The 144,179-nt window shown below is 36.8% G+C and overlaps 1 protein-coding gene and 2 pseudogenes across 1 annotated transcript; 1 reads left to right on the forward strand and 2 right to left on the reverse strand.

The window, feature by feature from the left end:
* Positions 1-25,009: 25,009 nt before the first annotated feature.
* On the reverse strand, positions 25,010-88,015 carry CHIC1 (cysteine rich hydrophobic domain 1). The gene is made up of 6 exons (XM_028101481.2): positions 87,677-88,015; positions 69,533-69,587; positions 58,519-58,674; positions 28,054-28,110; positions 27,738-27,797; positions 25,010-26,404 (listed from the first exon to the last, which is right to left on the reverse strand). The coding sequence occupies exons 1-6, from the start codon at positions 87,958-87,960 to the stop codon at positions 26,354-26,356; spliced, it is 663 nt and encodes a 220-aa protein (XP_027957282.1). The 5' UTR covers positions 87,961-88,015; the 3' UTR covers positions 25,010-26,353.
* Positions 56,730-56,954, forward strand: LOC114207507 (anaphase-promoting complex subunit 13 pseudogene; annotated as a pseudogene).
* A 19,781-nt stretch (positions 88,016-107,796) lies between the features above and the next one.
* Positions 107,797-109,012, reverse strand: LOC114207551 (glyceraldehyde-3-phosphate dehydrogenase pseudogene; annotated as a pseudogene).
* Positions 109,013-144,179: the final 35,167 nt, after the last annotated feature.

The raw sequence follows: 144,179 nt of genomic DNA on the forward strand, positions 1-144,179 counted from the left end.
TAGTTGGTGAATTCAGGATTTTTCTATTTTTTTTTTTTTTTTTTTTTGAGTGAGGCTTGGATGGCTATGTATTTCCCCCTTAGGACCGCTTTTGCAATATCCCATAGATTTTGGACTGATGTGTTTTCATTCTCATTGATTTCCATGAATTGTTTAAGTTCTTCTTTGATTTCCTGGTTGACCCAAACATTCTTGAGCAGAGTGGTCTTTAGCTTCCAAGTGTTTGAATTTCTGCCAAATTTTTTCTTGTGATTGAGTTCCTGTTTTAAAGCACTGTGGTCTGAGAATATGTAGGGAATAATCTTAATATTTTGGTGTCGGTTGAGACCCGATTTGTGACCCAGTATGTGGTCTATTCTGGAGAAAGTTCCATGTGCACTCGAGAAGAATGAGTATCCTGTTGTTTTAGGGTGGAATGTTCTGTAAATATCTATGAGGTCCATCAGGTCCAGTGTATCATTCAAAGCTCTTGTTTCCTTGTTGATTTTCTGCTTAGATGATCTGTCCATTGCTAAGAGTGGAGTATTGAGGTCTCCTACAATTAACGTATTGTTTTCAATATGACTTTATTTTGGTTAACAGTTGGCTTATGTAGATGGCTGCTCCCATGTTGGGAGCATAGATATTTACAATTGTTAGATCTTCTTGTTGGATAGACCCTTTAAGAATGATATAGTGTCCTTCTGTGTCTCTAATTACAGACTTTAGTTTATAATCTAATTTGTCTGATATAAGAATTGCCACCCCAGCTTTCTTTTGAGGTCCGCTGGCATGGAAGATGGATCTCCATCCCTTTACTTTCAGTCTGGATGTATCTTTAGGTTCAAAATGAGTCTTTTGTAGTCAGCATATGGATGGGTCCTGTCTTTTTATCCAATCTGTAACCCTGTGCCATTTTATGGGAGCATTTAGGCCATTCACGTTGAGATTGATTATTGAAAGATATGAATTAATTGTCATCATGTTGCCTGTGAAGACGTTGTTTTAATAGATTGTCCCTCTAAATTTCTGTTGTATATGACTCTTGGGGTCTTTCTCCTTTTATAGAACCCCCTTAATATTTCTTGCAGGGCCCGCTTAGTGGTCACATATTCTTTCAGTTTCTGCTGGTCATGGAAGCTCTGCCTCTCTCCATCCATTCTAAACGACAGCCTTGCCAGATAAAGTATTCTTGGCTGCATGTTCTTCTTATTTAGTACCCTGAATATGTCTTGCCAGGCCTTTCTGGCTTGCCAGGTCTCTGTGGATAGGTCTGACGTTATTCTGATGTTCCTCCCTCTGTATGTAAGGAATCTCTTCCCCCTAACTGCCCTTAAGATGGTTTCCTTGGTTCTAAGATTTGCAAATTTTACTATTACATGCTAGGGTGTTGGCCTGTTTTCCTTGATCTTGGGAGGAGTCCTCTCTGCCTCTAGGACACGAATGTTTGTTTCATTCCCCAGATTAGGGAAGTTCTCAGCTACGATTTGCTCAAATACATCTTCTAGTCCTCTCTCTCTCTCCACTTCCTCCGGGATTCCAATTATTCTGACACTGGAACACTTCATGGTGTCACTTATTTCTCTGATTCTATTTTCATGGATTCTGACTTGTTTTTCCCTGGCTTCCTCTTTTCCCTTTTTATCTATTATATGTCTTCCAGGTCGCTTATCCGTTCTTCTGCCTCACTTACCCTAGCTGTTAGATTATCTAGATTGGACTGGATCTCATTGATAGCATTTTTAAGTTCTGCCAATTCAGCTTTCATTTCTGCCCTTAGAGACTCTATGTTGCCATTAATTGATTTCTCCATTCTAGCCATTGTCTTCACAATTGCTAGCCTGAATTCCATCTCCGACATCTTGGTTATATCTGCATCCATTTGTAAATCTGCAGCATAAGTCATGATCTCTGAGTCTTTTCTATTTGGGGTCTCCTCCTCCTAGTCATTCTGTTGAGGGGTGTTTGAGGGAATGTATAGAGTCCAAATTATTGACCAGAACCCAAGCAAGATGCACCTGTTTTCTTGGGACCTTAGGGTTGCTGGCCTCTTTTTTCCCAGCCTGTCTTCTGGGGGAGGGGCCTGCTGCACTGTTACTCAGGCAACCCTGTTTGGGCGGAGTTGCCCTGCTCCCCTGTGGCGGGGGATGGGCTCAGCGGGAATCAGTTTTTGGGGCTTTTGTTCTCTGGTGGCTTTCCCTGGCAGCTTTCTGCGTCTCTTCCATGAGTCAGAGCAGAAGAGACCGTTTCCAACCCTCTGCCTCAGAGCAGAGAGACCGCAGTCTGTTCTTCAGCGCACTCTCCAGGCCACACTGTCTCCGTTTCTGTCTGTGCTGCTATAAACTGCAGAGGCCTGGGTTGTGCACCCCTCCGCAGCGCCCCCAGTTCTGCCTCCATGTGGGGGCACGTCTCTGCCCTTTGTGCTTCTAAAACCCCCAGCTGTTCCCAGTTCGCATGCGTGACCCCCCCGTTCTGGGTTTCCGCCCCGGGGGCTGCCCTAAAATCCTATCCCCGCCACTACCGGTCTGCGAGTCTGTTTCCCGTCCCCAGCGAGCGAGGCTGTTGCTCAATGGCGGTGTAGGATCCCCACGGCCAGGCACCCTCCTACTGCCGTTTATCCTCCAATATCTGCCTGCGGAATCAGGGCTCCCCACTTCGCACCTGGAAACCAAGTGCCTGCGATATTCTGTTTGTAGAGATCCAGATCTTCTTACATCTCAGGCGGGTTTCGTGGGTGCTCAGAGTGGTCTGGTGAGATATCCAGCTCAATTCCGGGGACCAGTTGAAATAGGGTCCCCTATGCCTCCACCATCTTTCCTTCGGAATCCGACCATATAGTTGTTTTGTTTTCTTTTTTTGAGAGGGAGAGAGAGTCGAGAGAGGGGGAGGAAATGTGAGAGGGAGAGGGAGAGAGAGGGATTCTCAAGCAGTCTCCACAACCAGCATTGAGCTTGATGTGAGGCTCATCCCACAACCTTAGATCACAAGAATCGGCCGCTCAAATGAATGAGTCACCCAGGCGCCCCTAGTTGTGGATTTATTTTTTCATTTTCTATTCTGTTCTCTTGACCTATGTTTCTATTTTTGTGCCAGTACCATACAGCTTTCTAATATAACTTGACGTCCAGAATTGTGATGCTTCCAGCTTTTCTTATTTTCCCAAGGTTGCTTGGCTATTCAGGGTCTTGTTAGGATTGTTTGTTCTAGCTCCGTGAAAAATGCTGCTGGTGTTTTGATAAGGAATGCATTAAATATGTACATTGCTTTGGGTAGTATAGACATTTTAACAATATTTGTTCTTCCAATCCATGAGTATGGATTGTCTTTCCATTTCTTTGTATCATCTTCAATTTCTTTCATCAGTGTTTTATGGTTTTCAGAGTACAGTTGTTTCACCTCTTTGGTTAGGTTTACTCCTAGGTATATTATTGTTTTTGCTGCAATTGTAAATGGGATTTATTCCTTAATTTCTCTTTCTATTACTTCATTATTGGTGTATAGAAATGAAACAGATTTCTGTATGTTGACTATATATTCTATGACTTTCCTGAATTCGTTTATCAGTTCTAGCATTTTTAATTACTTTTTTTATTGTTATGTTAATCACCATACATTACATCATTAGTTTTTGACGTAGTGTTCCTCGGGTTTTTTATATAGAGGGTTGTATCCTCTGCAAATAGTGAAAATTTGACTTCTTCCTTGCCTATTTGGATGTCTTTTATTTCTTTTTGTTGTCTAATTGCTGTGGCTAGGACTTCCAATACTATGTTAAATAACAGTGGTGAGTGTGGACATCCTTGTCTTGTTCTTGACCATAGAGGATATGAGCTGTGGGTTTTCCCATATATGGCCTTTATTATGTTGAGGTATGTTCCCTGTAAACCTATTTTGTTGAGGATTTTTCATCCAGAATGGGGCGCCTGAGTGGCTTGGTCGGTTGGGTGGCTGCCTTTGGCTTGGGTCGTGTGGTCCTGGGGTTCTGGGATCAAGCCCCGTGTTGGGCTCCATGCTCAGTGAGGTGTCTGCTTTTCCCTCTGCCTCTGCCGCTCCCACTTGTGCTCTCTCTCTAATAAATGAATGGAATCTTTTTTTTTAAAGGATGTTGTAATTTGGCAAACCCTTTTTCTTTTTTTTAAATTTCCTCCATAAGAGTATTTTTTAATATTTCAAGTTTTTACTTAAATTCTAGTTAGTTAACATATAGTGTAATGGTAGATTCGAGAGTAGAATTTAGTGATTCATCACTTACATATAACACCCAGTGCTCATCACACGTCCCCTCCTTAATATGCATCACTCATTTAGCTCAGTCCTGCCCACCTCCCCTCCAGCAATCCTCAGTTTTTTCTCTATAGTTAAGAGTCTCTTTTATGGTTTGCCTCCCTCTCTTTTTTTCCCATTCTTTCCCCTATGTTCATCTATTTTTTGTTTCTTAGATTGCACATATGAGTGAAATCATATGGTATTTGTCTTTCTCTGACTGACTTAACTTTGCTTAGCATAATACACTCTAGCTCCATCCATGTCATTGTAAATGGCAAGATTTCATTCTTTTTGGTGGCTAAGTAATATTCCTTTGCATATATATATATATATATATATATATATATATATATATATATATACCACATCTTCTTTATCCATTCATCAGTTGATGGATGTTTGGGCCCTTCCCATAATTTGGCTATTGTTAATAATGCTGCAGTAAACACTGGGGTACATGTGCCCCTTTGAATCAGTATTTTTTTTTATCCTTAGTGTAAATACCTAGTAGTGCAACTGCTGGGTCATAGGGTAGCTCTATTTTTACTTTTTGAGGCACCTCCATGCATATCCCAGAGAAGCTGGACCAGTTTGCATTCTCACCAACAGTGTAAGAGGGTCCCCCTTTCTCTGCATCCTTGCCAACACCTATTGATTCCTGTGTTGTTAATTTTAGCCATTCTGACAGGTGTGAAGTGGTATGTCATCGTGGTTTTGATTTGCATTTCCCTAATGATAGTGATGTTGAGCATCTTTCATGTGTCTGTTGTCCATCTGGATGTCTTCTTTGGAGAAATATCTACTCATGTCTTCCTTCGATTTCTTAACTGGATTATTTGTTTTTGGGGTGTTGAGTTTAATGAGTTCTTTATAGATTTTGGATGCTAACCCTTTATTAGATTTTTCATTTGCAAATATCTTCTCCCTTTCTGTAGGATGTTTTGTTGACTGTTTTCTTTGCTGGGCAGAAGGTTTTATCTTGATGAAGTCCCAATAGTTTATTTTTGCTTTTGTTTCCCTTTCCTCAGGAGACGTGTTGCTGAAGTTACTACAGCCCATGTCAAAGAGGTTGCTACCTGCATTCTCCTCTAGAACTTTGATGGTTTCCTGTCTCACATTTAGGTCTTTCATCCATTTTGAATTTATTTTTGTGTCTGATGTAAGAAAGTGGTCCAGTTTCATTCTTCTGCATATTGTTGTCCAGTTTTCCCAGCAGCATTTGTTGAAGAGACTGTTGAAGAGAGAATTGGATATTCTCTCTGCTTTGTCAAAGATTAGGTGACCATATAGTTGTGGGTCCATTTCTGGGTTTTTCATTCTGTTCATTAGTCTATGTGTCTGTTTTTGTGCCAATACCATACTGTCTTGATGATCACAGCTTTGTAATATAGCTTCAAGTCCAGAATTGTGATGCTCCCAGCTTTCCTTTTCTTCTTCAAGATTGTTTTGGCTATTTGGGTTCCTTTGTCATTCCATACAAATTTTAGGATTGTTTATTCTAGCTCTGTGAGAAATGCTGGTGGTATTTTGATAGGGATTGTATTAAATATGTAGATTGCTTTAGGTATTATAGACATTTTTACAACATTTATTCTGCCAATCCATGAGCATGGAATGTTTTTCCACTACTTTGTGTGATCTTCAATTTCTTTCACAAGTATTCTATAATTTTCAGAGTACAAATCTTTTACCTCCTTGGCTAGGTTTATTCCTACGTACCTAATGGTTTTTGGTGCAATTGTTAATGGGGTTGATTCTTTTACTTCTCTTCCTGCTGCTTCATTATTTCCTTGTAGAAATGCCACAGATTTCTGCCCATTAGTTTTGTATCATGTAAATTCACTGAATTTGTGTGCTAGTTCTAACAATTTTTTGGTGGAGTCTTTTGGGTTTTCTACATAGAGTATTATGTCATGTGCGAATAGTAAAAGTTTGACTTCTTCCTTGCCGATTTGGAAACATTTTCTTTCTTTTTGTTGTCTGATTGCTGAGGGTAGGACTTCCAGTAGCATGTTAAATAATAATGGTGAGAATAGACATCCTTACCTTGTTCCTGATCATAGAGGAAAAGCTCTCAGGCTTTCCCCATTGAGGATGATATTAGTTGTGGGTCTTTCTATATGGCCTTTATGATGTTGAGGTATATTCCCTCTATTCCTACTTTGTTGAGGGTCTTTCATCAATAATGGATGGTGTACTTTGTTAATGATTTTTCTGCATCTATTGAGAGAATCAGTATTTGTTCTTCCAATCCATGAGTATGAAACATTTTTTTTTTCCATTTCTTTGTGTGTTCCTCAATTTCTTTCATAAGTGTTCTATAGTTTTCTGAGTACAGATCTTTTGCCTCTTTGGTTAGGTTTATTCCTAGGTATCTTATGGTTTTTGGTGCAATTGTAAATGGGATCGATTCCTTAATTTTTCTTGCTTTGGCCACATTGTTAGTGTATAGAAATGCAACTGATTTCTGTGCATTGTTTTTATGTGCCAAGTTGCTGAATTCTCATATGAATTCTAGCAATTTTGGGGTGGAGTCTTTTGGGTTTTCCATATAGAGTATCATGTCATCTGTGAAGAGTGAGAGTTTGACTTCTTTGCCCACTCAGAAGATTTTATTTCTTTTTGTTGTCTGATTGCTGAGACTAGGACTTCTAGTACTATGTTGAACAACAGTGGTGAGAGAGGATATCCCTGCCATGTTCCTAACCTTAGGGGAAAGCTCGCAGTTTTTCCCCATTGGGAATTAATTTGCTGTGGGCTTTTCATAAATGGCTTTTATGATATTAAGTTATATTCCCTCTGTCCCTACAATGTGAAGAGTTTTAATCAAGAAAGGATGTTGTACTTTGTCAAATGCTTTTTCTGCATCAATTGAGAGGATCATATGGTTCTTGTCTCTTCTTTTATTAATGTGATCTATCATGTTGATTGATTTGCGATTGTTGAACCACCCTTGCAGCCCAGGAATAAATCCCACCTGGTCGTAGTGAATAATCTTTTAATGTACTGTTGGATTCTATTGGCTAGTAGCTTGGTGAGTATTTCGGCATCCATGTTCATCAGGGATATTGGTCTGTAATTCTACTTTTTGATGGGGTCTTTGGTTTTGGGATCAAGGTAATGTTGGCCTCATAGAATGAGTTTGGAAGTTTTTCTTCCATTTCTATTTTTTGAAAAAGCTTCAAAAGAATAGGTATTCTTTCTTCTTTAAATGTTTGGTAGAATTCCCCTGGGAAGCCATTTAGCCCTGGACTCTTGTTTTTTGGACGATTTTTGATTACTGCTTCAATTTCCTTGCCGGTTATTGGTCTGTTCAGATTTTCTATCTCTTCCTGTTTCAGTCTGGGTGGTTTATAAATTTCCAAGAATGCATCCATTTCTTCCAGATTTGCCTAATTGTTGGCGTATAGTTGCTCAGAGTATGTTCTTAAAATTATCTGTATTTCCTGGGTGTTGATCATGATCTCTCCCCTCTCATTCATGATTTTATTAATTTATGTCCTTTCTCTTTTCTTTTGGATAAGTCTGGCCAGAAGTTTATCGATCTTATTAATTCTTTCAAAGAACCAGCTTCTAGTTTCGTTTATCTGTTCTGTTCTGGTTTCTATTTCATTGATTTCTGCTCTAATCTTTATTCTTTCTCTTATGCTTGGTTTAGGCTTTATTTGCTGTTGTTTTTCCAGGCGTAAGGTTAGTTTGTGTATTTGGGATTTTTCTAATTTTTCGAGAGAGGCTTGTATTGCTGTGTACTTCCCTACTAGGACCACTTTTGCTATATCCCAGAGGTTTTGAACAGAAATGAAAACAAGTTTTTTCATTCTCATTAGTTTCCATGAATTTTTAAAAAGATTTTATTTATTTATTTGTCAGAAAAAGAGAGAGAGAGAAAGAGAGGGGGAGAGAGAGATTGGCTGAGCCCAAGCAGGGGGTGGGGAGCAGCAGGCAGAGGGAGAAGCAGGCTCCCTTCTGAGCAAGGAGCTTGATTCTGGACTCAATTCCAGGACCCTGGGATCATGACCTGAGCTGAGAGCAGATGTTTAATCTACTGAGCCACCCAGGTGTCACGGTTTCCATGAATTTTTTTTTCTTCTTTAATTTCCTGGCTGACCATTCATTCTTTAGCAGGATACTTTTTAACCTCTAAGTGTTTGAGTTCCTTCTGAATTTCCTATAGTGATTGAGTTCCAGTTTCAAAGAATTGTGGTCTGAAAATATGCAGGGAATAATCTCAATATCTTGGTATCAGTTGAGACCTGGTTTGTGACCCAGTAGGTGGTCTATTCTGGAGAAAGTTCCGTGTGAACTCAAGAAGAATGAGTATTCTGTTGTTTTAGAATGGAATGGTCTGTATATATCTGTTAAGTCCATCTGGTCCAGTGTGTCATTCAAAGCTCTTGTTTCTTTGTTGATCTTCTGCTTAGATGATCTGTCCATTGCTGTGAGTGGGGTGTTGGAGTCCCCTACTATTAATGTATTTTTATCAATATGTTTCTTTACTTTGGTTATTAATTTGTTTTTATAATTGGCTGCTCCCATGCTGGGGGCATAAGTATTTACAATTGTTAGATCTTCCTGTTGGATAGACCCTTTAAGTATGATATGGTGTCCCTCTCCATCTCTTACTACAGTGTTTGGTTTAAAATCTAATTCGTCTGGTGTGAGGATTGCTATGCCAGCTTTCTTTTGAGGTCCGTTAACATGGTAAGTTGTTCTCCACCCCCTCACTTTCAGTCTGGAGGTGTCTTTAGGTTTAAAATGAGTCTCTTGTAGACAGCATATGGATGGTTCTTGCTTTTTTTTTTTTTTATCCAAACTGATACCCTGTGTCTTTTGGTTGGAGCATTTAGCTCATTTACATTCAGAGTAACTATTGAAAGATATGAATTTAGTGCCATTGTATTGCTCATAAAGTCCCTGTTTTTGTAGATTGACTTTATTACTTTTGGTCTATGTTACTCTTGGGGTCTCTCTTCACTTATAGTATCCCCCTTAATTTTTCTTGCAGGGCTGGCTTGGTGGTCACATATTCTTTCAGTTTCTTTCTGTCCTGGAAACTATTTATCTCTACTTCCATTCTGAATGACAGCCTTGCTGGATAAAGTATTCTTGGCAGCAGGTTCTTCTCATTTAGTAACTTCAATATATCTTGCCACGCCTTTCTGGCCTGCAAGGTTTCTGTGGATAGGTCTCATGTTATTCTTTTTTTTTTTTAATTTTTTTATTGTTATGTTAATCACCATATATTACATCATTAGTTTTTGGTGCAGTGTTCCATGATTCATTGTTTGTTCATAACACCCAGTGCTCCATGCAGAACGTGCCCTCCTCAATACCCATCACCAGGCTAACCCATCCCCCTACCCCCCTCCCCTCTAGAACCCTCAGTTTGTTTTTCAGAGTCCATCATCTCTCATGGTTCGTCTCCCCCTCTGACATACTCCCCTTTTCTTCCTCTCCTGTTATCTTCTTCTTTTTCTTTTTTCTTAAAATATGTTGCGTTATTTGTTTCAGAAGTACAGAACTGTGATTCAACAGTCTTGCACAATTCACAGCGCTCACCATAGCACATACCCTCCCCAATGTCTATCACCCCAGCCACCCCATCCCTCCCACCCCCAACCACTCCAGTAACACTCAGTTTCTTTCCTGAGATTAAGAATTCCTCATATCAGGTCTCATGTTATTCTGATGTTACTTCCTCTGTACATAAGGAAACTCCTCTCCCTAGATGTTCTCAGGCTAGCTTCTTTTTCTCTAAGATTTGCAAGCTTCACTATTATAAGTTGGGGTGTTGATCTATTTTTATTGATTTTGGGAGGGGTCCTCTCTGCCTCTTGGACATGAATGCTTATTTCCTTCACCAGATTAGGGAAGTTCTTAGCTATGGTTTGCTCAAATATACCTTCTAGCCCTCTCTCTCTCTCTCCACTCCCTCAGGGATCCCAATAATTCTGACATTGGTTCGCTTGAAGGCATTATTAAATTCTCGAAACCTCTCTTCTTGGGCTATTGGTTGTCTTTCTCTCTTTTCCTCTACTTCCTTTCCATCAGCCTGTACTCTCCTCTAGATCACTTATTCTCTCTTCTGCCTCATTGACCCTAGCTGTTAGAGCATCCAATTTAGACTGCATCTCATTCATAGCATTTTTAAGTTTGGCCTGGTTAGATTTCATTTCTGCCCTTAGAGATTTTGTACTGTCACTTTTGCTTTTTTCCAGCCTAGCTATTAACTTTGTGATTGCTATCCTAAATTCCATCTCTGACATCTTACTTATATCCATATTGATTAGCTCTGTGGCAGAGAACATTGCCTCTGGTTCTTTCTTTTGTTGTGACTTCCTCTTTCTACTTATTTTGCCCAGAGAAGGATTGGTGAGTGAATGAGCAGAGTCCAAAATATCAACCACGACCGAAACAAAATACACCCTAGAAAAATCTGAAGTGGTCAGAAGACCCAACAGAAAAGCAAAGAAAACCAAAATGAAACAAGACAATAAAAAAAGGTAGGGGAGAGAGACTATAATCTCACAGGGTGGACAAAACAGGATGATCCACTTGTTCCTGATTGAATTTTGGTCTGTGTGTTAGAAGACACTACATCCCAAAATTGCAAAGAAAGCAAAATTTACATAGTTTATATAAGGGATATATATATACACACACACACATATATATATAAAATATGTAATATATTTATATATAATTTATATAATATATAAAAATATATAATATATAAAAATAAAATGTATATAAAATATATATATAAAATTGAATAGAGTGAAAAAAGGACTAAAATGAAGCCTATATCTATAAAATGTAGATGTAAAAAATAAGTTAAAAAGCATCTTAGAAACATAATTTGGTAAAATAAGAATCTAGTTGAAATGGGAAAAAGGTAAAGAAAAAAAGAAATGGAATATTTTAGCCTGAAAGATAAACGAGTTGTGAGAAAACATCTGTAGCTCAACATCCTATTTTCCCCTGGCACTGGAGTTTTACAGTCTTGTGGAGTCCATAAAGTTGTAATCCACCTGTTCTTCCAGTCTGTCTTCTGGGGGAGGGGCCCGCTGTGCTCCTTCTCAGGTGTCTTTGCCTAGGTGGATTTGCCCCAACCCTTTTAGGAAAATAGGCTCAGTGGAAGCTGGACCTCTGTGTGGCTTTTGTTCCCTGGAGGCTTTCTGCACCTCCTCAGAGGATCAGAGCAAAAATGACTGAGCCCAGATCTCTAGCCCAGAGCTGAGAGATCATGGACCCCCTCTTCAATAAACCCTCTGGGACAAACAGTTTTCACTTTTGTGTGTGCCAAATTCTGCAATCCTTCCGTGGGGAGTCCCAGGGACCCGCCAGCGTCACTGCCTTGGTGTGCCCTGGGACCATGAGTGGTTGCAGGCTCCTGCACGCACCCTGCTCCACTGCTCCCGGGCCATGGCAGGGTGCCCCCATACTGTCCTTTCTGGGGCTGCTGCCACCCTGAGAGCTGTTGTCTTGTCACGGCACAGCCATTTCACCTCTCCCAGGAAATGGTAAATAGCCTGTGCTTTCCAGTCCTTTTCAGGGTGCTCAGGCAAAGAGCAGACACTCGACTGGCCTGGCAGCCCAAGCTGAGTGTCCCTCCTGGGCTCGCTGACCATACCAGTTTTGTCGCCCCACTGCTTGGGTATTCTATCGGTTCAGGCACCCCCATTCTTTCTGTGTCTCCTGGGATCCTGAGACCACAATGACTCACTTAGAATTCCTCCCTTTTCATCTCCAGATGTCTCTCGCTGGAGCAGTTTTCTAAGGGTTCCAATTTTATGCTCTGGTGTTATATTACTTTCCAGTGGCCAGCTTGTGGAGGCTTCCTCCCCCCTCCTTTCATCTTCCAATATCTCCCTGAAAATTCATAACTCTGCACCTCCCACCTTGCAAAGAGCAATCACTTTTCTACTTGCAGAGTTCCAGATGTATTTTCTTAGATCTCAGGCTGAATTCATGGGTGTTCAGAATGGTTTGCTAGATATCCATCTAAATTCAAGGGACCAAATGAAATGAGGTCCCCTACTCTTCTGCCATCTTGCTGCACCTCTTGGGTCTGTTCAGGTTTTATATTTCTTCCTGTTTCAGTTTTGGTAGTTTATACATCCCTAGGAATGCATCACTTTCTTCCAGATTGCCTAATTTGTTGGCCTTTGGTTGCTCATAACGTGTTCTTATAATTGTTTGTATTTCTTTAGTGTTGGCTATGATCTCTCCTCTTTCATTCATTATTCTATTTATTTGGGTCCTTTCTCTTTTCTTTTTGAGAGGATCACATGGTTCTTATCTTTTCTTTTATTAATGTGATGTGTCACATTGATCTGTGAATACTGAACTACCCTTGCAGCCCAGGAATAAATCCCACTTCATCGTGGTGAATGATTTTTTTAATGTATGTTGGATTCAAATTGCTAGTATTTTGTTGAGATTTTTTGCATCTATATTCATCAGGGATATTTGCAATTCTCCTTTTTAATGGGGTCTTTGTCTGGTTTTGGAATCAAGGTAATGCTAGCCTCATAGAATGAGTTTGGAAGTTTTTTCCTTCTATTTCTGTTGTTTGGAATAGTTTGAGAAGAATAGGTATTAACTCTTCATTATTTTTATTTTTTAAAGTTTTCTTTTTTAAATTCTAGTTACTTAACATGTAGTGCAATATTGGTTTAAGGAGTAGAATTTAGTGATTTATTACTTACATATAACACCCAGTGCTCATTACAAGTGCCCTCCTTAATATCCATCACCCATTTAGCTCATCCCCCAAACACCTCCCTTCTAGGAACCCTCAGTTTGATCTCTACAGTTGAGACTCTTAGGTTTTGCATCCCTCTCTTTTTTCTCCTTTCCCCTATGTTCATCTGTTTTGTTTCTTAAGTTCCACATATAAGTGCAATCATATGGTATTACTCAGCAGAAAGAGAAATCAAAGAATCAATCCCATTATGCTTAGCATAATACACTCTAGCTCCATTCACGTCATTGCAAAAGGCAAGATTTCATTCTTTTTGATGGCTGAGTAATATTCCATTGTAAATATATACCACATTTTCTCTATCCATTCATCAGTTGATGGATGTTTGGGCTCTTCCCATAATTTGGCTATTGTTGATAATGCTGCTGTAAACATCAAGGTGCATGTGCCCCTTGGAATCAGTATTTTTTGTATCCTTATTATAAATACCTAGTAGTGCAATTGCTGGGTCATAGGGTAGTTCTATTTTTACCTTTTGAGGAACCTCCATAGTGTTTTCCAGAGTGGTTGCACCAGTTTGCATTCCCACCAACAGTGTAAGAGGGTTCCCCTTTCTCTGCATCCTTGCCAACACTTGTTTCCTGTGTTGTTAATTTTAGCCATACTGACAGGTGTGAGGTGGTATGTCATCATGGTTTTGATTTGCATTTCCTGATGATGAGTGATATTGAGTATCTTTTCATGTGTCTGGTATTAACTCTTTAAATGTTTGATATAATTCTGGGTAGCCATCTGGCCCTGTACTTTCATTTGTTGAGATATTTTTGATTGCTGATTAAATTTCTTTGCTGGTTATCGGTCTGTTCAAATTTTTCTATTTCTTCCTGTTTCAGTTTTAGTAGTTTATATGTTTCTAGTAATTTCCCCATTTCTTCCACATTGCCCAGTTGGTTGGCATATAACTTTCCATAATAGTCTCTTATAATGTTTTGCCTTTCTGTGGTGTTGGTTGTGATCTCTCCTCTCTCATTCATGATTTTATTTATTTGGGTCCTTTCTCTTTTCTTTTTGATAATTGTGGCTAGGGGTTTATCAGTTTTATTAATTTCTTCAAAGAACCAGCTCTTAGTTTCGCTGATCTGTTCTACTGTTTTTGTTGTTGTTGTTGTTTGTTTCTATATCGTTTATTTCTGCTCTAATCTTTATTAATTCCCTGGCTGGCTTTAGGCTTCATTTGATGGTCCTTTTCTATCTCCTTTGGGGGTAATGTTATGGTGTGTATTTGAGACTTTTCTTGCTTCTTGAGGTAAGCCTGGATTGCAATATACTTCCCTCTCAGGATCATCTTTGTTGCATCCCAAAGGTTTTGGACTGTCATGTTTTCATTTTCATTTGCTTCCATGTATTTTTTTTATTTCTTCTTATTTCTTCTTTGATTTCCTGGTTAACCCATTCATTCTTTAATAGGTTGTTCTTTAACCTTCATGTATTTGTCATCTTTCCAAAATTTTTCTTAATAACATATCATAATTAGATATATGATCTATATAATAATAATCAATAATTGATTAGATATATAATCTATATAATAATAATCAATAATCAGTAATCAATAATCATTGATGTCTGTTAATAGATTGTTAATCCATTGATGGGGTGTTAAAGGCCCCTCCTATTATTGGACTGTTATCAATTAGTTCCTTTATGTTTGTTATTGTTTTATATATTTGTATGTTCCCATGTTTGGTACATACATATTTACAATTGTTATATCTTCTTGTTGGAGTGTCTCCTTTATGGTCATATAGTGCCTTTTTTTGTCTCTTTTTAGTCTTTGTTTTAAAGTCTAGTTTGTCCGATATAAGTATTCATACTCTTTCTTTTGACATCCATTTGTATAAGAAATATCCATCCCCTCACTTTAAATCTATGTCTTTAGGTTTAATATAAGTCTCTTGTAGTCAGCATACAGATGGGTCTTGATTTTTATCCATTCTGATACCTTATGTCTTTTGACTGGAGCATTTAGTCCGTTTACATTTATGTAGTTTACATAAATGTACATTTATGTACATTTTACATTACATTTACATTATCCATGACAATTATTGTCATGTATATAGTGCCATTTTGTTACTTGGGTTTTTTGTTGTTGTTGTTGTTGTTGTTGTTTCTGGAGATTTTTACTCTTTTTTTCTTGTCTTTGTCACTTTTGGCCTCTCCTTTGCACTCAGAGTCCCCTTTAGCATTTCTTGCAAGATTGTTTTAGTGGTCATGAGCTCCTTTAGTTTTTATTTGCCTGGGAAACTCTTTTATCTCCCCTTCTATTCTGTATGATATCTTGTTGGAGAAAGTATTCTTCGCTGTAGATTTTTCCCATTTAGCATGTTGAATATACCATGCAATATATATATTGCAATATACTTCTGGCTTGCCAAATTTTTGTTGAGATGGGTCTTAAGGATTTCTTTGGTCTTGCTGACTTTAATATTTTTTTCTTATCACTACATTTTGCAAATTTAATTATAATGTGTATTTGTGTTGGCCTGATTTTGTTGATTTTTGATATTACTATTATTTTAAAAGAGAGAGAAGCAGAGAGAATCCCAAGCAGGCCCCATACCTAGTGCGTGAGCCTGATGTGGGACTCGATCTCACAATCCTGAGATCATGACCTGAGTCAAAATCAAGAGGCAGATGCTTAACTAACAGAGACAGCACCTCCCACTCCCGGTTTTGTTGATTTTTGATCAGTATCTCCTGGATCTGGATGTCTGTTTCCTTCCCCAGATTAGGGAAATTTTCAGCTATGATTTCCTTAAATAAATTCTCTGCCCCCTTTTGTCTCTTCTTCTTCTTCTGGGACTCCTATGATAAGAATGTTATTACATTTGATGGAGTCACTGAGTTCCCTAAGTCTGTTCTTGTGTTGTGTAATTCTTCTTTCTTTCGTTTAGCTTCATTTTTTCCCATTATTTTGTCTTCTATGTAATAAATTCATTCTTCTGCTTTTTCCAGTCTACTGTTCATTGCTTCAAGCTTGTTTCCCATCTTGTTTATTGCATTCTTCATCTCTGATTCATTCTTTTTTAGCTCTTTTATCTGTGTAGTAAGCATCTCACTGATGTCTTCCATGATTTTCTCAAGCCCAGTGAGTATCCTTATGATTGTTGCTTTAAGTACTCCATTAAGCATTTTAGTTATATTTTTTCCCCTTAGATCTCTGGCTGTGGCCTTATCTTGTTCTTTAAATTGGGATAAATCCCTCCATCTTGGCATTTTGTTCAAGTCTCTGCTTTTTTCTGGGTGTCAGAAAAGCCAGTTACGTCTCCTACTCTTGATAGGAAAGAAGAGGTCATGTCATGCTCAAGGCCTGGCACTTCAGGGAGTGTCTCCATTGGGTGCTGCATGCCCTCTGGTGTTGTGTTTTGGCTGCCCTATCCTTCACGCCAGTTTTCTGTAGAGCCTCTCCTTGTCTGCAGTGGGCAGTGTTTGGTCCCTGGCCTGAGTATGGCAAGTTTTAACTGGGTATGCTCTGGTCTGCTTGTGAATTGAGACCTGACACTACTTCCCTGCAGAACTCTCTGGCTGGAAGACACTGTGTGCAGGGGTTTGTGTTGGTCTTTTGAGTGAGAGGCCTGACATGCTGGGACAGAGTAACCCGAGAAGGGCTGTCCTGCCAGAGGGTGGGGGGGGTTGAGGAGGTGGGGGTGTGTATGGGGGGGTGGGGCATGGTGTAAGCAAGGTAGACAGCCAGGGTTAGCAATCTCCTGCTTCCTGCAGGTTCCTCTGTGCTTATATTGAGGGGCAGGGGAGGAAAATGGCACAACCAGCTCCTTTGTTCCCTGAGAAGTGTCTCCATGAATTATGCCTGTCAGGGTGTGCTCTGAGAAGAGCAAATAATCTCTCTGCTGTGTGTTCCAGGCATTTTTCAGATGGCTGTGTCCATGTTGTCTGCCCCTGGGTTGTTTGCTTGCCTTCTCTCCAGGAGCAGGGCAGTGTCCTTCAGGCTCTATCCCAGTCAAGCCTGCTGACCTTTAAAACTCCAGGCTTTAAGTCCTGTTGGTTGCAAGAACTCACGAAATTCAACCCCTCTCACTTTCCAAGCCATTGGCTTTGGGGAAACCTCCTTGTGCATTTCCCTGTGTGTTCCTCTCTCTTTCACCCTTCCCTGCAACCAGAGCTTCCCCTCCACAGCACCTGTGATCTGTTTCTTCCTATACCACATATTGACCCTTCCTACCTTCTTAGATGTTGCCTCTTCTTTCCTGTACTTGTGGAATTTGTTCTGTCAGTCTTCAGGTAAATTTCTGTGTTATTTAGGATGATTTGATAGTTACCTAGTTGTGTTTGTGGTATGAGATGAGTCCAGGGTCCTCCTACTCAGCTGCCATCTTCCCTCTCCTGAGTTCCTTATCTTTAAGGTGGAGATAATAATGTCTGATTTACTTATCTAGAGATCATTTTGTGAGAATTGAGAGAAATTAGTAAAGAGAACTAATTTGAGAGAAGAGAAAAATCTGTAAAAGTGTTAAAAGTCCTTTAGATATGAAAGTGGTGGTTAGATATATAAAGTCCTGGTTAGATCACTTTAGTAAAGGGAAAGGCGTGAAAGCAAATGGGATTACAGAGCATTTTTGCTGTGTATTATGTATCCACTGTTTACAACCTATATAGAAGTTATCTGTAGAGTAGCATTCTTAGATTCAAGGACATTTAGCATATCCCACATCTGGGAATCTGCTTATTTCCAGGAAATGTGTACATTTGATTGGCCCATACTGACCCAACTATTGATCAATCTGCCTTATCTAATGCCTACTCTGTTCCCAATTCTATACTAGGGACCAGGGTAGAGGCTTAACTGACTGAGCCACCCAGGCATCCCCTAAATTTTCTTTTTGATCAATATCATCTTGGTTCAATATATTGTGAAAAAAGAGAAACAATTAGTAGTCCTATGTAAATAATAAAATGTAGGATAGGTTTTACATATTCCTACCTAGAATTCTTATCATGGTAGTGTCACCTTGGGCAGTATTACCCTTGGGGGATAACAAGGTAGGTGCTGCTTTGGATGTCTGACCAAACCTTTGTTGAAAAGCCATAAAGCAAAGATTAGTTGTGAGGTAATATTTGTCCTCCCTGCTTATGGCTTGTTTCACTAGGTGGTCTTTGATGCCACTATTTTATTTGGAAGCCTGACCAGTTTCATAAACGCTATCCATTTATCATACACAGACCTTCAAAGGCATAACAATTTGAAATACAATGTTATAGAATCATCTCATGGAAATTTAAAATGTCAGAATTAAATGAGGCTTTAGAGATCATCTAGCTCAGGAATTATGGAATCAGTGAGTCATTTGTTAAGAAAACAGTTCCCCTCCACCAAAGAAACCAACACCACCAAAAGCCCAAAAAACTCTCCCCACCCCCCCACAACAATTTTTTAAAAAGAGTGTATGTAGCTATCATGGTTAGTATTTTTTTCTCAATTTTGAAAGAGGCATGGATTCAAGAAATATTTTGCTTTCTTTTTATCTGTATCATAACAAAATAACCTGAGTTTTAGGGAGACAAGAGAAAATAGTAATGGCCATGGCAAAACAAAGAGTAAATGCTCCCTCCAAAAGGGGCTGGCAGCTACTCAGCTCTAGATAATTGTTCACATATGAAATTTATACGCAAACAATGAATCATGGAACACTACATCAAAAACCAATGATGTAATGTATGGTGTTTAACATAATAAAAAAAAACAAAAAAACAAGAAATTCCTCAAAAGAAGCCAGAAATCTGGATTTCTATGTGAAGTCTCTTAATTTTAAGTGCTGGCAACTAATTCAAAATGTGTGCAAAAAAATTCTGCAAGTCAAAAAGACATGTCTGTTGGAGGAGTGGCTATACCTTATTTTGCAACCTTGATCTAACTCAACCTCCTACCTGGGGATGATGTATAAAATCAAGCTGAGTGTCCTGATTTTTGCTAGAAGTCACTCAGGCAACAGAACAGGGATCACAATTCAGATTTATGGTAATTACAACTGGAGAATTCTAGTATTCCCCAGAGAATTTCCTACATTTAGGTAGGTAAATATCCTATACTGTGTTAAATATTATTTAATGACAGATATAAAGGCATGTGGCTTCAGCCCTCAATATTAGAAAATGTAATGTAAAAGTATTTTCCACATAGCATATCCTACTCCACACCTAATTATCAATAAAAAGTATTGATTTTTGCTCATCCATATTGTAGTTTCAAAAAATAATTTTAAAACAAAACATGAAGCTTTCCCGTAGGTTTAAGTCTGTCATCTCTACTTTAACAGTTCAAAATTTAAAGTGTTTAAGAAATAGTATAATTATCAAAGAAGATGGGAAACATTGTTTTTCTTGTTATGTTACATTTTCCTGCTCTGCTGAATTTGTAAAAGTTTGGCATAATTTTATTTTTTTAAAAGATTTTTATTTTTTAACAGAGAGAGAGAGACAGTGAGAGAGGGAACACAAGCAGGGAGAGTGGAAGAGGGAGAAGCAGGCTTCCCGCCGAGCAGGGAGCCCAATGTGGGACTTGATCCCAGGACTCTGGGATCATGACCTGAGCCAAAGGCAGACGCTTAACGACTGAGCCACCCAGGCGCCCAAGTTTGGCATAATTTTAAAAAATCTAATATTGCATGCTAATCAGCTTGAGTAGTAAATCAAGTAGAAGATATTAACACTTGAATTTTTCAAATAACAAACTGTTGACAAGAGAGTCAAAACTTTTGCCAAGTAGCTTCACATTTCAACATTTCTTTCACTAAAAAACTATGCTTATTATAAGGTGGAATGACACTTGACTTTACTTGTAATTTTATAGTTCACAGGTAGGCATACAAAGTAGTTTAGAAACAAAGTCCTACTTAGGCAAATACCAAACAATGGGCACCACAAAGGCCCCCAAAGCTAATGCATAGCATGAATTATAGGATCAGATATAATACTAGCAAATGCACGAAGAGGCAATATGCAAAATACTATTTTTTAAAGGAAGCCTTAAGTAACTACCTTAGAATGATGAGAAGAGAAGGAAGAAAGGAAGATGCACCAAAGAACACACAATTCATTAACATAGATTTGCACTTTATTGTAATTTTGCATCCTGAGATAATAAAATTTTATATCTGACAAGTGAACAACAGAAGCAGCAGTGAAAGTTTCAGAGAGGCAGGTGTCCTTCATTTTGGCACAGCTGTATATAGGTTGAGTTCTTTTAGGGGAGTCACTCTCAAACTTGGGAGAAAGTAAATTCATTCCACAGGCTATGTAACAATACAAGATGCACGAATGTTCTTGGTTTGAATGGACATATCCACTTTTATTCTTTTCTGGTAAAGCTGTCCCAATAGGAATCCTCTGCCAAAAAGTAGAAATCCTAGGCTTTTCAAACAGATGTTTTGATCAATGCCCATTTTCCAGCTACAAGCATTTCCTGTTTCTGCAGCTGAGATTCATATTTGTATGTGGTTAGTCATGGAGGGCAAACTAGCTTGTAGATTATGTAATTTCAAACATTTGTAATTTGTTCAAAGTTCAGGCATTAAAATAATTTTACACTATCTGCTTACTAGAAAAATGGAAAATTAAGAAAATTAAGCCAAGATAAAAGCAACAAAATAAGCAGGAATAAAAGGGACATTTGAGAAATTATTGCCTAGACTCATAATGAGTTTATACACAGAACTACTTTGAGACTCAGAAGTTGATATTTACTCCAATGCTAGAACATATAACACTTTCCACATTTGCAATCCTATGTGTGTATATGTAATTTACAAATACACACTCGAATAAATTAACTCAGTTATCCCGAAACAGAAGAGAACAGAAGGCAAATTCTAACCTGAAGTTATATAGCCCAATCTAGCCACAACACAGACACACAGACACAGACACACAGACACAGACACAGACACAGACACACACACACACACACACACACACACAATCTGGCATTTCATTATATAGGGACTGGGTAAGTAACTTGTGGAGAAGGTCAAATAATCTTAGTTCCTTTATAAGAGTGGCTTCCAACATTTTCACCATAAGGATTCCTTTATTATTCCATGTTTTGAAGAATTTTATTTACTAAACTGCATGTGATAATAGGCTTTTTCATTCTTTTATTAATCAAAAGCAGAACTGTCATTCACAACTTCTGATCAGTGTGTGATAACCAGTGTTATGTTAGGCAGGATTGAAAAAATATCAACAAAATTCATGGAAGTTCAATGTCTTAGTTGGTTTATGTGGCAGGAATGTGGGTAAATGTATGATTTCTAGAATATGTTTTGAAATATTAAAAACAGGTTCAAGGATGCCCCCACTGCTATCTCTATCTGTCCCAAGTTGGGAACCACTGGTTTACATCCACCTGCTTTTCCTCCCTAAGTCAAGTATTAACATAACACAATTACTCATGTTAACATATAGGGCATTAATAACAAAATTTACTACTGATAAAATAGATTAAATGCAACACTCATTCTGTAGGGTTTGAGAAAGAAAACATAACAACATAGACTTAAAGGAATCTATTTAGAAATTACAAAATTATGATATCCAGTATATCTTTCAGTCAACTTCAAAAGCACATTAATATATGAAAAAAATCCTCAATTCCCCTGTGAGGTAGGTCCAGATTATTGTCCCCACTTCCACAATGAGGACAAGAGGTACAGAGGAATTAAGCAGCAGAGCTAAGAATTAAACCAGAAGTGATTTGGGTTTGAATTCCATACCACTTTTCTTTCCATCTAATATCAATTTTTTCCAACAGATCTTTTTGAGGATATGGAACCTAGTAAGACACTGAAGCAGATATTGGATAGGATATGAAAACTTTTCACATCAATGTCAAAGTGGGTCCTCCCATATCTCCATTGTTGTCACAGTTATAATTCTTGCCTCGATACCAAATCCATAGTCAGATTTCACATATGCAAAGCCCACAGATCTTAGCCTTTAGTTCCTAGGGAAACTAAATTTATTTTTATTACCATAGAGGGGCTGAGGTCTAGCAGGTATCAGGTTCTTTGAGTCTGTGTGACATGAACACACATCAGCTAGGAGCCAGTTGGCAAATCAAACATTTACTGTGTGCAAGGCACTGTGAGAATTTCCACCAAGGGTAGTAGATCTGAGAAAAATCATTCTGGGATTCTGTAGAGTAAAAATTTCCTAAGGATTCCTAGAATCACAGAATGTTAGTTTATCTCTAATTTTCTGTCCAGCCCTAGGTTCAACCCCATGATTTTACAGATGAAGAGACTGACATGTAATTTAAGTGACTTGCCCAAAACCCATAATATTAGATCATTTCCTCATATAGTAAGAATCTGACAAAGTCCACAGAAAATGGAATATATTCTCAGGTTGCCATCATCAAAATGAAAAGCTGGCTCAGAATCAAAAAAGAGAAATTTGGAGCAAGATAAGGATATACAAATTCTTTCTCTTTTTAGTCTCCATGTTACATGAACAACTATTATTAATAAAATCTATTCCTTTTCTATGGAAAATTTCCTAATAGTTCACCATTTAAAGGAACCCAAACAATTGGACAATTGTTGCAAAATGAATATTTTAAAGCAGAATTTTATAGGCATAAAGAGGACTTAACTTCATTAAATTTAGGCATGTTATAATCAAATTAGCAAAATACATTTCCATATGTGAAACTGCTCCAATTAAACGAGTGTATATAATTTCTATATCCTCCGGAAACAAGTGTATATAATTTCTATATCCTCCAGGGTCAACATAGTTAATTCTGATGAAATGTTGTTTGGGGCTTTATGTTCAAGTAGTGAGGTTTGATTTTAAGTGGTGGTTTATTTGTGAACAAAATTAAAATGCTAATAATTTTTGAAAGCTCTAATACATTTGGAAAAACCCTATTTGTTCTAAGCCTTAAAAATGTTATGAACACGGAATTTCATTCAAATTATAAAAAAATAAGAATAAATTTCATTAAAAATGGTAGAGTGCTAAATGTTAACACAGATTAATTGATCACATATTAGTGTTTAAAGATCATAATAATATAAATAGTATGTAATTAAATACTTAAGTGGTTTTGGTAGGGCTTCAATCAAAGACCATTGTTCTTCCAGAACCATGTTAAATTACATATTCACTAGCATTAGAATTATACCAGCTTTGTAAGTGATTGATAGTCCTGTTCTGTAATATTTTTTCACTAACATATATGATTGGGGGAAAACAAGGAAACAGGCTTTAAATAATAAACAGAAGAAATATAATATGCTAATGAAATAAATGAAATATTCTTATACTTGAAAAGGATAGTTTTAAGTCTAATGATCTGTCAGTTCATCCATTCTGTTTCCTTCAACATAAAATGTTATCTTTGTTCAAAAAAGACAAGGCACTTCTCTATCTACTTCTAATGTTTGACTACAATGATCTCTTTCTTAAATTAATATCATGGGTAGGAGGGAACAAAAAGTAGTCGAAAAAGGTTAGGCCTTAATTTCATTTTATACATAATTTAGGTGTTTAAAGGGGCACTGGGGATGGACATGTGTAACGGAAAGTTAGAGAAGGAACAGTTTTAACTTGTAACTTCAAAGCTTTGTGAGATGTATACACTTTGGCAAATACATGTTATTTTCTCTGGAACCTACCACAGCAGGTTTCATAAAAGAATATCATGTAAAAAAGAAATTCACAATTACTTTCTTCAACCTAAAAACAGCTTTCATAAAAATATTCTACTAACTTGATAGAAATATCCAAGTATGTTCTATCCTAAGGATAAAAGAAAAAAAGGTCAATGGGGGAGGAATTAATGACCACACAGTGTGCTTTGTCATTTCATTATTCATTGCTGCCAATTTCACTGAAAACACCCTCTCCAAAGCACTCCAGAATACCCAACTGCTAAATAGCCCCTTACATAGGAAAATAGTTTGAAAAACCAGTCATATAAGAAAGAAAAAAGAAAATTGGGTATTATCTGAGTAGTTCAAGAAAATAAGATGAGTCAACCAGCATAATGAACAATAAAATAATAAATTTAAAAGCAATTAGAGTAGGCTTTTAAATTAAGTTTATAAATGCTGGCAAATGATTTTTATGACAAATACTACTGTAACTTAAGTTATATTCTGTCACCTTCAGATACACACTATTTTTGTCTCAATATTTGTTTCATGGAAACAATTCACCACTTCTTGCCGTTCTTTGAGCAAAACCAACTGTGATTTATACATGGCAGAAAAAGTTACGATGACCAAATTCTAAATACACATGGCCAAATTCTAAATATACAGAAAAAGATGAGATTTTAAGGATTGACACTTAAAATTATTCTATCACTGCTAATTAGAAATTTTGTATTATTCCGGAAATCAATTTTGGTATTAAACAGTCACAGTTTGAAGCATAAACCTGATGATATTAGCTGGAGCATAAACCACAGATACAATTTTTCCCTGACCTTAGCTATAAAACAAGACATTTGGTATGCATTTTCAGAGGTTTCCACCTTGTCTATAAAAATACATATTTAATTTTGCAGCAGACAGACAAATGGTATTTGCAGGCACACATATTAAAAGTTAGAGATTCTGGGTGGCTTGGTGGCATGGGGGTAATGGGACTCTACAGAGGGAGGTGGAAAAGTGTGCAAACAATTATAGTCATATATCACATAGTGTCTCTTTTCCCCCTCTTCTTTTACTTGTCCAGGACTATGGATTTCAAATTTGGCATAAATTTTAAAAGTGACTTTTAAAATACTTGACTTTGTATGAAGAAATGACTATTCTCTTCACTGGGATAAATGTTTATCTAAAAAATTTTTACTAAAAGTAGTAAGAGTAAGATGACAAATAGGATATTATTGAGTCTCAGATTCTTTTAATTTATTTTTAGCAATAGGAATTACAAATAATGCCTATATACAGGCATACATTTGCAGTTGAATTAACACAACATAAAGCTTTATAATTATGTTAAAAATTCAAACTAAGTGTGGTATTCTCACTCATCTTGTGAAGAGAAAAAGAAAAAATAGGTACATATAAATGAAAAAGCTACATGTGTGGGGAATTTATAAACTAAAATACTTTAGTCTAAGTACTTGTCTTTCTTCATTAATAATATCCAAATATTTAAAAAAGATTCTCAAAAAATAAAGAATATTTTTATCAATTATGAACTAGCCACTATATATTCTTTAGGTACAATTTCTCAATTAGCTCTCTCTCTTTCCCAGAGCAGAATATCAGAATTCCAAAAAGGGATTAGCAGTGGCTTTCATGAGGATCTAGACACCTCCCAAGACATGTGAAATCTTCAAACACTCCTTAAAGATCATAACTGTGTGTATTTTCAAATGAGGGAAAGGATACATTAAGGGAAATAAATAAGGACAGTGAAGCTGTGAAATGTGTCGGATGTCAAATGAATTTTTTGGAGGGTGGGAGTGGAGGACAACATGGGAATTACTGAATTAAATGGAAAAACTAAGGTTCTTGGTTTCAGGTGCAATGCAGAATATCTCAGACAATGATTTCAATTTTAATCCACTCATTACAAAGGGCAATCCTGCCCTCCACCTGAAATTTTTAACAAACTCATTATGGCTCTGCCATAAAATAGCATGTTAACAGTCTATACATTCAAAAGGATGCTTGCAAACTTCATTCATATTAAAATCTATGCAGATTTGTTGGCAATACAGTAAGTAATATTACATTCTGTAAACCATGGCATATCACATTTTATGTTATGCAAAGAGACAATATTTACAAGTCTTTTAAGAGTTTAAATATTTTATCCACTAACGTAAGTGATAATTTAGCAAAGTGCAGGACAAAACCAGTGCTATTAATTGCATGTCTTTTAAAAGCAAGTAAGAGTAAAACCATTTCTAAAAGCTACCAAAAGCTTATTTACTTATATCCAGTAAGGGATTACAGAGCATTAAGTAGCCTAGAAAAATGATGCATATTTAGAAACAGTGAGTATGAAAATAATAAGGCAGCATGCTCAGAACAAATTTTCGTTTTTGTTTTTTAAACACCGGCACTGATGTTTTATCTTTAGTGGCAACTATATATATACATATACGTCTCTGTGTGTGTATTTATTTAAAAATTGAGAGTGCAAAACACAAGCCTCATTTAACAAAAAAAAAGATGTGCAAATTTTCTTCTTAAACCAACACAAATAAAAGAGTAAGGAGAATATTCTAAAGAATAATAATAAGAAATAAAGAATAAGTTGAACACAGCAAAGGAGACCATCTTCATTCCAAAATCATCTACAAGGCACTAAGGGTAGGAAATGACAAGTAACACAGAAGTGACTGAATAAAATTCCTCAGTCAGGTCGGAATATGGGATATTTTGGTAAGAATTCTATTAGTATTACCTGTAAAATAAAAACAAACAAGAATATATTGACAAAATAATTTTCATTTACTAGAACATATATAACCCAGAAAGTCTATGATCATTTTTCACAGGACTCTACTTTGGTCCTCTAGTATAAAGTAAGTGAAATATATAAAACAGTTATAAAGAGAATTTACTACAAGTTATCATTAGATTGGCAATTAAATCAAATTGGCAAACATAACTACTTATTGTAGCTAACAGTTTCTATGACCTAATTTATAATAATTATTTGTTTAGGTGAAGAAAAGCAAACCCTCTTACATTATTATCTCCCTCTACACCCCTTCTCCCCTGCCCTTTTTTTTTTTTGACAAAGAAGAAGGGATTAAAACTGTGTTATACAGATTAGGAAAAAATACCTTTATCTATAATTTTTCAGTTAAAGCAGCTGATATTGGTTATTACTATCTTTTACAAGTTGTTTGTAAAAAATAATGAAACATCCAAATGGATTGATTAAAACATTTTAATTAAAGACTGGAAATATAATAATAAAAACCTAAGATATTTATAAACTTACACAAATTTATATACTAAATTTATATTTAATATTTTATTTATAAATTTAATGTGTAAATTTATAATAAATTTATAATACTTTATATAAGGTTTTATCTATAGTGGATATTAGATTTGTGGTCATTTGCACATTCTTTCCCCTAGCTATTCAAAGTGGGGAAAAATAACATAATAATCCTTATTTATGATATGGAAATGGAATGTTTATATAGTAAATATATGTCAACAATTTCAAGCTTAAATTTCATATTCTTTTGAATGTTTATGATACTGAAGTTATCACATTAGTTATATGTAAATTTGTGTTTTGTGATTAAGACTGCATAGCTTTCAGTAAAAATAAAAAATAGAGCCTATCATTTATTTATTGAAAATTAAGTGTTAGCTAAGACAAAAAGCCAGGAACATGAATTCAGAATTCAATTCCTATTTTATGCAAGTTTTGTCAAGATCACATTTAGAGATATTTTGTTCAACAGCAGCTGTGTTTATTACCATATGTGATGGTCTGCACCTATGTGAAAAGAAGATTAAGGTTGTGCAATGTTTTCATTACAGCATACTAGCTGAGATTTTTCTCAGATCTAAGTAATTACTAGCTTTCAAGATATTTTTATGTTGGCTACAAATCTAAGGAAGATGGAAGGAAACCTCTATGTTCCAAAACTGACAGAAGTTTAGGCTGAGGAGAAAAAAAAAGTAGAAAGAACTGACAAATGATAAGCATAGTAAAATGTAACATTTAGAATGGAATCCAAAAAAAGTAACTAAAAACAACGCATACTTACATACTCCATCATATTGCTAGTTTCGCATTTCCTTTTAGTCAACTTCCAGTGCAAAGCAAGCTAAGAAAGTACAGTTAGGAATTTCGATATCAATTTATATTAATTATTACCTCTAACATTTGAATAAATGACCGAGAACCATCCAGGAATAAGCATAAGACACATAAAATAGCATTTAAAAGTAACTTGTAAAGAATATACATTAAAATTGAATATTAATTCTCTAATCCATTCTTTTGTGGCCTGAAAAATTCCCATTTTTTCAATTTAATAATGCAAATATATGTGGGGCACTTATTTGCTTAAACTTTCTTACCTTGTGATATAATCTGTTATTTTCCCATTCTAATAACTTCTGAATTGATCTTCTGGTCTAAGAGGAAGAATCAAGACTTTGTTACAAGATGAACTGAAGAACTTTGTAAACTATATGTATATTTTCCTGCTTGTTTGTAAAATCCAATTATTTTCTCTTCTTGTTTTTCCATTACAAATCACATAAAAAGCAATGTAACTGACAGAAACTGCCAAAAGAAGAGTAATATTTTGAGCAGTTATTATAGTTATTATAAGATTTCTCTTTCTCCCTCTTCACACGCCTGCATCCATGTACATGGGATTTTAATATATGCTTTTCAAAATGAAATATATACAAATTGTCCTGTGTTGGTATTGTGAGTCCGTGCACCAGACTACTGTGAAATCATTACTGATACAGCTAGTAGGCCACTTAGGGACCTAATCTTGACTTTCACATATCTTTTCATAGGGTTACTTTTTCAATATACATGTGGTACGCCAAGTTAATCTGAGTCCTCACAGAAAGTCTTCCTATAAGAGCTCCTGGCACAAATGCCTGGCATATAGTACTCAAGGTCTACAAATTGAATAAAGCAAGCCAACATATATCAGAATTTCCACTGAGAAGAACATGTTAAAAACAGCTAATCAGAAAACTTTATTTAGAGGAAAAAAATATAAATGAGAAGCAGCACTGTCCTAAACAAGGGGACAGAGACTGAATTTCTCTATTGGAGTGCACATATTTTGTAGGGAGGAAGAAGGGATTGCAAAACCTTCCAAAAATTAAAATAAAAGATTACTATGCATTTTCAACTCTTATTTGGAAGAGTTTTATTAGGCTTCTGATAAAGAAGGCATTGTTAAATTTTAAAATTACTCCTCAAAATTGAATGATTTACAAACCCGTATCTGAAATGATTTCCAAAGCACCAACATAAGAACCTATTCTATTTGTTTAACTATGTTAGTTAACAATCAATGGCAACTGTATTCAGTTCATTCACAGTGGGCCAGAAAACAGCAACAATGCCAGCTAGAGTATCCTGTGGGGTTACTGCATTTGATAGAATCTCTAAACAAAATCACATGGGTAACAAAGAGACTGAATTAGTAATTATAAATCTTTTCCCAAAGAAAAACTCAGGCCCAGGTGGTTTCAATGATGAGATCTACCGAACAGTTAAAGAATAATACCATTAATATAAACACAAACTCAACAAAATACTAGCAAACTGAATCTAACAACAAATGAGAAAGATTATACATCATGACCAAGTGGAATTTATCTGAGGAACACAAAAATAAATTGCTGCAATACATCATATTAATAGAATAAAGGACAAAAATGATGTGATCATCTTAATAGATTTGGAAAAAAGCCTTGGACAAAACCCAATATCCATTCATGATAAAAATCCTTAAAAAACTAGAAATATATGTGAACTTCCTCAACCTGATAAAGGGCATCTATGAAAAAACTACAGCTAATATGCTTAATGAAGAAAGACTGTTGTCCTCTTAAGATCAGGAAAAAGACAAGAATGTCTCCTTCCACTACTTTTATTCAACATTGTACTAGAAAGAATAGTGTGGGCAATTAGACAAAAATAAGAACTAAAAGGCATTCAGATTGGAAATGAAAAAGTGAAACTGTCTTCATTTGCAGACATGATCTTGCATAGAGAAAACCCTAAGGAACCTGAAACCATGCTCCATAGGGTTAATGAAGTTAAAACTGTCACCAGCAAGACCCTCACTGACTATCCCTTCTTCACAAGAATGTTAGCCTTATCTTTTAGAGGCAAACAACAGGAAGAGCTCAGGTAGGCTTAGACTAGTTTGAGCTTGACTACGGACTCACACCTGTGCAGATGGACCATGGAGTGTCTGACAGTAACTTCTACCTCATTATAATATCTGCCCAAGGAGGAATACAAACCTCATTAGCATAACATACAATGCATGTACAGGCATATTTCCTAAATATGTGTATATGACCTTATACCTCTACATGTAATGACAAATCCCTCCCCCCTTTTCCAAATATTCATCCTATTCCTAAATAAAAGAAATCTATTTACCCCCACTCAGGTGTCATGGCTTTGGAAGTTATTCCCCATGATTTCCTTATTTGTTGAAGTAAAGTTTTGTGTGACAACTCCACCTGATGTAGTCTCTATCTGTAATTTACCAAGGAGTGAACTCACTTTAGTTATTAGGTTACAAATCCACTAAAACATTACTAGAATAAGTTCAGCAAGTTTGCAGGAAACAAGATTTTGATAGGTAGAATTCTGGCTCCCATGATCTTTATCTCCTGGAGTTACACCTATGAATATGTTACATTATGTTGCAAAAGGGATGTTGCAGATGTAATTAAAGTTACTAATTTTTGGCTTTAAAATAGGGGGAGATTATCCTGGATTGTTTTGGTGGACCCATTGTAATCTCAAGGGCCCTTAAAAGTAGAGAACTTTTTCTGGCAGATGGAAGGACAATCAGAGGGATCTGAAGCAAAAGAAGAACTCAAACCACTATTGCTAGCTTTAAGACAGAAAGGGCCACATAGAAAGTATAAGAAAGAAATGATTTCTGCAAAAATCTGAGGGAGTTTGGAAGCAAATTTTCCCAGAATCTCTAGAAAGGAATACAGAGAGCCTTGCCAGCACCTTGATTTTGGCCTTGTGAGATCCTAATATGAGAACCCAATTGAGCCATGCCCAGACTTCTGACTGTGAAATAATAAAAGTTATTGTTTTAAACCATTAAGTTTGTTACACTAGATAGAAAAATAATATGAGGCTCAACCCATAAAAAATCAATTGTATTTGTATACCCTAGTAATGAACAATCTGAAAATGAGAGTAACAGACCATTTACAATAGAATTAATATATTTAGAAATAAATTTAACAAAAGAAGTATAGACTTGTAAATTGAAAACTAAAAAAAAAACCTCACTGCTAAAATACATTAAAGAAAAGGTAAATAAATGGAGAGATATCCTATGTTCATTAATCAGAAGACTCATGAAAAGCATTCACAACAATGGTGCTAGGACAATTGGATATCCAAAAGAAAAATTATGAACTCAAACATCTATCTCACACCATGCACAAAAATTGACTCAAAATGGATCAAAGACCTAATCATAAGAGGTGAAATTTTAAAACAATTGTAAGAAAACATAGGAGTAAATCTTTGTGATCTTGAGTTAGGCAAAGCCCTCTTAGATATGATGCAAAAAGTACAAGCAAGAAAAACTTAAAAGTAATAAATACGACCTAATCAAAATTAAAAATTTTTGTGTGTCAAAGATACCATCAAGAAAGTGAGAGCCCTTCCAGAATGGTCATGTGAGGACCTTAGGGAAATCTCTTCCTTGTAGAAACAACTATTAAATTGATCAAGTATTAGCAAAGGATACTGAATCAAATGTTCCAGAGATTGATCAAAAGGATTATAACAGATTGAGAAGTATTTATTCAACAAAGTTATGGACAATAGCTAAGAACATTAGGAGGCCTTGGTAATGAAGCTAGGTAATACTCCCACATCTCCATTGCTCTGCCTCACGGAAGAACTATTTTAACAAGCTTGGGAGCTGTGTCGCAGGTGGTTCCCGATAGCTCCCAGCTCCCTCGAGTGAAACTGCTTTCCTGGGTGAGGGCAGCATCCACTTCCCTACTGCCAACTTCTGCAAAATAGGCAAAACAGTTGGTAAAGAGTGCAGACCTCCTTTCTGGCACATATATGTATTGTGGGAAAGCTGATATACTTGGCTTGACAACTGAGTGGCAGTTCCCATCTTCTCAGCTTCCTAGGGCAGACATATTCTGGATAGATTTGACAGATGGTGAATATTAGCAGATCCTACCCTCCATGGCTCTGGGCTAAAAAAAAATCCACAGCTAATATCATACTAAATAAGAAAAAAATCATAAATCATAAAATTATACCAAAAACTGAAAGCTTTTCCTCTAAGACAGAAAAAGATGATGCCCACATTTGCCACTTCTGTTCAACACACTACTGGAAATTCTAGACAGGTCAGTTAGGCAAGAAAAGCAATAAAAGGTATCTAAATTAAAAAGGAAGAAGTAAAATTATCTCTGTTTGCAGGTGATATTATCTCATGTGTAGAAAACCCAAAAGAATGTACAAAAAAATCTGTTAGAGTTAAACAAATTCAGCAGTGTTTCAGGATACAAAATCAACATTCAAAATTCAGGTGCATTTCTACTTTTTTAAAGATTTTATTTATTTATTTGAGAGAGAGAGAGAGAGAGAATGAGCCAGGGGGAAAGGTAGAGGGAGAGGGAGAACCAGACTCCTCGCTGAGCAGGGAGCCTAATATGGGGCTTGATCCAGGAACCCTGTGATCATGACCCGAGCTGAAGACAGATGTTTAACTGACTGAGTCACCCAGTTGCCCCCCAAATTCAGTTGCATTCCTATATGATAATGGTAAACAATTCAAAAAAGAAATTAAGAAAATAATTACATTTACAGTAGAACCAAAAAGAATAAAATACTTAATAATAAACTTAAGCAAAGAGGTGAAAGACGTGTATACAGAAAACTACAAAGCATTGCTAAAAGAATTTAAAAACCTAGGGGCGCCTGGGTGGGCGCCTGCCTTCGGCTCAGGTCATGATCCCAGGGTCCTGGGATCAAGCTCCACATCGGGCTCCCAGCTCCTGGGGAAGCCTGCTTCTCCCTCTCCCACCGTCCCCCCTTGTGTTCCCTCTCTTGCTGTGTCTCTCTCTGTCAAATAAATAAATAAAATCTTAAAAAAAAGAATTTAAAAATGTAAATAAATGTAAAGACATCCCACATTCATGGATTAGAAGACTTAATATTGCTAAGATGACATTATCCAAAATGATTTATAGATTCAATGCAATCCTTATCAGAATCCCAGTGACTTTTTTGTAGAAATAGAAAAACATCCTAAAATTCATATGGAATCAAGAGACCACTATTTAGGCAGCAATCTTGAAAATGAAGAATATGAAGGACTCTCATCTCCTGATTTTATAACTTAATACAAAGCAATGGTAACAAAAAAATGGTACTGGAATAAAGACAGATATATAGACCAAAGGAATAGAACAGAGCCCAGAAATAAACCTCTGAATGTATATGGTCAACTGTTTTTCAACAGGAGTGCCAACCATTCAATGGGGAAAAGGAACAGTCTTCAATAAATGCTGCAAGAAAAATTGGATATCCACATGCAAAAGTATTAAGTTGGACCCTAAACCTACACCATATACAAAAATTAACTCAAAATGGATCAAAGAACCAAACAGAAGAGTGAAAACTGTAAAAGTTTGTGAAGAAAACATCGGAGACAATCTTCATGACATTGGATTTTGCAATAATTTCTTGGCTCTTGACACTGAAAACAGAGGCAAAAAAGGGGAAAATAGTTTAATTGGACTTCATAAAAATTAACATCTTTTATGCATCAAATGACACTATCAAGAGAGTGAAAAGATTATCTACAGAATGGAAGAAAATATTTGCAAATAATCAGAATATATAAAAATTCCCCCAACTCAGCAACAAATAAACAACTCAGTTGCAAAATGCACAAAGTACCTAATACTAGAAATGGCCAACAGTACATGTAAAAATGCTTAACACAAGTCATTAGAGAAATGCAAAGCAAAATCACACATACTACTTCACATCTACTAGAATGGCTATTATCAATAAGATGGAAAATAGCTAATGTTGGTGAGGATCTGCAGCAATTGGAATCTTTATGCATTAAAGATGGGAATGTAAAATGGTGCAGCTCCAGTGGAAAAGTTTGGCAGTTTTTCAAAAAACTAAACAATTACCATATGTTTATATATTCTATTCCTAGGTATACTTCCCAAAAGAACTGAAAGTTTGGACTTGAAAAGATATTTATATGACAATGTTAAATGCAGTATTATTCACAAGAGACAAAAGGTGGAAAGAATTCAGGTGTCCATCAACTGATGAGTGAATAAACAATGTGGACTATACATAGAATGGACTGTTATTCAGCCATATAAAGGAATGAAGTTCTAAAACATGCTATGACATGGATGAACCTTGAAGACATTAAGTTAAGAGAAATAGTACCAGGACAAATATGGAATTACCCTATTTATATGAGATACCCTGGGACAGGCAAATTTGTAGACACAGAAAGTAGATTAGAGGTTACCAGGGTCTGAGGGGAAGGGGAATGGGGAGTTATTATTTAATGGCTACAGAGTTTCTGTTAAGGTAATGAAAGATTTGGAAATAGGTAATGGTAACGGTTATACAACATTGTGAATGTAGTTAATGCCACTGAATGCTTAAAATGGTAAACTTTATGTTATGTATATTTTACCACTGTAACACATTTTCAGAAAAATCCAGTAAACACAGTAGAGACCAAGAAAGGATATCATTAGCTGACCAAAATACAAGGAATTTCTGTATGATATAGATGACCCCACCCTCAAAAAGAAAAACTGAACTTTAAAAAATTATCGCCTGACTGCAGACAGCTTGGTATGAAAGTATAGAAGCCTGAAAAAGAGGCAAAGATGAATTTGAAGTAACTTTAAATATGCACAGCAAGGAGGACATATGCACCAAAAAAGGAATTAAGATTCTTACAGTAAAGGAATATAATATGCCATGCTATGACCAGAAATAAAAAAATGAAATTACGATGACAATGGCTCATTAAATAGAAAATATCTACAAGGAGACAGAAATTATTAAGAAGAACCAAATGGAATTCTGGAGTTGAGGAATACAAAACTGAAATAAAAGGACACAAAGTAGATTTGAACTAGAAGAATGATCAGTGAACTTGAAGATAGATCAAAAGATAATATGTAATCTCAGGGCACCTGGGTGGCTCAGTCATTACGCGTCTGCCTTCGGCTCAGGTCATGATCCCAGGGTCCTGGGATGGAGCCCCGCATCAGGCTGCCTGCTCAGCAGGAAGCTTGCTTTTCCCTCTCCCACTCTCCCTGCTTTTCCCTCTCTCGCCGTCTGTCAAATAAATAAATAAAATCTTAAAAAAAAGATAATATGTAATCTCAAAGCACAGGAAAAGAGAATGAGAGAAAATGAATACAGCCTCAGAGAAATGTTATACATCATTAAGGGCACCAATATACATATACTGGGAGTACCATAAAAAGACAAGAGCAAAACAAAAAAAATATTTAATGCAATAATGGTGAAAACTTCTAAATTTAATGAAAAATATTTATCTACACATCTAGGAAGCTCAAGAGCTCCATGTAGGAATAAACCACAAGGAGATTCATAGCAGATATATAATAGTATAATGCTGAAAAACAGAAAAATTGAAAATCATGAAAGCAGCAAGATGAAATGACTCATTACTTACAAGGAAACTAATAGATAAACAGCTGACTTCTGATTTGAAACAATGTAGGGCAGAAGGCAGTTGGATAAAAGACAAAATGATGAAAGAAAAAAAGACTGTCAACCAAGAATCCCATATGCATCAAAATTAACTTTAGAAAATCAAGGTAATCCATTTAGGCATGTAAAGGCTTGGAAGTTAACTCTCCTGCCCACATATCAAGAAGAAAAAAAAAAACCCAGAACAACCTGAAAACCAACTCCTCTTAGATTCATCAGAGAAGAGCCGGTCATAAGACTGGAGAGATACACAGATGGATACAAATAAGCACAATTTACCAGGGTAGAAACACAGGAGAGGAAAACTCTGTGGGAACCAGGACTAGGGTAGCAGGATCTGAACTTGATGAATTGCTGGAAGCTCAGTGGGGACAAGTTTGAGAGTTAAAAATTCCAAAAAGGCCCAGTCTTGGGGAAGACCCCCACACTTTGAGTTTTATTACCAGGAGCCTGATCAGGTTCTCACAGTGATTGGAGAAAAATCTCTTCAGCCTTTCAGTAGGGAAAGGGCAAGAACAGCCACTTTTAAATATACGCAATAGGTACGCTGGGTGGCTCAGTGAGTTAAGCATCTGCCTTCAGCTCAGGTCATGATCCCAGGGTCCTGGGATCAAGTCCCGCACCAGGCCCTTTGCTCAGTGGGGGACCTGCTTCTTCCTCTGCCTGCTGCTCCCCCTGCTTGTGCTCTCTCACTCTCTCTCTCTGACAAATAAATAAATCTTTAAAAAATACGCCCAGAACATTCTGTTCTTAAAGACTGCTCTTAAGAGAAGCTATTGTACCAGAGCCTGACCAATCTTGGGGAAGGGGAAGACCCAACTCCAGCACCCTCTAGCCTTCCTGTCTCACCTAAAGGGGAAAACAAAACAAAACTAAAACTGGGAAGCCATTATGAAGGGCACAGCTCAGGGGCACAGGGTCACTAAAAAACTTAGGCCAAATCATAGTACCACAGAATAATTCCAAGTCTTCCAACACCTTACCACTATATCAATAAGTTTTCTTATAATATGGGAATACAACTGAAAGAACTGTGCATCTCAGACAATATCCAAAATAAATAAGTCCTATTGGATGAAAAGTATAGCATAAGAAATATAGTCAATAATATTGTAATAACTTTGTATGATGACAGATGGTAAATATACGTATTGTGGTAATGAGCACTGTGCAACGTAGAGAATTGTTGAATCACTATGTTGTACACTTGAAACTAATATAACATTGTATGCCAACTATACTTCAAAAAACAAAAAATAAAAACAGGCAGAAAGTGAAGATAATTTACTTACAGTCCCCTACACTAGGGAATTTGTTAAATAAATTATGTTAGATTAAAAAACAAAAAAAGAAATCTCTAGGGAAATCTAAGGAAAAGAGGCCAGTCAAAAACAAGGACAGTGGGGAAAGTTTAGCTTCCAACACTGACAACTACAGCAAATAGTAAATATAGCCAAATGCCTAGTCTGATAACATAAAATCTTATTTAGAGGCCTATTTACCTCAGTTTCTTTTACTTAGGACATATGTGTGGCTTTCAAAGAAAAAGTAGAAGTCATACTAAAAGATACCACAAGCATCAGAACCAGACATAGAAGTGGCAGAAATGTTGAAATTATCACACTGGGAATATCAATCAACCAAGACTAATATGCCACATGTAATGCAAAAAGTGGACAACATGAAAGAACAGATATGGATAATGTTAACAGAGAAATGGACAGATATAATGTTAGTAGAGAAATGGCAACTGTAAGAAAAATTCAGAAGGAAATGGTAGGAAACCAAAGTACCATAACAGAAATAAAGAATGCCTTTGATGGGCTCATCAATAGACTGGACATGCTTGAGGTATCAGTAAAGATTGAAGATATACCAACAGAAACTTTCAAAATTAAAATCAAAGGAAAAAAAAAGAGAAAAATAAATAGAATATCCCAGAGCTAGGAGCCAATTATAAAAGGAGCAATAGATGTATAATAGAAATACCAGAAGGTAAAGAGGGAAAGGAACAGAGGAAGTATTTAAAGTAATAGTGACAAGATAATTTTCCAAAATTAATGAAAGGTGTCAAACCATAGGTTGAGGAAGCTCAGAGAGTACAAAGCTAGAAACTCAAAAATCTATACCTAGTAATCTCATATTTAAACTGCAGAAAATCAAGGAAAAGTCTTGAACAAAAGCTGGAGGGAAAAATGCCTTACATATAAAGGAGCAAAATAAGAGTTATACAGACATCTCTTTAGAAATCATGGGAAATAAGAAGAGAGTTGAATGAAATAAAGTGTTAAAAGTATACCCAACCCGGATTTCCAAACCCAGCAAAGAAATACAGACTTTTTCAGACAAAAATTTGAGGGAACTTGTCACCAATAGAACTGTCTTGCAAGAAATGTTAAAAGTTCTTCAGAGAGAAGGAAAATGCTATATTTAAGACACTTAGATCTTCAAGAAGGGTTAGAGAAGGAAAAAAATGAAGGTAAAATAAAATAGTTTATTTCTTTTACTCTTGTTTTTTTAGGAAAAGTTTTTATGCTTCCCAATTTAAGGGTTAAATTGGGGTATTTCTCTTATTCTTAACTGATCTAGCAGGTAATAATTCATTCAATAATAACAATGTATTTAATGATTATAGCTTATGGATAAGTAAAACAAATGTAAGCAATGTTATAAGGGATGGGAAGGAGGAATTGGAAATACTCTGTAAATAAGGTACTTCCACTACCTGGGAAATGGTATGGTGTTATTTGAAAGTGGTCTTGAATATATATATATACTCACTTTAGTTGGCAACCCCCCCAAAAAAGATTAAAAAGTAGGATTATTGATATTCTAAAAAAATGGTATCATACAAAATACTCACTTAAAACCAGACAAGACAGAAAAAGACTAGGAGACAAAAACAAAAACAGGAACAAAGAACAAGAGCAATGAATAGAAAACATTAATGAACATGGTAAATATTAATCCAACTATATCAATAATCAATTTAAACATCAATGGTCTAAATACATTAATTAAAGATTGTTAGTGGATCAAAAAAAAAGATTCAACTATGTATTGTCTACGAGAAACCCACTTTAAATTTAAGTGTAAAGTCATATAGAAACTAAAAGTGAAGGGATGGAGAAAGATATACCACAATAACATTAATCAAAGGAAAGCTGGAGGTACTTTAGTAATTTCAGACAAAGCAGACTTAAGAGTGGGGAAAATTATCAAATACAATGATAAAAAGATCAATTCCTAATATGTTATGGGCATATCAAAAGAGCATCAAACTATGTGAGGCAAAAACTGATGGAACTGCAAGGAGAAAGAGAGGAATCCACTCATTTTATTTTTAAGATTTTATTTATTTGAGCGAGAGAGACAGCGAGAGAGTGAACACAAGCAGGGGGAGTGGGAGAGGGAGAAGCAGGCTTCCCGCGGAGCAGGGAGCCCGACTCAGGGCTCGATTCCAGGATCCTGGGATCATGACCCGAGCCGAAGGCAGACACTTAACGACTGAGCCACCCAGGCGCCCCGAGGAATCCACCCTTGTAGTTGGAGACTACAACAGCCCTTTATCAGTAATGAATAGATCAAGCAATCAGAAAGTCAGTAAAGATATAACTAAACTCAATAGCACCATTGATGAGCTGGATATAATTGACATCTACAGATTACTTTATCAAACAATTGCAAACTACATATTATTCTCGGGCTCACATGGAATGTTCACCAAGATAGACCACATTCTGGGTCCTAAAACACAACTTAACATATTTCAAAAAACAGAAATCATACAATGCATACTTTCAGATAGTGGAATTAAACTAGAAATCAACAACAGAAAGGTAGCTGGAAAATTCCCAAACACTTAAGAGATTAAATGGCACATTTTTCGGGGGGGAAGGGGCAAAGGGGGAGAGAGAATCCCACCCAGGCTCCATACCCAAGCACGGAGCCCGATGCAGGGCTTGATCTCACAACCCCAAGATCATGACCTGAGCTGAAATCAAGAGTCAGATGCTTAACTGACTGAGCCACCCAGGTGTCCCTAAAAAGCACACTTCCTTTTTTTTTTAAATTTAAATTCAATTAGCCAACATCATTAGTTTCCAATACAGAGTTCAGTAATACATCAGTTGCATGTAACACCCAGTGCTTATCACATCACATGCCATCCTTAATGCCCATCACCCAGTTACCCCATCCTCCCACCCACCTCCCCTCCAGCAACCCTCAGTTTGTTTCCTATAGTTAAGAATCTCTCATGGTTTGTCTTCCTCTCTGATTACTTCCCAGTTTTCCCTCCCTTCCCCTATGATCCTGTGTGCTATTTCTTATATTCCACATATGAGTGAAACCATATGATAATTGTTTTTCTCTGATTGACTTATTTCGCTCAGCATAATACCCTCCAGTTCTATCCACACAGATGTAAATGGTAAGATTGCAACCTTTTTGATGGCTGAGTAATATTCCATTGTGTGTGTGTGTGTGTGTGTGTGTGTGTGTGTGTGTGTGTGTGTGTGTGTGTGTATATATATCTCACATCTTCTTTACCCATCTGTCGATGGACATCTGGGTTCCCTCCACAGTTCGGCTATTGTGGACATTGCTGTTATAATAAATATTGGGGTGCATGTGCCCCTTTGGATCATTACATTTGTATCTTTGGGGTAAATACCTAGTAGTGCAATTGCTGGGTTGTAGGGTAGTTCTATTTTTAACTTCTTGAGGAACCTCCATACTGTTTTCCAGAGTGGCTAAACAGCACATTTATAAATAATACATAGGTCAAGAAGGAATCTCAGGAGAAACTTAAAAATATTTAAAACTAAATACAAATGAAAACACAACTAATCAAAATTTGTGGGATGCAGTGAAAGCAGTGCTTAGAGGGAAATTCGCAGCATTGAATGCATGCAGTAAAAAAGGAGACCTAAAATCAATCATATAAGCTTGCACTTTGGAAAAAGAACAAGTTAAATCCAAAGTAAAAAGAAAGAGGTAATACAAATTAGAGCAGAAATCAGTGAAATTGATAATAGGACTTCAAAAGGGAAAATCAACAAAATTAAAAACTGGTTCTTTGAAAGATCAATAAAAATAGTAAATTTCTAGCCAGGTTAACTAAGAAAAAAAAGACAAAAGTTACTAATATCAGAAATGAAATGCGTTATCATTAATGATGCCATGAATATTAAAAGGCTAATAAAGGAATATTATTAACAACTCCATGCCCATGAATTTGATAAGCAAGATGAAATGGACCAATTACTTGAAAGATACAATCTACTAAAACTCACACAAGGAGAAATAGACAATTTGAATAGGCCTGTATTTATTAAAGAAACTGAATCAATAATTAATAACCTTTCCAAATAGAAACTCCCATGGCCAGATGGGTTCATGGGTGAATTCTACCAAACATTTAAAGAAGAAATTATACCAATTCTTTATAATCTCTTCCATGAAACAGAAGCAGAGGGAATACTTCTTAACTCATTTTATAAGGCCAATACTACCCTAGTGCCAAAACTAGACAAAGATATTATATGAAAGGAAAACTGCAGATCAATATTTCTCATGAACATTGATGCAAAAATCCTGAAATAAGACATTAGCAAACAAATATAACAATGTATATACCACAATAAGTGACCTTCGGTTTGGCAGTGAATTCTTAGCTACAACCCAAAGCACAAGGAATAAAAGAAAAAACTGATTAAGCAGGACTTCATCAAAATTAAAAACATCTACTCTGCAAAAGATGTTGTTAAGAGAATGAAAAGACAGGACACCGACTGGAAGAAAATATTTTGAAAACAAATACCTGATAAAGAACTGGTATCCAAAATATATAAATAGTGTTTAAAACTTCACAATAATGAAACAGAATCCCAATTAAGATATGGGCATATGTCTGAACAGAAAAATCTCAAAGAAGATATATAGATGACAAATCAGTACACAGAAAGATGCTCAATATCATATAACTTCAGGGAATTGCAAATTAAAAATAAAAAAGTGAGATACCACTACACACTTTTTAGAATGGTCAAAATCCAAAATACTGTTAACACCAAACGTTGACAAGGACAAGGAGCAACAGAAAGTCTTTTTTTTTTAAAGGTTTTATTTATTTATTTGACAGAGAGAAACACAGCTAGAGAGGGAACACAAGCAGGGGGAGCGGGAGAGGGAGAAGCAGGCTTCCCGCAGAGCAGAGAGCCTGATGCGGGGCTCGATCCCAGGACCCCGGGATCATGACCCGAGCCAAAGGCAGACACCCAACGACTGAGCCACCCAGGTGCCCCCCCCCTTTTTTTAAGATTTTATTTATTTATTTGTGAGACAGAGAGCAAGAGTGAGAGAGAGAGAGAGTGCACAAACAGGGTGAAGGGCAGAGGGAGAATCAGACTCCCTGCTGAGCCCAATGTGGGGCTCCATCTGGAGATTCCAGGATCATGACCTGAGCCAAAGGCAGACGCTTAACTGACTGAGCCACCCAGGTGCCCTGCTACAGAAAATCTTATGCATTGCTAGTGGGAATGTAAAATAGTATAGACACTTTGGAAGAGGACTTGGCAGTTTCTTACAAAACTAAGCATAATCTTACCATATGATCCAGAAATTACACTCCTTGTTTTTTTACCCAAATTACTTGAAGTTTGCTGACAAAAAACCTGTACATAGAATGTTTGTAGCAGCCTAATTTATAATTGCCAAACCTTGAATGCAATGAAGACATCCTTCACTAGGTGGATGGGTAAACAAACTGTAGTACATCCAAACAACAGAGTATTACTCAGTAGGGGCACCTGGGTGGCTCAGTTGGTTAAGTGGCCAACTCTTGATTTTGGCTCAGGTCATGATCTCAGGGTCCTGGGATTGAGCCCTGTGTTGGGCCCCACGCTCAGTGGGGAGTCTGCTTGAGGATTCTCTCTCCCCCTCTGCTCCTCCCCCCACTCGTGTCTTCTTCTGTCTCTCAAACAAATAAGTCTTTAAAAAAGAATATTATTCAGCAAAAAAAGGACCTATCAAGCCACAAAAAGACATGGAGAAACTTTAAATGCATACGGCAAGTGAAAGAAGCCAATCTGAAAAGACTACATCTTATATGATTTTAAACTATATGACATTCTGGAAAAGGCAAAACTATGGAGACAGTTAAAAGTTCAGTGATTCTCAAAAAACAAATAATCAAGTCAAAAAATGGGCAGAAGTTGACCATAGAGTTGAGGGTCCATTTCTGGGCTCTCGATTCTGTTCCATTGATCTATGTGTCTGTTTTTGTGCCAGTACCATACTGTCTTGATGATGACAGCTTTGTAATAGAGCTGGAAGTCCGGAATTGTGATGCCGCCAGCTTTGCTTTTCTTTTTCAATATTCCTCTGGCTATTCGGGGTCTCTTCTGGTTCCATACAAAGTTTAGGATTATTTGTTCCATTTCTTTGAAAAAAGTGGATGGTATTTTGATGGGGATTGCATTGAATGTGTAGATTGCTCTAGGTAGCATTGACATCTTCACAATGTTGGTTCTCCCAATCCATGAGCATGGAACGTTTTTCCATTTCTTTGTGTCTTCTTCAATTTCTTTCCTGAGTATTTTATAGTTTTCTGAGTACAGATCCTTTGCCTCTTTGGTTAAATTTATTCCTAGGTATCTTATGGTTTTGGGTGCAATTGTGAATGGGATCGACTCCTTGATTTGTCTCTCTTCTGCCTTGTTGTTGGTGTATAGGAATGCCACTGATTTCTGTGCATTGATTTTATAGCCTGCTACTTGACTGAATTCCTGTATGAGTTCTAGCAGTTTTGGGGTGGAGTCTTTTGGGTTTTCCACATAAAGTATCATATCATCTGCAAAGAGTCAACTTATCTTTGACAAAGCAGGAAAGAATGTCCAATGGAAAAAAGACAGTCTCTTCCACAAATGGTGTTGGGAAAATTGGACAGCCACATGCAGAAGAATGAAACTGGACCATTTCCTTACACCACACACAAAAATAGACTCCAAATGGTTGAAAGACCTAAACGTGAGACAGGAGTCCATCAAAATCCTAAAGGAGAACACAGGTAGCAACCTCTTCGACCTCAGCCGCAGCAACTTCTTCCTAGAAACATCACCAAAGGCACGGGAAGCCAGGGCAAAAATGAACTATTGGGATTTCATCAAGATAAAAAGCTTTTGCACAGCAAAAGAAACAGTCCACAAAACCAAAAGACAACCGACAGAATGGGAGAAAATATTTGCAAATGACATATCAGATAAAGGGCTAGTATCCAAAATCTATAAAGAACTTATCAAACTCAACACCCAAAGAACAAATAATCCAATCAAGAAATGGGCAGAAGACATGAACAGACATTTCTCCAAAGAAGACATCCAAATGGCCAACAGGCACATGAAAAAGTGCTCAACATCGCTCGGCATCAGGGAAATCCAAATCAAAACCTCAATGAGATACCACCTCACACCCGTCAGAATGGCTAAAATTAACAAGTCAGAGAACGACAGATGTTGACGGGGATGTGGAGAAAGGGGAACCCTCCTACACTGTTGGTGGGAATGCAAGCTGGTGCAACCCCTCTGGAAAACAGTATGGAGGTTCCTCAAACAGTTGAAATTAGAGCTACCATTCGATCCAGCAATTGCACTACTGGGTATTTACCCCGAAGATACAAATGTAGGGACCCGAAGGGGTAAATGCACCCCAATGTTTATAGCAGCAATGTCCACAATAGCCAAACTGTGGAAAGAGCCAAGATGTCCATCGACAGATGAATGGATAAAGAAGATGTGGTATATATACACAATGGAATATTATGCATCCATCAAAAGGAATGAGATCTTGCCATTTGCAACGACGTGGATGGAACTGGAGGGTGTTATGCTTAGTGAAATAAGTCAATCAGAGAAAGACATGTATCATATGACCTCACTGATATGAGGAATTCTTAATCTCAGGAACAAACTGAGGGTTGCTGGAGTGGTCGGGGGTGGGAGGGATGGGGTGGCTGGGTGATAGACATTGGGTAGGGTATGTGCTATGGTGAGCGCTGTGAATTGTGCAAGACTGTTGAATCACAGATCTGTACTTCTGAAACAAATAACGCAACATATTTTAAGAAAAAAGAAAAAGAAGAAGATAGCAGGAGAGGAAGAATGAAGGGGAGTAAGTCAGAGGGGGAGACGAACCAGGAGAGATGATGGACTCTGAAAAACAAACTGAGGTTTCTAGAGGGGAGGAGGGTTGGGGAATGGGTTAGCCTGGTGATGGGTATTGGGGAGGGCACATTCTGCATGGAGCACTGGGTGTTATGAACAAACAATGAATCATGGAACACTACACCAAAACAAATGATGTAATATATGGTGATTAACATAACAATAAAATATTTAAAAAAATGGGCAGAAGACATGAATAGACACTTCTCCAAAGAAGACATACAAATGGCTAACAGACACATGAAAAAAGGTTGATCATCATTAGCCATCAGGGAAATTCAAATCAAAACCTCACTGAGATACCACCTTACAACAGTTAGAATGGCAAAAATTGACAAGGCAAGAAACAACAAATGTTGGAGAGGTTGTGGAGAAAGGGGAACCCTCTTACACTGTTGGTGGGAATGCAAGTTGGTACAGCCACTTTGGAAAACAGTGTGGAGGTGCCTCAAAAAATTAAAAATAGAGCTACCCTATGACCCAGCAATTGCACTACTAGGTATTTACCCTAAAGACACAGATATAGTGAAAAGAAGGGCCATATGCACCCCAATGTTCATAGCAGCAATGTCCGCAATAGCCAAACTCTGGAAAGAGCTGAGATGCCCTTCAACAGATGAATGGATAAAGAAGATGTGGTCCATATATACAATGGAATATGACTCAGCCATCAGAAGGGATGAACACCCAAGTTTTACATCAACATGGATGGGACGGGATTATGCTAAGGGAAATAAGTCAAGCAGAGAACGTCAATTATCATATGGTTTCACTTATTTGTGGAACATAAGGAATAGCATTGAGGACATTAGGAGAAGGAAGGGAACAATGAAGGGGGGGAATCGGAGGGAGAGATGAACCATGAGAGACTATGGACTCTGAGAAACAAACTGAGGGTTCTAGAGGGGAGGGGGTGGGGAGATGGGTTAGCCTGGTGATGGGTATTAAGGAGGGCTCATATTGCATGGAGCACTGGGTGCTATATGCAAACAATGAATCATGGAACTCTACACCAAAAACTAATGATGTATTGTATGGTGACTAATACAACATAATAAAATAAAATTAAAAAAAAAGTTCAGCGATTGCTTGGGATTTTGGGGTGGGAGGGAGGATGAATAGGTGTAGCATGGTGGATTTTTCAAGCAGTGAAATTATTATTCCATGATACTGTAATGATGGATACATGTCATTATACATTTGTCAAAATCCATAGAATGTACAACACAGAGTGAACTCTAATGTAAATCAAGGACTTTAGTTAATAATAATGTGTCAGTATTGGTCTCAATAGTTTTAACACCTGTACTTCAATAGTATAAGATGTTAATAATAGGGGAATTTGGGAGTTGGGTGAGGAGGGTATACGGGAACTCTGGACCTTTTTCTCATTTTTTCCCCATAAACCTAAAATTGCTCAAAAATAGTATGTTAATTAATTTTATACATTAAAAAGTAGAGATGAAATGAGGACATTCATAGATAAAAACTGACAGCATCTGTTGCCTGCAGACCTACTGTACAAGAAATACTATGGGAAATTCTTCAGGCTGAAATCAAGGGACACCAGATATTAATGAGTCCACATACAGAAAAAGGAAAATTCTGGGGCACCTGGGTGGTTCAGTAGGTTAAGCATCTGACTTCTGGCTCAGGTCATGATCTCAGGGTCCTGGGATTGAGCCCCGTGTTGGGCTCTGGGCTCAGCTCAGAGTCTGCTTCTCCCTCTTCCTCTGCCCCTCCTCCTGCTCATGCTCTCTCTGCCTCTCTCTCAAATAAATAAATAAATAAATAAATATCTTTTTAAAAGAAAGAAAAAGTAAAATTCTAAGAAGCTCAAAGAATTCCGACTAGGATAAACTCAAAGAGATACATTCTGAGAGAAACTATAATCAAACCTGAAAGCCAAAAACAAGGAGAGAAATATTGAAAGCAGCAAAAGAGGAGTGACTTGTTATATTCAAGGGATCCTCACTAAGATTAACCGTTGTTTTCACATCAGAAACCATGAGGTTCAGAAGCAGTGGAATGGCGTATTTCAAGTGCTAAAAGAAAAACTGTCATCCAAGAATTCTAGGTTTCACAAAACTATCCTTCAAAAAAAAAAAAAAGGGAGGGGTGCCTGGGTGGCTCAGTCGTTAAGCTAAGCATCTGCCTTCGGCTCAGGTCATGATCCCAGGGTCCTGGGATTGAGCCCCACATTGGTATCCCTGCTCTGTCGGAAGCCTGCTTCTCCCTCCCCCACTCCCCCTGCTTGTGTTCCCTCTCTCACTGTCTCTCTCTCTCTGTCAAATAAATAAAATCTTCAAAAAAAAGGAGAAATTAAGACATTCTCAGATAAATAAGCACTGAGGGAGTTCATTCCTATGAGAATTATCTGTAAGAAATGTTAAAGAGAGTCCTTCAGGCTGAAATAAAAGAACATTAGACAATAACTCAAGCCATATGAAGACATAATGCCAGTAAAAGTAACTCAATAAATAAATGTAAAAGACAATATTGTTCTGTTTTTGTTTTGGAACTCCTCTTTTCTTCCTATGTGATTTTAAAAAATGCATAAAATAATAATTATAAATCTATGCTAATGACATAAGTATATAAGATATAATTTGTGATAACGTATAAGGGGAAGTATGGATATGTACAGTAGAGTTTGTGTATTATCAATGCTAAGGTGATATTAATTCAAACTAGTGTTATAAGTTTAAGATGTTAATTACAATCCCCAAGAAACAACTAAGAAAATAACTAAGAAATATACTCAAAAAAAGGACATGAGAAGGTACATGGTACATTACAAAAATCAGTTAAATGTAAAATAAGGAAGCAATGGAGTAACTGAGTTAAAAAATATATGACATATGGAAAACAAATAGCAAAATGGCAGAAGTCCTTCCTTACCTGTCACAGACTGAATTACTTTCCCCCAATTCATTATATTGAAGTCACAACTGCCAGTACCTCAGAATGTGACCATATTTGGATATCGGGTTTTTTAAGAGGTAATTAAGTTAAAATGAGATAATTAGGGTGAGCTGTAATCCAATATGACTGATCACTTCTGATAAGGATACAGACATGTTTAGAGGGAAGACCAGGTAAAGACTCAGAGAGAAAATGGCCATCTACAAGTAAAGGAGAGAAACTTCAGAGAAAAAAAATGAACTCTCCCAACACCCTGATCTCAGACTTATAGTCTCCAGAAGTGTGAGAAAATAAATTCGTTGTCTAAACCACCTAGTCTGGGGTACTTTATTAAGGTAGTGCTAGCAAACTAATATGTTACCATTAATTACTTTAAACGTAAGTAGACTGAACTCTCAATTCAAAGGCAGAGATTTGCAGAATTAATTTAAAAACATAATCCGTCTGGGGCGCCTGGGTGGCTCAGTTGGTTAAGTGTCCAACTCTTGATTTTAGCTCAGGTCTTGGTCTCAGGGTCATGAGTTCAAGCCCTGCCTTGGGCTCCATGCTAGGCATGGAGCCTACTTAAAAAACAACAAAACATAATCCGTCTACATCCTGTCTACATAAGAATCCATTCAGATTCAAAGACAGAAATAGTTTGAAAGTGAGAGGATGGAAAAATCTACTCCATGTAAATAGTAACAACAACAACAACAAAAAGAGCTGAGGTGGCTATAATAATATAAGACAAATAGATTTTAAGTAAAAAAAAATGTTACAAGAGAAAGAGATGGACAGCGTATATCTTAATATGCTCAAGATGCTACAACAAAATACAACAGACTCAGTTGCTTAAATAGCAGAAATCTATTTCTCACAGTTCTAACAGATGGGAAGTCTTAGATGAGATGGTTTGTGGAGTTCAGGTGAGAGCCCTCTTCCTTGGCTTCCTTGGTCCCTGGCTTGCAGATAGCTGCCTTACTGCTGTGACCTCACATGGTAGAGAAAGAGCAAGCTCTGGTCTTTTCTTATAAAGGCACTAATTCCACCATGAGGACCCCACCCTCATGACTCATCTACACCTAATTACCTTTTCAAAGATCAAAATAGCACCCACCTCCAAATATCATTCAATTAGTGGGGAGAGTTTCAACATATAAATTTTTGGGGGAAACAAACATTAATTCCATACCAGCATATTTGATAAAAACATAAACCAATCAAAAAGAAATTATAATTATAAACACAATCATAACTAAACACACACCTACAAAATGTGTGAAGCAAAATGGACCAAACTGAAGAGAGAAATAGATAGTTCGACAGTAATAGAGACTTCAATACCCCACTTTCAATAATGAGTAGAACAACTATAAAGATGATCAGTAAAGAAATATAGGGCTTGGTCAACACTGTCAACCAACTATACCTAACATATATATGGAACACTCTGTCCCACAACAATATAATACAAATTCTCCTGAAGTGTACAGGATAGGTCACACGTTATGCCACTAACCAAGTCTCAATTTAAAAAGAGTTAAGTCCTACAAAGTATGAAACTAGAAATCATTAAGAGAAGGAAAACAACATCATATTCATGTTGCAAGACAGAGAACAGCCCCTCTCCTCTGAACATCTCTCTCAATTTAGCAAATATTAGAGCAAAAAAGGGTAAAACTTATTTAAAAACGGTGGCATGAATAGGCCTGAAGATTGACTTATAATATCACAGTTGTTTCAGTGGTAAATGTAAGAATGGGTAAATGAAAACCTTCATTTCATATATCATGTAGCCATAGAATCCTATTAGAGCCGAGAGTGACTAGGAGGAGCTCAGGGCACCCTAATTTGCATTTCTTTTTTTTTTTTTTTACCTAATTTGCTATAAAATATATTCATGAAGTATAACTGGCTAAAAAATGTTCATAAGGCGGGCGCCTGGGTGGCTCAGTTGGTTAAGCGACTGCCTTCGGCTCGGGTCATGATCCTGGAGTCCCGGGATCGAGTCCCACATCGGGCTTCCTGCTCAGCAGGGAGTCTGCTTCTCCCTCTGACCCTCTTCCCTCTCGTGCTTTCTATCTCTCGTTCTCTCTCTCTCTCAAATAAATAAATAAAATCTTTAAAAAAAAATGTTCATAAGGCAGACAGTTTACAAAGAAGTTCTTTTCTTGGAAACATTTTACAATCAGTTTACATAGCAACCTTGTAACATAGGGCAGTATAACCACATTATTTCCATTTTATTTTGTGGATAACACAAATATGACTTTCATAAAGCTAGATACCCCATTAGAGTTGGCTAGAGCAGGATGGCAAACAATAGCTCACAGGCAAAATCTGGCCTGCTGCCTGTTTTTGTAAATAAAGTTTTACTGGAACACAGCAATGCTCACTCGTTTGCATATTGCGTGTGGCTCCTTTCATACTAAAACCGGAGAGCTGGGTAGTTGCAACAGAGACTTCTGGCCCACAAAGCCTGAAGTATTTACTACTTCATCCTTTAAGAGATATTTGTCTGCTAGAGAATTAAAACTCATTGGACTGTTTATCATACCACTTATCCTAATGTTTCTTGTCCCAGCAATAGGAAATACAACCTAGGAAACATGATATAGTCAAGAGAATTTGTTACAAGAGAGAGAAACCAAACAAAACAGAAAAAAATATTTTTCTGGATGTGTCATTTACTATGTGACACTGGGAAACTCACTTTATCTCTCTGGATCTGTTTCCACACCTGTAAAATAAGGGATTTGGGCTACATGAATGCTGATCATCTTTCCAATTAAACTATTAGAATTTATACAACTTAAGTTTACAGATTAGAAAGCAGTAGTGAAGGCATAAAAGTTCTTAAATTATTGTATTTTATTTTTAAAAATTTCTCCATGTGGACAAAAAAGCAGTGAGGCACCTTAAATTTCCTTATCATCACACCACCTTAAAAGTAAGTAGTACTGGGGCACCTGGGTGGCTCAGTTGGTTAAGTGCCATGATCCCAGGGGCCTGGGATCGAGCCCCTCATGGGGCTCCCTGCTCAGCTGGGAGCCTGCCTCTCCCTCTCCCTCTGCCATTCCCCCTACTTGTGCTCTCTGGCTTTCTCTCTCTGTCAAATAAATAAATAAAATCTTAAAAAAAGTAAGTAGTATTATCCCGATTCTATCAGTGAGGAAAACTAAAGCTCCAGAAAGGGCAGTATCTTACACAAAGTTACCAACATGTGCTTAGTGTTTTGTCTAGTGTGTTAATAGCATAGCATGTACAAAATCAAGGGCCATAAAAAGTGTACAGAGCAAGGCAGATAATGTAAATGCTGGGTGGTTCTGGGGTGAACCAGAGACCTCACGTCCTATTTAAAGGCAGAAGCCACCACTCAGCTAGGGCCAATTGCTGAAATATAGGCATGTGGGTCCAATATTGCCAGGTGTTTAGATTTTTTTTTTGATTTTTTTTTAAATTTTTTTATTGTTATGTTAATCACCATATATTACATCATTAGTTTTTGGTGCAGTGTTCCATGATTCATTGTTTGTTCATAACACCCAGTGCTCCATGCAGAACGTGCCCTCCTCAATACCCATCACCAGGCTAACCCATCCCCCTACCCCCCTCCCCTCTAGAACCCTCAGCCTGTTATTCAGAGTCCATCATCTCTCATGGTTCGTCTCCCCCTCTGACATACTCCCCTTTTCTTCCTCTCCTGTTATCTTCTTCTTTTTCTTTTTTCTTAAAATATGTTGCGTTATTTGTTTCAGAAATACAGAACTGTGATTCAACAGTCTTGCACAATTCACAGCGCTCACCATAGCACATACCCTCCCCAATGTCTATCACCCAGCCACCCCATCCCTCCCACCCCCAACCACTCCAGTAACACTCAGTTTCTTTCCTGAGATTAAGAATTCCTCATATCAGTGAGGTCATATGATACATGTCTTTCTCTGATTGACTTATTTCACTCAGCATAACACCCTCCAGTTCCATCCACGTCGTTGCAAATGGCAAGATCTCATTCCTTTTGATGGCTGCATAATATTCCATTGTGTATATATACCACATCTTCTTTATCCATTCATCTGTCGATGGGCATCTTGGCTCTTTCCACAGTTTGGCTATGGTGGACATTGCTGCTATAAACATTGGGGTACACGTACCCCTTCGGGTCCCTACATTTGTATCTTTGTGGTAAATACCCAGTAGTGCAATTGCTGGATCGAACGGTAGCTCTAATTTCAACTGTTTGAGGAACCTCCATACTGTTTTCCAGAGGGGTTGCACTAGCTTGCATTCCCACCAACAGTGTAGGAAGGTTCCCCTTTCTCCACATCCCCGCCAACATCTGTTGTTCCCTGACTTGTTAATTTTAGACATTCTGACGGGTGTGAGGTGGTATCTCATTGAGGTTTTGATTTGGATTTCCCTGATGCCGAGCGATGTGGAGCACTTTTTCATGTGCCTGTTGGCCATTTGGATGTCTTCTTTGGAGAAATGTCTGTTCATGTCTTCTGCCCATTTCTTGATTGGATTATTTGTTCTTTGGGTGTTGAGTTTGATAAGTTCTTTATAGATTTTGGATACTAGCCCTTTATCTGATATGTCATTTGCAAATATTTTCTCCCATTCTGTCAGTTGTCTTTTGGTTTTGTGGACTGTTTCTTTTGCTGTGCAAAAGCTTTTTATCTTGATGAAATCCCAATAGTTCATTTTTGCCCTGGCTTCCCGTGCCTTTGGCGATGTTTCTAGGAAGAAGTTGCTGCGGCTAAGGTCGAAAAGGTTGCTACCTGTGTTCTCCTTTAGGATTTTGATGGACTCCTGTCTCACGTTTAGGTCTTTCAACCATTTGGAGTCTATTTTTGTGTGTGGTGTTTTAAGAGAGGCTGGCTATCTCAAATTTTATTTTAAATATTCCAATTTTTAAATGTTGGTAATTCATTCAAATGTTTAAAAAACAGAATGGTCTAGATTTGGCCCAGAGGATGACAATTTGAAAATTTGTATTAAAAAAACCTTTTTATTTTATTATTTTTTTAAAGATTTTATTTATTTATTTGACAAAGACAACGAGAGCACAAGCAGGGGGAGTGGCAGGCAGAGGGAGAGGGAGAAGCAGGCTCCCCATTGAGCAGGGAGCCCAATGTGGGGCTCGAACCCAGGACCCTGAGATCACGACCCAAGCCAAAGACAGACGCCTAACTGACTGAGCCCCCAAGGCGCCCCTAAATAAACATTTTTAATTTGAGAGATTAGTGATCTAAGACTATTTTATTAATGGTCCCTGACCATTAATGGTTCTACTTAAAATTTTTTCAACTTCTTGAAGGTATGAAAGCTATATGCATTCAGTAGAAACTGTACTTCCAATTTTGGATTATGATCTTTTCCTGGGCTAGTAATACGCTGTATAACACTCTCTTGTGATGCTGGACAGTGGCAACAAACCACAGCTCCCAGTCATCTATGACATCATGAGGGTAAACAACTGATACACTTACAACAATTCTGTACCCATGCAACCATTCTGTTTTTCACTTTCAGTATAGTATCCAATAAATTACATGAGCTATTCAACCTTTATTACAAAATATGCTTTGTGTTAGATGATTTTGTCCAACTATAGGCTAATGTAAGTGCTGTGAACACATTTAAGGTAGTCTAGGTTAATCTATCATGTTTGGTAGGTTACATGTATTAAATGCATTTTCAATTTGTGCTATTTCTTTTTATTTTCTTTTAGTTTTTAAAGATTTTATTTGAGAGAGAGAGTGCACACATGCGTGCATGCATGAGAGGGACAGAGAAAGGGGGAGAAGCAGACTCCCTGCTGAGCAGAGAGCCCCACGTAGGGCTTGATCCCAGGGTCCTGGGATCATCACCTGAGCCAAAGGCAGATGCTTAACTGACTGAGCCACCCAGGCGCCCCCCAACTCATGATATTTTCAATTTACAATGGATTTATCTGGATGTAATCCCATCATAAGTCCAGGAAGATCTGTATACTGACTGATACCTCAACTTCATTTTTTAAAAAAAATTATTTATTTAAAGATTTTATTCATTTATTTGAGACAGAGCGAAAGCAAGAGAGATCGCAGAGGGAGAGGGAGAAGCAGACTCGCTGCTGAGCTGAGAGCCCGATGTGGGGCTTAATCCCAGGACCCTGAGATCATGACCTGAGCCAAAGGCAGACACTTCACTGACTGAGCCACCCAGGTGCCCTGATACCTCAACTTCAATGTGAAAAATTAATTAACCAAAGTAATGGGGGCGAGGGTGAAATCACAGCATCAGTATTAATATCATATTCTATTAGAAGTTTGCATAGTAAAGTCACATGATTGAAAAAAACTGCTTCTATTTCAGGCCATGTGGTGAAAGTATCGACAAATAGACAAAGAGTAAACAGGTCATCAGTAAAAATGATAGATCCCAGATAATATTAAAACCTAAAATTCTGTTAAGTAATTAAAATTGGCTGTATTTGTGTGATTGAAAATCTGAATCATAATTAATTCACACTGAGGCTTTAAAAACAATGGGAATGGATAGGAGTTACTGATTTGTAATTGTTAAAAGATATGACAACTAGAGAAAGAAATTTATGCTGTCAATTTTTTTCTTATAGAAAACCATCTGAAAATATTGTACATGCTTTGATAAATAATAAACTAAGCTTTACTTAAAATCAAGCTTTGACCTACTGGTAGTTACCAAGGGAATCAAAAAAATGTTTAACTTTTTCATTCAAAAAGTCATACAGATGGCAGTGTTTCATTATTTTCCTTTTGAAGTACACATTAAGAAAGGCAGGAGAAAGATGCAGACGGAAAATGAATGACTATTTCTTGGGAATATTTTTGGTTTTTATCAAACAACTATACCATTTATTATAGCTGCACAAGGTGATATGATTCTGAAGACAGTTTAGTAGGCTAATTATTTGTTTTTTAAAAGTTTAAATGAAACCATCAGTGCAGTACAGGGTGGCTTCAATCTTTCCACTGGGAAATAAAAACATTCCAAAGACTAAAAGTTTTAAAGATGAGATTAGATAGTAGTCTTAAATCCATGATGTAACTAGTAATGTCTTGTTATGATAACGTTATTTCAACATGTTCAAAACTAAGGATTTCCTCCCAGCTATGTAGGTTACTCTCACTTTTGCTTTTCTCCAGAGCAGAAGAAACTCCCATATAGTTGTAGCTTAGAAATACTTTATTTTTTTAAAGATTCTATTCATTTATTTGAGATAGAGAGCCAGAGAGAGGGCATGAGCAGAAGGGGGGGGCAGAGGCAAAAGCAGACTCCCCAATAAGCAGGGAGCCCAACATGGGGCTCAATCCCAGGACCCTGAGACCATCACCTGAGCCGAAGGCATATGCCTAACTAACTGAACCATCCAGGCGCCCTGCTTAGAAATACTTTAAATCACAGGTTTGGGTTTTGAGAAAAGAATTAAGTAGCCTAGTTACATTTATATTTACTCCAGTACTCCATTTATATTTCACTTATTTAAAATGATGGAAACTCAAAACCAGGCAAAGACCCCACCTAAAAGGAGAATTACAGACCAATATCCCTGATGAACATGGATGCAAAAATTCTCACCAAGATACTAGCTAATAGGATCCAATAGTACATTAAAAGGATTATTCACTACGACTAAGTGGGATTTATTCCTGGGCTGCCAGGGTGGTTCAACATCCGCAAATCAATCAATGTGATACACCACATTAATAAAAGAAAGGACAAGAACCATATGATCCTCTCAACAGATGCAGAAAAAGCATTTGACAAAATACTCATCCTTTCTTGATAAAAACTCTTAGCAGTGCAGGAGTAGAAGGAACATACCTCAAGATCATCAAAGCTATATAGAAGGACCCACAGCTAATATCCTCAATGGGGAAAAACTGAGAGCTTTTCCCCTAAGGCCAGGAACATGACAGGGATGTCCACTCTCACCACTGTTATTCAACATAGTACTAGAAGTCCTAGCCTCAGCAATCAGACAACAACAACAAAAAAATAAAAGAATAAAAGTTATCCAATTCGGCAAAGAAGTCAAAATCTCACTCTTAGCAGACAACATGATCCTCTATGTAGAAAACCCAAAGACTCCACTCAAAAATTGCTAGAACTCATACAGGAATTCAGCAAAGTCGCAGAATATAAAATCAATGCACAGAAGTCAATTGCATTTCTATATACTAACAATGAGGTAGAAGAAAGAGAAATCAAGGAATTGATCCCATTTACAATTGCACCAAAAACCATAAGATACCTAGGAATAGGTATTCCTAACCAAAGAGGTAAAGGATCTGTACTCTGAAAATTATAGAACACTTATGAAAGAAACTGAGGGAGACACAAGAAATGGAAAAACTTTCCATGCTCATGGATTGGAAGAACAAATATTGTTAAAATGTCTATGCTAACCAGAGCAATCTGCACATTCAAAGCAACCCCCATCAAAACAGAAATGGACCCTCAACCCCATGGTCAACTAATCTTTGACAAAACAATGAGGCAGAAGAAAGAGAAATCAAGGAATTGATCCCATTTACAATTGCACCAAAAACCATAAGACACCTAGGAATAGGTATTCCTAACCAAAGAAGTAGAGGATCTGTACTCTGAAAATTATAGAACACTTATGAAAGAAATTGAGGGAGACACAAGAAATGGAAAAACTTTCCATGCTCATGGATTGGAAGAACAAATATTGTTAAAATGTCTATGTTAACCAGAGCAATCTGCACATTCAAAGCAAGCCCTAACAAAACACCATCAGCTTTTTTCATGGAGCTGGAATCCTAAACTTTGTATGGAACCAGAGAAGACCACGAATAGCCAAAGGAATGTTGAAAAAGAAAACCAAAGATGGAGGTATCACAATTCCGGACCTCAAGCTGTATTACAAAGTGGTAATCATCAAGACAGTATGGTACTGGCACAAAAACAGACACATAGATCAATGGAACAGGATAGAGAACCCAGAAATGGACCCTCAACCCCATGGTCAACTAATCTTTGACAAAGCAAGAAAGAATATCCAATGGAGGGAAGTAGATGGAGCGCTGGGTCCGGCACGGGTCTGACAAGATTAAAGCTGCAGGAGAATGGGCAGTGAGGTACAGAGAGATGGAAGGACCTTGGACTTGACTGACGATGCTTGGCAAGAAGACAAGCTGCCGTATGAGGATGTTGCAATACCACTGAATGAGCTTCCTGAACCTGAACAGGGCAACGGTGGCACCACAGAATCTGTTAAAGAACAATAAATGAAGTGGACCAACTTGGCCTTACAGTATGTCCGTGAGAATATCCCCCCTATAGAAAACTAACACCCAGCTCCTTCTTCATGGACAGATTTTTGAAAAATATATAGATACAAAATGTTAAAAAAAAAAAGAATATCCAATGGAAAAAAGACAGTCTCTTCAACAAATGGTGTTGGGAAAAATTGGACAGCCACATGTAGAAGAATGAAACTAGACCACTTTCTTACACCTTACATAAAAATAAACTCAAAATGGATGTAAGACCTAAATGTGAGAATGGAATCCATCAAAATCCTAGAGAAGAACACAGGCAGAAATCTCTTTGACCTTGGCCACAGCAACTTCTTGCTAGACATGCCTCCAAAGGAAGGGAAACAAAAGCAAAAATGAACTTTTAGGACCTCATCAAAATAAAAAGCTTTGCACAGCAAAGGAAACAGTCAACAAAACTAAAAGACAACCTACAGAATGGGAGAAGATATTTGCAAATGTCTTATCAGATAAAGGGCTAGTATCCAAAATCTATAAAGAACTTATCAAACTCAACCATCAAAAACCAAATAATCCAGTCAAGAAATGGGCAGAAGACATGAACATACAAATGGCCAACAGGCACATGAAAAGATGTTCAACATCACTCAGTAACAGGGCAATACAAATCAAAACGACAATGAGATACCACCTCACACTGGTCAGAATGGCTAAAATTAACAACTCAGGAAACAACAGATGTTGACAAGGATATGGAGAAAGGGGAACCCTCTTATGCTGTTAGTGGGAATGCAAGCTGGTACAGCCACTATGGAAAACAGTATGGAGGTTCCTCAAGAAATTAAAAATAGAGCTACCCTATAACCCAGCATGTGCACTACTAGATATCTTTCCAAAGGACACAAACAGCGATTCGAAGGGGCACCTGCACCCGATGTTTATAGCAGCAATGTCCACAACAGCCAAAATATGGAAAGATCTCAGATGTCTATCAACAGATGAGTGGATAAAGATGTTGTATATATATACAATGGAATATTAGTCATCAAAAAGAATGAAATCTTGCCATTTGCAATGATGTGGATGGAACTAGAGGATATCATGCTAAGCGAAATAAGTCAGTCACAGAAAGACAAATACCGTATGATTTCACTCATATGTAGAACTTAAGAACCAAAACAAATGAACATAGATGAAAAGAAGGAAAAATTAAATAAGATGAAAATTGAGAGGGAGGCAAACCATAAGAGATGCTGAACTCTAGGAAACAAACTGAGGGTTGCTGGAGGGAGGTGGGTGGGGGGAAGGGATGACTGGGTGATGGGCATGAAGGAGGGCACTTGATGAAATGAACACTGGGTGTTATATGCAACTGATGGATCACTAAATTCTACCCCTGAAACTAATAAAAAAATAAGAGTAAAAAAATAAAATAAAATTATGGGAACTCATATTAAGTGACAAAGTATTAAAAAAGGCTGGACAAATCACTTTATCTCTCTGTCCCCAAGCTTGTCTCCAGAATGAGCCTAACACTGAAGAGAATTTTTAAAAAATCATGTAACATACTTGGTACATATAAGTATTCAATAAATGTTAATTAGCTCTATGGTTATACAATAAAATGGTTACTCACTCTTTTGTTGAGACAAATAACAGGCCACAGGCTGCAACCCAGGGTGCAACAGCAGCAGAGACAACCACATAGCAGCCATTTCACATTGACTGGGAGAGCCTTTTTCAAACATGCATTCACACGGCCAATGCTGGTCTTAAATTCTTCTGGGGCCACCTATAACAAGGGCGCAATCTTTATTTAACAGTTTGTGGGCAGCTTTCCACTATTTATCTCTAAATTTAAAGAAAATGTTTGTCTTTTACAAATACTTTAAGGAATTACACGTCTAAATAGATATCCTCCTTTTATGTATTACATACTCTTGGATGACATTAGAAAGTAAAACAATATAATTTTATGTTTACAGAACTTATTCTGATGTTCAAAAATAATCTTCTGAAATTACCAGCATTAAAAGGACAACAAAATTGGTGGTAAAGAATACCCGTCAAGCAGTTTTTCTACCAAATATTCTCATTATTCAGGCAATATTATAGTCTCCAATCATTCTGACTAGTAAGACTAGAAGCATAATATAACAATAAAAACCTAAATACTATCAGAGGAAATGGAATTAAAATTAGACTTTGGCAATATTCCTTGATTACTTTTAAATAGGCAACTCTTGACACTTTTCTCCCTGGCAAGTTTGCGGTGTAACAATTTTAACACTTGCCATTGTTTGTAGGGAAAAGCTACACTAATAAGACAATGAGGAGTAATTACATTTTTAAAAAAGGGTCTTAATATTCAGCATAAAATGGACTCAAAAACTGCTGTAAATTTTGAAATTTGAAAGGTCCTTAAATATACAAATTTAATATTTTAATTACTACTTCCATTCCTGGAAGTGGCTGCTTGTGCCTCTCTGTAAACAACAACAAAGTCAGTTCAAAGGCAAGAGCATGACAGGCATAATTAGATTTATACCGAAAATTCCGCTTGAAGGTTATACAATTCAAAGGCATACTAAAAATCGTTTGCTTTCGGTGAAATCACATTTCTGGATCACTAAAATTATTCCTTTTCATTTAGAAAGCTGTCAGACTGCAAAATCTATGGGAAAAAAATCCAGCATCTGGCTGTGAAAACAAAAATTATGAAAATATTAGAAAAAATAAGCTGCTATAAAATAAAAACCCCATTAACATGTCTGGTATATAAAACATGGAGCTTTACAACTCTTCCATTAATATGTCTGGCATATAAAATATGGAGCTTTACAACTCTTCCAAGTAAAAATTGTACTAGAGTTTTTCAATTTATTACATATCTTAGAATCAACACTACAAAACATATACCTATTAGCAGATGTTATAAAGATACATGGCCAAAGAATTCAGCCCCATCATGAATAAAACATTACTTATACTAGCTTTATTAGAATTGTTCATGCCACCCAATAAAGTTAATTGCTTAACCCATAAATTTGATTTTCCTCCCAATATGTTAACCAACAAATAGTAGTTGTAAAATTGCAAGCTCAAAACTGTTTTTACATGGGTATGTAAACTAATCTATTCTCCAACTAAATTGTTGGCAATATGACCTAAAGACAATTACTGAGTAAAAAGAATTCCAATTAAATGACTAACTTCTGGGGTAAATATGAAAATAATTTCAGAGAACCATGCCTTACAACTGAAAAACAGAAAATGCTAACAGGCTAAGGATATTACACAATAAATGAAGATTTTGATTCTAGTTACTTATTAGCTACAAAAAATCATAGGCAAATTCATTTAATTTTTCTGAGTTTGTTTCCCATGTATAAAATGAGAATAATAATCTTTGCCTTATATACTCACAGGAAATGGAAATCATATCTTAAAAAGAATCTCATTAATAACCAGAATGCTTTGAAAAAGAAAGCCAATGAATCCTATCTCTTGATGAGATTTGGAGAACGAAAAGCAAAGCTCTCTTTTGCCTGGTCTCACCTGAAGGCAAGGCATTTGATCAGGTAACCATTAATAATCCATGGCCTTCCTACACATTCTATTATAAACAAAAGGATAATTAGCTACATTTTGTTTTTTAATTTTTCATTTTAATTCCACTATGTTAACATACAGTGATATATTAGTTTCAGGTGTACAATAGAGTATTTCAACAGTTCCATACTTCACCCTGTGCTCATAGAGACAAGTGTACTCCTTAATTCCCATCACTATTTCACCCATCCTCCCCTTAACCATCAGATTGTTCTCTAGAGTTAACAGTCTGTTTCTTGCTTTGTCTTATTTTTTTCCCTTTGCTTGTTTTGTATCTAAAATTCCACATACGAGTGAAATCATGTGGTGTCTTTCTCTGACCAACTTATTTCACTTAGCAATATATATACTCTCTGGCTCCATCCATGTTGTTGCAAATGGCAGTATTCCATACTTTTTATGGCTGAATAATATTCCATTGTGTGGATATACCTATATCTGTATCTATAACTACATATCACATCTTTATCCGTTCATCAATCCATGGACACTTACACTGCTTTCATACCTTGGCTATTGTAAATAATGCTGCTATAAACATCGAGGGGCATAAATCCCTTTGAAATAGTGTTTTTGTATTCTTTGGTAAATACCCAGCAGTGCAATTGCTGGATGATAAAGCAGTTCTATTTTTAACTTTTTTGAGGAACTGCCATACTGTTTTCCATAGTGGCTGAACCAGTTTGCATTCCCCACAGTGTTCTTTTGTCTCCACATCGTTTTTATGCTAGTACCATACTGTTTTGGTAACTATGGCTTTGAAATATAACTTGAAGTCTGGAATTGTGATGCCTTCAGCTCTGCTTTTGTTTTTTTCAAGATTGCTTTGGTTATTTGCGGTCTTTTGTGGTTCCAGACAAATTTTAGGATTGTTGGTTCTAGTTATGTGAAAAATGCCTCTGTAGATTGCAACAAATCTGTAGACTGCTTTGGGTAATATAGACATTTTAACAATATTTGTTTTTCCAATCTGTGAGCATGGAATGTCTTTCCATTTCTTTGTGTTGTCTTGAATTTCTTTCATCAGTGATTTATAGTTTTCAGAGTACAGGTCTTTCACCTCTTTGGTTAGGTTTATTCTTAGGTGTCTTATTTTGGATGTAATTGTAAATAGGATTGTTTTCTTAATTTCTTGTCACTTCATCAGTGTACAGAAATGCAGAAGATTTCTGTACATTGATTTTGTATCCTGTGACTTTACTAGATTTATCAGTTCTAGCAATTTTTTGGTGGAGCCTTCAGGGTTTTCTATATATAGTATCATGTCATCTGCAAATAGTGAAACCTTGACTTCTTCCTTGCTGATTTGGATGCCTTTTATTTCTTTTTGTTGTCTGATTGCTGTGGCTAGGACTTACAGTACTATGTTGAATACAAGTGGTGAGAGGAGACATCCTTGTCTTGTTCTCAGTTTTTCCCCATTAAGGATGATGGTAGCTGTGGGTTTTTCACAGGTGGCCTTTATTATGTTGAGGTATGTTCCCTCTAAACTTATTTTGTTAAGGATTTTTAATCATGAATGTGCATTTGAAAAGAATGTGTATTCTGCTGTTCTAGAAGCTAATGTTCTGAATATATCTGTGAAATCCTTCTGTTCCAGTGTGTCATTCAAAGCCATTGTTTCCTTGTTGATGGTCTGTTTAGATGATCTGTCCACTTGATGTAAGTGTGGTGTTAAAGTTCCTTACTATTATTATATTATTATGGAGTAGTTCCTTTATGTTTGTTATTAACTGGTTTATGTATTTGGGTGCTCCTATGTTGGGTGCATACATATTTACAATTGTTATATCTTCATGTCGGATTATCCCCTTTACTATTATATATTGTCCTCCTTTGCTTCTTGTTACAGTCTTTGTTTTAAAGTCTATTTTGTCTGATATAAATGTTGCTATTCTGGCTTTCTTTTGACATCCATTTGCATGTTAAATGTTTCTTAATCCTCTCACTTTCAATCTGTAGGTGTCCTTAGGTCTAAAATGGGCCTCTTGCAGGCAGCAAATAGATGGCTCTTTTTTTTTTATCCATTCTGTCACCCTCCGTCTTTTGATTGCAGCATTTAGCCCATTTACATTCAAAGTAATTACTGATAGATACATATTTATTGCCATTTTATTACTTGTTTTGTGGTCGTTTCTGAAGCTCTTCTCTGATCCTTTCTTGACTTTTTTCATGTTTTGCTTATTTTCTTTAATGATATATTTGGATATCTATTGCATATCTATTAGTGGCTTTTGATATGTGGTTACCATTAGGTTTGCATATAACCTCTTCTGCATATAGCAGTCTATATTTTTTATGGTCATTTAAGTTTGAACACATTCTTTTCTCCTGTCCCCCACACCTTTTAGATATACGTTATTGTATTTTATATCTTTTTGTGAGTTCCTTGACTTTTTTGCAGAAAAATTCATTTTTACTGCTTTTGTGTTTCCTACCTCTATACTGTCACTTTGAGTTTCTCTACTCAAAGAGTCCCTTTTAGTATTTCTTGCAGAGCTGGTTTAATGGTCATGAACTCCTTTAGTTTTTGCTTGTCTGGAAAACTCTCTCTCTCCTTGTATTCTGAATGATAGCCTAGCTGGGTAGAGTATTCTCTGCAGATTCTTCCCATTCAGCACTTTGAATATATCATGCTACTCCTTTCTGGCTTGCAAAGTTTCTGTTGAAAAATCTCCTGCTAGCCTTATGGGTTTTCCCTTGTAATTTAATGACTTCTTTTGTCTTGCTGCTTTTAAAATTTTTTATCACTATATTTTGCAAATTTAATTACAATATGTCTGTGTGTTGGTCTGCTTTTGTTGATTCTGTTGGGGGTTCTCTGTGCCTCCTGGATCTAGATATCTTTTTCTTTCCCAAGACTGGGGGAATTTTCAGCTCTTATTTCTTCAAATAAATTTTCTGCCCCCCCTTCTCTCTCTTTTTTCTGGGATTCCTATAATATGAACGCTATTACATTTGATGGAGTCACTGAGATCCCTCAGTTTATTCTCATTTTGCATAATTCTTTTCTCCCCCTTGTTCAGCTTGATTACTTTCCATTACTTTGTCTTCTAGCTCACTAATTCATTTCTCTGCTTCTTCCAACCTCTGTTCATTCCATCAAGCATGTTTCTCATTTCTTTATTATTATTATTATTTAAAGATTTTATTTGTTTGACAGACACACAGAGAGAGAGAGATCACAAGTAGGCATAGCGACAGGCAGAGGGAGAGGGAGTAGGCTCCCTGCTGAGCAGAGAACCCGATGTGGGGCTCGATCCCAGGACCCTGAGATCATGACCTGAGCCAAAGGCAGATGCTTAACCAACTGAGCTACCCAGGAACCCTGCATGTTTCTCATTTCACTTATATTGTGCCCTGTGCCCTTTATCTCTGCTATGTTATTCCTTTCTCTGTGTTAAGGGTCTCACTCATGTCTTCCACTTTTTTCTTAAGTCCAGTGAGTATTCTTATGACCACTGCTTATATTCTCTATCAGGCATGTTACTTACATCTGTTTGACTTAGGTCTCTGGTTATGGCCTTGTCCTTTTCTTTCATTTGGGATAAATTTCTCTGTCTCCTCATTTTGTCTGCCTCTCTGTGTCTCTTTCTGTATGTAAAGAAAGTCAGTTGTTTCTTCTGTTCTTGAAAATAATGATTTTTATGAAGAGGTCCTGGAGAGCCCTGGAGTGCAGTGTCCCCTGTTCACCAGAACCTGGCCCTTCAGTAGAGTATCCTATGTGTATTTTTATGCCCTGCTATTTCACCTGATTTAATTTTCCTTTTAGTGCAGTCATCTGCACTGACTCTCTGCCTGTTGTGACCATGCCTGCTCTCTGTGGGACCCAGCAGGCAAACTCTGGGGGGGAGGGTTCCCCACTGGGGGACTTGGGAGCAGAGGGGTAGTGTTAGCAAAATTTGTGCTGGGTCAGTAGTCCTATGCTGGATCCCCCGAAGCACTATGGCAACTGGGGGCTTCAGGATGGGTTGACCAAGGGCACAAGGCTGGGCATGGTGTGTGATGGTGGCTGAGGGTGTGTGGTTGGGCATGGCCCATGAGGGCTGCTAGGGGTGTGCAATTGAGTGCAGTGTGCAAAGGCACCTGTGGGCATCTGGCTGGGCAGGTGCGTGATGGCACCTGGGGACAGTGGAAGGTGTCCAGAAAGGTGCACAGGTGGGCGTGGCCTGTGATGGTCAATCAGCTACATTTTTAATGCAAATTCAATGCTCTTCAGTTCTTCAGTTCTTTAGAGGAAAAAAAGAGATGTCCTTTTAAAAAACCAGATGCCAGGGGCGCCTGAGTGGCTCAGTCATTAAGCGTCTGCCTTCGGCTCAGGTCACGATCCCAGGGTCCTGGGATCGAGGCCTGCATTGTACTCCCTGCTCCGTGGGAAGCCTGCTTCTCCCTCTCCCACTCTCTCTGCTTGTGTTCCCTCTTTTGCTGTGTCTCTCTCTGTCACATAAATAAATAAAATCTTTTCTTTTATCAAAAGATTCATATGCCAAGTTGCTATCTTCAGATTTACCTCTCAGACAGTGATACTCAACTTCTTTTCCCTAGTCAATCACTGAGCAATGAAACAGAAATTAAAATAAGGAAAATATATTTAGCTCTAATTTGTAATATAACATTACTACCAATTCTCTTTGAATTGTGTATCTAGAAACACTAACACATTTTTAAAAATCTGGTAAATGTAAATCATAAAATTATTAAATCTGTGCACTTACAAATTTAAGTGCTTATAATTAGAATTTAAATTTTTATTTAAAAAGTAAAATTTTTACTTAGAATATTTATTTGGAAGCCAGAAACTAATCAGTCCAAAATGTAAAACTTGCTTTTTGTTCAAAATATTGTGAATAAAATATATGCCAAGATACATAAAATTTGTTATAAATTTTTTCTTTTATTACATCCTTCTGGAAATAAATTAACCAAAACTTTAAAAAAAAATGTAACAATTTTCCTTCTTTCCTGCCAATACTTTCCACCTTTAACACATAATCCTGTCCATTAGTACTCTGTTACCATGGGCAAACTAAGAACTACAATACTGGTGTTACTAAAAATGAGAATTCAAATTTTTTGAAGTCATAAGATAAATATATTGAAAGGAAAACTACTAGAATTTCAAACAATAAAATAAAATCTGTGTTTTGCCTTTAAAAGGGATCCAGGATTGTCTTTGGAAAAAAAATCTGTATTTGAATGACAGTAAAAGTCATAAAACAGATGATAAAGACATAGGAAATGAGAATTGGTTAACTCCCGATTTAAACATTGTGAAAAAATGTTTAGTTAACTGTGTGGAGTCAGAGTTTTACTCATTTACTTCCATATAACTGAGTATCTTTAATAATGAAAGTTAGATGGAAGCCTTTTACTTTCTAGCTGAAGGGCAGGTTGTAAAGAAAGTTTAATTCCTTTTGACTTTCTTGTAAAGAAAAAAGAAAGCCACATCATAAAGGTGGGGAAAGGTTCATAATATTTTATAACAGGATGCAAGAGACTCTGCAAACAGAAGAAAATATAAGCAAAATCCAGCAAGACTGTTTTTCCTCCTTCAATCATGGGGAACACAACCCTATCAATCACTTGTCATATTGGATCACAATAGTAATGGTCGATTTTATGGCTTAGGCTTCCCCCAACACTGCACATTGATCTCATAAACACCATTTAATTGTTTCAAGCTGAGGGCCAGAAGCTTTCATTTCTTTTCTAAAGTTCAGTGGTTCTTTCATTTTCTGGTCACCAGAATCTGTGTGTATGCACCTGTTTGATATATCCTATCATGAGAAGAAGACTTATCTTTAGTGAAATGGGGGAAACAATCTTTTCTGCACTTAATATAAAAGGTTAACTTTTTATTTGTATAAGAAGTATTAACACATAGGCACAAAATTAGTACTGAACCACGAAGCTTGTCAAAATGGCTTTTTATGTCTTCAGAATTAACTCCGTGTAATTTTGCTTAGTTTAGGCATAAAAGCTATTTAGAATCCCATTCATGCCAGAAGACTGATTTTGTAAAAGGAATATTTTTCTATTTTAGAGACTGCATTTATTCATTTTAAAATATTTTACACAAAGGCTGCTAAGTTTGGAATTCAGACCTTCCTTTTGGTTTTTTTTCTTCCCGGCTAATGTAATTCTTCTTGCCTATTCCCCCAGGTATCAGAGAAGCATTTTGATAATTCATAATAACCTATACAAATACAACAGTGCCCACTGGACAAAAATTGTCTCATTGAAGAGAAAAATGAGTAAAGCTCATGTTATCACCATGTGACTTTTAAAAATCAGACTTTCAGAATTCTTGTTAGTGTTGTTTTCATCACTAAAAACTAAACTAAGAAAAAAAATCACAGTATCATTTATGCCTCATTTCTTTAAATAATGCACACTAGAATAAATACCCAATCATTAATATGTGCTATAGAAATGGTCACCTAAAAAAAAGGATATCTTTAAGAACAGCTCATATTCAGATCATATGTTTTGTAAATGCATACCAAAAGCAGCTTAACATTCTTACTCTAGTTTAAAAGAAAAACTGTACTATCTTTTTCAATGGTGAAGTTTTTAGTTTTAGAAGGCTTGGAAAGAAATGAAGAAGTATGAAGAAATATTCTAAATATTCCTTGAGCATATAAAACTGGCCAATTTCAAAGACGGATACATTTGTGCCTGGAAACTGTTCTCTGACATTTTTTTTTGATTATTAATTTTCTAGAATTCCTTGGACTTGTAATTCAAACTTTTAAAAAACAAACCAGTAAGAAAACTGAATATAAGTGCCCAGACAACACATGCAGCAGCACCAGGGAAACACAAAGAACAAGTTTTCCATTGGAGATGTTTTAATTCACATTCTCTTTAATTTAATATTGAATTTGTCATCTTTCCACAAACACGTTATTCAAGGGATTTTTCCACAGCTATTTTTTTTCTTTTGGAGAAAATATTTATGGTTAATTCATATAAAACAAATCTAAGTTTGAACTGCTGCTTCAATTGGCAAATTATTCTAAATGATCAGGATAGGAAGGTAGAACATTCTAGAGAGTGAGGCCAAAACATCAAACCAAAGGGCTCTTTGTATCCTAAAAAGGTAAATGGACACATATTTTCTGTTAACTTAGCCAGGGACTATTTCCACTTGCTTATTATATGGAATGATTTGACATTATACATCAGGAGAGGCAGAAAAGGTCAACAGTTAAAAGGACAGATTATTGATGGGACCAGTGAATAAACTGTTTCTCAGTAAAGAATGTAAAAGTAGCAAAAGCAGTTAAAAATTGAAAGCTAGTCAGAAAAAAACTGGAGAAATAAACAATCAGGATGAAACTAGGATACACTGGTGGGAAAAAAAAAAAAAAAACTTACACTGGGAAGCTAATAAGTACCTGACAGTACACTCAAAATTTTATACATGCTCTTTCATTTAATCCTTACAACAAGAAGTGAGGTATTATTCACATAAGAACTGAGGCTCAAAGAAGTGGCTTGCTCAAGGCCACAAAGCCAAGTGATAGACCCTGTATTCCAACCCAGATCTGATTTCAAAGTTTAACTACTCTATACCGTCTCTAACTAGCTTCCATTTTACAGGGGGTAAAGGAAGCAAATAAAGTATAAAATACCTTTCAGGGTTAAATCAAATAGAATTTCTTATAATTTTAGTGATAACCCTTGTGAAAAGAAATAACTCTGCTGTCTTTCTCTCCCCCCTTCTGAATAAAGCTGGGGAAAAGATTGGGATTAGGCCAAAAGTGAAAAGCAAGCAGCTAGAAAATGTATCATGACAAAAAGGAGCCAATATTAGATGCATTTTATCCCATTCTCAGAGTTTAGAACAAGAGGACAAATTAAATTAAGGTTTGAATGGGTAACATAGTGACATGGTTCAAAAATCAAAATAATACTAAATACCAAAATACCAAAAATGATCTCATCCTTACCCTTGCCTCCATCCATCTCTCTCCTCTTCTCCCATCAAGGTAACCACTTTTATTTAGTGCCATGTGTAACCTTCTAGAATTTCTTTATGCAATTATTAATGTGCTTATTTTCCCCCCTAATAAAGGGGGGGAAAATATGTGCCTACACATATTGTAGGCACGGATTTGTACCTCGCTTTTCTCACTAACATTATGAGAAAATTTAACAGTAAATTGCATAAAAGCCCTTTAGGGAATGGAATGATTTTAAAATATGACCAAATCTATACTGACAAGTAGCATTGTTCTAGCACTAAAATTGAACAGGATAATTTCTTTTAATCCCAAATCATCATTTTACCTATATAACATTCAGCTATTAACCATTTGGAAATTTTTGAGTATTTTTTAATATAATGGCTTTTCTCTTTCTTCTGTATTTCCTCAAGTGACAAACATGTGTAAGTAACTTTTTGCCTTAGTCAAAGCCTTTTTCTTTGGGCCTAGAAGTTAGCATTCCTATTGTAAGAGGATTTTCCAAACATAGTTTCAAATCCTAAGAAGTCTTTGAATACTGAACCTCAAGCATGAAGATACTACTGAATGTAGAGGAACCAGGGAATAGAAAGGTACTAATTTATTGCAGCAAGTCCAATTTTAGAAACTCAAACTATCTAAAAGGTAGAAAAACGTCTGACCAAACATTTGATTCTTTTGATGTATAACAAATCATACTGCAGGACACTTTAAAAATAATAGAGTGACACAAAGTTAAACAATGATAACTTTGTTAACTCTAAAGACATTGGGATTATGGACCTAAATGAAAACAATTATAGCTACTGGTGCTGAGAATAAAGGGCAAAACTGGAAAAACTGAACAGATAGGCAAATAATGGCTGGCATTAATGTACAATGAGCAAGATAACTGGTCATAGGCTAGTAGTCATGGTGACAGCTTTCAGTCACTAATGACACAGCTTCCAAGTACCCTGGCCTCTTGTTACCATCATTACTGGGGAGCCAAAGCATTTGTCATAATACTGAATAAGCTATAAAACAATACTTTTAGAATTGAAAAGTTCAAAGCAAACTCTCACTTACCTTCCCTGTTAGAACTGAGGGAAATTCAGTATCAAACTTGTTGCTCAAGCCAAACCTTAAAAACAAAGAACAAAATATTTTCTACCCAGCATATTTAACTCTTTACCCCCTCCCTTTTTAAGTAAGTAACAAAGCCATGCATTTTTCTTTTGATGTTGTGATTTAAGAATGTGTCCTAAAAATAATTTTATGATATTTACAGAAAACAAATCTTTGACTATTAATCTGAATTAATAGTAAAAGAAACTTATGATGCAAATGTTAAAGTAGTATTCTAATTACATCCATGCATGATATGGGATTAAATAATAACAAATTAGGGGTGCCTGGGTGGCTCAGTTGGTTAAGCAACTGCCTTCAGCTCAGGTCATGATCCTGGAGTCCCGGGATCGAGTCCCGCATCAGGCTCCCTGCTCAGCAGGGAGCCTGCTTCTCCCTCTGACCTTCTTCCCTCTCATGCTCTCTCTCTACCATTCTCTCTCTCTCTCAATAAATAAATAAAAATCTTTAAAAAAATAACAAATTAGAGTTGGAAATAAGATTTTTGACTGAAATGTTTCTGTTAAAACCCATTTTAGTTGATAACTATTAGAACTGGCTAATTGGTAGTAAGTAGGAGTGGATAATATTATTCTTTCTACTTTTATGTATATATGAAAATTTTTCTAATAAAAACTAATATAACCTTTGGAGCTGTAGTTCAAAAACTTATGATCAGTTAGTATTCAGATACTCAAAGTTTGATCTTTATGAATGGCTTTCATGTATATGCTCAATTTGTTTTCAGAAAACAGGTCTCAGCCTTGAAAGCTCTGACTCAAGTAAGCACATTGAAATCTGTTTTCAGAAGTCAAGATGAATTTTATGAGCCTTCATTCACCTACTTGTTGGTTTCAGTAGGGATAACAAAGGTCACTTCCTGCATCTTAGATGATATATCATAGTGACTAAAATTTTATAGTATAGTGTAGTATAGTATAGTAGATGATGGGTTGTAAGCAAAAATGAAAAAAAAAAAAAACCAGGAATGTTTATTGAGAACTCCTGGTGAGGTAGGCAATAATAGTAACAGCTACCAGTAAATATTCACTCACCATGAGTTAGACACTGTGCTAGATAAATATGTTACTTCTAAAGTTTACAACCCTACAGGAGTGGTACTGTCATCCCCCTCTTAAAGATAAGGAAGCTGACCCTCAGAAAAAAATTTTTTTTAAAGGTAATTAAATGACTTGCCCCAAGTCATATATCTAGTAAAGGGGAGGACCAAAATTCCAAATGCTGATCCCTAAGTTCTTTCTGTCCTGTATTGAGCTTTTTGAAAACAGAAACTATGCCTTATTTATTTTGTTATCTTTTTGTTTAGTAGCATAATGTAATCTAGTAGGTATTTAATAAAAGTTTGTTGAATAATAAGCTACAATACTATCTGATTTGACTGACTTATGGCCCTTTGGTCTTACGGTCACATTAAAGATATGTTAAGAATCTAATGTCCTATTAAAACTATGTGGGAATACCATATTCTCCTTGTATCATTTATGCTAATAGCTCCTTTTCTGGGACACAAGCCCATCTTAAACATAAAAATTCTCTATACTTAGCAGCTAAGTATACTATACTTTGTGTATTTAAAATGTATTTTAAAACAACAAATTCTATGTTTTAAGATAGTCAAGACAATTAACTAGCAACCATAAAAAGACCTTAACTTCATTAAAAAATACTTAATTACTTCTCCAGGTATTAGTATATGTAATGAGAACATAATATTCTCATAATCATGTTCCCCATAGACACAGGATATAGCCAAACTGGAAAACAAGATAGTATACCCCTGTACATGAATTTTTATGGCAAATTTCATGTGCTATTTGAGAAACTGACACTCCAGTATTAAATATATATTTGCAACTATGTACTAACTCAGAAATCAAAAACATGACCAATATATAACAGCAAGAAACATCCTTCATTTAAGTTATATGTAGCTAAATCATGACCTCATCACTAGTCAAAAAGATGCAATTTAATTCATTATTCCACAAAGAGTAAATTCTTACTGTGTAACAGAGAAATAAATACAGGTTTCATTTTTAAAAGGAGACATTATACACTTTAAAGTAGAGTTATATTTCCATATCTTGTCTAAACACCTTTTAGATGCAATGTCAATAACATGTTCCTGATTTAGAGTCTGGGAAGATGGCAGAGTAGGAGAATCCTAAGCCCACTTCATTCCACAGATACACCCAAGACAACAGCCATATCAGCGCAACGAACTAAGAAAACCACCCAAAGACTGCCACAACACACTTTCCAGTTAATTGAAGAGAAGAGGACACACTGAAAAGGGTAGGAAGGGTGGAAACATGGTCAGGTATCAAGCTCCTGGTGAAACTAACCGCAAATGGAAGGGACATCACAAGCACTGAGAAGGGAGAGGAGCAGACACCCACCAAACACCCCCCACACAGGAACCTGCACTTGGAAGACAAGTCCCCATAATACTTGGCTTTGAAATGCAGTGGGGCTTAACTCTGGGTACTTTAAAAATCAGCAGGCTTTTGAGGACCTGGCTTTTGAGATGAGCAGGCTAGGCTCATCTGTTAAGAGTCCACCTCTTGATTTCAGCTCAGGTCATGATCTCAGGGTTGAAAGACTGAGTCCCACATTGGGCTCCATGCTCAGCATGGAACCTGCTTAAGATTCGCCCTCTCCCTCTGCCTCTGCCCCTCCCCTACTCTCTCTCTCTCTCTTTCTCAAAAAAAAAAAAAATTAAAAAAATCAACAGGCTTAGCTCTGGGAGAGCCAGAGAGCAATAGGAAACTGAGCCCTTAAAGAGACAGTATAACAAACAACCCTGCTGAGATAAAGGAATTTGAAAAGCATCCTGGGTATACAGAAAGGAGATTTATTTACTAATCTCAGAATGTGTGCTGGAGGGGCAGGGATCTTTAGGAGACATCTTCAAGAACAAAAGAGCTGGTGGGTGCCATCCCCACCTCCACCCTATCCCCAGCCTAGATACCAGGACACCTGCAGGAACCAGTGAGAACACTTTCCACCTACCTTGCTAACACCACACACCCTGCCTCTGTGTTCTCCTGTGGATCTACCCCATCCAACCTACCCCACTAGGCACACATCTGTCCAAAGCAGCTCCTGGCATATTTTATCCTGCAAGCAGCCCTGGCAAGGACCAGCACCACTCCAAAATGACTCCTGCCTGAGGAGAGGGGAAGATAAACCACACACCAGTTCAACTGTAGCCCCAGCAGCCAAACCTTATAACTGGCAGGAAAGAGAGAGTATCCTGTTGATCAGTACCTCTGCAGCCCCAGCAGATGAACCGGGGGTAAGCATCTGATCTGCTGGCCCCGTCCACTGACAAAAACCTCTCAGGTTTAGAGAGCCCTGTAGTTTGGGGTCACTGCAGCCCCAACACATGGACTAGAATAGGCATTTGGTTTGAATGCAGGCTCCACCTACCAACAAAAGCCTCTCCAGGGATAACACAGGGAGAGTGCCCTGGAGTTTGGTGTGACCACAATACCAGCAAACAAGCAGAGGGCAGACATCTAGTCTGACTGTTGATATCCCCCAACTATAAGCCCAGAGTAGCTCCAGACTAGCCCCTTAACAGCACAGAGACCAAACCCTGCCCAGTGCACCAGGCAAAATGGGCCGTTATGGCCAAGTGGACTGAAGGCAAATGCTGCCCACCCAGCCACAACAGTAGGGCACACACAACCCACATAGGAGACACCCGTGAAATATCTGGTTCTGGTGAACAGGGGACATTGTGCTACAAGGCACAACAGGAGCTCTTCTTCATAAGGCCACGACCTTCAAGATCAGGAGACGTAACTAACTTTCCTAATACATAGAAACAAACACAGAGAGACAAAATGAAGAACCAGAGGAATATGTCCCAAGTGAAAGAATAGGACAAAACCACAGCAAAATAGCTAAATGAAAGGAGATAAGCAATAAGCCTGATAAACAAGTCAAAGTAATGGCTATAAAAATATTTACTGGACTTGAGAAAAGAGTGGAGGGTCTCAGTGAGATCTTCAACAAAGAGATAGAAAATATAAAAAAGAACCAATCAGAAATGAAAAACTCAATAACTGAAATAAAAATACACTAGAGGAAATCAACAGCAGATTAGAGGCAGGAGAATTTATCATCTACCTAGAAGACAGAATAATGGAAAGCAACCAAGCTGGACAGCAAAAAGAAAAAAAAATTAAAACTGACAGTAGATTAAGAGAACTCAGTGACATCATTTAGTATAATAACATTCATATTATAGGGATCCCAAAAGGAGAAGAGAGAGAAAAGGGAGCAGAAAATTTATTTGAAGAAATCAGCTGAAAACTCAGATATCCCGATCCAGGAGGCACAGAGAGTCCCCAACAAAATCAACCAAAGGAAGTGCACACCAAGACACATAATAATTAAAATGTCAAAAAGTAGTGATAAAGAGAGAACTTTAAATGAAACAGAAAAGAAAAGAGTTACACACAAGGGGAACCCCATAAGGCTATAAGCTGATTGTTCAGCAGAAACTTTATGGGCCAGAAGACAGTGGCATGATATATTCAAAGTGCTGAAAAGAAGAAATGTGCAACCAAGAATACTTTACCCAGCAAGGATATCATTCAGAATAGAAGGAGAGAAGTTTTCCAAACAAAACTTAAAGGTGTTCATCATAACTGAACCAGACTTACAAGAAACATTAAAGGGAATTCTCTGAATGGAAAGAAAAGGCCACTATCAGGAGTAAGAAAATTGTGAAAGGAAAAATTTCACAGGTAAATACCAACATAATAAAAGTAGTTGATTTATCAGTTATAAAACCAGTATGGAGATTAAAGCACAAAAGCAGTAAAATCAATATTATCAATAAAAATCAGTGAAAGGTTTTATAAAATCAAAGGATGTAAAGTATGATATCATATAGCTAAAATGTGAGGGGAGGAGTAAAAATTTAGTGCTTTTAAAATGGCTTCAAACTTAAGCAAACATCAACTTAATATAGATTGCTATGTGCATATTATGTATGAACCTAACAGTAACCACAAATCAAACATCTGTAATAGATATGCAAAAAATAAAGAGGAAAGAATCTAAGCACATCACTAAAGAAAGCCACCAAACCACAAGAGAAGAGAGCAAGACAAGAAAGGAACAGAGAAGGGGTGCCTGAGTGGCTCAGTTTGTTAAGCATCTACCTTTGGCTCAGGTCATGATCTCAGGGTCCTGGGATGGAGCCCTGCGTCAGACTTTCTGCTCAGCAGAGAGCCTGTTACTCCCTCTTCCTCTGCCCCCCCCACTTGTGCTCATGTTCTCTCTCACTCTCTATCTCAAATAAATAAATATATATAAAAAAGAAAGGAACAGAGAACTATAAAAACAATAACACAAGTAATAAAATGGCAGTAAGTACATATTTATCAATAATTAGTTTGAATGTAAATAGACTAACTGCTCCAATCAAAAGATACATGGTAACTGAATGGATAAAAAAGCAAGACCCATCCATATGCTGCCTACCAGAGACTCACTTCAGACCTAGAGACACATGCAGATTGAACATGGAGGAATGGAAAAACATTCATCATGCAAATGGAAGTGAAAAGAAAGCTGGGGTAGCAATACTTATATCGAACAAAATAGATATTAAAACAGGCTGTAACAAGTGACAAAAAAGGAAACTACATAATGATAAAGGGAACAAAGCAACAAGGTAATATAACAATTGTAAATATTTGTGCACCCAATGTGGAAGCACCTAAATACATGAGGCAACAACTATCAACAGACACAAAAGAAGAAATTGACAGTGATACAATACTGGGGGACTATAATATCCCCTTACATTAATAGATAGATCATCCAGACAGAAAATCAATAGGGAAACAGTGACTTTGAATGACACATTGGACCAGATGGACCTAACAGATATATTCAGAACATTCCACCCCAAAACAGTAGAAACACATTCTTTTCAAGTGCATATGGAACAGTCTCCAGAATAGATTACATGTTAGGCCACAAGACAGTCTCAATAAATTAAAAAAGATTAAAATATCATGCATCTTTTCTGACCACAGGGTATGAAACTAGAAATCAATCACAAGAAAAAATCTGGAAAGAATGCAAATATATGGAGGCCAAATAACATGCTACTAAACACTGAATGAATCAACCAAGAAATCAGAGGAAATAAAAAAATACACTGAGAAAATGAAAATGAAAGGGTGGGATGCAGCAAAAACTGGTCTAAGAGGGAAGTTTATAGCAATACAGGCCTACCTCAAGAAGCAAGGAAAATCTCAAATAAACAATGTAACCGTACACCTAAAGGATCTGGAAAAATAAGAACAAAGCTCAAGGTCAGTAGAAGGAAGGAAACAGTACGGTGTAGAGCAAAAGTAAAAAAAAAAACAATAGAATTTAGGGCACCTGGGTGGCTCAGTTGGTTAAGCATCTGCCTTTGGCTAAGGTCATGATCCCAGAGTCCAGGGATTGAGCCCCATGTCGGGCTCCCTGCTCAGTGGGGAGCCTGCTTCTCCCTCTTCCTCTGCCCCTCCCCCCATTTGTGTGCTCTCTCTCACGCTCTGTTCTCGCTCTCAAATAAATAAATAAAATCTTAAAAAAATAGAGTCTTAAAAAAAAATGGAAGCAATCATTGAAACCAGAGATTGATTCTTTGAAAAGATCATGAAAATTGATAAATCTTTAGCCATACTCATAGAAAAAGGAAGAGAGAGGGCATAATTAAATAAAATCAGAAATGAAGGGGAGAAATAAAAACTGACACCACAGAAATACAAAGGATTATAAGAGAATATTATGAAAAATTATTTGCCCACAAATTGGACAAGCTAGAAGAAATGGATAAATTCCTAGAAACATGTAACCTTCCAAAACTGAAGCAGAGAAACAGAAAATTTGACAAACCAATTACTAACAATGAAATTGATTCAGTAATTAAAAAAAACCCAACACACAAAAGTCTTGAAACAGATGGAATCACAAGTGAATTCTACCAAAAATTTAAAGAAAAGTTAATACCTATTCTTTGCAAAGTATTACAAAAGACAGAAGAAGAAAGAAAGTTTCCAAATTTATTCTACAAGGCAAGCATTACTCTGATACCAAAAACAGATAAAGACACTACAAAAAAAGAGAGAAAACTACAGGCCAATATCTTTGATAAACATAGATGCAAAAATCCTTGATAAAATAATAGCAAACTGAATCCAACAATACCTTAAAAAAATCATTCACCACAATGAATTGGGATTTATTCCAGGGATGTTTAAATGTGGTTCAATGTTTGCAAATCAATCAATGTGCTATATCACATCAGCAAGAGAAAGGGTAAAAACTATACGATTATCTCAATAAATGCAAAAAAAGCATTTGATTAAGTACATTTCCTCATGATAAAAATTCTCAACAAAGGAGGTTTAGGGAGAACACACCTCAACATCATAAAGGCCATGTATGAAAAACTCACAGCAAACATCATACTCAATGGTGAAACACTGACAGCTTTTCCTCTCAGATCAGGAACAAGAAAGATGTCCACTCTCATCTCCTTTATTCAATATAGTACTAGAAGTTCTAGCCACAGCAATCAGACAAGAAACAAAAGGCATCCGTATTGGTAAGTGAGACTTAAAACTTTCCCTATTTGCAGATGATATGATACTATATATAGAAAACCCTAAAGACGTCACCAAAAACCTACTATAACTGTTTAATGAATTCAATAAAGTCACAGAATATAAAATTAATATAAGAAATTTGTTGCATGTATACACTAATAATGAAAGTTTTTTTTAAAGATTTTATTTATTTATTTGACAAGAGAGAGAGAGACAGCGAGAGAGGGAACACAAGCAGGGGGAGTGGGAGAGGGAGGAGCAGGCTTCCTGCCGAGCAGGGAGCCCGATGTGGGGCTTGATCCCAGGACCCTGAGATCATGACCTGAGCCAAAGGCAGACGCTTAACCGACTGAGCCACCCAGGTGCCCCTACACTAATAATGAAAGTTAACAGAAAGAGAGATTAAGAAAATAATCCAATTACTATACACCAAAAAGAATAAAATAGCTAGGAATAAACTGAACCCAGGAGGTGAATGACCCATACTCAGAGAACTGATACACTGATGAAAGAAATTTGAAGAGGTCATAAACGGAAATATATTTCATACTCACAGCTTGGAAGAACGAATATCGTTAGAATATCCACGCTACCCAAAGCAATCTACAGATTTAATGCAATCCCTATTAAAATACCAATAACATTTTTTTTCACAGAACTAGAACAAATAATTTTAAGATTTGTATGGAACCACAAAAGACCCTGAAAAAAAGGAAGAAAAAAGAAAAAGAAGAACAAAACTGGAGTCATCACAATCCCAGATTTCAAGATATACTACAAAGTTGTAGTATCAAAATGGTATGTTACTAACATAAAGATAGACACACAGATCAATGGTAAAGAATAAGAGTCCAGAAATAAACCCATGATTTTATGGTCAATTAATCTCCAACAAAAGAGGCAGGAATATACAATGGGAAAAAGACTCTTCAACAAATGGTGTTGGGAAAACTGGAGAGCTACGTGCAAAAGAATGAAACTGGACTATTTTCTTACACCAGATCAAAAATAAACTCAAAATGGATTAAAGTCCTAAATGAGAGATGCAAAACCATAAAATTCCTGGGAGAAAACATTGGCAGTAATCTTATTTGACATTGGTCATAGAAACATTTTTCTAGATATGTCTCTTCTGGTGATGGAAACAAAAGCAAAAGCAAAATTAAACCATTGGGACTACAAAAAAATAAAAAGCTTTTGCATAGTGAATGAAATCATCAACAAAATTAAAAGGCAACCTGCTGAATGGGAGAAGATATTTGCAAATGATATATCCAATGAAGGGTTAATATCCAAAATATGTAAAGAACTTATACAATTCAACACCAGGAAAACAAATCTGATTAAAAATGGGCAGAAGAGGGTGCTGGGTGGCTCAGATGGTTAAGCGTCTGCCTTCGGCTCAGGTCATGATCCCAGGGTCCTGGGATCGAGTCCCGCATCGGGCTCCCTGCTCCTTGGGAGCCTGCTTCTCCCTCTGCTTCTCTCTCTCTCTCTCATGAATAAATAAATAAAATCTTTAAAAAAAATGGGCAGAAGACCTGAACAGACATTTTCCCCAGGAAGACATACAGATGGTCAACATCACTAATCTCCAGGGAAATGCAAATTAAACTACAATGAAATATTACTTTACCCTTGTCAGAATGGCTAAAGTCAAAGTGACAAGAAATAACAAGTGTTGGCGAGGATGTGGAGAAAAAGGAACCCTCATGCACTGTTGGTGGGAATGCAAACTGGTGGCAGCCATTGTGGAAAACTGTGGAGGTTCCTCGCAAAATTAAAAATAGAATTACCATATGATCCAGTAATTCCACTACTTGTGTATTTAACCAAAGAAAACAAAACCACTAATTTGAAAAGATACATACACCCCATGTTTATTGTAGAATTATTTATAAGAACCAAGAGAAACAACCCAAGTATCCAGCAATAGGTGAATGGCTAAGAAAGATCTCTCTTTCTCTCTCTCTCTCTCTCTCTCACACACACACACACTGGAATATTACTCAGCCGTAAGAATGAAATCTTGTCATTTGCAACAACATGGATGGACCTAGAGGGTATAATGCTAAGTGAAATAAGTCAGCCAGAGAAAGACAAATAACATGATTTCACTCATATGTGGAATTTAAGAAACATCACAAATGAACAAACAAAGGAAAAAGGAGACAAACCAAAAATAGACTGCTAAATACAGAAAATAAACTGGTGGTTGCCAGAGGGGAGGTGGGTTGGGGGGTAGGTAAAATGAATAAAGGGGATTAAGAGTACACTTATCTTGATGAGGAATGAGAATGTATAGAATTGTTGAGCACTGTATTATATACCTGAAACTGATATAACATTGTATGGTAATTGTATGTCAATAAAAAAACCATGTTCCTACCTCCATTAGAGATTGCTGCCATTATAATTTTCCAAGCTGCCATTCTTTTACTAGATATCAAATATGTAGAGGACATAGACAGATGTATCCTTCAAGATATATGGAATATTTTTATTATTTTAAAAATTCTGAGCTTTGCTATTCTCTTTGATTTACCACTGAGCAAGTGAACTTTCCTGTTTCCAATTCCTTTAATATTCCCTCCTTTCTTTTAAGTTTAGAATTTCCCTTATGATGCTGTCACTTTAGTGAAAATAATCTCTCACTGAGTAAATTTATTCAGAAAGACAAGTTCATCATGTTTTATTTATTGCCAATTTTATGTTCTCTTCCTAAAACTTTTTCCCTTTACTTTGCAGCTTTGTCACTGTTGATCACTCCCTAACACTCTCCCATCCTTTCACTCTCTAACATTCTTGCCTTTTCCAAAAGTTTAGCTTTTAGTCATCTGCTTGTCTTTCTAAGTGAACTTTAACTGTCCATCTATGTTTAGTAGCTTTGATATCACTTCTATGCTGATGACCATCAAATCTATATCTCTAGTTCTGCATTTTCCAACATTCTTTGGTCTCTAATTGCATACTAAAAATTTCGATTTAGATATCTTGCTAGAAACAATACCACCTCAAGTAAAACATGTCTAAAATTAAATGTTATCTTTTTATTGGAAACTAGCCCCCCTTTCAAATTTTTCATCTCTATCAATGACACATTGACTCTCTTTAACCTAGACCTTGGTATTGGTTTTGCACCTTCCCGCTATTTTTTTGCACCTTGCTTGCTCTGAGGTGGCTCCAAATCCTGTTATTTGTTCCTTTGAAATCATTCTCATAATGATTCCTTCCCTTCCTCTGCAACTGCCGTATTGGCTGTTGTCTTTGCTCAGGTGGTTCCTCTTGTTTCCCCTCCCTAGGTTAAATTCTATGCAACCTTCAAGGCTCAAGTCAAGTACCAACCCCTGCTGTAATGCCTTGAATGTTCAAGCTTTTATGGATTTCCCCTTTCTCTGAATGCTCACAGCTGCTTCTAATCTGTACTATACAATTCGACAGTTAATAAAATACTTCCCATTATTCTTTGCTGCTCTATGGCAATATCTTAAAAGTAATTTTCTTAGTTTTGTAAAGCAAGGCTTGTACTATGCTTTTTTCCTATATTCTTCATAGTGTTTATGCCAGTGCTCAAGTTCTCAATATATACTTGCTATATTCACATTACTAATATTCTTCTTTAATATAAAAAGGGATTGTCTTTTCTAAAATATAAAAAGTATATTAGAAATGGTAAGGAAAGTGTCATTTTACTTTTTAAAATGCTCCTTTAGAGCATATATATTTTTTAAATACTCCTACAGAGCATATATATATGTATGTTCCTTTAGAGCATCAATATATATATATATATATATATATTTCAAGAGGTATAAATATAGGCAAATTAGGCTTGATACAGTCTCAAAATTTTGGCTAAAAGGCAGTAGCAATCCTATTCTTGCCTACCAGGGATTTCTTTTATCTTTCTTCATTAGAGATTCAGCACTTAAAAAGAATACTTAACTCAAATAACCTTAGGCATAACATTTCTCTTGATAGCTACTAGGAAAATGCTGAAATGGCTGCTGCTGAATAAACACCTCAGCTCTGTTTCATAAACAAACTATTAAGAACTGTGAGTCCACAGAGGTTAGACAAGATCATCTGCCCATTACCGATTAGTGATAGGCATTAGTCAAGATGTAGGGGTTTTCAGCATTAGACAAATGGGCACTTGGGAACTTCTCACACTGTCCATTTTATCAGCTTCATTAAATATAGAGCCTATTATGTGTTTGAAGCTGTCCTAGCTGGTGGTTCCTAATGACTGTATTTTACCTGTCAAGTGTCTTCAATACTTAACACTTTTAATTTCTTGGATGATTCTTTGGAGTAAAGGAAACTGAGGCAAAGAAGAATGGGTCCTCTTAGTTGCTCTTCCCTCCTCTCTCCCTCCCACACGCCTCACTGTTTTTAATCCTTTTGGAAATGGCTACACACCAGCCTTTGAAAACCTATACAAATTAAACTTTATGTGTTCAGGTTGTTTAAGAAAACAGATCAAACAAGTAAAATTCTGCCAACAAGAACCATGATTTCACTAGAAAACTATGTATTTGTAGTAACAATTCTGAAGTGTATACATTCAACTTTATTTACTATATCATGAAAAAGAAAAGTCTATGCCATAAAATTCAAAGATCTTTTCAAAAACATTATAGTTAAATCTCTTTAATATTTTATATGAAAATAATCATGTCTTGCCACACTGTAAAATGGCAAGTTACCATAGCTTCAGTATTCTAAAATCTTATAAAATATTTACCTTATACAAATACATATTAACAATGCATCACTAATTCCTCAAAGACAACTGTTTATAGAAAAGGCATTCCATTAACTGACTTGAGAAGTATCAATAATTGTAGTCTAAGTATAATAATTGTTGTCCAAGTTTTTGGAGAAATGCAGTTTGGCAAATTTGGCCATCTTTTTCAGTTCTAAATGAAATAACTTTAGCTCTTATAGATTAATTTTAGTGAGACAATTTAATAAGAATTGGTAACCTATCATCTCTACTAACTTCTATACAGATCTACTATCAAGGGTAAATATCTATATGTTGGTGTTTTAAAAGATTTTATTTATTTATTTGAGAGAGAGAGAGAGAATGTGTGCAGGGGCAGGGGGGTGAAGGGGCAGAAGGAGAGGGAGAAGCAGACTCCCCGCTGAGCAAGGAGCCAGATGCGGGGCTTGATCCCAGGACCCCAGGATCATGACCTTAGTCAAAAGCAGATGCTTAACTGACTGAGCCACCCAGGTGCCCTTGTATGTTTTAAGTACTATAAAGAGTGTGATAATGCCTATAAATAAAAGATCTCACGAGATACAATTATCCTTGTATATCAATACATTGGATCCAAATACTTATCCTAGAAATATCAAGAAGAAAAGTGGTAGATACTAAGTTATATCACTCAGATGTATAGTATTTCTAAAACACTTAATATTTCCAAGAGGCATTTCATTATGTCTGTTTCTATAAACTCAAATCTGTGGAGTTAATTTTGCCATATATTTTTTTTAATTTGGAAAAAAAAATCCCCAAATATCCATTCATCTTCATCATCTTAGAATTAGAATTACAATTAGTGGGGTTATCTCATTCTACTTCTTAACAAATTATAATTAATTCCATGTTAAAAGATTAGTATCTTTTAAAAAGTAACTAGGAAGCCAATATGTTAAGATGATACAAATACACAGGGGTATTTGATGCCTTAACAAAGATTTCAGAGGTAAGGCCATGCCATAATCCCCATCACTGGGACTGGTAATATTACTGTACCCATATAGATCTTTGCTCATCAGAAGTACTCTCCACAGTATGATTCAAGTAACTAGTATTTGTTGAGGGCCTAAAATATAGCATACATTATGGTAGGAATATTGAGTGTTACTAAAGTGAACCAATATTCCTTCAACTCACTTTTATTGATTGTCTACTTCATGGCAAGCAGTGTGCTAGGCCATGACGATTCAGAGGGAACTAAAAATTGTTCCTGCAATTGCAGCTTACAATTTAGTGGGGGCAGAGGAGACTTGCAGGAGGTGGTGACATATGGAGAGCTAGGGTAAGGGCAGTGGATACTGGAATTCTAGATGGAGGTCCCAGCTTGAGCAGAGGCAAAGAGATAAGAAACAGCATGCTATGAATAGGAAAATATAAGCCATAAGGGGAAATGTCAGTAGATTAGGCTGATAGACAGGCAGGGTCCAGTTCTATATACCATGTTATGGAGCTTAGATTCTATCCTGTGGGTTAAGGGAAAATCACAGAATAGTCTTAGGCAGTAAAGTGGCATCTCAATCTAGCAGCAAGCTGGGGAATGGATGTGAAGGTGACAAGGATGAAGGCAAGATGATTGGTTAGGGTGGTGAAACGGGCCTGAATCAGGGAAGTGCTGGTAGGGAGGAAAAGAAGAAATTTTTAGGTCATATATTATTAATACTTGCTGATAAGTATAAGTGAGAAAGAGGAACCAAGGATCAACAATGAGATAGGCGGAGATATATTTAACTGAGACAGAAAACACAGAAAGAGGAGGGATTTTTTTGAGGGGTTGGGATGGAGGTTTAAGGGGGTGAGGGGGGGATAAATTCTGTTTTGAATCTGCTGAACTTAGGATGACGGTGGGCTGTCAGGTGAGGAAGCCCAGGTGAAACTCTGAGCAAAATGTGGTACAGAGATAAATATTTGGGAGATGTCAGATAATTGAAACCATGAGAATCTAGATGAAATCATCTAGGCAGAATAGGGAATGAGAAGAGTAGCAGGTTGAGAACAAAACCTCAGAGACCACTGGTGTTCAAGGGTCAAGAGAGTAAGAGAAGCCCACGAATAAGAGAGTTGAAGAATCGCCAGAAAAATACAAGGAGACCCAGGAGAGTGAAGTGACCAAGGAATTCCTAGGTTTGTTTGGCAAAATGATTTTACAAAATCAGAATTTGAATGCCTTTAGGCAAAACATATACCACCTTCCAGTTCAACTAAGACCCCATCATTACTCATGGTGCACCATTTTCTGTGACCTCTATTACCTCTGAAGGCTTGTGTGTTTGTGACCCCTAGAATAGAAGCCTCCAAAAAAGAGGGAGTCATTATAAGTGTCATATACAGCAGAGAGGACCAGAAAGACAGGGAATGAAAAATGCCCACTAATGTAGCAACAAGAGGGTCATGGTGATCTTAACAAGGCTAGTTCTTCCCCGCCCCTTAGGCTGTGGTCATGATGGCAGAATCCAGGTTACAGAGGGGTGAAAAGGAAATAGATATGGTGAATGTAGCTACTCTTAAGAAATCTGGAGAGGGAAGGAAGAAAGACAAGACAGTAGCTAAAGGGGAACATAGGCCTAGGAAAGCTTTGTTTTATTTCGTTTTTAAAGAAAGAGAGAAACTCTGAATATGTTTATAGGCTGATGCAGAGAGAGGTAATATTAGAGAGATGCGGCTGCCTGATGAAGCAAGATTTGGGAGGAGGCTGGAAGAGAAGGGTACAGAAGGCACAAGTGAAGTGGTAAGCTTTGGACAAGTGAAGGAACTCCTTGACCTCTGAGGCTGGAAGAAGAGAGCATAAGAATTCAGATCTAATTAAGATCTAGTGCAGGTTTTTCAGCAGGAAAGCTACATGATTAAACTGTGTTTTAAGAAAATTAGTTTGGCACAAGCATACAGAATGTATTGGAGTGGAGAGAGGTGGCAGACTGTTGCAATAGTCCAAGCAGGAGTTGATGGCAACCTAAACTAGAGTGGTGCCAGTAGAAATGGAGAAAATGAAAAATCCAATAGACACTTCAAATATATGAGGACATAATTCTGGGACAGAGTGGCACTAGACAAGTCAAGGAAAAGGAAGAGTTAAAAGGACTCAAGGATTTGAAATACTACCCCAGAAGATTAGAGTGGTGGGATCACGATCAGAAATGAGGCAACTGGAATGCACAGCCAATGTGGGGAGGAAAAATGATGGCTTAAGGAATACTGAGTTCAAAGCAATGGTTCTCAAATTTTAAACTTTGAAAAGAAACAAAGTCCTCTATAGAATAGACAACTGCACAGAGAATGGCAAAAATAAGAGGTAGGAGAGAATAAGAAATATTTCATTCAGATAGGACAACTCTAACACTCACATGCCCGAAAAAAATTTAACAGGAGCTGATTATTTTAGATGTTTCAGAATTGGATTAACTGTTTCATAAGGATCATACTTTACCTGATAGAGGGGAAAGTTTCACTACCATAGAAAGGCCAGTTTCTCAGATTCAGTAAAACTTTCTCCTAAACATTTATTTTTCAGATCTCCGACACTTAAGATCAAATGGGCTTTTCAGTTGAGAGAATGTGTACAATACAACTAAATAATTTTTCCAAACAATATACATTGGTTAGTGGTTCAAGTACTGGTTTGCTGCTTTTCGGGTTTTGGCTTCAATTAATACCAACAGTTACTTCCAGCACCACTACTTCACACTCCTAATTCCAGAATTTTTAAGCTGGGAGGGACATTATACCTATCACAAGGCCCTGGATATGGCAAGTGTGAGTGCTTTGCTTTTAATTGAAAATAGGTTGGGGTGCCTGGGTGGCTCAGTTGGTTGGGCGACTGCCTTCGGCTCAGGTCATGATCCCGGGGTCCTGGGATCGAGTCCCACGTCAGGCTCCCGGCTCAGCGGGGAGCCTGCTTCTCCCTCTGACCTTCTCCCCTCTCATGCTGTTTCTCTCTCTCTCTCTCAATTAAATAAAAATAAAATCTTTAAAAAAAAAAAAAGAAAATAGGTTGATAAGTACTTCACCATGATTGTGTGAAGAGTAGAATGGAACCACAAATAAGTTTCTGGTAACTTAAATTCTGTTTCCTTGCCCCTCCTCTGTTTTCTGAATGTTAGAAAATAAGGGGGAGGAATGTTGGGAATATAAAGTTATAGACTGGAATAAAAAACCTTTTTCTGTTCAGTCGTGTGAAATAATCTGCATGAAAGTAACCTTTGGTGCCAGAATCATAATTAGTTTGAGTAATAAATTGTCGCCCTACTGATGAAAGGAATAAAAGTAAAACAGCGCAGTAAGCTGGCATCTGATCATTGTAGGCTATCCGCAAAAATCTTGGACCAAGAAAAACTGTATTAAAATAATTGCCTAACCAAAAAGCAGGTCTAAAAATCTTCCCAAACTCTTCCACAATTTCAAAATCTTCCTTAATATATTTTATGCAAAGATCACAAAAGTATATTACAATCAAAATATTTAACATGTTAAAATTAAAAGCTAACATGATGTGGGGAGGTGTTGCATATTCTAATACATGATTTCTGATAATTTGAACTCAATTGAAAGTCAAAGGGACTAGGTGAGCTATTATCAAAATTAGAGGCAGTGATATGAAAATGCAGGAAAAGACAGCATAGTTAAGAGGATGAACACGACACACACTCAAACTTCCAAGCATTTACAGCCCAAGCACATAAAAAAGAAAAGGCACTCTTCAAAGCCCAGAGAGCCATTAAAATTTTCTTTTGCTTTGCAACTACTATGCTATGAGGTCTCTTCTCCTTTTATTTTCTCAAATATGATCCAAGATTTCAATTTTTAAAAAAAGTCACTCTGCGTAGGTTTTCAAAAAAAAATCAACCTCAGCTCCTGGGGGAATAATTTCCATAAGGATTTCATGTCTGCATATTTAATGTTTGGGCATACAAAATCTCCTACAGGTATCTGAACTTATCTCAGAGCTGAAAGGCTTTGGAAACCATCTACCCCACACCCCTCATTTTTACAGATGGAGAAATTAAGGCCCAGAAATAGGAAGTAACCTGAGCAAGGTCACAGGGCCAGTAAGAAGCAAAGCTGGGACCAACTTCCAAGAGCCCTCACTCTCAATCTATTGCTCCCTTACTTTTCACAACTGCCTCTTAATCTGAACTTCTAATTGTGTGATATTTAATGAATGTCAGAATGAGTTATCAAGACATGGAAAGGATTATTATATTCATTCACATAAGCATTAGATAAGAAGAATGGATGAATGAATATGTGGGTGGGTGGATATTCTATATTATTCACAAAACATATCATGTTTCTGTTTTGAAGAATCCAAGCCTAGATCTTGTCACATGTCACAGCAGTCACCGTGTTCCACTACACACCAATCTTAGCAGCAAAGAATCCTCTGGTACATCCTGCAGTTTAAAGCATACACAGGAGCAAGGAGACTCACCTCTACTCCACTCCCTCTTGCTCTCAAACCTCTAACCTCCCTGTCCTATACGCACTCTTTACCTGATGTTGGTGCATCACATTTGCATTCTCCTCACTTCCTTTACACCTATCTCCCTCGGTTTCTCCGTTTAGACCAGGTGTCCTTTTCTAACTGCATGCCTCAGTCAGCCCTCCCCCACCCCACAGGCCCCTCGACCACCTTCTCATTCCTCTGTCGACAAATCTCAGCGTTTTCAAACCCCATGGCCCCCTCTTGCTTACACAGTGATGTGGCCGGCGCCCCGCACCAATACAGGATCGGGGGCATATCTCCGCAGATGCTCCTCACTCACTACCCGAGGCGGGGGTGGCGTCTCTTCCTCCTCCTCTTCTTCTTCTTCCTCATCCTCCTCTTCTTCCTCGTCCTCCTCATCTTCCTCGTCGTCGTCGGGCCCCGATACCGACGACGACGACGGCGACGACGACGACGTTGCCGCTTCTTCTTCCTCCTCCTCCAGTTCCGAGATGGTGTCGAACTCCGCCATGTTGGGCAGCAGGATGCTCATCACGTGACCTCTCAATCGCCGCCACCCTCACGGAGAAGAGTTTGAACCTGCCGAGGTGCTGGAAGAGGAGGGGGAACGAAATGAAGAGAAAGAGGACCGGGGTAGGGACAGGATTTGAAGAGATGCGCCTGCGTGTTGGGGCAGACGGGGGAGGGGGGTTGGAGGCGGGGGCACGAGGGAGAGAGGAGCAAAATCAGTCTACGCTTGCGCCGTACTAAACGAAGGGGGGCGTTGGAGGTGAACTCCAGGGAATTATCGAGGCCCGGTCTGCGGGTTCTGTGTTTAATACTGCTCTTCGGGCTTGAGCTGCTTGGGGCCAGGGGACATATCTTCTGGCTTTATTTCCTATTAATTAGTCGTGGGTATTATTAACCACACACCCCCACGCAGTGCGGGGAATGCATATTCTATAACATGAGGTTAGAACTTTGCCCCAGATATCTAAAGGTATATACCAATCCCTTGCATTTGTTTGTTCAGCATTACAGTTTAAAAGACTTTTGCATCAGAATTTTGCCACCCTGGGAGGCATTTTTATTAACATTTTACTGAAGAGGAAACTTTCTATTACTACTTCTCCTTCTGTAATACTTAATAAAAGACAGTGTCTGGGACTGTGCTAAGCACTCTTTGTGTATATCCCATTTAATACTTCACAACTGCATGGGATATGTACCAGAATGATCTCGCTTACAGATGGGAGACCTAGATGCACGGAAGATAAGTAACGTGCCCAACCAAGGTCATGGAGTTACTAAACGGCAGACCTGGTTTTAAACTTGGAAATCTCTTCTGATTTCAAAAGCCCGGTACTCTTACCCAAAGGGCTACACTGACTGAAGTTGTTTGGAAAGGTTTTGTAGAGTGATTCCTTTGGGCTGTTTCTTGAAAGATGTTTGAAGTTTGGAGGTTTTGTTTGTTTGTTTGTTTGTTTACAGGGGAGAAGGGCATGGAGAGGGTGGAGGGAGTATTCCAACCTAAGGAATGATTAATTAATATCATCCATCTTCCAGACACTGATCTAGTCTCTTTCATGTACAGTATCTCAGTTAACCCTTAAACAATCCTGTGAGGTAAGTATTATCATATCTATTTTATAGCTGGCAAAACTGAATCTCAGGAAGTTTAAGTAATTTATTAAGGTCTGTGGTAAGATTTTTTCAAAATTTCCATTTCAAATATTTTTTCCTCTCTTCTTCACACCAACTAAAATGTTGTAGAGATCACATATTTTGAGTTTCCAATCCATGTGTCAAACTAATACTTAGCAGCAGCACAAAAATCCTTGTCATAATTCAGGGATCATTAAGACAGTAAAGTCATGTAGCTGCTAATTAATAAAACAAATCCTGTAATCCAGGTATTTTAATATCAGCTTCACTGCTCTTTATGCTACACTACAGCTCCATCCCAATTCGATGGTGAGACTGAGGAAACAGATATAACTGCGCTTTATTTTTCTAAAGATTTATTCATTTATTAGAGAGAGAGAGAGAGAGCAGGGGGAGGGGCAGAGGGAAAGAATCTTCAAGCAGACTCCAAGTTAAGTATGAAGCCGGACATGGGGCTGGATCCCATGACCCATGAGATCATGACCTGAGCCGAAACCAAGAGTCAGTCCCTTAACCGACTGAGCCACCCAGGCACCCCATAACTGTACTGTAATTTAATATGAGTATTATGCTAGCAGTATAGCAATATAAACAAAGCATTTAGGATGCATGAGGGAAGAAGAAATTAGTTTTGTAAGTGACACTGTTCAAACCATTATTATTATCAGTAAGTTTGTGTTATTAAGGTGAAAAAATGTTTTGTACTCAATACCTTATTTATTTAGAAACTTTAAAAATAGTGCTATGGTCAGCACTGTGAATTGTGTAAGACTGATGAGTCACAGATCTGTACCTGTGAAACAAATAATACATTATATGTTAATAAAAAATATGTTGCAACACTAGCAATAAGCAACAAAATTTAGTTTTTATAGTATAGAGAACTTTACTAGTCTAAAAATATTTTACAAGAGCCTTCTGATAAGACAGATACAATGTAGCTGCTTTTCTTGGATATTAATAAAAACATGTCATATGTCATTCATGGGAGTGAAATACTTTAGACTTAAGATCAAATCAATATTTCACACCCGTTCTTCCCTTTCAAAAAGCAAAAAAGTCATAGGCAATACTAAAAATTTTCCAAACATGTTATATTATCCTTAAAAGTCCATTAAGTCACTGACTAGAGGGAAGTATTTTGCTGATTACAACTTAAATGCGAGTTTCTCCTTTTCACCAGTCAGGATTAGGCTAAGAAGGGATATTTGAAGGAGATAAAGGGAAAGGAATATAAAGGGCGAACTTTGTGGTAAGTGCAAGTGAGATACTGGAACTATGGTAAAAGTGGAGAAATGATGGCTGTGGAGGATGGGTGAGGAGGAGAGGGAGGGGCAAATTATACTGCCAAAATGGAGAGTGGTCTCTGATATTTAGTCAGATGTCAAAGAAAGAACAAAGCAATGCTATTGCTTGGAGAAACTCACAAGTATGGTCTGCTTTCTTGCATATACACTGTGCTGAAAATGCATATATAATTCCAAAAGTAATTTTTTTTTTTTTGCTGATCCATAGGAGAATTTGGAGTTGGGCAAGCCAAGAAAAATACCTTTTGTCAGTAAACACAAGGAGTGACATGATATTTATTTTTTTTTAAGATTTTATTTATTTATTTGACAGAGAGACACAGCGAGAGGGAACACAAGCAGGGGGAGTGGGAGAGGGAGAAGCAGGCTTCCCTCTGAGCAGGGAGCCTGATGCGGGGCTCGATCCCAGGACCCTGGGATCATGACCTGAGCTGAAGGCAGACGCTTAACGACTGAGCCGTGATTTTTAAATGATAGTTTAGCAACCATCAAGAATACTAAGGCTAGGAGTGGGTGGAGAAGAAAACAGGCCATATAACTTTCTGTCTGATGAGCTAAGCAGGGCATGGGGGTAATTACCCTGTCTAATGGATGGGGACCTGAGGCAAGGGGTCGCAGGTTTAACCATCTGTTCAATCTTAGAACAGCTGAAAAGAAATATAACTTTTAAAAGAATCCTCCCTCCCTCCCTCCCTCCCTCCCTCCCTTCCTTCCTTTCCTCTCTCTCTCTCTAAGTGTAAAATTCAGTGATTTCAGTAAATTTACAGAATTGTGCACCTATCACTACAAACTAACTTTAGAACATTTCTGTCACACCCAAAAGAAATCACTATCTCATTTTCAATCATTCCCCATTTTGACCCTTAGCCCCAGGCAATAATTAATCTACTTTCTGTCTCTGTAGATTTCTTTTCTGGACATTTCAAATAAATTGGATCATACAATGTGTGGTCTTTTGTATCTAGTTTCTTTTGCTTAGGATAATATTTTTGAGGTTTATCCATGTTGTGTCTTGTATAAGTACTTCATTCCTTTTAATTGATAAATAGTATGACATTGTAAAGATATATCACATTTTGTTTATCCATTCACCAACTGATGATATTTGGGATTTTGGATATTATGAAAATACTGCTATGAAAATTCACATACATGTCCTTGTGTGAACATAGGTTTTAATTTCTCAAGGGTGGATACCTATGAGTGGAATTACTGGGTCATATGGTAAGAGTGTTGATTTTAAGATAACTGCCAAACTATTTTTCAAGGTGGATCAATCAGTTTGCATTCCCACTAGCAATGTATGAGAGTTCCATTTTCTCCACATTCTCTCCAACATCTGTTATTTTCTTTTTGGATAGAGCTATTCTCGTGGGAATGAAGTGTATCACATTGTAGGTTTATTTTATATTTCTCTAATGACTAATGATGTTGAACATCTTTTCATGTGCTTGTTTTTCATTTATATACCTTCTTTGATGAAATTTCTATTCAAATCTTTTGCCCCATTTATTAAGCTTTTTTTTCAAGATAATTAGAGATTCACATATAATTATAAGAGCTAGTACAGGCAGGTCCTGTTTACACTTTACTCAGTATTTCCCAATGATAACATCTTGTGTAACTATAGTACACTATCACAACCACAAAATTGACATGATACAATCTGCCCATCTTACTCAAAGTTCCACAGTCATACATGTATTCATTTGTGTGTGTGTGTGTGTGTGTGTGTATGTGTGTGTGTGAATTTAGTTCTATGAAATTTTACCACAGGCATAGGTTCATACGACTACCACCATAGACAAGATAAAGAACAGTTACATCACCACAAGGATTCCTCCTGTTATCTTTTTTTTAAGATTTTATTTATTTATTTGAGAGGGAGAGGGAGAGGGAGCAAGCAAGCGAGAGCACAAGAGCAGGGGGAGGGAGAAGCAGACTCTCTGCTGAGCAGAGACCCAGGACTCTGGGTCTGTGTGTGTCTGTGCCTGTGTCTGTAAAATTCTTAGGGTTTTCTACATATAAATTTATGTGATCTGTGAATGAACACAGTTTTATCTGTTTCTTTCTAATCTGGATCTTCTCCCTCCCTCCCTTTTATCTCCTTCTTCTACTTCTCCTTCTCTTCTTTTTGCTTCTCTTTCTCCCTCCCCCATCTCTGTCTGTTCCTTTTTTAAGGATTTCCAAAATTTAAATTAATTTTCAATTAAAAAATTCAATTTCAATTTGAATGAAATTTTCTTCTGTTGTTGATTTCTAATTTTAATTCCAGTGTGGTTCAAGGACATAAATTGTATGATATAAATCCTTTTAAATTTCCAAAGACTTGTTTTGTTGCTTTACCATATCATTTATTTTGAGAAAGTTTTATGTACATTTGAGAAAAATTTATATTCTGTTGTTATTGGTTGGATTATTCTAAAAATATCAGTTACGTCTACCTTATAGTTCTATTTATGTCTTCTATATCCTTTTTGATATTCTGTCTCATTTTGCTGTCCATTACTTAGAATGGATCACTGAAGTCTTCAACTATTATTGTTGAATTTTCCATTTTTTATTCATTTTTGTTAATTTTTGCTTCATGTAGTATGGGGCTCCTTTCTTAGGTACAGATATGTTTACAGTAATTATATTTTCCTGATGAATTAATCCTTAATCATTATGAAATATCCCTCTAGCTCAAGTAATAATGTTGGTTTATATTCTTATATTAATATGGACACTCCAGCTCTCTTATTGTTATTGTTGGCATCATGCTTTTTCTGTTTCTTTATTTTACTAAAAAATCTTTTATTAAGATATAATTGACATATAACATGGTGTAAGTTTAAGGTGTACAACATATTGACTTGATAAATTTATATATCAATAAGATTGCCACTGTAGCATTAGGTAATACCTTTATCATGCCACATAACTATTATTTCTTCTAGTGGTGGGAACAATTAAAATCTAGTCTCTTAGAAATTTCAATGTTTATAATACAGTTTTGTCACTGTACTGTGTGTTAGATCTAATACACAGTCACAGTCTGTGTATTAGATCTCCAGGTCTTATTTATTTACCAGTTGCAAGTATGTACCCTTAAGCAATATTTCTCCCATTTCCCCACTCCCAGCCCCTCATAACCATCAATCCACTCTCTGTGTTTTCAAGTTCAGTTTTTTTTAAAGATTTCATGTATAAGAGATACCATACAGTATTTGTTTTTCTCTGTCTGACTTATCTCACATAGCATAATGTCTTCAAGGTCCATCTCTGTTTTAGCAAATGGCAGAATTTCCTTTTTTCTCCTGGTTGAATAGTATTCCATTGTGTATACAGCACATCTTCTTAATCCACTTATCCATTGATGGACACATGTTTTCATATCTTGGCTATTTTGAATAATACTATAGTAAACTACATATATTTATTCAATAACCTGTTTTCATTTCCTTTTGATGTATACCCAGAAGTGGGATTACTGGATCATATGCTATTTCTATTTTTAATTTTTTTGAGGAATTACCATACTATTCTCTATAGTGGCTGAACAAATTTTATAATCCCACCAACTGTACAAGGTTCCCTTTTCTCCACTTCCTCACCAATACTTGTTAATTCTAGCCTTCTTGATGACCAGTATTCTGACAGGTGTAAGGTAATACCTCACTGTGGTTTTGATTTGTATTTTCCTGTTGATTAGTGATGTTGAGTACTTTTTCATGTACCTGTTGACCTTTTGGATGTCTTATTTGGAAAAAAAAATCTGTGTAGTTTCTCTACCCATTGTTCAGTTAGAATTTTATTTTTTATTAAGTTGTATGAGTTCTTGAAAAATTTTGGATGTTTGCATAATTTGATACATAATTTACTTTTTGATAGCTTACTTTTTGAAACATAATTGGCAAATATTTTCTTCCATCTGTAGGTTGCCTTTTTATCTTGTTGATTATTCTTTTGCAATGCAGAAACTTTTAAGTTTGATCTAGTCTTACTTGTTTATTTTTCTTTTATTGCCTGTGCTTTTGGTGTCATATCAAAAAAAAAAAAAACATTGCCAAGACCAATATCAAGGAGATTCTTCCCTATGTTATCTAGAAGTTTTATGGTTTTAAGTTTATGTTTAAGTTTTTAATCCATTCCAAGCCAATTTTTCTGAGTGGTGTAAGATAGGGTTCCAATTTCATGTTTCTGTATGTGGTTATCCAATTTTCCCAGCACCATTTTTTGAAGACACTGTGTTTTCCACATTGGATATTCTTGGCTCCCTTATTAAATATTAGTTTACCATGCATGTGGGGGTTTAATTCTGGTCTCTTTATTCTATTCTACTGATCTATGTGTCTATTTTTATGCCAGTACCATATGTTTTAATTACTGTAGCTTTGTAATATAGTTTGAAATCAGGAAGTGTGATGCCTCCAGTTTTCTTCTTTCTCATTATTCCTTTGGCTACTTTGGGTCTTCTATAGTTCCACAAATTTTAGGATTGTTTGTTCTATCTCTGTGAAAAATGCCATTGGGATTTTGATAGAGATTGTTTTGGATTTATAGATGGCTGTGGGTAACATGGACGTTTTAATAATATTAATTCTTCCAATCCATGAACACAGGATGTCCTTCCATTTCTGTGTGTTTTCTTTGATTTCTTTCAGCAAAGTCTTGTAGTTTTCATTGTACAGATTTTTTATTTTCTTGGTTAAATTTATGCCTAAATATTTTATTGTTTTTGATGCTATTGTGAAAGTACTGCTTTCATTTTGGGGGGGTATATATCCAGAAGATAGATTGCTGGGTCATATGGTAGTTTTATTTTTAGATTTTTTTTTGAGGAATTTCCATAGTATTGTCCATGATTGTTATACCATATATATATGTATGTATAAAAGGTATGTATGTATATATAATATATATACAGAACTTATGTATATATATATATATATAATCTTTTCATTCTTAGTTTGATTACCATAGATTTGTGAGTACATATAAAATATTTAATATAAAATAATATATAATTATATATTATATATAAATGTATATTTAATATGTAATATATGTAGATATTATATGTACTCACAGATCTGTGGTAATCAAAATAATATAGTACTGGCATAAAAACAGACACACAACCTAATGAAACAGAAAGGAGAGCTAAGAAATAAATCCAAGAATATATGCATATATGGTCAACTAATTTTTGACAAAGGCAAAGCTTTCAATTTCACCAAGTATGATGTTATCTGTGGGTTTTTCATATATGGCCTTATTATCTTGAGATAATTTCCTTTCATTCTTAGTTTGTTGATAATTTTATATCATGAAATAATGATAGATTTTGTCACATGATGTTCCTGCATCAGTTGAGATGATCATGTGTATATTTTCATTCTGTGAATGTAGGATAAAACATTGATTGACTTCTGTATGCTGAACCATGCTTGTATTTGATCATAACTTATGATCATGTTAACATGTTGTTAAATGAGGTTTGCTAGTATTTTGTAGAAGATTTTTGTATCAATATTTATAGGGATTATTGATCTCTAGTTCCTTTCTTTTAATGTTTTTGTCTACCTTTGTTCTCATGATAATGCTACCCTTATAGAATGAGGTAGGAAGTCTTTGCTCTTCCTCAATGTTTTATAAGAGTTTGAGAAGGTTTAATGTTAATTCTTCTTTAAATGTTTGATGTAGGTTTACTCAAGGAAGCCATATGATGCAGGGGTTTTCTTTCTTGAGAGGTTTTTGATTACTGATTCCATCTCCATACTAGTTATAGGTCTATTCAGATTTTCTATTTCTTCATGAATCAGTGTTGGTAGATTGTGTGTTTCTAAAAATTTGTCCATTTCATCTAGGTTATCCAGTTTCTTGGTAGACAACTTTTCATAGTACTCTTCTACAATCTTTCTATTTCTGAAAAATCAGTAGTAAGGTTTCACTTCATTGCTGATTTAACAATTTTAATTTTTTTCTCTTCTTACTTAGTCAACATAGGTAAAGGTTTGTCAAATTTGTTGATCTTCTCAAAGAACCAATTTTTGGTTTTGTTGATTTACTTGTTTTTTTTCCTCTCATTTATTTCACTTGTCTCTACTTCACTTTTTATCATTTTCTTTATTCTGCTAGATTTGGGTTGTTTTTCTTTTTTTCCTAGTTACTTAACATGTAAATTTGAATTGTTGATTTAAGATCTTTCTTCTTTTTTAATATAAGCACTTACATCTATTAACTTCCATCTTAGCACTGCTTTCACTGCATCCTCTAAGTTTGTTTTATATGTTTTGTTTTGATACTCTCAAAATATTTTTGAAATTTTCCTTGTGCTTTTTTGAGTGTTGTTTAATTTCCATATATTAGAGAATTTTCTGGGTTTTTTTTAATATTGATTTCTAGTATCATCCCTTTGTGACCAGAATAATATTTTGCATGATTTCAGTCTTCTTAAATGTGTTAATATTGTTTTGTAGACTTACAAGTCATCTATCCTGGAAGATGTTCCATGTGCACATGAGAAGAATGTGTGTTCTGCTGTTGTTTCATGGACTGTTATGTATATGTCAGGTCTAGTAGATGTATTGTGTGGTTCAAGACTTCTGTCTTCTTATTTATACAATGTCTGATTATTCTATGCATTCTGAATGTGGGGTATTAAAATCTCCAACTATTATTGAAGGGCTGTGTATTTCTTCTTTCAATTCTGTCAATGTTTGCCTCATATATTTTGAGCCCTGATATTTGGTGTATATGTTTTTAATTGTTATATCTTCTTGACAAATTGAATACTGGCAATATATTATGTCCTTTTTGTCTCGTGCAACATGTTTGACTTATTTTCTGTTATTATAGCCACCTTCACTCTCTTTGGGTTACAGTTTATATGGTATATATGTTTTTTAAAATTTTTATTCAAGTATAATTAATACACAATGTTATATTAATTTTAGGTATGCATATGATTCCACAATTCTATACATATCTCAGTGCTCAGTAAGATAAGTGTACTCTTTTTTTTTTTTAAAGATTTTATTTATTTATTTGACAGAGAGAGACACAGCGAGAGAGGGAACACAAGCAGGGGGATTGGGAGAGAGAGAAGCAGGCTTCCCGCCGAGCAGGGAGCCCGATGCGGGGCTCGATCCCAGGACGCGGGGATCATGACCTGAGCCGAAGGCAGACGCTTAACGACTGAGCCACCCAGGCGCCCCAAGATAAGTGTACTCTTAATCCCCTTTATTTTACCCATGCTTCCCAATTTTTAAATCTATTATTGAAGTATAATTAACATACAGTGTTATATGAGTTTCCAGTGTATAATGTATTGATCTGACACATCTATACATTACTCACCAAGAAAGGGTAGTCACCGTCTGTCATCAAACAACATTATTACAGTATTACTGATTATATTCCCTATGCTGTCCTTTCCAATTCCATGACTTATTTTATAACTGGAAGTTTGTACCTCCTAATCCCCTTCATCTATTTTGCCCATCACCCCACCCACTACCCTTCTGGCAACCACAAATTTGTTCTCTGTATTTAAGACTCTGCTTGTTCATTTATTTTGTTTTTTAGATTCCTTCCACATGTAAGTGAAATCATATGGTATTTCTCTTTCTCTATCTTATTTCACTTAAAATAATACACTCGGTGCCCATCCATGTTACTGCAAATGGCAAGATTTCATTCTTTTTTATAGCTTAGTATTATTCCATTATTTGGTGTGTGTGTGTGTATGTATGCCAAATCTTTTTTATCCATTCATCTATCAGTGGACACTTGGGTTTCTTCCATATCTTGATTATCATAAATAATGCTGCAATGAACATAGGGGTGACTATATCTCTTCAGATTTTCTTTGGAAAAATACCCAGGAGTGGAATTGCTGGATCATATGGTATTTCTATTTTTTATTTTTTTGAGGAACCCTTTTTGCAGCTTTCCACAGTGGTTGCTTGAATTCGCATTCCCACCAACAGTGCATAAATGTTCCCTTTTCTCCATATCCTCACCAACTTATTTGTCATTTTAATAATAGCCATCCTAAAAGGTGTGAAGTGATATGTCATTGTGGTTTTGATTTGCATTTCCCTGATGATAAGTGATGTTGACCATCTTTTAATGTGTCTGTTGGCCATCTGTATGTCTTTTTTTTTTAATGTCTATTCAGGTCCTCTGCACATTTTTAAATCAAATTTCTTGTTTTTTTTTTTTTTTTTTTTGGTGTTGAGTTGTATAAATTCTGTATATGTTTGGATATTACCCCTTATAGGATATATCATTTGCAAGTATCTTCTCCCTTTCAGTAGGTTGCCTTTTATTTTCTTTTTTGTGGATGGTTTTGCTTGTTGTGTGAAGGTTTTTTGTTTTGGTGTAGTCCCAATAGTTTAATTTTACTTTCATTTCCCTTGCCTGTGGAGACATATCCATAAATATGTTGCTAAGGCTGATGTCCGAGATTACAGCCTATATTTTCTTTTGGGAGTTTTATGGTTTCAGGTCTCACACTTAGGTCTTTAATCCATTTTGAGTTGATTTTTGTATATGGTATAAGAAAGTGTTCCAGTTTCATTCTTCTGCTTGTAGCTATCCAGTTTTCACAATACCATTTATTAGAGAGACTGTTTTTTTCCCATTGTATATTCTTGCCTCCTTTGTCACATATTAATTGACCATATGGGTGTTTACTTCTGGGCTCTCTATCCTGTTCCTTTGATCTATATGTTCATTTTTGTGCCAGTACCATTCTGTTTTGATTACTGTAACTTTGTAGTATATCTTGAAATCTGGGATTGTGATATATCCAGTTTTGTTCTTTCTCAAGATTTCTTTGGCTATTCGAGGTCTTTTGCAGTTACAGGCAAATTTTAGGAATAGTTGTTCTAGTTCTGTGAAAAAAAATGCAATTGGTATTTTGGTAGGTGTTCCACTGAAACTGTAGATTGATTTGGGTAATATGAACACTTGACCCATTTTTATTTGGGTTATTTATTTTATTTTATGTTATTTTTGGCTATGGAATAGTTTAAGTTTCTTATATATTTTAGATATTAACCCCTTATCAGATGTATGATTTGCAAATATTTCTCCCATTCCAAATGTTATCTCTATTTTGTTATTATTTCCAGGTTGTGCAGAGGTTTTTAGTTTGATGCAACCCTGCTTGTCTATTTTTTTTTTTTTTGACTGTGCTTCTGGGGCCAAATCCAAAAAATCATTGCCCAGATCAACGTCAAGTTTTTTTTTTTCCTGTTTTCTTCTAGGAGTTTTATAGTTTTGGATCTTACATTTAAGCTTTAATCCATTTTCAGTAGATTTTTGTATATGACATGAGAAAAAGGTCTAATTTTGTTCTTTTTCATGCGGTTATCCAGCTTCACAACACCATTTATTGAAGAGAATATGGTTTCCATGTTCTTGGCAACTGTGTTGAAGATCAGATGACCGTAAATCCATGAATTCATTTTTGGGCTCTCTTTTCTGATTTATTACTCTATATGTCTGGGATTTTTTTTTTTTTGCCAGTACCATACTGTTTTGATTACTACAGCTATCTAGTATATTTTGAAATCAGCAGTGTAATGGCTGAAACTTTGTTCCTCTTGTTCAAGATTGCTCTGGCTATTCAGGGTCTATTGTGGTTCCATATAAATTTTAGGATTTTTTTCATTTTTATGAAAAATGCCATTGAGATTTTGGTAGGGATTGCACTGAATCTGTATTATCACTTTGTGTATTGTAGATATATGAATAAACTTAATTTTTCCAAACCAGGAACACAGGATATATTTCCATTTACTTGTGTCTTCAATTTCTTTCACCAGTGTTTTATACTTTTCAGTATGCCAATTTTTCACCTCCTTGGCTACATTTATTTCTAAATATTTTGTTGTTTCAGATGCTATAGTAAATGGGATTATTTCCTTCACTTCTTTTTCAGATAGTTTGTTGTCAGTGTATATAGAAAAATAGCTGATTTTTGTACATTGATTTTGTATCCTGCAACTTTACTGAAATTATTTATTAATATAAAATTATTAAATTTTTTTCTCCATTTTTAATTTTAATTCTAGTATATTTAATGTACAGTATTATATTAGTTTCAGGTGTACAATGTAGTGATTCAACAATTCCATACATCACTGTGTGCTCATCACAGCAACTGTAGTCCTTAATCCCCATCACCTATTTAAGCCATCCACCCACACATCTTCCCTCTGGTAACCATCAGTTTTTTCTCTATAGTTAAAAGTCTGTTTCTTGGTTTGTCTTCTCTTTCTCTTTTTTTCTTTTGCTCATTTGTTTTGCTTTTTAAATTCCACATTGAGTGAGGTCATATGTTATTTGTCTTTCTCTGACTGACTTATTTTGCTTAGCATTATACTCTCTAGCTCCATACATGTTATTGCAAATGGCAAGATTTCATTCATTTTTATGGCTGAATAATATTCCATTGTATACATATACCACATCTTCTTTACCCATTCATCAGTGGATGGACACTTGGGATGCTTCCATAATTTGGCTATTGTAAATAATGCTGCTATACACATAGGGGTGCATGTATCCATTTGAGTTAACTTTTTGTATTTTGGGGGGTAAATACCTAGTAGTGTGATTGCTAGATGCTAGAGTAGTTTTGTTTTTAACTTTTTGTGAAACCTCCATACTGTTTTCCAGAGTGGCTGCACCAATTTGCCTTCCCACCACCAGTGCAAGAGGGTTCCTTTTTTTCTACATGCTTGCCAACACTTGTTGTTTCTTGTGTTTTTGATTTTTGCCATTCTGACAGATGTGAGGTACTATCTCATTGTGGTTTTCATTTGCATTTCCCTGATAATGAGCGATATTGAGCATCTTTTCATGTGTCTATTGGCCATCTGTATGTCTCCTTTGGAGAAATGTCTGTTCATGTTTTCTGCCTATTTCTTAGTTGGATTATTTGGTTTTTGGGTGTTTAGTTATATCAGTTCTTTATATATTTTGGATACTAACCATTTATTGGATGTGTCATTTGCAGATATCTTCTCCCATTCAGTAGGTTGCCATTTAGTTTTGCTAATTGTCTCCTTTGCTGTGTTAAAGCCTTTTATTTTGATGTAGTCCCAATAGTTTATTTTTGCTTTTATTTCCCTTGGATCAGGAGACATATCTAGAAAGGTGTTGCTATGATCCATGTCTGAGAAATTACTGCCTGTGCTCTATTCTAGGATTTTTATGGTTTGAGGCCTCACATTTAGGTTTTAATTCATTTTGAGTTTATTTTCGTGTATGGTGAAAGAAAGCGTTCCAGTTTCATTCTTTTGCATGTTGCTGTCCAGTTTTCCCAAAACCATTCGTTGAAAAGAATGTCTTTTTCCCATTAGATATTCTTTCCTGCTTTGTTGAAGATTAGTTGACCATATAGTTGTGGGTTCATTTCTGGGTTTTCTATTCTGTTCTGTTGATCTCTGTGTCTATTTTTATGCCAGTACCATACTGTCTTGATCATTACAGCTTTGTAATATAACCTGAAGTCTGGAATTGTGATACCTCCAGTTTTTGTTTTCTTTTTCAAGATTGTTTTGGGTATTCAGGGTCTTTTCTGGCTCTATACATATTTTAGGATTGTTCTAGCTCTGTGAAAAATGCTGGTGGTATGTTGATAGGAATTGCAGTAAATCAGTAGATTGCTTTGGGTAGTGTAGATGTCTTAATATTTGTTCTTCTGACCCATGATCATGGAATATCTTTCTATTTCTCTACATCATCTTGAATTTCTTTCATCAATGTTTTATGATTTTCAGACAACAGGTCTTTCACCTCTTTGGTTAAGCTTATTACTAGGTATTTTATTGTTTTGGTGCAATTTTAAATGGGATGTTTTATTAATTTCACTTTCTGCTGCTTCATTAATATTGTATAGGAATGCAACAGATTTCTGTACATTGATTTTGTATGCTGCAACTTTACTTAATTCATTTATCAGTTTTAGTAGTGTTTTGGTGGAATCTTTATAGTTTTCTATATAGAATATGATATCATCTTCAAATAGTGAGGGTTTTACTCCTTCTTTACCAGTTTGGATGCCTTTTATTTCTTTTTGTTGTCTAAGAGATGTGTCAAGGACTTCAAATACTATGTTGAATATCGGTGGTGAGAGTGGACATACTTTTCTGGTTCCTGACCTTAAGGGGAAATCTCTTAGTTTTTCCCCATTGAGTATGATATTGGCTGTGGGTTTTCCATATAAGATCCTTAATATGTTGAGGTATGTTCCCTCTAGACCTTCTTTGTTGAAGGATTTTATCATGAATGGCTGTTGTACTTTGTCAAATGCTTTTCTGCAGCCATTGAAAGGATCATATGGTTTTTATTTTTCATTATTGATGTTTTGTATCATGTTGATTGTTTTGCAAATATTGAACCACCTTTGCATCTCTGGGAGAAAGTCCATTTGATCATGGTGTATTTTTTAAAATGTATTTTTGGATTCAGTTTGCTAGTAATTTTTTGAGGATTTTTGCATCTATGTTCATCAGAGATACTAGCCTGTAGTCCCCCCTCCCCTTTGTGATGTCTTTATTTGGTTTTGGTATCAGGGTGATACTAACCTCATAGAAAGAATTTGGAAGATTTCCTCTTTAATTTTTTGGAAGAGTTTGGGAAGAATAGGTATTAACTCTTCTTTAAATGTTTGGTAGAATTTGCCTGTGAAGTCATCTGGTCCTGGACTTCTGTTTGTTGGGAGATTTTTGATTACTGATTCAATTTAACTGCTGGTAAATGGTCTCCTCATATTTTTTATATAATCCCACTTCAGCTTTGGTAGGTTATATGTTTCTAGGAATTTATCCATTTATTCTAGGTTGTCTAATTTGTTGGCATTTAATTTTTCATAATATACTCTTACAATTGTTTGTATTTACATGGTGTTAATTGTTATTTCTTGTCTTTCATTTGTGATATTGTTTATTTGTGTCCTTTTTTTGTTTTACAAGGAATTATCTAGAGGTTTATCAATTTTGTTGATATTTTCAAAGAACCAGTTCTTGGTTTCATTGATCTAATGTATTGTTTTTTTAGTTTCTGGATCATTTATTTCTGCTCTAATCTTTATTATTTCCTTCCTTCTACTGGTTTTGTGTATTATTTGTTCTGTTTTTAGCTCCCTTAGGTGGAAGGTTAGGTTGTTTATTTGAAATTTTTCTTGCTCTTGAGTTAGGCCTGTATTGCTATGCACTTCCCTCTTAGAACCACTAGAATGTCCCATGTGCACTTAAAAAGAATGTGTATTCTGCTATTTTAGGATGGAATGATCTGAATATATCTGTTAAATCTATCTGGTCCAGTGTGTCATTCAAAGACATGGTTTCCTGGTTGATTTTCTGCTTAGATGATCTTTTCATTGATGTAAGTGGATGTTAATGGCCCCTTCTATTATTGTGTTATCAATGAGTTCTTTCATGCTTGTTATTAATTGTTATATATTTGGTTGTCCATGTTGGATGCATAAATGTTTACAATTATTAGATCTTCTCTTTTGATTGTCCCCTTTACTATGGTATAGTGCTCTTCTTTGTGTCTTATTACAGTCTTTGTTTTAAAGTCCAGCTTGTCCAATATAAGTATTGCTACTCTGGCTTTATTTTGATATTCATTTGCATGATAAATGTTTCTCTTTCCCCTCACTTTCAACCTGTAGGTGTCTTTATGTCTAAAATGATTCCCGTGAAGGCTGCATATAGATTTTTTTTTTTTTTTTTACCCATTCTGGCACCCTATATCTTTTGATTTGAGCATTTAGTCCATTTACATTCAATGTAATTATTGATAGATATGTATGTAGTGCCATTTTATTACTTGTTTTACCATTGTTTCTCGAGATTTCTCTGATCCTTTCTTATCTTTGTCATTTTTGGTCTCTCCTTTGTACTCAGAGTCAGTTTTAATGTTTCATGCAGGGTGGTTAGTGGCCACTAAGCCCTTTAGTTTTTGTTTGCCTGAGAAATTTTTTATCTCTTTCTATTCTGAATGATAACCTTACTGGAGAGAGTATTCTTGGCTGCTGATTCTTCCCATTCAGCATTTTGAATATATCATGTCACTTACTTCTGGCTTGCCAAGTTTCTGTTGAGAAATCCCAGCTAACTTTATGGGTCTTCCCTTATATGTTAAGGAATTATTATGTCTTGTTCCTTGTACGATTTTTTCTTTATCATTATATTTTGCAAATTTAATTACAATATGTCTTGGTGTTAGCCTGATTTTGTTGATTTGATTGGGCATTGTCTGTGCCTCATGGATCTGGATGTCTTTTTCTCTCCCTAGATTAGGGAAGTTTTCAGCCATTATTTCTTCAAATAAATTTTCTGCTTCCTTTTCTCTCTCTTTTTCTTCTGTGACTCCTATAATATGAATGTTATTACATTTGATTGAGTCACTGAATTCCCTAAGTCTATTTTTGTGTTGCATAATTCTTTCTTTCTTTTGTTGAGCTTCATTATATTCCATTATTTTGTCTTCTATGTCACTAATTTATTCCTCTGCTTCTTCCAGCATGCTGTGCATTATATCAAGCCTTTCCCAATCTTGTTTATTGTATTCTTCTTCTCTGATTAATTCTTTTTTAACTCTTTTATCTCTCTGGTAAGTGTCTCACTGATGTCTTCTTTTCTCAAGCCCAGTGAATATTATGATTTTTGCTTTAAAGTTTCCATCAGGCATGTTACTTACATCTGTTTTGCTTAGATCTCTATCTGTGGCTTTTTCTTATTGTTTTATTTGGGAGAAATTCCTCCACCTTGGCATTTTGTCTAAGTCTCTGCCTTCTTCTGTGTGTTGAAAAAGTGAGTTATGTCTCCTGATCCTGAAAGTAATGGCCTTGTAAAGAAGAGGTCAGGAAATGCCCACAGCTTGGCACTTCAGTGATTGTCTCTAGTGTGTGTTGCATGCATTCTGTTGTTGTGTTTTTGCTTTTCTATCCTTCAGGTCTGCAGAGACTCTCCTTGTTTGCTGTGGGTAATTTTGGTCCCTGTCCTGAATGTGGCTAGTTTTAACTAGGTGTGTTCTGGTCTGCTTGTTAAATGAGACTTCATACTACTTCCACTAGAACTGAGGCCCTGTAGAACTCTCTGACTGGGAGATGGGGTTTGAGTAGGGGATTGTACTGGTATTCTGGGGAGGGGCCAACTGCACTGAGGAAAGTTTGGCTGAAAAGGGCAGTTCCAGGAGAGCATGGGGAGGGGTGTGGCTTGGTGTAAGCAAGTTAGGCAGTCAGTGAGAGTGCTGTGCTGCTTCCCACACGTGGCTCTGTGTTTATATTGAGTGGTGGGGGAGAGAAATGGTGCCAGCCAGCTCCTTTGTTCCTGAAGATACATCTCAAAGAATGCTGCCTCTCAAGATGCAATCCAAGAGCATGGAATAATCTCCTTGCTGTGTGCCCCAGGTGTTCTTCAGATCACTGTTTCCATGCTGTCTGTCTCTGGGTTGTTTGCCTGCCTTCTTTCCAAGAGCAGTGCAGTGCCCTCCTAGTTCTACCCCTGCCAAGTCTGTTGACTCCAGGCTTTAAGTCTCACTGGTTGTACAAACTAATGTTTCCCCTGTCATTTTCCAAGCCAATGGGTTTGGGGAAACATTCTCCTTGTTCATTCCCCTGTGTGCTCCTCTCTCTCTCTTGCTCCTCTCACCAACCATGGCTCCCTCCCCTCCACCACACCTGTGATTCATTTCTCCCCTAAACCATTTGTCTGCACTTCTTACCTTCTTTGATGTGGCCTCTTCTCTGCCTTTAGTTGTGGAGTTTGTTATGTTAGTCTTCAGGTTGATTTCTGGGGTATTTAGGATGATTTGATAGTTATCTAGTTGTGTTCGTGGGAGGAGATGAGTGTAGGGTCCTCCTATTCTACCGCTATCTTCCTCTCTTCCCATTCATTTTTTATTCCTTTTTCTTTTTGCTCCTTTGACTGAATAGTTTCAAATTATCTGTCTTTGAGCTCATTAATTCTTTCTTTTGCTTGGTCTAGTCTGCATTTAAAGCTCTTTATTGAATTCTTTAGTCATTGTATTACTCAGCTGTAAAATTTTTGTTTTTTAAAATGTTTTCTATGTCCTTGTTGAAGTTCTCATTTTGTTCTTGTATTGTTTTCCTGATTTCATTAAAATCTTTTATCTGTGTTCTCTTGTAACTCTCTGCAAATCTTTAGAACAATTGTTTTGAATTATCTGTCTGGCACTTCACATATCTCTAGTCCTTTGGGGTTAGTTACTGAAAGCTTACCGTATCCCTTTGGTATTGTCATATTTCTGTGATTTTTCTTGATCCCTGGAGTCTTGTATAGTTGTCTGAAAACTTGAAGAAGCAGTCACTTCGTCCAACCTTTATGGACTGATTTCAGTAGAAAAGACCTTCACCTGTGGGTGATGGCATGCTGGAGTGTGCTGTGGCCATATGTCTAGGGGTGCAGAGTACCAAGTACAGGGGAGTGTTGCAGCTCCAGGTCTGGGTGTGACTCATTTGTTTAGGCCATTGGGGTCTACATTTTTGACAATGACAATGGAAGCATGTATTGAGACAGCTGGAGGGCTTAGTTGCAAGTGAGCACAGTGACAGGAGATAGGTCCAAATCAGCCTACAAGCAGCTACCTGGGCCAGCCCTGGCCATCCACATGCACTCCTGTGGAGGCATGGTCATTCTGCAGACATGCACATGGCAGTGGATGCTGTTAATGGGGATCAGGCTGGTGGCATGCAAGTACATAGCTGGAAGGGCTAACTTTAGGTGAGCCCATTGGTGCAAGCCAGTGACAGAAGACAGAGCTGGATCTGGGCCCCAAACCAGGTGCATGAGTTCTGGCTATTGGCATGCAGTATTTTGGCTAAACTGTCTCCCCGTAGGTGTGTGAATGGCTATTGGCAGTGGAAGCCAGTGATGCGGGTTGAACCAGAGGCATGCAGGTTTTGGGTCAGCCCAATGGTGTAGGAAAGTAACAGTATATAGGACCAAATTCAGTCCCAGAAAAAGCTGTCAACTTGAATACCAGTGGGGCAAAAACTCATGAAATCTACAGGGGGGGATCACGTTGGCTGTGCTGGCTGTTGCTTTCTTTACTGGCAAAAACTGTTGTGGTTTCTGCAAAGTAGGTCATTGGTAACCAGTCACTCCTGCTCTGTGACTGTTACTGGTAGCCCTTCTTTGTTCCTGGTCATCTCTATACATCTCAGCTTTGCCAGTCTCTGGGTGGGGTGAAAATGAAATGGATTCTTTGTGCAGTGCTCTGAAAGCCTGGGGAAGCTGGTTGTTCACTCCACTCTCCCTTTCCCACTGAGGTTACTCTTTCAAATGGGAGAGTTCCCTCTTGGGGCTGAGCACTGCTGGCATGGTGGAAGGGAAGATGCCGGCAATGCAAAGGTCTGGTTCCACACTTTTTTTTGGGGGGGGTACAGTATACTTTATTGATGGTACATGACAAGGTAGGGCTCCCCAAGCCCCTCCCCTTCTTCAGGGGGTCTGGGATGGAAACGGTGGAGGTCGGGAGATTCTCAGTGTTTTGCGGGATAAGTTGGGGCAGGGACTCCCCAGCAGCTGAGGGCCTCTCTCTTCCTCTTGCTCTCGCTGGGGCTGGTGGTCCAGGGGGCTCTTACTCCTTGGAGGCCATGTGGACCATAAGGTCCACCACCCGGTTGCTGTAGCTGAATTCATTGTCATACCAGGAAATGAGCTTGACAAAGTGGTCGTTGAGAGCAATGCCAGCCCCAGCATCGAAGGTGGAGGAGTGGGTGTCACTGTTGAAGTCGCAGGAGACGACCTGGTCCTCAGTGTACCCCAGGATGCCCTTGAGGGGGCCCTCTGACGCCTGCTTCACCACCTTCTTGATGTCATCATATTTGGCAGCTTTCTCCAGGCGGCAGGTCAGATCCACGACAGACACGTTGGGGGTGGGGACACGGAAGGCCATGCCAGTGAGCTTCCCGTTCAGCTCAGGGATGACCTTGCCCACAGCCTTGGCAGCACCAGTGGAAGCAGGGATGATGTTCTGGGCAGCCCCTCGGCCGTCGCGCCACAGCTTCCCAGAGGGACCGTCCACGGTCTTCTGGATGGCAGTGATGGCATGGACGGTGGTCATGAGTCCCTCCACGATGCCGAAGTTGTCATGGATGACCTTGGCCAGAGGAGCCAAGCAGTTGGTGATGCAGGAGGCATTGCTGACAATCTTGAGGGAGTTGTCATACTTCTCGTGGTTCACACCCATCACGAACATGGGGGCGTCGGCAGAGGGAGCAGAGATGATGACCCTCTTGGCCCCGCCCTTCAAGTGGGCCCCAGCCTTCTCCATGGTGGTGAAGACCCCAGTGGACTCCACAACATACTCAGCACCAGCATCACCCCACTTGATGTTGGCGGAATCTCGCTCCTGGAAGATGGAGGTGGACTTTCCATTGATGACAAGCTTCCCGTTCTCAGCCTTGACTGTACCGTGGAATTTGCCATGGGTGGAATCATACTGGAACATGTAGACCATGTAGTTGAGGTCAATGAAGGGATCATTGATGGCGACAATATCCACTTTGCCAGAGTTAAAAGCAGCCCTGGTGACCAGGCGCCCAATACGGCCAAATCTGTTCACTCCGACCTTCACCATCGTGTCTCAGGGATGCAGCTGGCACTGCACCAGAATTCGCGGCTGTCTGTCAAACGGGGAGGAGCAGAGAGCCTGGTTCCACACTTTTTATGTGGTTATTTTCAGGGTTTTGTTGCACTGGGTTGCTGAAGCTTCTTAAGTGGACTCTTGACCTATTTCAGAGTTATTTTTGTTTGTGGATAGCTATCTAATTGTTGATCTTTGTTGGGGGAATGGAGGCTGGGTCATCTTGGTGACATCCTGATTGATTTTTAAATATTATACCAGCCCTGCATCCTTGGAATTAACCCAACTTGGTCATGATGTATGATTCTTTTTTATATATTACTGAATTCTATTTGCTAATATTTTGCTAAGGATTTTTTACATTTACATTTGTAGGGATATTGTTTTATAGTTTTCTTTTTCTGTCATGTTTGGTCTTAGTATCAGGATTCTAGCTTTGTAAAATAAATTAAGAAGTGTTATCTCCTCCTCTGTTTTCTGGATGATATTACGTGGAATTAGTTTTAATTCTTTAAACCTTTGCTAGTATTCTCCAGTGAAACTATCTGCACTTGGAGACTTTTGGGGGGCATTTCAAAGTGTGAACTCAATTACATTAAAAGCTATAGAGCTATTCAAATAATATTTCATTTGGGGTGAATTGTGGTTTGTATTTTTTGAGGAATTGATCTATTTCATCTAAGTTTTTAAATTTCTATGTGCAGTGTTGTTTGTATTATATCTTTATTATTTTGATATCTGCAGAGCCTGTAATGATAGTCCCTTGTTTCATTCTAATATTGGTAAATTGTGTGTTCTCTCTTTTCTTTGTCAGAGTTTTTAGAGGTTTGTCAATTTTATTGACATTTTTCAGAGTGAGCTCTTTATTTTTTGGTGGTTTCTGTTTCATCAATTTCTGTTTTTATTATTTTATCTTTTCTGTATGCTTTGGGTTTATGTTGCTCTTCTTTTTCTTGTTTCTTGAGGTAGAAACTTAGATTATTGATTTATTATTTTTCTCATATACTGTATACATTTAGTGCTATTGGATTTACCCCCCACCACTGCTTTAACTTTGTGTCATGAATTTTAATATGGAATATATTCTTTTCTATGCAGTTTACTATATTTTTTTTTCTCTAGAGACTTCCTTTTTGACCCATTGATTATTTAGAAGTGTATTTTTCAGATTCCAAGTATTTGAAGTTTTTCCTCTTAAGTTTTTGTTATTAATTTCCAGTTTTCTTCCATTGTAGTTGGAGAACACACTCTAGGATTACTTTCAATTTGTTGAGGTTTGATTTATGACCTTGGATATAGTCTATTTTGGTATATATTATGTAGGCAGTTGAAAATAATATTCATTTTGCTATTGTTTGAAGTGTTCTGGAAATGTTGATTAGATACTGTTGTTGAATTCTATATCCTCCCTTGTTGATTTTCTTTCTAGTTGTTCTATTAATTTTTGAGAGAGGTCTACTGAAATCTCCAACTGTTGGTTTGTAGACTGGCCCCTATACCTGGAGGGCAAAGAGAGATCAAAGAAAGAGGTAGACCATTCCATATTGGTAGGTGGCATTTTCAATAACAAAGGAACTTACATATAAGTTTTGTCTTGGGTGGCCACAAGAAGAATAGATCACTGCATCCACCTGCTAGAATTTTAGAAGTTTATATAGAGGCCTTAACAGGGTTTGGCACATATACCGTCCAGATGATCTCAATAACACATTGCTCTCTCAAGGCTGTGTCCTTGATGATGACTCCCACGATGAGAACAGTGAGCCAAATATACATTCTAAAGACAGGGGAGGGATGAGGAATCTCTGATTGCCTGGGTCTGCCTGTGGTTAAACTGGTGGCCATGCCCTCTTGATGACCTCCTCCAACTCTGCACCCCTTGTGACAGGCTCTTATAATCTTACATGTCCTTCCTCTTCCACAATGTGCCCTGAGTGGTCAGCAAGGTTCACTAGTATGGAGTTGACTCATTTTATGGGTATCTGGCTGCATGAGAGGCATATACCATAGCACCAGTATGGGAACGTTCAAGAGAAAACATAGAGTAAGATAATGATTCCCAAAATAAGTAATATTTTTTTCCACCAAGAGCCCCATCATCTGATCCATTGATTTGATTTATTAAGTCCCCTTGTCTGGGGATCATATTACTCATGGCATTCACTTGTGTCCTCATATGATTTAATAATGATAATACATTAGCAGACTCACCAAATATGAACATACAACATTCTGTTTGCATAATGGAACAGATTCCTCCTTTCACAGTAGTTACAATGCCCAAGGTCACCCTATTTTGGAGGACAGCTTTTCTCATTAGGGACATTTCAGTGTTCATTCAAGACAGGGTTTTCTGGCTATCATTTAAGACTTGCTTGGGTGAATTTAGTAATGACTTCTATTGTAGGCCAATGGAGGGAAAGGAGATGATAGCCAAATGATTGTACTAGTGGAAAACAGAATATACCCACCTGGCCTTAAAGAGAGGGAGGTTGGCAGCTTTAGGAACTTGACCTTGTTGTGCATACCATACTCATTGGCTGGGGGAAACAGCACTGTCAGGTGTGAGAAGACGGACTTGGGGTAAGATATGCTAGATCAGGACCCCTAAATCCTCCCCTCTTTCAATGGCATGTGTTTCATTCCAAGTATAGTATGTTTCAACAGGTCTGAGTTGCAGCAGGACAATGGGATCCCAGTGAAAATTGAGTGGTTCCCCTACCCACCCAGGAATGTAAAGTAATCACCCATTCCAGTAGGACATCTCAGTGCAAATCCCAGTAGATAATGCCTTTCCCAGGTATGATGGGGCCTGGTGTTCTCAGCAACAAAGAACATTGATCTGTGGTGAGAGTTGGGACAGTGACTGTTTCCTCTGACTTCCATACCTTTATGATAGTGGGTATCTTTGTAGGGGTCCCCAGTTTGGCATATGGGGCAATGGGATCTACTGGTTGATTATTCAAATGTATTAAAGTTTGGGGTGGTACTTTAGTTCACCTGGCCAAGGTGGTTTTACCTGTTAGTAACTTAATCTGCTGCTTTACTATTCCATTTTTCCTTTCTATTAACCTTGCTACTTGCAGGTTATAAGGGAGATGGAACCTCCATTAATGTCATGTTCTTTTGCCTAGTCTTGAACATAATGACCCTTAAAATGTGAGCATATTTCTACATAGTACTCAGTTTCTCTAATGCCCTAATGGTAGTAGCCTGGCTTATGCAGTGATGGGAAGGCTTGGGTTAAGTCAGATATGGTGTCCACACAAACAAAGGCGTATTTCAAACCCTCACTTGGAGGGATAGGGCCAATATAACCAATTTGCCAATCTCTCACTGGTTGAGTTCTGGTGGGTGTCTCCAGACTCCTTTGGCAGTTGCCTTGGGCATTGTTTAGAATATAGAGGAATGCTGTTACTGCATTAACCAAATCACTGTATTTCAAGGACAATCCACTATTCTTGGCAATATGCCATTCCACCTGAACACTATGATGACCAACCACTCTTCCTATGCACCCAATCTGCTGTATGTACTGAAGGGTCAGTTGCTAGGGGTTATACCTGGGCTAGGGGGTATCAGTGCCTTTTAAGCTGTGATATGGAAGACAGTGAGGACTGCTTCAGGCTCTTGCAGGCAAACCCAAATGTCTTTTCCACATATATAACCCTACAAGGGATTATTCATGATTATCCACCCCTCAGCTACCCATTATCCAAGAAATTGGTTTAATCCTTTTAGATCAACCCAACTGTCAGTTAGGGTTAATGGCCAGGGCCCATGAGCAATGACCAGCCAAACTTCTCTGAGTTCAGCCCGCTGTCTGCTGTGATTTGTTTCTGTTTCCATCCAGATGGTGTCAGTGTTGGGCTGAATAGTGACTGCAGCCCATGTGGAGGATGCCCTGACTAGACCTATCTGTATGTCAGGCATCAGCAGGAATTACCCCCACTCCTCTCTACAGGTTGCAGGGGCCACCACAGGACTGTGTGAAGGTATTTGGAGAATCTATATACTCTACAGGCCTAGTAGCTCCTGCATTTCTAGAGACAGTGGGATGGTGAACATGGTGCTCCTTTGCTGCAAATAAGCATGCCACTTGTCAAGTGGGAATTTGAGCCATGGCAGAGGTGGGTTGATGACACATATTCTCAACCCACCCCATAATAGGAAGTGAAGTTCTAACTATGATATACTGTTCCTTCATGAGAAACTCTACGTGAAGGAGTTCTGTGTACACTGCTAAAAGCTGTTACTCTATGGGGGTGCCTGGGTGGTGCAGTTGGTTAAGCGTCTGACTTGTTTCAGCTCAGGCTGTGATCTCAGGACTGTGATCTCAAGGGTCGTGAGATTGAGCCCCGTCTTGGGCTCCGCCCGTGGTGCAGAGTCTGCTTGGGGTTCTCTCTCCCTCTACCTTTGCCCCTGCCCCTCAAATAAATAAATCTTTTATTTAAAAAAGCTGTTGCTCTATGGGGGTGTATTGGGTTTCTGCCCCCTTCCAGAGCTGTGACCAAAATCCTAGAGATACTCTCCTTCTGTTGTCTCTGCCAATTGATACTTTCTGGAGTCACAGATACATTTTATTCAAATGATAACCCTGCTCGGGAGATTCCCAGAGCCTTAATTGGCTTCACTAGTATTTTTGTATTCTCAAAGGTGGATTTTTACTCTGATCCCCAGACCTTTCTTCATCAAGTGGTATAAGGGATGGAGGCACTGCACCAGGTTGGGAATAAAAGTCCTTCAAAGCCTCAAAATCCCTACAAAAGCTTGCACCTCTTTCACATTCTTAGGGGTCATATAGGCTTGCATCTTCTCAATTACAGTTTCAGGACAATGCATATCTTAGCCAACCATACAACTCCCAAAAACTTTATGGATGTGCTCGAGCCTTGCATTTTCTGTGGGTTTGCTGTTCATTCTCTCCCTTGCAGATGTTCCAGCAAAGCTTGCAGAGTGTCCTACAGCACAGGCAAGACTTCACATGTTAACATTATACCATCAATGTAATGGGTCCATTTTACTGATGTGGGGAGGGAAAATGGAGACAAATCTCAAGCTACCATCACATAACATATTGTGGGTATGTGCAGTGGCCTTGGGGAAGCAGTTGAAAGATTTATTGTTGCCCCTCTTACATGAAGGCAAATTGATCTTGTGGCCAGGGGTATACTGAAAAAAAGCATCTGCTAAGTCCAGGAAAACGTGGTACACTCCTAGGACCATGGCCAAAGTATCTAAGATGATGGCAGTATTGGGCATAGCCACATGGATGTGGGGGCACTTCCTTGTTCCGTTCTTCATAGTCCATGGTTATGGACTTTTAGCTTCTTTCAACCGGCCATACCAGACTGTTGAAAGCACCTTGGACATGTATTAGAGTATAGTTGGCTCCAGTGCCAAACAGAGCTGTAACCTTTTGTTTATTTCTGGAGACCAGTGAATAGTGAGCTTAATGTGAGGTCTCCCATCACCTCCAATGGCCCATACCTGGATGCAATCTTGGTCTGTATCCTGTATCTGGGGCATGTGAAGCACCCACCTAGAATAGGACTGTATCCCTGAGGTCTCTGCTGGAGCAGCTGGGGCATCAGAGATGGTAGGGGCAGGTGGGGCTGGTCTGAACTCTTGTTCAGGTTTAAAGGCTTTCCAGAAGCTAACCAACACAGTGTTAGGTCCCTGATCTATCTTTTCAGGTGAGGTTCTGGTAGCAAGAAGGTCAAATCCCATTTGCTTTTGGGTTACTTTTACTGGACAGCTTTACAGTTGATTGGGATAGCCTTTTGGCTTTCCAAGCTCCCTTTCTGTCTCAGGTCTTTCCCATAGCTCATACCCATTCCTGGAATTTGTCAGTTTCCCCCAGGTCAGCAGTTGATTACCCAACATCATAAATGTCTTGTCTCATGACTGGCCTAACATGGATATCGGTATCCTATACTAGGTGCTGGAGTGGACTGGAATATCCTGCCTTTCATTTCTGCAGTAAATGTGGCCCAATCAGGGCCTTCAAAGATAAGACCACAGCTTGTTTCATCCTCAACTCCCTAAGAATTTGTTGTAACTCCTCTATAGATTGTGCTCGGGAGATTCCCCTTATTGGGTCAAGCCTCCCTGCAGGCTAGAATAATCCAATCTATAAGGGAGTAAGTACCTTAAACCCCCTGAGCACCATGCACATGCTGCCAGAGGGCAGGGTATGTGGTGATGTTGTTCATTTTCTCTGCTTCCTGACCTGTCAGAGAAATGTCATTGCATTTTTGACCCCCTGACCTCTGGATCCCATAGCTGCACTAACCATGCCTGGATACTTTCCCTGGCCTTTTGCTGCAATGTGGCAGCTATATCAATAAGCTCAGTAGGAGTATATTCTCTCAACGTGAACATTTCCTGAATTGGGGGCTGCACCGTTGGTTGGGGTTGTTGCTGTGCTTTTGCTTTCCTTTGTATTAGGGCTTGAACAGCAGGGGAATTTTGTGTGTTTCACTCTCAATCACAACATCCTCCCCTCCACTCTCCTCCCTTCCCCAGAGATTCCACTTGTTAGTATCCCAATCAGGCTTTGTCACAAGCTCTCAGACCTTACTCTGAAGTAGCTGGATATAGGTTTTCTGCATTGACTTTTTTGAACTTGAAAAATGTACCACTTCTTAAGCCTGGCTTCCATAGTTTCTGATGAGAAATGGTGTTCATGTGAATTGTTTTCCCTATATAGATGAAGTGAAATTTCACTAATTGATTTTAAGATTTTTATTATGATTTTATTTAATTTTATTTACCTTTAATCATTGCAAGTTTAACTATAATGTGTTTTGTTGTGGACTTCAACAAAGTCCCACCTGAGTGTTAATCAGCTTCTTGAATTTGTAGGTTTGGATATTTTCCCTAATTTATGAACATTTCATAATTTGATTACTTTTGTAGCCCTATGCTCTCTCTTCTCTTCTTCCAGAACTCTGGTAACACAAATATTGTGTCTTACTGGTCCCTGAGAATCTATTCCTTTTTAAGTCTATTTCCTCTTTGCTGTTCAGATTGGTAATTTCTATTGTTCTATCTTCCAGTTTACGTATGCTTTCCTCTGTCTCATTCACTATGCTCTTGAGTTTATACATTGTGTTTTAAATTTTGATTATATTTTTCAGTTTTAAATTTCAGTTTGTTGTTTTTTATGTCTTGTATTTCTTTTTTCCTTTTCTTTTCCAAAAATTTTTATTTAAATTCCAGTTAATATACAGTGTTATGTAAGTTTTAGGTGTACAATATAGTGATTCAACACTTCCATACAAGCCCCAATGCTCATCACAACAAGTGCACTCCTTAATCCCCATCATCTATTTAACCCATCCCCCCACCCATAACCATCATTTTGTTCTCTGTAGTTAAGAGTGTGTTTCTTGGTTTGCTTCTCTCTCTCTTCCCTTTACTCAACTTTCTATTTATTTGCGGGTACTTTTTTTTACTTTTCTCAAGCATGTTCCTAATTGCTCATTGGAATATTTTGGTGCTGTATGTAAGTGATGAATCACTAAATTGTACACCCAAAGCTAATATTATACTGTATATTAATTAACTGGAATTTAAATAAAACAAAAACAAAATAAAACTTTAAAAAAAGAATATTTTGATAATGGCTTGTTTAAAATTGCTATCAGATAATTCTAATATCACTGTCATTTTGGTGGTGCAATCTTTTCATTTAAAATGTAATTGAGACTTAAATGGAATACAAAAAACTGTGATTTTAAGGTGTACAACGTGTTGATTTGATACACTTTTATATTGAAAAATGATTACCATCACAGTGGTAGCTAACACCGTCATCCTGTCACATAATTATCATTTTTTTTGTGGTGAGATCATTTAAGATCTACTTTCTTAGCAACTTTAAAGTATATAACATTGTTAATGATAATCACCATGTTGTACATTAGATCTGGCATTATTTATCTTATAACTGGAACTTTGTAACTTTTGACCAATATCTCACCATTTCTCTCAACCTCCAACCCCCTAGTAACTACCATTCTACTCTGTATGAGTTCAGCTTTTTTAGACTTCACATATAAGTGATATAATACATTGTCTTTCTCTGTCTGACTTATTTTACATAGCATTATACCCTAAAGGTCCATCCATGTTGTTGCAAATGGTGGAATTTCCTTATTTTTTATGGCTGAATAATAATTCACTGAATCTCACATCTTTATCCACTCATCGTTGACAGACACTTAGGATGTTTTTATATCGTAGCTGTTGTGAATAATGCTTCAATGAACATGGGAGTGCATATATCACCTTTGGATTTATACCCAGAAACTTTGGATCATATGGTAGTTCTATTTTTAATTATTTGAGGAATTTTCATACTGCTATCCATAGTGGTTGTACCAATTTAAATTCCCACCAACAGTGCACAATGGTTCTTTTCCCTCCATATCCTGCCCAACATTTATTATTTCTTGCCTTTTTGATAATAGCTGTTCTAATAGGTGTGAAGTAATAGTTCATTGTGGTTTTGATTTGCATTTCCATGATAATTAGTGATGTAGAACACCTTTCCATGTACCCGTTGTCCATTTGTATGTCTTCATTGGAAAAATGTGTATTAAAGTCTTCTGCTCATTTGAAAATGGGTTTGTTTGGTTTTTGCTATTGAGCTGTATGAGGTTTTTATATATTTTAGATATTAAACATGTATAAGGTACATAATTAGCAATTTTTTTCCCTTTCCATAGGTTGACTTGTCATCTTGTTGATTGTTTCTTTTGCTGTGCAGAAGCATTTTGCTTTGATGTAGTCCTACTAATTAATTTTGCTTCTTCTGCTTGTGGTTTTGGTGTCCTATCCAAAAAAATTATTGCCAAGGGGTGTCTGGGTGGCTCAGTCATTAAGCATCTGCCTTCAGCCCAGGTCATGATCCCAGGGTCCTGGGATCGAGCCCCGCATCAGGCTCCCTTCTCCGTGGGAAGCCTGCTTCTCCCTCTCCCACTCCCCCTGCTTGGGTTCCCTCTTGCTGTGTGTCTTTCTGTCAAATAAATAAATAAAATCTTTAAAAAAAATTGTTGCCAAGACCAATCTCAAGATTTTTTTCTTTTCTTCTAGGAGTTTTGCAGTGTCATGTCTTATGTTCAAGACTTTAACCTACTTCAGGTCAATGTTTGTGAGTGGTAATATAGGAGTTCAATTTCATTTTTATGCATGTGGTTATCTACTTTTTGTAACACAGTTTATTGAAGAGACTATCTTTTCACCATTGAGTGTTTTTGGCTCCACTATCAAATATTAGTTGATTGAATATGTAGGGGTTTATTTCTGGGTTCTTGATTATTTCATTGTTCTATTTTTATGCCACAACCATAATATTTTAATTACTATAACTTTGTAGAACAGTTTGGAATCAGGAAGTCTGATGCCTCCTGCTTTGTTCTTTTTTGGGATTGCTTTGGTATTTCAAGGTCTTTTATGGTTCCATATAAATTTGTAAGATTTTGTTTTCTATTTCTGTGAAAAATGCCATTTGAATTTTGATAAAGGTTACATTGAATCTATAGATGGCTTTGGGTAGTATGGATATTTTAACAATATTAATTCCTCTGATCTATGAACAGAGGATATCTTTTCATTTGTTTTGTCTTCTTCAATTTCTTTTATTAAGGTCTCATAGTTTCCACATACAGATCTTTCACTTGTCAGTTAATTTATTTCTGAGTATTTTATTGTTTTTAATGATATTATGAAGGATTGATTTTCTTTATTTCTTGTTCAGATATTTCCTTATTAGTGGCTAGAAACACAATTGATTTCTGTGTTTTCATTTTATACTATGCAAATTTGCTGAATTTATTGATTACTTCAAATGGTTTGTTTGGTTGAGTCTTTAGAATTTTCTCTATATAAGATTATATCATTTGCAAAAATATAATTTTACTTTTTTTCTTTTCTACTTGGATAAATTTTATTTCTTCATCTTGACAGACTGCTCAAACTAGGACTTCCAGTACTATATTGAATAAGAGTGGTGAGAATGGGCACCCTTGTCTTCTTCCTGATTTAGAGGAGAAGTTATAAACCTTTCACCTTTGAGTCTGATGTTAGCTGTGTATTTGTTGACATAGCCTTTATTATGTTGAGGTATGTACCTTCTACACCAAATTTGTTGAAGGTTTCTTATCATTAAAGGATGTTACATATATCTTATTTTTTTAAATTTTATTGGGAATTAATTGATGTATAACATTGTGTAATTTTAAGGTATACAATATAATGATTTAATATATGTATATATTGAAAAATGATTGCCACAATAAAATTAGGTAACATTCGTCACCTCACATAATTACAATTTTTCTCTTGAGTTGAGAATTTGTAAGATCTACTCTCTTAACAACGTTCAAATATACAATACAGTGTTGACTATAGTCATCATGTACATTACACTCCCAGAACTTATTTATATTATAAGTAGAAGTTTGTACCTTTTGACCATTTTCACCTAATTTCCCCACCCACTATTCCTGCCTTGGCAACCAAGAACCTGTTCTCTATATCTATGGTTTTTAATTTTTTTTTAGATTTTACATATAAGGGAGATTACATAATATTTGTCTTTGTCTGACTTACTTCATTTGGCATATTGCCTTTGGGGCTATTCATGTTGTCACAAATGGCAATATTCCCTTTTTATGGCTGAATAGTATTCCACTGTGTATATATACCACAATATTTTATCCATTCATCCATCAGTGGATACTTAGACTGTTTCCATATCTAGGCTATTGAAAATAATGTTGCAATGAACATGTAAATGTAGATATCTCTTTAGGACACTGATTTTTTTCCCTTTGGATATATATCCAGAAGTGGGATTGCTGGATCATATGGCAGATCTATTTTTAATTTTTTGAGGAAACTCCATACTGTTTTTGTCTTCCACTATGGCTGCACCAATTTACATTCCCAGCAACAATGTACAAGGATTTCCTTTTCTCCACATTCTTGCCAGCATTTGTTATCTCTTGTCTTTTTGGTGGTAGCCATTCTAACAGCTGTGAGGTGATATCTCATTTTGGTTTTGATTTGCATTTCTCAGATGGTTAGTAATGTTAAGCATGTTTGCACGCACCCATTGACCATTTGAATATCTTCTTTGGAGAAATGTTTATTCAGGTCCTTTGCACATTTTTAAATTGGATAATTTTTCTTTTTTTTTTTTGCTATTGAGTTACATGAGTTCCTTATATACTTTGGATATTAATCCCTTATCAGATATGTGGTTTGCAATATTTTGTCCCATTCCAAGGTTTGCCTTTTCATTTTATTGTTTCTTGTGCTGTGTAGAAGCTTCTTAGTTTGATATATTCCCACTTGTTTATTTTATTTTATTTTTTTGCTCCTTGTGTTTTAGGTATCATATCCAAGAAACTATTGTGAAGATCCATGTCAAGTATATTTTCCCTGTTTTCTGCTATGAGTTTTATGGTTTCAGGTCATACATTTAAGTCTTCAATTTGTTTCAAGTTAACTGTTGTGAATTTCATTCTTTTGTATGTAAATATCCAATTTTCCCAACACCATTTATTGAAGAGACCTTTTTGTTCTCTATCAAGTATTCTTGGCTTCCTTGTCAGATATTAGTTGACCATATATGGGTGGTTTACTTCTGGACTCTTAATTCTGTTCCATTGGTCTATATGTCTGTTTTTTATGGCAGTACTACACTGTTTTAATTACTATGGCTTTGTAATATAGTTTGAAACCATGAAGTGTAATTGCCTTGTTCTCAAAATTGTTTTGGCTATTTGGGGTTTGTGATTCCAGTTTTTGTGTGTGTGTGTGGATTCGAGTTTCTATTTTTTTTTATTATGTTATGTTAGTCACCATACAATAAATACATCATTAGTTTTTGATGTAGTGATCCATGATCCATTGTTTTTGTATAACACCCAGTGCTCCATGCAATGAATTTTAGGATTATTTCTTCTTTTTTAAATTTTTGTTTAAATTCTAGTTAGTTAACATAGAGTGCAATATTGGTTTCAGGAGTACAATTCAGTGATTCATCACTTACATACAACACCCAGTGCTCATCATAACAAGTGCTCTCTTTAATACCCATCACCCACCTAGCCCATCCCCGTCCAGCTCCCTCCATCAACTCTCAGTTTATTCTCTATAGTAAGAGTCTTCTATGGTTCATCTCCCTCTCTCTTTTTTTCCTCTTCACATAGGTTCATCTGTTTCATTTCTTAAATTCCACATATGAGTGAAATCATATGGTATTTGTCTTTCTCTGAATGACTTATTTCACTTAGCATAATACATTTTAGCTCTATCCACGTCATTGCAAATGGCAAGATTTTGCTCTTTTCTTGGCTGAGTAGTATTCCATCGTATGTATATACCACCTCTTCTTTATCCATTCATAAGTCAATGGACATTTGGGCTCTTTCCATATTTTGGCTATTGGTAATGCTGCTATCAACATTAGGGTACATGTACTCCTTTGAATCTGTATTTTTGTATCCTTTGGGTAAATAACTAGTAGTGCAATTGCTGGATCATAAGGTAGTTCTATTTTTAACTTTTTGAGGAGCCTCCATACTGTTTTCCATAGTGACTGCACCAGTTTGCATTCCCACCATCAGTACAGGAGAGTTCTCCTTTCTCCACATAAGATTACTTCTTCTATTTCTGTAAAACAATGCCACTAGTATCTTGATAAGGATTATGTTGAATCCACATATGGCTTGGGGTAGCATGGACATTTTAACAATATTAATTCTTCTAATCCATGAATGTGGGATATCCTTCCATTTATTTGTGTCATTTTTCAATTTCTTTTATCAATATCTTTTAGTTTTTAGTGAGTGTAAAAACTTTCACCTCCTTGATTAAATTTATTCCTATATTATTTTTTTATATTATTATAAATTGGATTGTCTATATTTTTTCAAATGGTTTATTGTTAGTGTATACAAACATTACTAATTTTGTATGTTGATTTTGTATCCTGTAACTTTATTGAATTTGTTTTTTTAATTTAATTTTATTGTTATGTTAGTCACCATACAATACATCATTAGTTTTTTGATGTAGTGATCCATGCATGATTCATTGTTTTCGTATAACACCCAGTGCTCCATGCAGTCCATGCCCTGCTTAATACCCATCACCAGGCTAACCCATCGCCCGAACCCCCTCCCCTCTAAAACCCTCAGTTTGTTTCTCAGAGTCCATAGTCTCTCATGGTTCATCGCTCCCTCCGATTTCCCCCCATTCATTTTTCCCTTCCTTCTCTTAATGTCCTCCATGCTATTCCTTATGTTCCACCAATAAGTGAAACCATATGATAATTGACTTTCTCTGCTTGACTTAGTTCTCTGCTTGACTTAGTTCACTTAACATAATCTTCTCCAGTCCCATCCACGTTGATGTAAAAGTTGGGTATTCATCCTTTCTGATGGCTGAGTCATATTCCATTGTATATATGGACCACATCTTCTTTATCCATTCATCTGTTGAAGGGCATCTCAGTTCTTTCCACAGTTTGGCTATTGTGGACATTGCTGCTGTGAACATTGGGGTGCATATGGCCCTTCTTTTCACTACATCTGTGTCTTTAGGGTAAATACCCAGTAGTGCAATTGCTGGGTCATAGGGTAGCTCTATTTTTAATTTTTTGAGGCACCTCCACACTGTTTTCCAAAGTGGCTGTACCAACTTGCATTCCCACCAACAGTGTAAGAGGGTTCCCCTTTCTCCACAACCTCTCCAACATTTGTTATTTCTTGCCTTGTCAATTTTTGCCATTCTAACTGGTCTAACGTGGTATCTCAATGTGGTTTTGATCTGAATTTCCCTGATGGCTAATGATGATGAACATTTTTTCATGTGTCTGTTAGCCATTTGTATGTCTTCTTTGGAGAAGTGTCTGTTCATGTCTTCTGCCCATTTTTTGACTTGATTATTTGTTTTTTGGGTGTTGAGTTTGAGAAATTCTTTATAGGTCTTGGATACCAGCCCTTTATCTGTAGTGTCATTTGCAAATATCTTCTCTCATTCTGTGGGTTGCCTCTTTGTTTTGTTGACTGTTTCCTTTGCTGTACAGAAGCTTTTTATTTTGAAGTCCCAATAGTTTATTTTTGCTTTTATTTCCCTTGCCACAGGAAACATATCTAGAAAACTGTTGCTATGGCCAATATCAGAGAAATTACTGCCTGTGCTCTCCTCTAAAATTTTTATGGTTTCAAGTCTCACATTTAGGTCTTTAATCCATTTTTTTTGTTTCAAGATGTATTGAAATTCCAGTTAGTTAACACATAGTGTAATATTCTTTCAGGAGTAGAGTTTAGTGATTCATCACTTATATATAACACCCAGTGCTCATCACAAGTGCCCTCCTTAATACCCATAACCCATTTAACCCATCTCCCTGCCCACCTCCCCTCCATAAACTTTCTGTTTGTTCGCTATAGTTAAGAGTCTGTTTTATGGCTTGCCTCTCTCTCTTCCCCCTCATATTCATCGGTTTCATTTCTTAGGTTCCACATATGTGTGAAATCATATGGTATTTGTCTTTCTCTGACTGACTTATTTTCCTTAGCATAAAACACTCTAGCTCCATTCCTGTCATTGCAAATGGCAAGATTTCATTCTTTTTTTGGCTGAGTAGTATTCCATTGTATGTATATACCACCTCTTCTTTATCCATTCATCAGTCATTGGACATTTGGGCTCTTTCCATATTTTGGCTATTGTTGATAATGCTACTATAAACAATGGGGTGTATGTGTCCCTTTGAATCAGTATTTTTGTATCCTTTGGGTAAATACCTAGTAGTGCAATTCCTGGATTGCAGGGTAGTCCTATTTTTAACTTTTTTTTACATTTTTTATTACAAATTTATTTTATTTTATTATGTTATGTCAATCACCATATGTTACATCATTAGTTTTTGATATAGTGTTCCATGATTCATTGTTTGTGTATAATACCCAGTGCTCCATTCAGTATGTGCCCTCTTTAATACCCATCACCAGGCTAACCCATCCCCCCACCCCCTCCCCTCTAGAACCCTCAGTTTGTTTCTCAGAGTCCATAGTCTCTCATGGTTCATCTCCCCCTCTGATCTTCCCCCTTCATTTTTCCTTTCCTGCTCTCTTCTTTTTTTTTTTTTAACATATAATGTATTATTTGTTTCAGAGGTACAGGTCTGTGATTCAATAGTCTTACACAATTCACAGCGCTCACCATAGCACATACCCTCTCCAATGTCTATCACCCAGCCACCCCATCCCTCCCACCCCACCCCACTCCAGCAACCCTCAGTTTGCTTCCTGAGACTAAGAATTCATATCAGTGAGGTCATATGATTCATGTCTTTCTCTGGTTGACTTATTTCGCTCAGCATAATACTCTCCAGTTCCATCCACGTCGTTGCAAATGGCAAGATCTCATTCCTTTTGATGGCTGCATAATATTCCATTGTATATGTATACCACATCTTCTTTATCCATTCATCTGTCGATGGACATCTTGTCTCTTTCCATAGTTTGGCTATTGTGGACATTGCTGCCATAAACATACCCCTTCGGATCCCTACATTTGTATCTTTGGGATATATACCCAACAGTGCAATTGTTGGGTTGTATGGTAGCTCTATTTTCAACTTTTTGAGGAACCACCATACTGTTTTCCAGAGTGGCTGCACCAGCTTGCATTTCCACCAACAGTGTAAGAGGGTTCCCCTTTCTCCACATCCCCACCAACATCTGTGTTTCCTGACTTGTTAATTTTAGCCATTCTGACTGGTGTGAGGTGGTATCTCATTGAGGTTTTGATTTGGATTTCGCTGATGCCGAGCGATGTTGAGCACTTTCTCATGTGTCTGTTGGCCATTTGGATGTCTTCTTTGGAAAAATGTCTGTTCATGTCTTCTGCCCATTTCTTGATTGGATCATTTGTTCTTTGGGTGTTGAGTTTTATAAGTTCTTCATAGATTTTGGATACTAGCCCTTTATCTGATATGTCATTTGCAAATATCTTCTTCCATTCTGTCGGTTGTCTTTTGGTTTTGTGGACTGTTTCTTTTGCTCTGCAAAAGCTTTTTATCTTGATGAAATCCCAATAGTTCATTTTTGCCCTTGCTTCCCTTGCCTTTGGCAATGTTTCTAGGAAAAAGTTGCTGCAGCTGAGGTCGAAGAGGTTGTGGCCTGTGTTCTCCTTTAGGATTTTGATGGACTCCTGTCTCACATTTAGGTCTTTCAACCATTTTGAGTCTATTTTTGTGTGTGGAGTAAGGAAATGGTCCAGTTTCATTCTTCTGCATGTGGCTGTCCAATTTTCCCAATGCCATTTGTTGAAGAGACTGTCTTTTTGCCATTGGACATTCTTTCCTGCTTTGTCGAAGATTAGTGGACCACAGAGTTGAGGGTCCATTTCTGGGCTCTCTATTCTGTGTCTGTTTTTGTGCCAGTACCATACTGTCTTGATGATGACAGCTTTGTAATAAAGCCTCATCTCCGGAATTGTGATGCCACCAGCTTTTCTTTTCTTTTTCAACATTCTTCTGGCTATTCGGAGTCTTTTCTGTTTCCATACAAATTTTAGGATTATTTGTTCCATTTCTTTAAAAAAAAGTTGATGGTATTTTGATAGGGACTGCATTAAATGTGTAGATTGCTCTAGGTAACATTGACATCTTCACAATATTTGTTCTTCCAATCCATGAGCATGGAATGTTTTTCCATTTCTTTGTGTCTTCCTCAATTTCTTTCATGAGTATTTTATAGTTTTCTGACGACAGATATTTTGCCTCTGGTTAGATTTATTCCTAGGTATCTTATGGTTTTGGGTGCAGTTGTAAATGAGATTGACTCCTTAATTTCTCTTTCTTCTGTCTTGTTGGTGTATAGGAATGCCACTGATTTCTGTGCATTGATTTTTTATCCTGCCACTTTACTGAATTCCTATATGAGTTCTAGCAGTTTTGGGGTGGAGCCTTTTGGGTTTTCCACATAAAGTATCATATCATGTGCAAAGAGTGAGACTTTGACTTCTTCTTTGCTGCTTCGGATGCCTTTTATTTCTTTTTGTTGTCTGATTGCTGTGGCTATTCTAGTGCTATTTTGACTAGCAGTGGTGATAGTGGACATTTCTGCCGTGTTCCTGACCTTAGGGGGAAAGCTCTCAGTTTTTCCCCATTGAGAATGATATTTGTTGTGGGTTTTTCATAGATGGCTTTTATAATATTGAGGTATGTACCGTCGATCCCTATACTCTGAAGAGTTTTGATCAAGAAAGGATGCTGTACTTTGTCAAATGCTTTTTCTGTATCTATTGAGAGGATCATATGGTTCTTGTTCTTTCTTTTATTAATGTATTGTATCATATTGATTGATTTGCGGATGTTGAACCAACCTTTCAGCCCAGAGATGAATCCTACTTGGTCATGGTGAATATTCCTTTTAATGTACTGTTGGATCCTATTGGCTAGGATTTTGGTGAGAATTTTTGCATCCATGTTCATCAAGGGTATTGGTCTGTAAGTCTCCTTTTTGATGGGGTCTTTGTCTGGTTATGGGATCAAGGGAATGGTGGCTTCATAAATTGAGTTTGGAACTTTTCCTTCCATTTCTATTTTTTGGAACAGTTTCAGAATAGGTATTAATTCTTCTTTAAATGTTAGGTAGAATTCCCCTGGGAAGCCATCTGGCCCTGCGCTTTTGTTTGTTGGGAGATTTTTGATTGCTGCTTCAATTTCCTTAGTGGTTATAGGTCTGTTCAGATTTTCTATTTCTTCCTGGTTCAGTTTTGCTAGTTTATACATCTCTAGGAATGCATCCTTTTCTTCTTGATTACCTAATTTGCTGGCATATAGTTGCTCATAATATGTTTTTATAATTGTTTGTATTTCTTTGGTGTTGGTTGTGATCTCTCCTCTTTCATTCATGATTTTATTTATTTGGGTCATTTCTCTTTTCTTTTGGTAAGTCTGGCCAGGAGTTTATCAATCTTGTTCATTCTTTCAAAGAACCAGCTCCTAGTTTTGTTCATCTCTTCTACTGTTCTTTTGGTTTCTATTTCATTGATTTCTGCTCTGCTCTTTATTATTTCTCTTCTCCTGCTGGGTTTAGGCTTTATTTGCTCTTCTTTCTCCAGCTCCTTTAGGTGTAGTGTTAGGTTGTGTATTTGAGACCTTTCTTGTTTCTTGAGAAAGGCGTGTGTTGCTATATACTTTCGTCTTAGGACTGCCTTTGCTGCATCCCAAAGATTTTGAACAGTTGTGTTTTCATTTGCATTTGTTTCCATGAATTTTTTAAATTCTTCTTTAATTTCCTGGTTGACCCATTCATTCTTTAGTAGGATGCTCTTTAGCCTCCATGTATTTGAGTTCTTTCTGACTTTCCTCTTGTGCTTGAGTTCTAGTTTCAAAGCACTGTGGTCTGAAAATATGCAGGGAATGATCCCAATCTTTTGGTACCAGTTGAGACCTGATTTGTGACCTAGGATATGATCTATTCTGGAGAATGTTCCATGGGCACTAGAGAAGAATGTGTATTCTGTTGCTTTGGGATGGAATGTTCTGAATATATCTGTGAAGTCCATTTGGTCCAGTGTGTCATTTAAAGTCTTTATTTCCTTATTGATCCTTTACTTAGATGATCTGTCCATTTCAGTGAGGGGGGTGTTGATGTCCCCCACTATCATTGTATTTTTGTTGATGTGTTTCTTTGCTTTTGTTATTAATTGGCTTATATAATTGGCTTTTCTCATGTTAGGGGTGTAGATATTTACGATTGTTAGGTCTTCTTGTTGGATAGACCTTTTACGTATGATATAGTGTCCTTCCTCAACTCTTCTTATAGTCTTTGGTTTAAAATCCAGTTTGTCTGATATAAGGATTGCCACCCCAGCTTTCTTTTGGTGTCCATTAGCATGATAACTGGTTTTCCACCCCCTCCTTTTCAATCTCGGGGTGTCTTCGGGTCTAAAATGGGTCTCTTTCAGGCAGCATATTTATGTTTTTTTCTTATACAATCTGATACCCTGTGACTTTTGATTGGGGCATTTAGCCCATTTACATTCAGGGTAACTATTGAAAGTTATGAATTTAGTGCCATTGTATTGCCTGTAAGGAGACTGTTACTGTATATTGTCTGTGTTCCTTTCTGATCTATGTTACTTTGAGGCTCTCTCTTTGCTTTGGAGGACCCCTTTCAATATTTCTTGGAGGGCTGGTTTTGTGTTTGCAAATTCCTTTAGTTTTTGCTTGTCCTGGAAGCTTTTTATCTCTCCTTCCATTTTCAATGACAGCCTAGCTGGATATAGTATTCTTGGCTGCATATTTTTTGCATTTAGTGCTCTGAATCTATCATGCCAGTCCTTTCTGGCCTTCTAGGTCTCTGTGGATAGGTCTGTTGCCAATTCAATGTTTCTACCATTGTAGGTTACAGATCTCTTATCCCAAGCTTCTTTCAGGATTTTCTCTTTGTCTCTGTGACTCGTAAGTTTTACTATTAGATGTCGGGTTGTTGAGCTATTTTCATTGATTTTGAGGGGGGTTCTCTGTGCCTCCTGGAGTTTGATGCCTGTTTCCTTCCTCAAATTAGTGAAGTTCTCTGGTATAATTTGCTCCAATATGCCTTCTGCCCCTCTCTCTCTTTCTTCTTCTTCTGGGATCCCAATTATTCTAATATTGTTTTGTCTTATGGTATCACTTATCTCTCAAATTCTGTCCTCGTGATCCAGTAGTTGTTTATCTCTCTTTTTCTCTGCTTTTTATTTTCCATCATTTGGTCTTCTATATCACTAATTCTCTCTTCTCCCTCATTTATCCTAGCAGTTAGAGCCTCCATTTTTTATTACACCTCATTAATAGCCTTTTTGATTTCGACTTGGTTAGATTTTAGTTCTTTTATTTCTCCAGAAATGGTTTCTCTAATATCTTCCATGCTTTTTTCAAGCACAGCTAGTATCTTTAAAATCGTCATTCTGAACTCTAGTTCCGACATCTTACTAAGTCCATATTGATTAGGTCCCTGGCAGTCAGTACTGCCTCTTGTTCTTTTTTTTGAGGTGATTTTTTCCATCTTGTCATTTTGTCCAGAGGAGAATAGATGAATGAGATAACAAAATGCTAACAGGGTAACAATGACCCCAGAAAAATATACACTAAACAAATCAGAAGAGACCTGAAACCAGGGGAAAGGAAAGGGAAAGAAAGAAAAAAGAAAAAAAAGATAAACAAACAAAAAAACAGAATATGATCAAATATGATCAAATATGATCTGGCTGGTGCATGGATCAGTGCCATACGCTAGAGTTTTGGTGAATTTGGGCCAGTTAGAAGAAAGTGCCTCCCAAAATTTTAAAGAAAGGAAAACTTGTATATGTATAAAAATAAGGGTTAATACAATGAAGGGATGGAATATTACTGTAAAGATGAAAATTACAAAAGATTTTATAAAAGGAATTGAGAAGGTAAGAAATTGGTTGAAAAAAGAAAGACGAGGATTAAAAAAAAAAGGGAGAGAATGTGATCAGGCAGGAGACTAAAACAAAGCCATACACTAGAGATTTAGGGTATATTTTGGTCTTTTAGAAGAAACTGTATCCCAAAATTTTAAAGAGAGAACAACTTATATATATATACATATATATATATATATATGTATATATATATATACCAAAAATAAGGATAACTACTCTGAAGGGATAAAATATGACTCTAAAAATGAAAAATAAAAAAGATTTTTTAAAAAAGGGATTGATAAGATGTTGGTTGAAAAAGGGAAAAGAAAAATGGAAAAAAAAGAAAATTAAAAAAATTAACTTTGAAAGACTAAAGAATCATGGGAAAAAAGCCATGAATTCTGTGTGCAGTATTTTCCTAGTGCTGGAGTTCTGCCATTTTCATTGATCAGTAAACTTGGTCTTGGATGGCTGTTCTTGCTGATCTTCTGGGGGAGGGGCCTGTTGCAGAGGTTCTCAAATGTCTTTGTCGGAGGCAGAATTGCCCCACCCTTGCCAGGGCTGGGCTAAGTAATCTGCTTGGGTTTGCTCTCCGGAGCTTTTGTTCCCTGCAAGCTTTCCGTACAGCTTTGGAGGCCGAGAGTGAAAATGGCGGCCTCCCAATCTCTGCTCAGGAGGAGCCGAGAACTCGGGGCCCCTCTCCTCAGTGAGCCCCCAGAGAAAAGCAGTCAATCACTCCTGTCTCCCCAGTCTCCGGTCGCACTCTGTGCTCTCCCGGCCTGTGACCGAGTGTTTCTATCTCTGGCACCCGACTCAGTGTGGAGTCTCCAAACCCAACAGATTCCTGCAGTGTGCTCCTGTGCTGCTCCTCCCGGGTAAGGAAGAGGAGTCTCCCCGGATCAGCCACTTGTTGGGTCCCTGCTGGAAGAGCAGTGGCTCGACTGTGCTGTGGATCATGGTTTATGGCAACCCCGAGCTGAGAGCCCACTCCTCGGCTCCATCTCTGCAGCTGGCTTCCCTGCTCCAATACCTGGGAGCTCTGCTGCACTCAGGCACCCCCGGTCTTTCTGTGACCCTGAGGGTCCTGAGACCACACTGTCCCAGCGAGTGTTCCACCCCCCACTTAGCCACTGGAGCGATGTCCCTCAGCAGAGCCCACTTCTAAAGTTGCAGATTTTGTGCTCTGCTGCTCTTTCACTTGTCGGTAGCCAGCTGATGGAGGTCCCCTCCCCCGCCATCTATCTTCCCAAATATCACCTCGGATTCACTTCTCTGCACGTCCTACCTTCCAGAAAGTGGTCGCTTTTCTGTTCTGAGAGTTGCTGCTATTCTTTCCTTCGATCTCCTGTTGAGTTCATAGGTGTTCAGAATGGTTTGATCCCTATCTAGATGAATTCATAGGACCGGATGAAATTTAGGTCTCCTACTCCTCCGCTATCTTGCTCATCCCTGGATTTTGGCCTTTCTAATAGGTGTACAGTGGTATCTCATTGCTGTTTTAATTTGCGTTCTCCTAATGACATATGATGTGGAACATTTTTTCCTATGCTTATTTGCCATCTGTATATCTTCTTGGTATATCTTCTTTTCAAATGTTTAGCCCATTTTTCAGTCAGGTTGTTTGGTTTCTTATGGCTGAGTTTCTAGAATTCTTTGAATATTTTGGATAACATTTCTTTACCAGACGTGTCTTTTGCAAATATTTTCTCTTGGTCTGGGGCTTGTCTTCTCATTCTTTGGACATTATTATTTGCAGAGCAGAAGTTTTTAATTATAATGAAGCTCAATTTATTGATTTTTTTTTCGTGGATAGTGTCTTTGATGTTCTGTCTAAAAAGTCATCTATACCCAAGGTCAGCTAAGATTTTCCTATGTTATCCTCCAGGAGTTTTATACTTTTGCGTTTTACATTTAGGTATATGATCCACTTTGAGTTAATTTTTGTGAAGAATATATATGGTCTGTGTTCAGATTCATTGTTCTGCATGTGGATGTCCAGTTGTTCCAGGACCATTTGTTGAAAAGACTACCTTTGTTCCATATTATTGCCTTTGCTCCTTTGTCAAAGATCCGTTGTCTGTATTTATGTGGATCTATTTCTAGGCTCTATTCAGTTCCATTGATCTCTTTGTCTATCCTTTCACCAATACCACACTGTCTTAATTACTGTAGCTTTATAGTAAGTCTTGAAGTTGGGTAGTGTCCGTTCTTCAACTTAATGAAATTTTGATTAGGATTGCATTGAATCTGTAGACCAAGTTGGGAAAAACTGTCATCTTGACAATATTGAGTCTTCCTATCCATGAACATGGAATATTTCTCCATTCACTTAGTTCTTTAATTTCATAAATCACTGTTTTGGCATTTTCCTCATAATAGATTTCATACATATTTTATTAGATTTATACCTAAGTATTTTAACTTGGAGGTGTCTATGTAAATAGTATTGTTTTTAATTTCAAATTCCACTTTTCATTGCTGGTATATAGGAAAGTAATTAACTTTTGTATATTAACCTGTATCCTGAAGGCTTGGTATAATCACTTATTGGTTCCAAGGGATTTTTTTGTTGATTCTTTATGATTTTCTACATAAGCAATTATGTAATCTATGAACAAAAACAGCTGTGTGTCTTACTTCTCAATCTCTATGCATTTAATTTTCTTTTCTAGCCCTTTGCATTAGTAGGGATTTCCAGTATGGTGTTAAAAAGGAGTTGTGAGAAGGGACATCTTTGCTTTGTACCTGATCTTAGTGAGAAAGCATGATTAAGTATGATGTTAGTTGTGTGGATTTTTGTAGATGTTCTTTATCAAGCTGAGGAAGTTGCCCTTTATTCCTAGTTTACCAAGAGTTTCTATCATCCATGGGTGTTGGATTTTGTCAAATGCTTTGTCTGCATCTATTACTACATTCATATCATTTTTCTTCTTTAGTCTGTTGATACGATGGATTACATTAGTTGATTGTTGAATTTTTTTAAACAGCCTTGAATGCCTAGAATAAATCCCACTTGGTCATGGTGTATAATTTTTTTATACATTGTTAGATTTGATTTGCTAATATTTTTGTTAGGATTTTTGCATCTGTACTCATGAGAGATATTGGTGTGTAGCTTTTGTTTTTTGTAATGTCATTTTCTAGCATTGGTTTTAGGGTAATGATGACTTCATAAAATGAATTAGAAAGTATTCCCACGACTTCTATTTTCTGAAAGAAATTGTAGAGAATTTAGTATAATTTCTTTCTTATATGTTTGGTAGAATTCCCCAGTAAATCCGTCTGGGCCAGGATGCCTGGGTGGCTCAGTTGGTTAAGCATCTGCCTTTTGCTCAGGTCATGATCCTGGGGTCCTGGGATTGAGTCCCACATCAGGCTCCTTGCTCTGGGGAGCCTGGTTCTCCCTCTGCCCCCTGCTCCCCCTGCTCTCTCTCTCTCATTATCTCTCTCTGACAAATAAATAAAATCTTTTAAAAAATCTATTTAAAAAATCTATCTGGGCCTGGGTGCTTTTTGTTTCAGAAGGTTGTTAATTGTTGATTCGACTTCTTTAATAGACACATGCCTATTTATATTTTTGTAAGTTTTGGCAGATTGTGTCTTTCAAGGAATTGGTCCATTTATTGTAGGTTGTCAAATTTGTAGGCATTGAGTTGTTCATATTTCTCTTTTGTCCGTTTAGTGTTCATGTGACCTGCAGTTATGTCCCTCTTTCATTTTTGATATTAGTAATTTGTGTCCTCATCTATTTATTTCTTAGTTAGCATGGGTAGAGATTTATCCTTTTTTTTTTTCTTTTTGGTCATTTCAAAGAACGAACTTTTGGTTTCATTGATCTTTCTCTATTGATTTTATGTTTCAAATTTCATTTATTCTTGCTCTAATTCTTATTATTTCTGCTATTCTTTTGCTTTAACTTGCTCTTCTTTTCCTACTTCCCTAAGGTAGAAACTTAGATTGATTTTAGGTCTTTATTGTTTTTAATATACACATCTAATACTATAAATTTTCCTCTAAGCACTGCTTTTATCACATCACACAAATTTTGGTAAGTTGCAATTTTATTTTCAATCCTAAATACTTTCTAATTTCTCTTGAGATTTCTTCTTTGACCTATGTGTTATTTAGAAGTGTGTTCAATCTTCATATATTTGGGGATTTTCCAATTATCTTTGTTATTGATATCAAATTTAATTCCACTATGATCTGACTACAAATATTGCATATTTTGTATTCTTTTAAGTTTGTTCAGGTGTTCAGGACCAGAATAGTTCTATCTTGGTGAGCGTTCCATGTGAGCTGGAGAAGAATGTGTATTCTGTTCTTGTTGAAGTAGCCTACAGATATCCATTATATCCAATTGATTGATGGTGTTTTTGAGTTCAGCTACATCCTTTCTGGTTTTCTACCTGCTGTATCTGTCAATTTCTGATAAAGAAGTGTTGAAGTTCCCAACTATGATAGTGGATTCATCTATTTCTCTTTGCAATTCTATCAGTTTTTTCCTCACGTAGTTTCATGCTCTCTTGTTAGGCTCATACACACTAACAATTGGTATGCCTTCTTAGAGTACTGACCCTTTTATCATGATATAATGCCCTTCTTTATCCCTCATAACTTTCCTTGCTTTGGAGTGCTCTGTCTGAAATTAAGGTAGCTTTCCTGCTTTATTTTGGCTAGTGTTATCATGGTATGCTTTTCTCCATTTATTTACTTTTAATCTCTATGTCTTTATATTTAAAGTGGGTTTCTTGTGGACAACATATAGCTGGGTCTTATTTTTGATCCACTCTGACAATCTCTGCCTTTTAACTAGTGCATTTAGACCATGGACGTTCAAAGTGATCACTGATACAGTTGGATTAATATTTACCATATTTGTTACTGTTTTCTCTTTGTTGTTCTTGTTTGTTACTATTTTTGTCTTCTCTTTTTCTGCCTTTTGTGGTTTAATTGAGTATTTTATATGATTCCATTTTCTCTTCTTTCATAGATTATTGGTTATACATCTTTTTTTAAATCTTTTTTAGTGGTTGCTCTAGAGTTTGCAACATACATTTACAACTAATCCAAGTCCAGGTTCAAATAACACTATACCACTTCACAAGTTATGTGAGTAACTTATAATAACAAAATAATTCTAATTTCTCTCTCTTGTTCTTGTTTCATTTGTTTATTGATCTCACTTATTTCATTTATATATAGGCAGACATATATAAATAAGCATACATAATTGAATACATTGTTACTATTATCATTTTGAGCAAAATGTAATGTTATATAAATTCAGAATAAGAAATAAAATTTCTTCTCAGGGTTCTTTCTTTCTTTTTGTAGATCTGATTTTCTGACCTATATTATTTTCCTTTTCTCTAAAGAGCTTCTTTTAACATTGTGTGCAAAGCAGGTCTATTGGCAACAAATTCCTTCAATTATTGTTTGTATGAGAAAGTCTTTATTTCTCTTTCACTTTTGAAAGACAATTTTGCAAGGTACACATATCTAGATCCCTGGTTTTTCTTATCAACACTTTAAATAATCCACCTCACTCTCTTCTTGTTTACAAGGTTTCTGAGGAGAAGTCAGATGTAATTCTTATCTTTCTTCTTCTATGGATATGGTGTTTTTTCCTTCTGGCTTCTTTCAGGATTATTTTTTTATCTTTGACTTTCTATTATTTGAAAATGTGTCTAGTTTTTTTTTTTTAAGCTTTTATCCTAGTTGGTGTTCTCTGAACTTCCTAGATTTGTGCTTTGGTGTCTGACATTAATTTTGGGAAATTCTCACTCGTTATTATTTCAAGTATCTTCTGTTCCTATCTCTCTATTTTCTCCTTCTGGCATAAGTTACAACTTTTGTAGTTGTCTCACAGTACTTGGATATTCTGTTTTGTTTTTCAACCTTTGTCCTCTTTGCCTTTTGGTTTTTAAGGATTCTTTTGATATATTATCTAGTTCAAAGATTCTTTGTTCAGTTGTGTCCAGTCTACTAGTAAGCCCATCAAAGAGGCATTCTTCATTTATTATCTTTGATCTCCCACATTTCTTTTTGATTCTTTCAGTATCCATCTTTCTCCTAACACTACCAGTGCCCTTGAATACTGTCTATCCATGAGAGCCCTTAGTATATTAATCATAATTATTTTAAATTCCCACTCTTATAATTTCAACATTTCTGTCATTTCTGGTTCTGACATTAGCTCTGTCACTTCAAATTGTGGTTTTTGCCTTTTGGTATGTCTTAAAATTTTTTCTTGATAGACAGACATAATGTAATGGATGAAGAGAACTGCTATAAATAGGTCTTTAGTAATGTGCTGGTTAAGTGTGAGGGAAGGGAGAGCATTCTATAGGCTCAGTCTTTTAGTGAGCCTATGCCTCTAGACCATAAACTTCACAATTTTCTTCTCCACCCTTAGATGGGCCAAAATGGGTAGGGTGGGCTGGAGTTGGGTATTTCTCTTCTCCAAGCTCAGTAGGCTCTGATAATACCCCAGCAGATTAGGCTCTGGTTTACTTTCCCCTGAGGACAAGAGTTGTTAAAACAGTGTTCTTGTGCATTTCAACATGGTTCCTTTCCTGATCTACCAGAAGCAGGAGGAGACTTTGCTGTGAGAAACTGAGGAAGTCCCTAGAAGTAGATCTCACAGTATTGTGTCCCCCAACCATGACTGGGTCCCCTTGGAGTTCTTAACTCTAAGACTTGTCCATACTGAGCATTCAGCAATTCATCAATTATACCTCAGGTTTTTCTACTCCACATTGGTTCCCATGGTGGTTTCCACTCATGAGTCTACTCCTGTAAGTTATGACTTATGTATCTGCCTGTCTGCCCAAAGTTGGGGACAGCAGTTTCCCTGTGTCCTCCCCTTTCTTACAAATCCAAGAAGAGTTGTTGATTTTTTAATTTGTTTAGGTTTTTATTTGTGATTAGGACAAATGGCCATTTCCAAGATCCTTACCTGTGGAACTGGAAATCACTCCCTTTGTTTTTTCCCCTTGTAAGAACATTTTTCATGAGATCTACCCTCTTAAATTTTTAGGGGCACAGTATGGTATTGTGAATGATAGGTACCATCTGCTATATGGCAGATCTTAAGAACTTACTCATCTTACATAATTAAAATTTCCTACTAGTTGAAAGAGCTACGTATTTTCTCCAACCACAGCCTCTGCCAACCACCACTCTATTCTCTGCCTCTATGAACTTGACTATTTAGAGACATCATATAAATGGAATCATGCAGTATTTGTCCTCCTGTGACTGGTTTATTTAACATAGCATAATGTCTTTGAGTTTCATTTATGTTGCCACAAATGGCAGGATTTTTTTTATTTTTTAAAGCTGAATAAATTCCATTGTCTCATATGCCATATTTTCCTTATCCATTCATTCATTGATGGACATTTAGATGGTTTCCACATTTTGACTACTGGGAATACTGCTGCAATGAAAATGGGAGTGCAGATTTGCTTTCAAGATCCTGTTTCCAATATGTTTTTTTAAATTTAATTTTATTATGTTAGTCACCATACAATACATCATTAGGTTTTGATGTAGTGTTCCATGATTCATTGTTTTCGTATAACACGCAGTGTTCCATGCAGTACATGCCCTCCTTAATTCCAATATGTTTGGAAATATATCCAGAACTGGGATTGCTGGATCATATAGTGGTTCTCATTTTCATTTTTTTGAATAAAATTCATGATGTTTTCCATAGTAACTGCATGATTTTACATTCCCACCAACAGTGTACAAAGTGTTCTAATTTATGCACATCCTCACCAACACTTGTTATTTTTTGGTTTTTTGATAATAGCCATCCTAACTGGTATGAGATGACAATTCAATGTGGCCTTGGTTTGCAGTTTCCTGATAATTAATGATGTTGAGCACCTTTTCATAAATGTATTAGCTATTTGTATGTTTCTTCTTAGAAATATCTGTTCAAGTACCTTGTCTGTTTTTAATCAGATTATTAGCATTTTTGCTATTCAGTTGTAGGAGTTTCTTATATATTTTGGATGCTAACCTATTATCAGATATATGGTTTACAAATATTTTCTCCCATTCCAAAGGTTACCTTTTCAGTCTATGATTGTTTCCTTTACTACGTAGAAGATTTTTAGTTTGACATAGCCTTACTTTATTTTTTGTTTTAGTGTCACATCCAAGAAATAACTGCCAACTCTAACGTCATGAAATTTTCACCTATGCTTTTTTTAAAAATTATTTTACAATTTCAAATCTTACATATAAGTTACTAATCCATTTTGCATTGATTTTGTGTGTGGTGTAAAAATAGGGCTCTAACTTTATACCTTTGTATGTGGATATCCAGTTTTCCCAATGTCCTTTGTTGAAGAGACTATTCTTTCCTTATTATGTATTCTTAGAACATTTGTCAAAGATAACTTGACCATATATGTGTGGTTTAATTTCTGAGATCTTTATTTTGTTTCATTCATCTATATGTCTGTTTTTATGCCAGTACCATACTGTTTTAATTACTGTAGTTTTATTTTTTTTTAAGATTTTATTTATTTATTTGACAGAGAGTTAGAGAGAGCACAAGTAGGCAGAGCAGCAGGCAGAGGGAGAGGGAGAAGCAGGTCCCCCGCTGAGCAGGGAGCCTGATGTGGGGCTTGATCCCAGCACCCTGGGATCATGACCTGAGCTGAAGGCAGCCACTTAACCAACTGAGCCACGCAGGTGCCCCAAATTACTATAGTTTTGTAATACATTTTGAAATCAGGAAATGTGATACCTCCAGGTTTGTTCTTCCTCAAAATTTCTTTGGCTATTCTGTTTTTTTGTGATTGCATGAAATTTTTAGAAATTTTTTTTCATTTCTGTAAAAAATGTCACTGGGGTTTTGATAGGGATAGCATTAAATATGTACATCGCTTTGGGTAGTATGAACATTTTAATGAATATTAAGTATTCCAGTCCATGAACACGTGATATCTTTCCATTTACTTGTGTCTTCTTTGATTTCTTTCATCAGTGTGTTGTAGTTTTCAGTGTAAAAGTCTTTCATCTCCTTGGTTAAGTTTATTCCAAGGTAATTTATTCTTTTCTTTGCTATTGTAAACAGGATTTTCCCCCTTAATTTCCATTCCATGCAGTTCATTGTTAGTGTATAGAAATGCAACTGATTTTTTATTTTATATCCTGCAACTTTACTGAATTCATTTATTAGTTCTAAGTTTTTTTGTGGGGTCTTTGGGGTTTCCTATATATAAGAACATGTATTCTGCAAACAAATAATTTTACATCTTTCTCTGTGATTTGGATACTTCTATTTATTTTCCTTGTCTAATTGATCTGGCTAAGCGTTTCAGTACTATGTTGAAAATAAGTGGTGAGGGTGGGCATCCTTGTCTTTTTCCTGATCTTAGGAGAAAGGCTTACAATTTATCACCATTTGTTTGTGATGTTAGCTGTAGGCTTGTCATATATGGACTGACTTTGTTATGTTGAGGTACATTCCTTCTATGCTTAGTTTGCTGAGCATTTTTATTATGAAAGGGTGTTAAATTTTGTCAAATGCTTTTTCTACACCTATTGAGATAATCATGTGACTTTTTTTCCTTAATTTTGCTAATGTGGTGTATCACATTGATTGATTTGGCTATGTTGAACAATCCTTGCATCACTGGGATAAATCCCACTTGGTCATAGTGTATGACCATTTAATGTGCTATTGAATTTGGTCCTTTAGTATTTTGTTGAGGACTTTTGTATATGTGTTCATCAGGCATATGTCTGTAGATTTCTTTCAGTGTCCTTGTCTGGCTGGATTATCAGGGTAACATTACCCTTCCTCTTCCATTTTCTGGAAGAGTTTGAGAAAGATTGGCATTATTTTTTTAAGCATTTGGTAGAATTTATCAGTGAAGGCATTCAATTTGAGGTTTTTCTATGTTGGAAGTTTTTGATTACTGATTCAGTCTACTTATTAGTTATTTGTTCAGATTTTCTATTTTTTATGATTCAGTCTTGGTACATTATACTTTTCTAGGACTTTATCCAATTCTTCTAGGTTATCCAGTTTGTGAGCCTATAATTATTCAGAACAGTCTCTTACAATCCTTTTTACTTCTGTGGCAACCCTTGTGACATATCATATTTTACTTCTGATTTTATGTATTTAAATATTCTCCTTTTTTTCCTTAGGTAGAGTAGCTAAATTTTTATAAATTTTGTCTGTATTTTCCTTTCCTTTCCGTTCTTTTCTTTTCGTGTGTGTGTGTGTCTGTGTGTGTGTCTGTGTCTGTGTCTGTGTGTGTGTGAGCTCTATGCCCAACATGGGACTCAAATTCACAACCCCGAGATCAAAAGTCACATGCTCTACAGACTGAGCCAGCCAGGCATCTCATTGTCTACATTTTCAACTCTTAGTTGCTTTGATTTTTTTGTTGTTTTGTTTTTGTATTCTCTACCTCATTTATTACTCTTCTAGTTTTCATTATTTCCTTTTGCTAACTTGGGGCTTCATTTGTTCTTCAAATCCCATAACTTTTGTGATGTTGTGTTCTCATTTTACTTTGTATGAAGATACTTTATAACTTTTCTTTTTACTTTTTTCTGTGACCCACTTATTGTTCAGGACCATGTTGTTTATTTTTCACAGATTTGTGAATTTTCTAATTTTCCTTCTCTCATTTATTTCTACTTTTATTTCATTGTTGTCAGAAAAGATTTTGGTATGATTTCAGTCTTCTTAAATTTGTTGCACTTGTTTTGTGACTTAATATGTGATCTTCCCTGGAGAATGTTAATGTGTATGCTTGAGAAGAATGTGTATTTTGCCCCTGTTTGGTTGAATATTCTCTATATGTTTATTACGTCCATTTGGTCTATAGTGTTACTCAAATCTGCTATTTCATTATTGTTTTTCTGTCTTTATGTTCTAGCCATCATTGAAAGTAGGATATTGAGGTCTCCTCCTACTACTGTATTACTCTATGGCAGTCTTGAAAATGGAAACCCATTTTACCAGTGTGGTGCCCTGGTCCCTGGTTCTGGAGGGAGCACAATAGACATAATTTTCAGAAAATTGTGTTTTTCCTAAGTTGTCTGGAGTCTTCCTGAAGGATTGATGCATGATAATTGTGTTTATTTTGCAAACTCAGAACTCACTCAGGGCAGAAAAGTGAGGTTCATTCCTCAAAAACACTGTAAGGTAAACAAACAACCCACAGCCACCTGGTGAAAAGATTATGGTTGAGGCACACAATAGATTGCCAAAGCCTAGGAAAAAAGGCTGGGATGAGAGTTTATTTGGGAAATTAGGGCATTCAAAGTTGCTTGTGTATACTGGGAAATTTAGAAAGTGATGCAAATGCCAGGGGAAGATTCATATTTAGAAAGGACCTATGAAGAACCTAAGCCTTCACTTCTGACAGATCTCTAGGCTCAATACAAGCATAAAGTGAAGGCTAAGGCAAAGTTGTCACAGTCTCTCTTCACAAATAAGCAGACCTCGCCCAGCTCGTGTTTTCAAGCACTGAGCTACATTTTGTAATTTTAGTCCCTAGCATTAAAGGAGTACTCTAACACAAAGCAAGCCAATCTCTAAAAACTAGGAAAGATTTCTTCTTCATCATCTTTCTTCTTTGATTTTGTATTTTTTCTCCTCCTCCTCCTCCTCTTTTTATCCTCTTCTTCAAGGCAATCTGTTAAAGTACTAGCTGAATACAAGCTCCAGGAAGAGACTTATAAGAACATATATGACAAATAATACAGATTTTACAAAAATAGTGTAGCTACAAAAGTACTAAACAAACACCTATAGCTACTGCAAACAACACAAACAAATCCTGAAAAGGGGTAAGAATCTGATTTCCAGGGGTGCCTGCATGGCTCAGTCAGTTAAGTGTCCAACTCTTGATTTTGGCTCAGGTCATGATCTCAGGGTCAGGCTCCACACTCAGCAGCGTTTCTCTCCTTCTTCCTCCCCCTCTCCCTCTGCCCCTACCCTGCTCGCGTGCACTCTCTCTCTGAAATAAATAAATAAATCTTTTTTAAAAGAATCTGATTTTCATATTTACCAAGTATAATATTCAGAATGTTCAGATTCGAAGAAATATATATAAATCATGCAGAGAAATAAAACTTATGTCTCATTCATAGAGAAAATTAACAGGTACTGTCCTTAATAAAGCAAAGACATTGGATATACTAAACAAAAACTTAAAATCAACTGTCTTAAATGTGGTCAGAGATAATGAAACCAGGACAAATATCTAAAGGAGAGAAAGGATAATGATATATAAATGAATAGAGAGTGTCAATAGAGAATAGAGATTTTAAAAGGAACCAACCAGACATTCTGGAACTGAGAAATACAATAACTAAAATGAAAACTCACTTGAGAGTTTTGATAGGATATTTGAGCAGGCAAAAGTAATAATCAGCAAACTTGAATACTGGTCAATCAAAATTATCCAATCTGAAGAGCAGAAAAATAAAAGAATGAAAAAAATTAACAGAACCCAGGAGTCCTGTAAAATATCATTAAATTTACCAACATACACATGAGACTCCCCAAAATAGAGGAGTAAGAGAAAGAGAAATTTAAAAAATGCTTGAAGAAATAACCAGAAAACTTTCCAATTTTTATTAAATACGTGAATATACACATCCGTGAGGGTCAATGAGCTTTTTAGTTTTTTCTTCAAGTTTTTATTTAAATGAATTTTAAGGAGGATAAAATCAAAGTGGTACACATTGACATGTTATTATGAAACTACTGAAAGCTGGTGGTGGCAAAGAGATTCTTGAAAGCAGAAGAGAAAAGTGACTTTTCACATACATGGTATTTTCAATAAGATTAATAATTAATAGTAGATTTCTCATTAGAAACTGTTGAGGCCAAAAAGGAGTGGGATAACACTTAAACTGAAATATATATATATATATATATGTATATATATATATATATATATATATATATATAGCACAACTATCATTTAAAAATGAATGAGAAATTAAGACATTTACAGATAAACAGAAGCTGAGAGAGTGCATTGCTAGTAGACCTGACCTACAAAATAATACTAAAATGAGTCTTTGAGGCTGAAATGGAAGGACAATGAACAGTATGAACAGTAACTTGAAGCTAGGTAAAGTAAAAAAAAGAATTTCAATATAGGTAATATTATAGGCAAATATAAAAGGCAACATGGTATTTTTCATTTGTAACTCTTTTTAATTTCCTGCATGATATAAAAGTGCATAAAAGCAATTATAAACCTGTGTTAATGGGCATACATGTATAAAGACATAACTTGTGGGGCACCTGGGTGGCTCAGTCATTAAGTGTCTGCCTTCCGCTCAGGTCATGATCCCAGGGTCCTGGGATCGAGCCCAGCGTCAGGCTCCCTGCTCAGTGGGGAATCTGCTTCTCCCTCTCCCCCTGCTCCTGCACTCATTCTCTCTCTCTCACTTGCTCACTCTCTCAAATAAATAAATAAAATCTCTTTAAAAAATAAAAAAGATGTAACTTGTGACAATAACAATATAAGGGGAGGGCAGAGTTGTACAGGAGCACAGTTTTTGTATGCTACTGAAACTAGGTTGGTAATAATTAAATTCTTATTGTTAGGAATTTAGGATATATTTTTTAAAGATTTTATTTATTTATTTTACAGAGAGAGTGAGAGAGGGAACACAAGCAAGGGGAGTGGGAGAGGGAGAAGCAGGCTTCCCACGGAGCAGGGAGCCCAATGTGGGGCTCAATCCCAGGGCCCTGGGATCATGACCTGAGCCGAAGGCAGACACTTAATGACTGAGTCACCCAGGTGCCCCAGAAATTTAGGGTATTAATTGTAATGCCCATGGTAACCACTAAGAAAATATATTTAAAATATTTGCCAAAACAATGAGAAGAGAATCAAAATGGTACACTACAAATATCCAATTAAACACAAAAGAAGGCACTTACAGGGGAAATGAAGAGCAAAAGTTATATGTTTTATATTTTTTAGGAGATGGTCAGTCAGGTTCTGCTACAAGAGGAGACACAGAAAAGCCTCAGGGAAAAAAGTTCATTATACTCACAGGTAATAGAGACAGAAGGCACCACACACCATGCACATCTACATGGGGAAACATCAGGGTGATTGGGGACAGAAGATAGGAGCAGGGGAATACCTAGGCTATGGTCTTTACTGGAGTTTCTATGGGAAAATTAAGGTAGGGCAGTGTAAACAGTTTAGGATTGGCTAGATTGAATTTTGGTGAGCTTTGAGCTATAGGAGTAATTTCTAGTTGTCTGGTACCTAGTCCTGGGATGATTAAGGCAGAGGTAAAATACCTCCTGAAGTGCATGGGTCAAATAGAGGAGGTATGGCTCTGGATTGTATATCAAAGGCATGTTGCCTGCTGGAACTTTTGCAATTGCTAAGAATTGGCTAGCCCGGGGATTGACAGTCTCTCCCCATCCAGAAAGGTTAAAATGATAAAACATCATTATAGATAGGTATTTTATAGGTATAAAATGCCTACCTATAGATATAGAATATGGGTATGTTATATAATATTGTTATATATTATATAATATATATTATATAACAATATTTAATATATGTAATATATATCATACACAACAACTCATACAGAAAACAAACATCAAAATGTCAGAAGTGAGTTTTTCCTTATAGTGATTGTTTTAAAAATAAATGCATTAAACTTT

The sequence above is a fragment of the Eumetopias jubatus genome, unplaced genomic scaffold (genome assembly GCF_037043125.1).
Source record: "Eumetopias jubatus isolate StellerSeaLion01/CBP00866 unplaced genomic scaffold, mEumJub1_p1.0 scaffold_11, whole genome shotgun sequence".
Taxonomy (NCBI): Eukaryota; Metazoa; Chordata; class Mammalia; order Carnivora; family Otariidae; genus Eumetopias; species Eumetopias jubatus.

Excerpts from the sequence above, each read along its gene's own strand:
- CHIC1 (XM_028101481.2), bottom strand. The coding sequence starts at position 87,960 with ATGAGCATCCTGCTGCCCAACATGGCGGAGTTCGACACCATCTCGGAA. Across the intron at positions 58,675-69,532 it reads CCTCAGTTCTAACAGGGAAG|GTGGCCCCAGAAGAATTTAA; the intron begins GTAAGTGAGAGT and ends CCCTTGTTATAG. Across the intron at positions 26,405-27,737 it reads CTAGCAATATGATGGAGTAT|GTAATACTAATAGAATTCTT; the intron begins GTAAGTATGCGT and ends TTTATTTTACAG.